The sequence below is a fragment of the Musa acuminata genome, chromosome BXJ2-4, assembly GCF_036884655.1.
Source record: "Musa acuminata AAA Group cultivar baxijiao chromosome BXJ2-4, Cavendish_Baxijiao_AAA, whole genome shotgun sequence".
Taxonomy (NCBI): Eukaryota; Viridiplantae; Streptophyta; class Magnoliopsida; order Zingiberales; family Musaceae; genus Musa; species Musa acuminata.
This window is the reverse complement of record NC_088341.1, coordinates 1,606,279-1,724,917: the sequence shown is the minus strand read 5'-3', so window position 1 is coordinate 1,724,917 and position 118,639 is coordinate 1,606,279. Positions and strand designations below refer to the sequence as shown.

At 36.4% G+C, this 118,639-nt stretch overlaps 17 protein-coding genes across 41 annotated transcripts; 15 read left to right on the top strand and 2 right to left on the bottom strand.

Moving 5' to 3' along the window:
• Positions 1-641: 641 nt before the first annotated feature.
• On the top strand, positions 642-5,041 carry LOC103980308 (transcription termination factor MTERF8, chloroplastic-like). 3 transcript variants are annotated; one of them, XR_001977620.2, is made up of 3 exons: positions 642-1,957; positions 3,638-3,688; positions 4,666-5,041. XR_001977620.2 is itself a non-coding variant. In XM_009396670.3 (2 exons), the coding sequence occupies exon 1, from the start codon at positions 752-754 to the stop codon at positions 1,898-1,900; it is 1,149 nt and encodes a 382-aa protein (XP_009394945.1). In that variant the 5' UTR covers positions 642-751; the 3' UTR covers positions 1,901-1,944; positions 4,666-5,041. The 3 variants fall into 3 exon arrangements, 1 of the variants encoding a protein (XP_009394945.1); XR_001977619.2 differs by lacking the exon at positions 3,638-3,688; XM_009396670.3 differs by lacking the exon at positions 3,638-3,688 and having other exon boundaries at positions 642-1,944.
• A 1,290-nt stretch (positions 5,042-6,331) lies between these two features.
• LOC103980516 (transcription termination factor MTERF15, mitochondrial-like) lies at positions 6,332-10,834 on the bottom strand. Of its 2 annotated transcripts, none has more exons than XM_065102646.1 (2): positions 9,552-10,834; positions 6,332-6,499 (listed from the first exon to the last, which is right to left on the bottom strand). In XM_065102646.1, exon 1 carries the CDS (start codon positions 10,763-10,765, stop codon positions 9,593-9,595), a length of 1,173 nt encoding a protein of 390 aa, XP_064958718.1. In that variant the 5' UTR covers positions 10,766-10,834; the 3' UTR covers positions 6,332-6,499; positions 9,552-9,592. The 2 variants fall into 2 exon arrangements, with proteins under 2 accessions (XP_064958718.1, XP_064958719.1); XM_065102647.1 differs by having other exon boundaries at positions 9,565-10,834.
• Positions 10,835-12,854: 2,020 nt separating this feature from the next.
• On the top strand, positions 12,855-17,566 carry LOC135586147 (transcription termination factor MTERF15, mitochondrial-like). Of its 2 annotated transcripts, none has more exons than XM_065102645.1 (2): positions 12,855-14,180; positions 17,193-17,566. In XM_065102645.1, exon 1 carries the CDS (start codon positions 12,980-12,982, stop codon positions 14,150-14,152), a length of 1,173 nt encoding a protein of 390 aa, XP_064958717.1. In that variant the 5' UTR covers positions 12,855-12,979; the 3' UTR covers positions 14,153-14,180; positions 17,193-17,566. The 2 variants fall into 2 exon arrangements, with proteins under 2 accessions (XP_064958717.1, XP_064958716.1); XM_065102644.1 differs by having other exon boundaries at positions 12,856-14,193.
• A 1,541-nt stretch (positions 17,567-19,107) lies between these two features.
• Positions 19,108-23,805, top strand: LOC135609407 (transcription termination factor MTERF4, chloroplastic-like). 3 transcript variants are annotated; one of them, XM_065102643.1, is made up of 3 exons: positions 19,108-22,030; positions 22,171-22,221; positions 23,575-23,805. In XM_065102643.1, the coding sequence occupies exon 1, from the start codon at positions 19,285-19,287 to the stop codon at positions 20,461-20,463; it is 1,179 nt and encodes a 392-aa protein (XP_064958715.1). In that variant the 5' UTR covers positions 19,108-19,284; the 3' UTR covers positions 20,464-22,030; positions 22,171-22,221; positions 23,575-23,805. The 3 variants fall into 3 exon arrangements, with proteins under 3 accessions (XP_064958715.1, XP_064958714.1, XP_064958713.1); XM_065102642.1 differs by having other exon boundaries at positions 23,467-23,805; XM_065102641.1 differs by having other exon boundaries at positions 19,108-22,221; positions 23,467-23,805.
• Positions 23,806-27,029: 3,224 nt separating this feature from the next.
• LOC135609406 (transcription termination factor MTERF4, chloroplastic-like) lies at positions 27,030-31,837 on the top strand. 4 transcript variants are annotated; one of them, XR_010485770.1, is made up of 3 exons: positions 27,030-28,388; positions 30,070-30,120; positions 31,447-31,837. XR_010485770.1 is itself a non-coding variant. In XM_065102640.1 (2 exons), the coding sequence occupies exon 1, from the start codon at positions 27,188-27,190 to the stop codon at positions 28,358-28,360; it is 1,173 nt and encodes a 390-aa protein (XP_064958712.1). In that variant the 5' UTR covers positions 27,031-27,187; the 3' UTR covers positions 28,361-28,388; positions 31,447-31,837. The 4 variants fall into 4 exon arrangements, 2 of the variants coding, with proteins under 2 accessions (XP_064958712.1, XP_064958710.1); XR_010485769.1 differs by having other exon boundaries at positions 27,031-28,401; XM_065102640.1 differs by lacking the exon at positions 30,070-30,120 and having other exon boundaries at positions 27,031-28,388.
• Positions 31,838-37,439: 5,602 nt separating this feature from the next.
• On the top strand, positions 37,440-38,969 carry LOC135586290 (transcription termination factor MTERF15, mitochondrial-like). Its single transcript, XM_065102637.1, has one exon. It carries the CDS (start codon positions 37,596-37,598, stop codon positions 38,751-38,753), a length of 1,158 nt encoding a protein of 385 aa, XP_064958709.1. The 5' UTR covers positions 37,440-37,595; the 3' UTR covers positions 38,754-38,969.
• A 7,806-nt stretch (positions 38,970-46,775) lies between these two features.
• Positions 46,776-47,933, top strand: LOC135609303 (transcription termination factor MTERF8, chloroplastic-like). Its single transcript, XM_065102410.1, has one exon. It carries the CDS (start codon positions 46,776-46,778, stop codon positions 47,931-47,933), a length of 1,158 nt encoding a protein of 385 aa, XP_064958482.1.
• Positions 47,934-49,085: 1,152 nt separating this feature from the next.
• LOC103980314 (transcription termination factor MTERF15, mitochondrial-like) lies at positions 49,086-53,294 on the top strand. 3 transcript variants are annotated; one of them, XR_010485767.1, is made up of 3 exons: positions 49,086-50,576; positions 51,554-51,605; positions 53,004-53,294. XR_010485767.1 is itself a non-coding variant. In XM_065102636.1 (2 exons), exon 1 carries the CDS (start codon positions 49,390-49,392, stop codon positions 50,545-50,547), a length of 1,158 nt encoding a protein of 385 aa, XP_064958708.1. In that variant the 5' UTR covers positions 49,087-49,389; the 3' UTR covers positions 50,548-50,576; positions 53,004-53,294. The 3 variants fall into 3 exon arrangements, 1 of the variants encoding a protein (XP_064958708.1); XR_010485768.1 differs by lacking the exon at positions 51,554-51,605 and having other exon boundaries at positions 49,086-50,604; XM_065102636.1 differs by lacking the exon at positions 51,554-51,605 and having other exon boundaries at positions 49,087-50,576.
• A 4,959-nt stretch (positions 53,295-58,253) lies between these two features.
• Positions 58,254-62,031, top strand: LOC135584555 (transcription termination factor MTERF15, mitochondrial-like). Of its 3 annotated transcripts, none has more exons than XR_010485766.1 (3): positions 58,254-59,597; positions 60,643-60,683; positions 61,753-62,031. XR_010485766.1 is itself a non-coding variant. In XM_065102635.1 (2 exons), the coding sequence occupies exon 1, from the start codon at positions 58,411-58,413 to the stop codon at positions 59,566-59,568; it is 1,158 nt and encodes a 385-aa protein (XP_064958707.1). In that variant the 5' UTR covers positions 58,254-58,410; the 3' UTR covers positions 59,569-59,597; positions 61,753-62,031. The 3 variants fall into 3 exon arrangements, 1 of the variants encoding a protein (XP_064958707.1); XR_010485765.1 differs by having other exon boundaries at positions 60,632-60,683; XM_065102635.1 differs by lacking the exon at positions 60,643-60,683.
• Positions 62,032-67,623: 5,592 nt separating this feature from the next.
• Positions 67,624-70,983, top strand: LOC135584522 (transcription termination factor MTERF15, mitochondrial-like). Of its 2 annotated transcripts, XR_010485764.1 has the most exons (3): positions 67,624-68,980; positions 69,827-69,878; positions 70,657-70,983. XR_010485764.1 is itself a non-coding variant. In XM_065102634.1 (2 exons), the coding sequence occupies exon 1, from the start codon at positions 67,795-67,797 to the stop codon at positions 68,965-68,967; it is 1,173 nt and encodes a 390-aa protein (XP_064958706.1). In that variant the 5' UTR covers positions 67,625-67,794; the 3' UTR covers positions 68,968-68,980; positions 70,657-70,983. The 2 variants fall into 2 exon arrangements, 1 of the variants encoding a protein (XP_064958706.1); XM_065102634.1 differs by lacking the exon at positions 69,827-69,878 and having other exon boundaries at positions 67,625-68,980.
• A 2,024-nt stretch (positions 70,984-73,007) lies between these two features.
• Positions 73,008-76,572, top strand: LOC135584515 (transcription termination factor MTERF15, mitochondrial-like). 3 transcript variants are annotated; one of them, XR_010485763.1, is made up of 3 exons: positions 73,009-74,384; positions 75,396-75,447; positions 76,159-76,570. XR_010485763.1 is itself a non-coding variant. In XM_065102632.1 (2 exons), exon 1 carries the CDS (start codon positions 73,187-73,189, stop codon positions 74,342-74,344), a length of 1,158 nt encoding a protein of 385 aa, XP_064958704.1. In that variant the 5' UTR covers positions 73,008-73,186; the 3' UTR covers positions 74,345-74,373; positions 76,159-76,572. The 3 variants fall into 3 exon arrangements, 1 of the variants encoding a protein (XP_064958704.1); XR_010485762.1 differs by having other exon boundaries at positions 73,009-74,373; positions 76,159-76,565; XM_065102632.1 differs by lacking the exon at positions 75,396-75,447 and having other exon boundaries at positions 73,008-74,373; positions 76,159-76,572.
• A 1,706-nt stretch (positions 76,573-78,278) lies between these two features.
• On the top strand, positions 78,279-81,782 carry LOC135609405 (transcription termination factor MTERF6, chloroplastic/mitochondrial-like). Of its 2 annotated transcripts, XR_010485761.1 has the most exons (3): positions 78,279-79,627; positions 80,626-80,677; positions 81,456-81,782. XR_010485761.1 is itself a non-coding variant. In XM_065102629.1 (2 exons), exon 1 carries the CDS (start codon positions 78,442-78,444, stop codon positions 79,612-79,614), a length of 1,173 nt encoding a protein of 390 aa, XP_064958701.1. In that variant the 5' UTR covers positions 78,279-78,441; the 3' UTR covers positions 79,615-79,627; positions 81,456-81,782. The 2 variants fall into 2 exon arrangements, 1 of the variants encoding a protein (XP_064958701.1); XM_065102629.1 differs by lacking the exon at positions 80,626-80,677.
• Positions 81,783-84,026: 2,244 nt separating this feature from the next.
• On the top strand, positions 84,027-85,630 carry LOC103980310 (transcription termination factor MTERF15, mitochondrial-like). Its single transcript, XM_009396672.3, has one exon. It carries the CDS (start codon positions 84,236-84,238, stop codon positions 85,406-85,408), a length of 1,173 nt encoding a protein of 390 aa, XP_009394947.2. The 5' UTR covers positions 84,027-84,235; the 3' UTR covers positions 85,409-85,630.
• A 1,736-nt stretch (positions 85,631-87,366) lies between these two features.
• LOC103974479 (transcription termination factor MTERF6, chloroplastic/mitochondrial-like) lies at positions 87,367-91,306 on the top strand. Of its 2 annotated transcripts, none has more exons than XM_065102631.1 (2): positions 87,367-88,773; positions 90,905-91,306. In XM_065102631.1, exon 1 carries the CDS (start codon positions 87,560-87,562, stop codon positions 88,730-88,732), a length of 1,173 nt encoding a protein of 390 aa, XP_064958703.1. In that variant the 5' UTR covers positions 87,367-87,559; the 3' UTR covers positions 88,733-88,773; positions 90,905-91,306. The 2 variants fall into 2 exon arrangements, with proteins under 2 accessions (XP_064958703.1, XP_064958702.1); XM_065102630.1 differs by having other exon boundaries at positions 87,368-88,745.
• A 3,383-nt stretch (positions 91,307-94,689) lies between these two features.
• Positions 94,690-98,989, top strand: LOC103980309 (transcription termination factor MTERF4, chloroplastic). Of its 3 annotated transcripts, XR_671316.3 has the most exons (4): positions 94,691-96,072; positions 97,098-97,149; positions 98,269-98,321; positions 98,713-98,989. XR_671316.3 is itself a non-coding variant. In XM_009396671.3 (2 exons), the coding sequence occupies exon 1, from the start codon at positions 94,887-94,889 to the stop codon at positions 96,057-96,059; it is 1,173 nt and encodes a 390-aa protein (XP_009394946.2). In that variant the 5' UTR covers positions 94,690-94,886; the 3' UTR covers positions 96,060-96,072; positions 98,269-98,989. The 3 variants fall into 3 exon arrangements, 1 of the variants encoding a protein (XP_009394946.2); XR_671315.3 differs by having other exon boundaries at positions 98,269-98,989; XM_009396671.3 differs by lacking the exon at positions 97,098-97,149 and having other exon boundaries at positions 94,690-96,072; positions 98,269-98,989.
• A 3,539-nt stretch (positions 98,990-102,528) lies between these two features.
• LOC103980319 (heavy metal-associated isoprenylated plant protein 23) lies at positions 102,529-103,598 on the top strand. 5 transcript variants are annotated; one of them, XM_009396683.3, is made up of 3 exons: positions 102,529-102,657; positions 102,836-103,067; positions 103,154-103,598. In XM_009396683.3, exons 2-3 carry the CDS (start codon positions 102,917-102,919, stop codon positions 103,450-103,452), a joined length of 450 nt encoding a protein of 149 aa, XP_009394958.2. In that variant the 5' UTR covers positions 102,529-102,657; positions 102,836-102,916; the 3' UTR covers positions 103,453-103,598. The 5 variants fall into 5 exon arrangements, with proteins under 5 accessions (XP_009394958.2, XP_009394960.2, XP_009394957.2 ...); XM_009396685.3 differs by having other exon boundaries at positions 102,532-102,657; positions 102,893-103,067; XM_009396682.3 differs by having other exon boundaries at positions 102,547-102,701.
• A 5,803-nt stretch (positions 103,599-109,401) lies between these two features.
• LOC135608883 (FCS-Like Zinc finger 5-like) lies at positions 109,402-110,735 on the bottom strand. Its single transcript, XM_065101934.1, has 2 exons — positions 110,303-110,735; positions 109,402-109,696 (listed from the first exon to the last, which is right to left on the bottom strand). The coding sequence occupies exons 1-2, from the start codon at positions 110,632-110,634 to the stop codon at positions 109,543-109,545; spliced, it is 486 nt and encodes a 161-aa protein (XP_064958006.1). The 5' UTR covers positions 110,635-110,735; the 3' UTR covers positions 109,402-109,542.
• Positions 110,736-118,639: the final 7,904 nt, after the last annotated feature.

Below are 118,639 nucleotides of genomic sequence, written 5' to 3'. Positions count from 1 at the left end.
GGAATTCCACAATATATGCAAACAAATATCGTAGAGAGTTGTAAAGTGTAGGAAAGAAGAGCACTAGAGAGTACGACTGTCGATAGTTGACTATAGAGGAAGTTACCTTGGGCTCTCTTTCATGGTCTCCACATATTTGTGGTAGTTGTTTTCAGTAAGGAGGCAGTTGACTGTGTTTGTTGGTCTTCATATGTTCCCTTTGCTGTGGAAGCACCAACTCAGAGAGGTAGGTCAATTGAAACCAAAGAACATTGCACCCCAATCCCATAAGATGAAACGCTCCGAGGAGCTTCTTACGTTTTTGTCATGATGTTAAAGATATGAAAGTTTGACGTGAAACGACTTCGGATACTTGGCGAGGAGATTCTTTAAATAATCTTTCAAATATTTAAACATCAAATCATATTATGATAACAAACAATTAATAATTATGATGATATTTAGGATTTAGTATTCTTATTATCGTTGATTGAATTTGATAATTTAGGTAGCATAATTATCAATTAATCCGAGGATTGGGATACAGTAATCTTGATGGTCATTCATCGATTTATTCTTTTTAGTTGACACACAGTAAAAATCGATTAAGAAAAAAAAAAAAGCCTACGGTCGTAGAAATCTCTGATCGAAAAAGGTTCCTCCAACACAGTAACATAGTTCTAGGGTTTAGGACGCAGGTATTTCCGGCCTAAACGCGCTCCTGACGCAGCAACACCTCCTACAAAGAAGAAGACGACGACGATAGACATTGATGAATAGGTCGCCCTACTTCTCTCTCTTGTCCAAAGCCCTCGCCTTCATCCCTCGCAGCCGTCCGGCCGATGCTGTCCATTTTCTCGCAAGCCACTCATACTCCGCCGCCTCCAGAGCTCCACAGAGCAGCCTTATGGCTGATTACCTGGTCAGCTCCTGTGGCTTCGATCCTGATAAGGCGGCCAAGGCCTCGAAGCTCCTCGGCCGCATCGAATCCCGCCACCAGCCTGACTCCGTCCTTGGCTTATTTCAAAGCTACGGTTTTGACAACACCCACTTGAAAAAGGTCATATCTGCAAACCCCCGGTTGCTTCTTCTCGACGTGGAGAAGACCCTGGCCCCAAAGTTCCGAGCTCTGCAGGATCTGGGCTTCTCCTGCTCCGACATCACCCACCTCGTCAGATCGAATAACCACTTCATCAGCCACAAATCCCAGACCATCTTGTCCAAGATCCAATTATGGCAAGGCCTCCTCGGGTCCAACGACTTTTTGGTGAACTTGTGCAAGAAGAACAGGAGGTTTCTCGGGTATAGCATCGAGAAGAGAATCCAGCCTAACATTGAAATTCTAAGGGATTGCGGGATCACGGATCAGAAGCTCTCAATGATCCTACGGCAATATCCCCTCCTCATAACCCGGAATGCTGAAACCCTGAAGGCGTTAATCAGTCGTGTCGAGGGTTTGGGAGTACCTCGCACCTCGGGGATGTTCCTCCTGATCCTGAGTGTGCTCCAGAGCGTCTCCGAGAAGAACTTCAAGGCTCACTTGGAGTTCTTCAAGGGCTTCGGGTGGTCCGAGGATGATTTCCTTGCTGCATTCAGAAAGGCTCCTACGTTTGTGCGATTTTCTTTAAAGAGTTTGCAGAGGAAGATGGAGTTCTTGGTAAATGAAGCCAGATGTGCTCCATCTTATCTTGCACTTCGGCCAGTTATTTTGTTGATGAGTTTGGAGAAAAGGTTGATGCCAAGGCATCGGATTTTGACAGGCCTGAAGTCTAGGGGAGTTTGCATCAGTAACCTTAGTATGTCTACATACATGAAATATCCAGAGAAGAAATTTGTGGAGAAGTTCGTCAACTGCTACAAGGAGTATCCAGAACTCATTGAGTTGTATAATGTAGCCCCCAAACACAGAACTGCACTTTGATCGTGGAAATGCATAATGCATAGCACAAGCTTTTGTACCAGCAAGTTATGTTTCCAGGTTCCAATTTTCCACTATCTGCATAACATGATCTACAGTTTGCAACCAAATAATTCCTGCCATTTACTTCGTTTTCTGTGAATGTAAGATGAGTTTGGATGCTTACATGTAGTAAGAAAATGAAGAATATTGAGAAGATTTGCGATGATATTGCCGATAGAGTTAATTGCTTGTTGATAATCTCTTGTGTAGATGCCGCATGGAATTGTTATTCTTGTCCCATTCGTTTTAAGTCTACTAGAAGATATCAGACTTATGTAGGTTATTGGACACCTGAAGTTTTGAATTGATTTGACTATGGATATTTGGTAATTTTGGTTTCGAGTTTTGGTTAATTTTTCAAATGATAAGAAGTAGGATTCTTTTGGATGGTACGGTAGGATGCTTTGGTGATTTTGAGCTGGATGATGAGGCTTTTGATTTAGGGCAAGGGTTGGTCATCTTTTATATAAATTTATTAAAGCCTCTCCTATCCAAATCCAAACCCAAAACCCAAAAAAGGGAAATGAGGTTGGGTTTCAATTTTTTGTATATTTTGTTTATCAAATTTTGTTCTCTTTCTTAAGTGATTAGTTTGAACCACTTCTTTCCTCTTGCTGATCGGTCAATTCAGTTGAAATTTCTCTCTTTATAAATGCAAAACCTTAATGAATACCTGGTTGCCACCATGATAGTTTGAAGCTGACTGTCTTCTTGAGAATGAAGTTGTAACTCTTAAATTTATGAAGGAAACCACACTTTCCGTATTGACAATGTTTTGTTCTCAATTTAAGCACTGGAATATACAAGTTGTCCTTTACCAATTTAAGCATTTGAATACGGGGGTGGTCTAAACTTCATGCACTTCAGCTCAGACTGGCCAACTCCATGTGGTCCGGCCTGAGCGACCAAGTTCCACGTGGCTGCATAAGGTCCTGCCCATTAAGACTGCTAGGGACTGGTTTGCAATGTAATGAAGAAATGATTGTAAATTTCAAGGACTGAATTGTAAATCGATAATAACTTTTTTGGACTCTGTATCCAATTTGGATGATCAATATAGTGTTAGGTGCCTCATAAAACCTAGATTCTCTTTATGCTGACATGATGAAATTTTAATATGCTGTTATTAGTTCATATTTCTTTTGGCAATCAATTTTATATTGATGCGTCTATTGTAGCCTATAATTGACGCATATTAATATTTGTTAGAAGTGCCATGATGCATAAGTTGGATGCTTGAGCATGTGAAAGGATGTTGTTGCATGGTTGTGCAGCATGTTGATATATACATATATGGATGATTGAACAACATTGTCATTATTAGTAGGCAATTTTGAAAGGGATTAGTATTCGTCAAACAAGCTTATAAGATATTCCTTGCATCTATAGAAAGACGTATTTCTACTGTTGCCGGGCACCACTTGATCCTAGTAATGGACTAATAGCAGGGAATGTGATATGAATTTAGTCTATAAGGAGGTTGCTTCATCCTGAGCAGTCGGACGAGTTCCAATGCAACAAAGTGCACTAATGGATGTGCTTTTCTCATGATGAATTTGTGAGATCTTTTATTCTAAGTTATGCTCTTTTTTTATTATTATTCTTATCTTTTGCTGATTGCATGAGACACAACTAGATTTCTTGATATCTTGTTTCTACTAAGATAATCCCTATCGATCTGAAAATTACATATTTCAGATGATCCGTAGCTGGGGAACTAAGGATTGAGAAGTGTTCGGTTCTAGCAAGGTGAAGATTGTTATATGATATTTAATAAAAGTATAGTTAGATGTTTACTCCAGTAATAATGATGACACTTGATGGGATGTATTTTCAGTTATTGTCAATGAATATTATTATTGTGCTCTGTGCGTTACAGATGTCTGGCTTATAAGTTTATGGAGGGTGTGATCCTCTCATTTTATGGATTGGGTCGTATTGAGTGTTCGGTGCATAAAATGTTCTTATCAATCAAAAGTACTTGATTGCTAGCTCCATTTGCAGGGTGTTTGGTGCAAAAGAAGTGGATTCGCAGTGATCTCGGAAATTGCTATTTTAGTAGGTGTTACTGTCCAGAGGTTGTGTTGTATCGATCATAAATTGTTCTTATCAATAAAAAATACTTGGGGTGTTAGCTCCTTTTGCGGAGTGTTTGGTGCAAAAGAAGTGGATTAACAAGGTTCTTGGAAATTGCTCTTTTAGTATGTGTTAACATCCAGAGGTTGCCATCTGCAGTGTGCTAGTTTGATTACATTAGTAAGGATATGTTGAACAAATTGGAAAAGGAAATATAATTCTAGGAGTTACTTTGCTAGGGTGAATTCAACCATTGCCAGCCTTCAGGTAATGAAAGAGAAATGAGACTTGTGCTTCAATGTGACAATAGAGCATCTCTAAATTTATTGCCTAATGGCAACATGTAATCTCGAATTTGATTCCAGCCCTTGGTTCTCCAGATTCTTATATATGCTATTCTGTTGTAGTATAGCATGCTAGTCTCAGCCATTCGTCCAATTTTTAATCTTTTGGTGTGTTCCTTTTCTTAAGACTTTATTGTATTGTTGTCTCTGGACAAATACGTTAAAATAATCTTCCCTGAGGTATTGTAGAATGCTAATCTCCAGTAAATGTTGTATGTGTCCTAGTTCCAATCTTTTGCATTGTGCTTTTTCTTAGGTATTCATACATTATTGGCCTTTGAGAATTAACAGCAGTGTATCTGGCAGGTAGGTACTTGGTTAAATTAAACTGAAGCACTGCTTACTCTTGTTGAGTTATCAGGATCGAGAGATGTTTTAGATGACTTGCACCCTATCGCATGTTGATCATCGTAGAGATGTTTTCCTGACAAAGGCTTGACCCGTTATCAGTGAAGAATTATACATGTACTGTACTGCCTCAGAACTAGCTGCTGGATAGGGTCAGGTTCTTTCAGTAGGAAAAGACTGATGCTCTTTGCAAGGGTTGATACTTTTTGTGGGGGATTTTGTCTCTAAAAGGACTGAGATCCTTTCAACTTGTAGAACTATATATGTTCTAGGTTTTTATGCCCTCTAAAATTGTTCGCTAAACAAGATCAATTTATTTTTCTCGTTATTATCAGGTTTTGTTGGTAATGCGGTATCATCCCTGCTTCCCGATTTAAGATTTCTGATAGGTGAGATGTTGAATCTGCTCATTATGGCTTGCAATTATTGTTATTGTTGTGTGTTCAAATATACTCTAGACTAAGAAATGATATAGATATGAGCATAACTTTTTGTAATTAGATCAAACCAATAATGAGATATCTTGTTTTACATCATATCAAACTGAACTTTCTTTTAAATTTGTTTCCACCATATTGATGTTGATCAAGTGAAGTATGATGTGGAATTTAAACTCTGAAGACTGATGTACACAGCACAGGTGTTCATTTGACGACTTATCAGTTGTTATTTCTGAAAACTTATTTATTGGTCCTGTCTGCTTTCATATCATTGTTCTTATTCTCATCATTGTTGATATTATATAACCAAAATGTGCATATTCTCATCATCCTTTTGTTTTTCCAAAAGAAAAGAAAGAAAGGAAGAAACAGGAAGAAAACTGCAATGCCCTGTACATTGAATCTACTGATCTTTAAGAAAAGATAAAAAGAGAGATTTCTTGAGATGAAAGCATCCAAATTCTAGCTAACTAGATTTTATGCCCAGATTATTTTCCCCTTCTTTTGCTCCTATGAGATGCAAGTGAAGGGCAAATGGCATTCATTTCTTCACCGGATTTAGTTTCTGCAGCAATATTTTGAAGGCACCAAATGGAATTTTTTGTCATAGGCGTATATTCATGCTCATTGTTAAGTAAACAGGAGTTGGGAAGAGAACTCTCTGATGCTGCAAAGTCTAAATGACCCTACTACTACAGCGCACAAATCAAGGAATTTGTTTGTCAGCAAAACTGATCTACAAGGAGAACTAAACACTCTTCATCTCTTTCTACCTTTTCACAAGACTATAGTTATTAATGGTTCAGAGACAAGAGAGAATTAGAAAGGAATCGTAACCTCTTAATGTCACCTATCGTATCTCGGAATCGTAACCTCTTAATGTTACCTATCGTATCTCGTGTATGTGTTCATGACCGTTACATCACATAAATATCATGTCATTAGTCTCTATGAGGTCCTATCCATTTATAGACGAGAGTAGAAAGTCTATGATAAATAATTAGGAGAGTTCCTCCCATCAAGGATACACCCTAAGAAATCCTATTATAATATAAACTTTTTTTTTATTAACTAATATCCGTTATCAGAATCTAATCAATTTTATTATATATTTTATTTAATTATAAAGGATCACATATTTGATATTCTCTCACTGACCCTATCCAGCAGCTAGTTCTGAGGCAGTACAGTACATGTATAATTCTTCGCTGATAACGAGTCAAGCCTTTGTCAGGAAAACATCTCTACGATGATCAACATGCCATAGGGTGCAAGTCATCTAAAACTTCTCTTGATCCTGATAACTCAACAAGAGTAAGCAGTGCTTCAGTTTAATTTAACCAAGTACCTACCTGCCAGATACACTGCTGTTAATTCTAAAAGGCCAATAATGTATGAATACCTAAGAAAAAGCACAATGCAAAAGATTGGAACTAGGACACATACAACATTTACTGGAGATTAGCATGCTACAATACCTCAGGGAAGTTATATTGACGTATTTGTCCAGAGACAACAAAACAACAGTCTTAAGAAAAGGAACACACCAAAATATTAAAAATCGGACGAATGGCTGAGACTATCATGCTATACTACAACAGAATAGCATATATGAATCTGGAGAACCAAGGGCTGGAATCAAATTTGAGATTACATGTTGCCATTAGGCAATAAATTTAGAGATGCTCTATTGTCACATTGAAGCACAAGTTTGTAACATAAAAACAACCTGCATAATTTGACATATTAACTAGACTTCCAGATCAACTTTTTGTTTGATAGCTATTACAGCTTTGACAAAAATAAGACACCAAACAAAGGATGCAAAAGAAACATATAGTAGCAAAAGCCAAAAAAGTTGAAATGTGGATTTTCATAGTACATAAACCAGTATAACTACATATCATAAATATAACCAAAGATTCTAACTGTTAGAAATATCTTGACTTCAGTCTGACTGTGGGTAAAACACATTTCAGGAAGGCTGAAATTGGTGTCATCTGACAGCGGACAGAATACATTTTGGGAAGGGAGAAATTGGCCTACAAGAAGTCAGCAAGTCTCATTTCTCTTTCATTACCTGAAGGCAGGCAATGGTTGAATTCTCCCTAGCAAAGTAACTCCTAGAATTATATTTCCTTTTCCAATTTGTTCAACATATCCTTACTAATGTAATCAAACTAGCACACTGCAGATGCCAACCTCTGGAAGGTAACACATACTAAAAGATCAATTTTCAAGAACCTTGTTAATCCACTTCTTTTGCACCAAACACTCCGCAAATGGAGCTAACACCCCAAGTATTTTTTATTGATAAGAACAATTTATGATCGATACAACACAACCTCTGGACAGTAACACCTACTAAAATAGCAATTTCCGAGATCACTGCTAATCCACTTCTTTTGCACCAAACACCCTGTAAATGGAGCTAACAATCAAGTACTTTTGATTGATAAGAACATTTTATGCACCGAACACTCAATATGACCCAACCCAAAAAATGAGAGGATCACACCCTCCGTAAACTCATGATCCAGACATCTGTAATGCACAGAGCACAATAATAATATTCATTGACAATAATGGAAAATGGATCCCATCAAGTCTCATCATTATTACTGGCGTACACATCTAACTGTACTTTTATTAAATATCAGATAACAATCTTCACATTGCTAGAACCGAACACTTCTCAATCCTTAGCTCCCCAGCTATGGATCATCTGAAATATGTAATTTTCAGATCGATAGGGATTATCTTAGTAGAAACAAGACGTCAAGAAATATAGTTGTGTCTCATGCAATCAACTAAAGATAAGAATAATAATGAAAAATAGAATAAATTAGAATAAAAGATCTCACAAATTCATCATGAGAAAAGCACATCCATCAATGCACTTTGCTGCATCGGAACTCGTCCGACTGCTCAGGATGAAGCAACCTCCTTATAGACTAAATTCATATCACATTCCCTGCTATTAGTCCATTACTAGGATCAAGTGGTGCCGGGAAACAGTAGAAATATGTCTTTCTATAGTTGCAAGGAATATCTTATAAGCTTTTTTGACAACTGATAATCCCTTTCAAAATTGCCTACAAATAATGACAATGTTGTTCAATCATCCATATATGTGTATATCAACATGCTGCACAACCATGCAACAACATCCTTTCACATGCTCAAGCGTCCAGCTTATGCATCATGGAACTTCTAACAAATATTAATATGCGTCAATTATAGGCTATAATAGACGCATCAATATAAAATTGATTGCCAAAAGAAATATGAACTAATAACAGCATATTAAAATTTCATCATGTCAGCATAAAGAGAGTCTAGGTTTTATGAGGCACCTAACACTATATTGCTCATCCAAATTGGATACAGAGTTCAAAAAAGTTATTATCGATTTACAATTCAGTCCTTGAAATTTACAATCATTTCTTCATTACATTGCAAACCAGTCCCTAGCAGTCTTAATGGGCAGGACCTTAGGCAGCCACGTGGAACTTGGTCTCAGAGGCAGGACCACATGGAGTTGGCCAGTCTGAGCTGAAGTGCATGAAGTTTAGACCACCCCCGTACTCAAATGCTTAAATTGGTAAAGGACAACTTGTATATTCCAGTGCTTAAATTGTGAACAAAACATTGTCAATACGGAAAGTGTGGTTTCCTTCATAAATTTAAGAGTTACAACTTCATTCTCAAGAAGACAGTCAGCTTCAAACTATCATGGTGGCAACCTGGTATTCATTAAGGTTTTGCATTTATAAAGAGAGAAATTTCAACTGAATTGACCGATCAGCAAGAGGAAAGAAGTGGTTCACACTAATCACTTAAGAAAGAGAACAAAGTTTGATAAACAAAATATACAAAAAATTGAAACGCAACCTCATCTCCCTTTTTTGGGTTTTGGGTTTGGTTTTGGATAGGAGGGACTTTAGTAAATTTATATAAAAGGTGACCAACCCTTGCCCTAAATCAAAAGCCTCATCATCCAGCTCAAAATCACCAAAGCATCCTACCATACCATCCAAAAGAATCCTACTTCTTATCATTTGAAAAAATAACCAAAACTCGAAACCTAAATTACCAAATATCCATAGTTAAATCAATTCAAAACTTCACGTGTCCAATAACCTACATAAGTCTGATATCTTCCAGTAGACTTAAAACGAATGGGACAAGAATAACAATTCCATGTGGCGTCTACACAAGTGATTATCAACAAGCAATTAACTCTATCAGCAATATCATCACAAATCTTCTCAACATTCTTCATTTTCTTACTACATGTAAGCATCCAAACTCATCTTACATTCACAGAAAACGAAGTAAATGGCAGGAATTATTTGGTTGCAAACTGTAGTTCATGTTATGCGGATAGTGGAAAATTGGAACCTGGAAACATAACTTGCTGGTACAAAAGCTTGTGCTATGCATTATGCATTTCCACGAGCAAATGCAGTTCTGTTTTTGGGGACTCCATTATACAACTCAATGAGTTCTGGATACTCCTTGTAGCAGTTGACGAACTTCTCCACAAATTTCTTCTTTGGATATTTCATGTATGTAGACATACTAAGGTTACTGATGCAAACTCCCCTAGACTTCAGGCCTGTCACAATCTGATGCCTTGGCATCAACCTTTTCTCCAAACTGCACAACAAAATATCTGGCCGAAGTGCAAGATGAGATGGAGCACATCCGGCTTCATTTACCAAGAACTCCATCTTCCTCTGCAAACTCTTTAAAGATAATTGCACAAACGTAGGAGCCTTTCTGAATGCAGCAAGGAAATCATCCTCGGACCACCCGAAGCCCTTGAAGAACTCCAAGTGAGCCTTGAAGTTCTTCTCGGAGACGCTCAGGAGCACACTCAGGATCAGGAGGAACATCCTCGAGGTGCGAGGTACTCCCAAACCCTCGACACGACTGATTAACGCCTTCAGGGTTTCAGCATTCCGGGTTATAAGGAGGGGATATTGCGGTATGATCATTGAGAGCTTCTGATCCGTGATCCCGCAATCCCTTAGAATTTCAATGCTAGGCTGGATCGTCTTCTCGAAGCTATACCCGAGAAACCACCTGTTTCTCTTCCATATCTTCATCAGTAAGTCGTTGGAGCCCAGGAGGCCTTGCCATAATTGGATCTTGGACAAGATGTTCTGGGATTTGTGGCTGATGACGTGGTTATTCGATCTGACGAGGTGGGTGATGTCGGAGCAGGAGAAGCCCAGATCCTGCAAAGCTCGGAACTTTGGGGCCAGGGTCTTCTCCACGTCGAGGAGAAGCCACCGGGGGTTTGCAGATATGACCTTTTTCACCTGGGTGTTGTCAAAACCGTAGCTTTTAAATAAGCCAAGGACGGAGTCAGGCTGGTGGCGGGATTCGACGTGGCCAAGGAGCTTCGAGGCTTTGGCCGCCTGATCAGGATCGAAGCCACAGGAGCTGACCAGGTATTCAGCCATAAGGCTGCTCTGTGGAGCACCGGAGGCGGCGGAGTAAGAATGGGTTGCGAGAAAATGGGCAGCATCGGCCGGACGACAGCAAGGGACGAAGGCATGGGCTTTGGACAAGAGAGAGACGTAGGGCGACCTATTCATCAATGTCATCGTCTTCTTCTTCTTCTTTGTAGGTTCCTTCTCTTTCCCAAAACCTAGCGAAGGTGGCGTAGCTGCGTATAGAAGAGCGCGTTTAGGCCGGAAGTACCTGCGTCTTAAACCCTATAAGTGCGTTACCGTGTTCGAGAATTTTTTTTCGGGCGGAGATTACTGCGACCGCAGGCGTCTTTTTTTTTGCTTCGTCAACTTTTAGTTTGTTGAGGGGAGAAAAAACTTTTATTGCGTGCCAACTAAAGATAATAAAAGGTGTTCTCTTAGAAAAAAATTGCACTATTATTTTTTTATCGGATAGCATCCCTATATTTATTTTTATCTAGGGTTTATTTTTTATAGTATGAACAAAAATATACCCTTAATCTTCTATTAAAAATGACTTGATCAGCTATTAAAAAATTGATAATTAATTATCATAAATTAAAAAAAAAAAAAAAAAAAAAAAAAGCTATGCTAATCATTTTAAAATCAATAGATATGCATCGAAGATGATTAATATCTATTTTTTATTTTAGTTTTTTTATAATTAATTATCAAATTATAATTTATTTAAATAATATCTATGATTAAGTCACATAAGCAAAAAATATAAGAGTGTTTTTTGTCTAAATAAAAAAAACCTAAGTAAAAATGAATATGGAAGGTTTCATCAATAAAAAAAATAATACTAGAATTTTTTCTTTTATAAAAGACCCAACATGCATGAATTACTGCTAGAAATCAACTTATTCATCATAAAATTTGATGGATTAATACCTATGCTACTCTAATTATCAAGTTTAAGTCAACAATAAAATGTTCATGTAATCTTAAATATCATCATAAGCATCAACTATTTATGATATGAATGGCAAAATTGCTCATTGTTCACTTGAGAATCTACTCAATAGATTTTTATCAAATAGGGAACTGATAGAGACTCGCAAACACGTCAACTATCTTGCTACTTAGAATTGCTACAAACATATGCTATCTATGAAACAAAGCCTCAAGCAACTTCTATCTAGAAATTAATAGTAATTAGATGATCATGTTCACCATAAAAATAGAAAGTCATTCATCTCACAATTATTAACTTATTATATCCATACTAAGATTAAGAAGGTGCATCCTGATTTAGAATTGATTATATTTGATTAACATATTGACAAGCATTATAATTAGTATAAATATCCTTTTACGGAATTAAATAGTTTGAGTAATATATCTCACCTTTATAAAGGTTTCTTCTCACTCTTTATTATTTTTCAGTATTGGAGAATTATTCTCTCAGGGATTTATACTTGATCTAGCTAGCTCTTTATGCAAAGTAACTCAAAATATCTTTTCAATTTGTCATATCAAAATTGTTAGAATACAAGACTCTTTATAATTGAATAAGATATATAATAAAATTAATTAGATTTTAATTACGAATATTAATCTATAAAAAGGAATATCAAACTATGGGCGAAGATAGAGAATATATGAGATAAGTGGGAGAATATCAAAATATGTGACCCTTTATAATTGAATAAGATATATAATAAAATTGATTGAATTCTGATAACGGATATTAGCCAATATAAAGGATGTTCAGATTATAGTATGATTCCTTAAGGGACGCTCTTGATAGGAGAAACTCTCATAATTACTTATCATTGATCCTCAACTCTCACCTATAAATAGATCGGACCTCCTAGGGGCTAATGACATGATGTTTATATGATGTGACGGTCATGGACACATACACGAGATACTATATGTGATATTGAGAGATTACGATTCTTTTTTCATCCTCTCTTGTCTCTAAAACATTAATAACTATAGTCTTGTGAAAAGGTAGAAAGAGATGAATGTTAGGTTCTCCTTGTATATCGACATTTGATAGAGACGATTTTGCCCTACGCCAACTCATCTGTCACAAGGCCGACACCTATGGAGAGTTCCAGATCACCAGCTCCGAAATGGCACCATAATGTATTCTGATAACCACCCTACCTTATTAAGATCAAAAAATGATCAAGTGATTTAACTAATCTTATCCAAGGTCAACCAGTAAAATGACTAGGGAATAACTAGCCAACCAGAAAAATGTCGAACACGGTAACGCACTTCTAGGGTTTAAGACGCAGGTACTTCCGGCCTAATCGCGCTCCTCTATACGCAACTACGCCACCTTCGCTAGGTTTTGGTAAAGAGAAGGAACCTACGAAGAAGAAGAAGAAGACGATGACATTGATGAATAGGTCGCCCTACGTCTCTCTCTTGTCCAAAGCCCTTGCCTTCGTCCCTTGCTGTCGTCCGGCCGATGCTGCCCTTTTTCTCGCAACCCATTCTTACTCCGCCACCTCCGGTGCTCCACAGAGCAGCCTTATGGCTGAATACCTGGTCAGCTCCTGTGGCTTCGATCCAGATCAGGCGGCCAAAGCCTCGAAGCTCCTTGGCGGCGTCGAATCCCGCCACCAGCCTGACTCCGTCCTTGGCTTATTTAAAAGCTACGGTTTTGACAACACCCAGGTGAAAAAGGTCATATCTGCAAACCCCCGGTGGCTTCTCCTCGACGTGGAGAAGACCCTGGCTCCAAAGTTCCGAGCTTTGCAGGATCTGGGCTTCTCCTGCTCCGACATCACCCACCTCGTCAGATCGAATAACGACGTCACCAGCGACAAATCCGAGAACATCTTGTCCAAGATCCAATTATGGCAAGACCTCCTCGAGTCCAACGACTTTTTGGTAAACTTGTGCAAGAAAAACAGGAGGTTTCTCGGGTATAGCATCGAGAAGACGATCCAGCCTAACATTGAAATTCTAAGGGATTGCGGGATCACGGATCAGAAGCTCTCAATGATCATACGGCACCGCCCCCTCCTTATAACCCGGAATGCTGAAACCCTGAAGGCGTTAATCAGTCGTGTCGAGGGTTTGGGAGTACCTCGCACCTCAGGGATCTTCCCCCTTACCCTGTGTGTGCTCCAGAGAATCACCGAGAAGAACTTCAAGGCTCACTTGGAGTTCTTCAAGGGCTTCGGGTGGTCCGAGGATGATTTCCTTGCTGCATTCAGAAAGGTTCCTACGCTTGTGGGATTATCTTTAAAGAGTTTGCAGAGGAAGATGGAGTTCTTGGTAAATGAAGCCGGATGTGCTCCATCTCATCTTGCACTTCGGCCAGATATTTTGTTGTGCAGTTTGGAGAAAAGGTTGATGCCAAGGCATCAGATTGTGACAGGCCTGAAGTCTAGGGGAGTTTGCATCAGTAACCTTAGTATGTCTACATACGTGAAATATCCAGAGAAGAAATTTGTGGAGAAGTTCGTCAACTGCTACAAGGAGTATCCAGAACTCATTGAGTTGTATAATGGAGTCCCCAAAAACAGAACTGCATTTGTTCGTGGAAATGCATAATGCATAGCATAAGCTTTTGTACCCGCAAGTTATGTTTCCAGGTTCCAATTTTCCACTATCTGCATAACATGATCTACAGTTTTCAACCAAATAATTCCTGCCATTTACTTCGTTTTCTGTGAATGTAAGATGAGTTTGGATGCTTACATGTAGTAAGAAAATGAAGAATGTTGAGAATATTTGTGATGATATTGCCGATACAGTTAATTGCTTGTTGATAATCACTTGTGTTGACGCCACATAGAATTGTTATTCTTGTCCCATTCGTTTTAAGTCTACTGGAAGATATCAGACTTATGCAGGTTATTGGACACCTGAAGTTTTGAATTGATTTGACTATGGATATTTGGTAATTTAGGTTTCGAGTTTTGGTTAATTTTTCAAATGATAAGAAGTAGGATTCTTTTGGATGGTATGGTTGGATGCTTTGGTGATTTTGAGCTGGATGATGAGGCTTTTGATTTAGGGCAAGGGTTGGTCACCTTTTATATAAATTTACTAAAGTACCTCCTATCCAAAACCAAACCCGAAACCCAAAAAAGGGAAATGAGGTTGGGTTTCAATTTTTTGTATATTTTGTTTATCAAATTTTGTTCTCTTTCTTAAGTGATTAGTTTGAATCACTTCTTTCCTCTTGCTGATCGGTCAATTCAGTTGAAATTTCTCTCTTTATAAATGCAAAACCTTAATGAATACCAGGTTGCCACCATGATAGTTTGAAGCTGACTGTCTTCTTGAGAATGAAGTTGTAACTCTTAGATTTATGAAGGAAACCACACTTTCCGTATTGACAATGTTTTGTTCTCAATTTAAGCACTGGAATATACAAGTTGTCCTTTACCAATTTAAGCATTTGAATACGGGGGTGGTCTAAACTTCATGCACTTCAGCTCAGACTGGCCAACTCCATGTGGTCCGGCCTGAGCGACCAAGTTCCACGTGGCTGCATAAGGTCCTGCCCATTAAGACTGCTAGGGACTGGTTTGCAATGTATTGAAGAAATGATTGTAAATTTCAAGGACTGAATTGTAAATCGATAATAACTTTTTTGGACTCTGTATCCAATTTGGATGATCAATATAGTGTTAGGTGCCTCATAAACCTAGATTCTCTTTATGCTGACATGATGAAATTTTAATATGCTGTTATTAGTTCATATTTCTTTTGGCAATCAATTTTATATTGATGCGTCTATTGTAGCCTATAATTGACGCATATTAATATTTGTTAGAAGTGCCATGATGCATATGTTGGACACTTGAGCCTGTGAAAGGTTGTTGTTGCATGGTCGTGCAGCATGTTGATATATACATATATGGATGATTGGACAACATTGTCATTATTAGTAGGCAATTTTGAAAGGGATTAGTAGTCGTGAAACAAGCTTATAAGATATTCCTTGCATCTATAGAAAGACTTATTTCTACTGTTGCCGGGCACCACTTGATCCTAGTAATGGACTAATAGCAGGGAATGTGATATGAATTTAGTCTATAAGGAGGTTGCTTCATCCTGAGCAGTCGGACGAGTTCCGATGCAGCAAAGTGCACTAATGGATGTGCTTTTCTCATGATGAATTTGTGAGATCTTTTATTCTATGTTATGCTCTTTTTTCATTATTATTCTTATCTTTTGCTGATTGCATGAGACACAACTAGATTTCTTGACATCTTGTTTCTACTGAGATAATCCCTATCGATCTGAAAATTACATATTTCAGATGATCCATAGCTGGGGAACTAAGGATTGAGAAGTGTTCGGTTCTAGCAATGTGAAGATTGTTATCTGATATTTAATAAAAGTACAGTTAGATGTGTACGCCAGTAATAATGATGAGACTTGATGGGATCCATTTTCCATTATTGTCAATGAATATTATTATTGTGCTCTGTGCATTCCAGATGTCTGGATCATAAGTTTACGGAGGGTGTGATCCTCTCATTTTTTGGGTTGGGTCATATTGAGTGTTTGGTGCATAAAATGTTCTTATCAATCAAAAGTACTTGATTGTTAGCTCCATTTACAGAGTGTTTGGTGCAAAAGAAGTGGATTAGCAGTGATCTCGGAAATTGCTATTTTAGTAGGTGTTAGTGTCCAGAGGTTGTGTTGTATCGAGCATAAATTGTTCTTATCAATAAAAAATACTTGGGGTGTTAGCTCCATTTGCAGAGTGTTTGGTGCAAAAGAAGTGGATTAACAAGGTTCTTGGAAATTTCTCTTTTAGTATGTGTTACCTTCCAGAGGTTGGCATCTGTAGTGTGCTAGTTTGATTACATTGGTAAGGATATGTTGAACAAATTGGAAAAGTAAATATAATTCTAGGAGTTACTTTGCTAGGTAGAATTCAACCATTGCCAGTCTTGAGGTAATGAAAGAGAAATGAGACTTGCTGACTTCTTGTAGGCCAATTTCTCCCTTCCCAAAATGTATTTTGTCCGCTGTCAGATGACACCAATTTCAGCCTTCCTGAAATGTATTTTACCCACAGTCAGACTCAAGTCAAGATATTTCTGACTGTTAGAATCTTTGGTTATATCCATGATATGTAGTTATACTGGTTTATGCACTATGAAAATCCACATTTCAACTTTTTTGGCTTTTGCTACTATATGTTTCTTTTGCATCCTTTGTTCGGTGCCTTATTATTGTCAAAGCTGTAATAGCTATAAAACAAAATTGTGATCTGGAAGTCTAGTTAATATGTCAAATTATGCAGGTTGTTTTTATGTTACAAACTTGTGCTTCAATGTGACAATAGAGCATCTTTAACTTTATTGCCTAATAGCAACATGTAATCTCGAATTTGATTCCAGCCCTTGGTTCTCCAGATTCTTATATATGCTATTCTGTTCCTTTTCTTAAGAATTTGTTGTATTGTTATCTCTGGACAAATACATCAAAATAATCTTCCCTGAGGTATTGTTGCATGCTAATCTCCAGTAAATGTTTTGTGTCCTAGTTCCAATCTTTTGCATTGTGCTTTTCCTTAGATATTCATACATTATTGGCCTTGGAGAATTAACAGCAGTGTCTCTCGCAGGTAGGTACTTGGTTAAATTAAACTGAAGCACTGCTTACTCTTGTTGAGTTATCGGGATCAAGAGAAGTTTTAGATGACTTGCACCCTATCGCATGTTGATCATCGTAGAGATGTTTTCCTAACAAATGCTTGACTCGTTATCAGCGAAGAATTATACATGTACTGTACTGCCTCAGAACTAGCTGCTGGATAGGTTCAGTTTTTTTCAGTAGGAAAAGACTGATGCTCTTTGCAAGGCTTGATACTTTTTGTGGGGGATTTTGTCTCTAAAAGGACTGAGATCCTTTCAGAACTATGTATGTTCTAGGTTTTTTATGCTCTCTAAAATTGCTTGCTAAACAAGAAGATCAATTTATTTTTTCTCGTTTTTATCAGGTTTTGTTGGTAATGCGGTATCATCCCTGCTTCCCGTATTTAAGATTTCTGATAGGTGAGATGTTGAATCGGCTCATTATGGCTTGCAATTATTGTTATTGTTTTGTGTTCAAATATGCTTTAGACTAAGAAATGATATAGATCTGAGCATAAATTTTTGTAATTAGATCAAACCAAGAATGAGATATCTTGTTTTACATCATATCAAACTGATCTTTGTTTTAAATTTGTTTCCACCATATTGATGGTGATCAAGTGAAGTATGATGTGGAATTTATACTTTATAAAGACTAATGCACACAGCACAGCTGTTCATTTGACGACTTATTAGTTGTTATTTCTGAAAACATTGTTATTGGTCTATGTTGGTCCTTTCTGCTTTCATTTCATTGTTCTTATTCTCATGATTATTGTGAATATATAACCAAAATGTGCATATTCTCACCATCCTTTGGTTTTTCCAAAAGAAAAGAAAGGAAGAAAACTGTAATGCCTTGTATATTGAATCTACTGATCTTTAAGAAAAAAATAAGAAGAGAGATTCTGGAGATGAAAGCAACCAAATTCTAGCTAACTAGATTTTATGCCCGGATTCTTTTCCCCTTCTTTTGTTCCTATGAGATGCAAGTGAAGGGCAAATGTCACTCATTTCTTCACCGGATTTAGTGTCTCCTGCCATATTTTGCAGATAACCAAATGGAATTTTCGGGCGATTTCGGGAAGAAGGCTCACTTTTATTATTATTAATTTGTAGATAGAAGTTGCCTTGGGCATTGTTTCATAAATAGTGTATGTTTCTAGTAAGATAGTTGACATGTTTACGAGTCGTTGTCTGTTCTCTATCTAGTGAAAATCTAATGAGTAGATTCTTAAGTGAACAATGAGCGGTTTTGCCATTCACATCATAAATAGTTGATGGTTATGATGGCATTAAAGATTACATGAATTTTTTATTGTTGACTTTAACTTGATAATTAGAATACATATGTATTAGTTCATCAAATTTTATGATGGATTAGTTGTTTTCTAGCATTCATTCATGTATGTCGGGTCTTTTATAAAAAAATAATTTATAGTATTAGTTTTCTTATCGATGAAACCCTCCATATTCATTTTTACTTAGGTATTTTTATTTAGACAAAAAACACTCTTATATTTTAACTTATGTGACTTAATCATAGATATTATTTAAATAAATTATAATTTGATAATTAATTATAAAAGTTTTTAAAATAAAAATAGATATTAATCATTTTCGGTGCATATCTATTGATTTTAAAATGATTAGCATAGCTTTTTATATTTTTCTAAATTTCTGATAATTAATTATCAATTTTTTAATAGCTGATCAAGTCATTTTTAATAGAAGATTAAGGGTATATTTTTGTTCTAACTATAAAAAATAAACCCTAGATAAAAAAAATAATAGTGCAAATTTTTTCTAAAAGAACACCTTTTATTATCTTTAGTTGGCACGCAATAAATGTTTTGTCTCCCATCAACAAACTAAAAGTTGACGAAGAAAAAGAGACGCCTGCGGTCGCAGTAATCTCCGCCAGAAAAAAAAATGTCGAACACGGTAACGCACTTCTAGGGTTTAAGACGCAGGTACTTCCGGCCGAATCGCGCTCCTCTATACGCTGCTACGCCACCTTCGCTAGGTTTTGGTAAAGAGAAGGAACCAACAAAGAAGAAGAAGAAGAAGAAGAAGAAGACGATGACATTGATGAATAGGTCGCCCTACGTCTCTCTCTTGTCCAAAGCCCTTGCATTCGTCCCTTGCTGTCGTCCGGCCGATGCTGCCCTTTTTCTCGCAACCCATTCTTATTCCGCCGCCTCCGGTGCTCCAGAGAGCAGCCTTATGGCTGAATACCTGGTCAGCTCCTGTGGCTTCGATCCTGATCAGGCGGCCAAAGCCTCGAAGCTCCTTGGTCGCGTCGAATCCCGCCACCAGCCTGACTCCGTCCTTGGCTTTTTTAAAAGCTACGGTTTTGACAACACCCAGGTGAAAAAGGTCATATCTGCAAACCCCCGGTGGCTTCTCCTCGACGTGGAGAAGACCCTGGCCCCAAAGTTCCGAGCTTTGCAGGATCTGGGCTTCTCCTGCTCCGACATCACCCACCTCGTCAGATCGAATAACCACGTCATCAGCCACAAATCCCAGACCATCTTGTCCAAGATCCAATTATGGCAAGGCCTCCTCGGGTCCAACGACTTACTGATGAAGATATGCAAGAGAAACAGGTGGTTTCTCGGGTATAGCATCGAGAAGACGATCCAGCCTAACATTGAAATTCTAAGGGATTGCGGGATCACGGATCAGAAGCTCTCAATGATCCTAAGGCAATATCCCGTCCTCATAACCCAGAATGCTGAAACCCTGAAGGCGTTAATCAGTCGTGTCGAGGGTTTGGGAGTACCTCGCACCTCGGGGATGTTCCTCCTGATCCTGAGTGTGCTCCAGAGCATCTCCGAGAAGAACTTCAAGGCTCACTTGGAGTTCTTCAAGGGCTTCGGGTGGTCCGAGGATGATTTCCTTGCTGCATTCAGAAAGGCTCCTACGTTTGTGCGAATTTCTTTAAAGAGTTTGCAGAGGAAGATGGAGTTCTTGGTAAATGAAGCCGGATGTGCTCCATCTCATCTTGCTCTTCGGCCAGATATTTTGTTGTGCAGTTTGGAGAAAAGGTTGATGCCAAGGCATCAGATTGTGACAGGCCTGAAGTCTAGGGGAGTTTGCATCAGTAACCTTAGTATGTCTACATACGCGAAATATCCAGAGAAGAAATTTGTGGAGAAGTTCGTCAACCGCTACAAGGAGTATCCAGAACTCATTGAGTTGTATAATGGAGTCCCCAAAAATAGAACTGCATTTGATCGTGGAAATGCATATGCATAGCACAAACTTTTGTACCAGCAAGTTATGTTTCCAGGTTCCAATTTTCCACTATCCGCATAACATGATCTACAGTTTGCGACCAAATAATTCCTGCCATTTACTTCGTTTTCTGTGAATGTAAGATGAGTTTGGATGCTTACACGTAGTAAGAAAATGAAGAATGTTGAGAAGATTTGTGATGATATTGCCGATAGAGTTAATTGCTTGTTGATAATCACTTGTGTAGACGCCACATGGAATTGTTATTCTTGTCCCATTCGTTTTAAGTCTACTGGAAGATATCAGACTTATGTAGGTTATTGGACATGTGAAGTTTTGATTGATTTAACTATGGATATTTGGTAATTTAGGTTTCGAGTTTTGGTTATTTTTTCAAATGATAAGAAGTAGGATTCTTTTGGATGGTATGGTAGGATGCTTTGGTGATTTTGAGCTGGATGATGAGGCTTTTGATTTAGGGCAAGGGTTGGTCACCTTTTATATAAATTTACTAAAGTCCCTCATATCCTAAACCAAACCGAAAACCCAAAAAAGGTAGATGAGGTTGCGTTTCAATTTTTTGTATATTTTGTTTATCAAACTTTGTTCTCTTTCTTAAGTGATTAGTTTGAACCACTTCTTTCCTCTTGCTGATCGGTCAATTCAGTTGAAATTTCTCTCTTTATAAGTGCAAAACCTTAATGAATACCAGGTTGCCACCATGATAGTTTGAAGCTGACTGTCTTCTTGAGAATGAAGTTGTAACTCTTAGATTTATGAAGGAAACCACACTTTCCGTATTGACAATGTTTTGTTCTCAATTTAAGCACTGGAATGTACAAGTTGTCCTTTACCAATTTAAGCATTTGAGTACGGGGGTGGTCTAAACTTCATGCACTTCAGCTCAGACAGGCCAACTCCATGTGGTCCTGCCTTTGAGACCAAGTTCCACGTGGCTGCCTAAGGGCCTGCCCATTAAGACTGCTAGGGACTGGTTTGCAATGTAATGAAGAAATGATTGTAAATTTCAAGGACTGAATTGTAAATCGATAATAACTTTTTTGAACTCTGTATCCAATTTGGATGAGCAATATAGTGTTAGGTGCCTCATAAAACCTAGATTCTCTGTATGCTGACGTGATGAAATTTTAATATGCTGTTATTAGTTCATATTTCTTTTGGCAATAAATTTTATATTGATGCGTCTATTTTAGCCTATAATTGACGCATATTAATATTTGTTAGAAGTGCCATGATGCATAAGTTGGATGCTTGAGCATGTGAAAGGTTGTTGTTGCATGGTTGTGCAGCATGTTGATATATACATATATGGATGATTGAACAACATTGTCATTATTAGTAGGCAATTTTGAATGGGATTAGTAGTCGTCAAACAAGCTTATAAGATATTCCTTGCATCTATAGAAAGGCGTATTTCTACTGTTGCCGGGCACCACTTGATCCTAGTAATGGACTAATAGCAGGTAATGTGATATGAATTTAGTCTATAAGGAGGTAGCTTCATCCCTCGGACGAGTTCCGATGCAGCAAAGTGCACTGATGGATGTGCTTTTCTCATGATGAATTTGTGAGATCTTTTATCCTAATTTATGCTCTTTTTTCATTATTATTCTTATCTTTAGCTGATTGCGTGGGACACAACTAGATTTCTTGATGTCTTGTTTCTACTAAGATAATCCCTATCGATGTGAAAATTACATATTTCAGATGATCCGTAGCTGGGGAGCTAAGGATTGAGAAGTGTTCGGTTCTAGCAAGGTGAAGATTGTTATCTGATATTTAATAAAAGTATAGTTAGATGTTTACTCCAGTATTAATGATGAGACTTGGTGAGATGTATTTTCAATTATTGTCAATGAATATCATTATTGTGCTCTGTGCGTTACAGATGTTCTGCTTATAAGTTTATGGAGGGTGTGATCCTCTCATTTTGTGGATCGGGTCATATTGAGTGTTTGGTGCATAAAATGTTCTTATCAATCAAAAGTACTTGATTGTTAGCTCCATTTACAGGGTGTTTGGTGCAAAAGAAGTGGATTAGCAGTGATCTCGGAAATTGCTATTTTAGTAGGTGTTACTGTCCAGAGGTTGTGTTGTATCGATCATAAATTGTTCTTATCAATAAAAAATACTTGGGGTGTTAGCTCCTTTTGCGGAGTGTTTGGTGCAAAAGAAGTGGATTAACAATGTTCTTGGAAATTGCTCTTTTAGTATGTGTTACCTTCCAGAGGTTGGCATCTGCAGTGTGCTAGTTTGATTACATTAGTAAGGATATGTTGAACAAATTGGAAAAGGAAATATAATTCTAGGAGTTACTTTGCTAGGGAGAATTCAACCATTGCCTGCCTTCAGGTAATGAAAGAGAAATGAGACTTGCTGACTTCTTGTAGGCCAATTTCTCCCTTCCCAAAATGTATTTTGTCCGCTGTCAGATGACACCAATTTCAGCCTTCCTGAAATGTGTTTTACCCACAGTCAGACTCAAGTCAAGATATTTCTAAGAGTTAGAATCTTTTGTTATATTTATGATATGTAGTTATACTATGAAAATCCACATTTCAACTTTTTTGGCTTTTGCTACTATATGTTTCTTTTGCATCCTTTGTTTGGTGTCTTATTTTTGTCAAAGCTGTAATAGCTATCAAACAAAAAGTTGATCTGGAAGTCTAGTTAATATGTCAAATTATGCAGGTTGTTTTTATGTTACAAACTTGTGCTTCAATGTGACAATAGAGCATCTCTAAATTTATTGCCTAATGGCAACATGTAATCTCGAATTTGATTCCACCCTTGGTTCTCCAGATTCTTATATAGTATAGCATGCTAGTCTCAGCCATTCGTCCTATTTTTAATCTTTTGGTGTGTTCCTTTTCTAAAGACTTTGTTGTATTGTTTTCTCTGTACAAATACATCAAAATAATCTTCCAATCTTTTGCGTTGAGCTTTTTCTCAGGTATTCATACATTATTGGCCTTGTAGAATTAACAGCAGTGTCTCTGGCAGGTACGTACTTGGTCAAATTAAACTGAAGCACTGCTTACTCTTGTTGAGTTATCGGGATCAAGAGAAGCTTTGGATGACTTGCACCCTAACGCATGTTGATCATCGTAGAGACGTTTGGGAAACAGGAGTTCGGAGGAGAGGAACTCTCTTGATGCTGCAAAGTCTAGAAGACCCTACTACTACTGCGCACAAAACAAGTGAGCAAAAGTTTTCGGGTGATTTCGAAGATGTCTCACTTTTTTTATTATTATTTTCCTAAAAGATGTCTCATATTTCTCTATTTCTCAAATGATACCTTCTATTTTGAATAATACTGAAAGTATTTCTTACCAGCCTCAATGATATTTTTCCCACTAGTTTCATAGATACCTTATAGACCGATCTATGGTGTTTGAATCTAAGTTGATGGATTGGTTTGTACAGTAGCATGATCTGATTCATATGATTTACACAGTAGTTTGGTCATCAAAATGAGAATCAAAAATTAATTTTTATAGTATTTTGATCATCATAATAAAAATATTATAAATAACCTGAATAGACTCAGTCAAACCAACTACACATCTACGATCAACGATAATCAAAGATTTTTCAATTGCTTTACACCTTATAAAAACACTATAATGTTATTTAAAAATACTATAACTGAGAAATCCAAACATACTACAAACCATTTGATATATCATATATTTAAAATAATTTAACAATAATATCATCCAAATAAGAGTAAAATTAGTTTATTATAGTGTTTTTATTAGCCATCATAGGAATTTCCCACTTAGCACGTATAGTGTTTTTATTAACCATAAGGCTGCTCTCTGGAGCACCGGAGGCGGCCCATTAATTTATAAGATATTCTCCCACTTAGCACGTATTTTGATATTCCTTTCTATTGACTAATAGTTTTCATCAAAATCTAATTAATTTTATTATATATCTTATTCAATTATAAAGAGTCATATATTCTAATAATTTTGAGATGATAAATTGAAAAGAGATTTTGAGTTACTTTGTATAAAGAGCTAGCTAGATCAAGTATATATCCCTTAAACTGACAGAATAATTTTTCGATATTGAAAAATAATAAAGAGTGAGAATTAGCCGTGAGATATATTACCCAAATTATTTGATTCCGTCGAAGGATATATATACCAATTACAATGTTTGTCAATATGTTAAATCAAATATAATCGATTCTAAATCAAAGTTAATCATCAGGATACTTTCTTAATCTTGGTATGGATATAATAAGTTAATGATAATAGGATGAATGACTTTCTATTTTTAGTGTGAACATGATCATCTAATTATTATTAATTTCTAGATAGAAGTTGCCTTGGGCATTGTTTCATAGATAGTGTATGTTTCTAGTAAGATAGTTGACATGTTTACGAGTCGTTGTCTGTTCTCTATCTAGTGAAAATCTATTGAGTAGATTCTTAAGTGAACAATGAGCAGTTTTGCCATTCACATCATAAATAGTTGATGGTTATGATGGCATTAAAGATTACGAGGTTCTATTGACAAGGATTGGGTCCGATCATCACTTGACCGTCAGCAATCTTGCATGATAGGCCAGCATTAGGGGTTGCCCAACGCATTCCTTCCGATGCTTAAGTCAGTGAAAGGGGAAAGATAGTAGTGTAAGCTGTATGACTAGGTTAGTGTATAGAGAGTCCCCCCTCTCAGCGTGAGTTAATGAGTTCCTTTTTATACTTGATCCCTAGGCCTTTTATTGGTTGGCCTTGGATAAGATTAGCAAAATCACCTGATTATTCTTTGATCTTAATAAAGTAGGATGGTTATCGACACTATGGTGCCATTTCGAAGCTAATGACCTGAAACTCTCCATAGGTGTTGGCCTTAGTGGTAGATGAGTTTGTGTGGGGCAAAATCGTTTATATCAAATGTCGATCTACAAGGAGAACTAAACACTCCTCATCTCTTTCTACCTTTTCACAAGATTATAGTTATTAATGGTTCAGAGACAAGAGAGGATGAGAAAGGAACCGTAATCTCTCATTGTCACATATTGTATCTCGTGTATGTGTTCATGACCATTACATCACATAAACATCATGTCATTAGTCCCTATGAGGTCCCATCTATTTATAGACGAGAGTAGAGAGTCTATGATAAATAATTAAGAGAGTTCCTCCCATCAAGGGCACCCCCTAAGGAATCATACTATAATATAAACTTTCTTTCTATTGGCTAATATCCATTATCATAATCTAATTAGTTTTATTATATATCTTATTCAATTATAAAGGGTCACATATTTGATATTCTCTCACTTAGCCCATTAATTTATAAGATATTCTCTCACTTGGCACATATTTTGATATTTCTTTCTATTGACTAATATTCGTCATTAAAATCTAATTAATTTTATTATATATCTTATTCAATTATAAAGAGTCATGTATTCTAATAATTTTGAGATGATAAATTGAAAAGAGATTTTGAGTTACTTTGTATAAAGAGCTAGCTAGATCAAGTATATATCCCTTAAACTGACAGAATAATTTTTCGATATTGAAAAATAATAAAGAGTGAGAATTAGCCGTGAGATATATTACCCAAATTATTTGATTCCGTCGAAGGATATATATACCAATTACAATATTTGTCAATATGTTAAATCAAATATAATCGAATCTAAATCAATGTTAATCATCGGGATACTTTCTTAATCTTGGTATGGATATAATAAGTTAATGATTATAGGATGAATGACTTTCTATTTTTAGTGTGAACATGATCATCTAATTATTATTAATTTCTAGATAGAAGTTGCCTTGGGCATTGTTTCATAGATAGTGTATGTTTCTAGTAAGATAGTTGACATATTTACGAGTCGTTGTCTGTTCTCTATCTAGTGAAAATATAATGAGTAGATTCTTAAGTGAACAATGAGCGGTTTTGCCATTCACATCATAAATAGTTGATGGTTATGATGGCATTAAAGATTACATGAATTTTTTATTATTGACTTTAACTTGATAATTAGAATACATATGTATTAGTTCATCAAATTTTATGATGGATTAGTTGTTTTCTAGCATTCATTCGTCGGGTCTTTTATAAAAAAATAATTTATCCATATTCATTTTTACTTAGGTATTTTTATTTAGACAAAAAACACTCTTATATTTTAACTTATGTGACTTAATCATAGATATTATTTAAATAAATTATAATTTGATAATTAATTATAAAAATTTTTAAAATAAAAATAGATATTAATCATCTTCGATGCATATCTATTGATTTTAAAATGATTAGCATAGCTTTTTATATTTTTTTTAAAATTTTTGATATCAATTTTTTAATAGCTGATCAAGTCATTTTTAATAGAAGATTAAGGGTATATTTTTGTTCTAACTATAAAAAATAAACCCTAGATAAAAAAATAATAGTGCAAATTTTTTCTAAAAGAACACCTTTTATTATCTTTAGTTAGCACGCAATAAAAGTTGTTTCTCCCCTCAACAAACTAAAAGTTGACAAAGAAAAAAAAGACTCCTGCGGTCGCAGTAATCTCCGCCAGAAAAAAAAAATGTCGAACACGGTAACGCACTTCTAGGGTTTAAGACGCAGGTACTTCCGGCCAAAACGCGCTCCTCTATACGCAGCTACGCCACCTTCGCTAGGTTTTGGTAAAGAGAAGGAACCTACAAAGAAGAAGAAGAAGAAGAAGAAGAAGAAGAAGAAGACGATGACATTGATGAATAGGTCGCCCTACGTCTCTCTCTTGTCCAAAGCCCTTGCATTCGTCCCTTGCTGTCGTCCGGCCGATGCTGCCCTTTTTCTCGCAACCCATTCTTATTCCGCCGCCTCCGGTGCTCCAGAGAGCAGCCTTATGGCTGAATACCTGGTCAGCTACTGTGGCTTCCATCCTGATCAGGCGGCCAAAGCCTCGAAGCTCCTTGGTCGCGTCGAATCCCGCCACCAGCCTGACTCCGTCCTTGGCTTTTTTAAAAGCTACGGTTTTGACAACACCCAGGTGAAAAAGGTCATATCTGCAAACCCCCGGTGGCTTCTCCTCGACGTGGAGAAGACCCTGGCCCCAAAGTTCCGAGCTTTGCAGGATCTGGGCTTCTCCTGCTCCGACATCACCCACCTCGTCAGATCGAATAACCACGTCATCAGCGACAAATCCCAGACCATCTTGTCCAAGATCCAATTATGGCAATGCCTCCTCGGGTCCAACGACTTACTGATGAACTTGTGCAAGAAAAACAGGAGGTTTCTCGGGTATAGCATCGAGAAGACGATCCAGCCTAACACTGAAATTCTAAGGGATTGCGGGATGACGGATCAGAAGCTCTCAATGATCCTAAGGCAATATCCTCTCCTCATAACCCGGAATGCTGAAACCCTGAAGGCGTTAATCAGTCGTGCCGAGGGTTTGGGAGTAGCTTGCACCTCAGGGATGTTCCCCTTGACCCTGACTGTGCTCCACAACGTCTCCGAGAATAACTTCAAGGCTCACTTGGAGTTCTTCGAGGGCTTCGGGTGGTCCGAGGATGATTTCCTTGCTGCATTCAGAAAGGCTCCTACGTTTGTGCAAATTTCTTTAAAGAGTTTGCAGAGGAAGTTGGAGTTCTTGGTAAATGAAGCCGGATGTGCTCCATCTCATATTGCACTTCGGCCAGATATTTTGTTGTGCAGTTTGGAGAAAAGGTTGATGCCAAGGCATCAGATTGTGACAGGCCTGAAGTCTAGGGGAGTTTGCATCAGTAACCTTAGTATGTCTACATACGTGAAATATTCAGAGAAGAAATTTGTGGAGAAGTTCGTCAACCGCTACAAGGAGTATCCAGAACTCATTGAGTTGTATAATGGAGTCCCCAAAAACATCACTGCATTTGATCGTGGAAATGCATAATGCATAGCACAAGCTTTTGTACCAGCAAGTTATGTTTCCAGGTTCCAATTTTCCACTATCCGCATAACATGATCTACAGTTTGCGACCAAATAATTCCTGCCATTTACTTCGTTTCTGTGAATGTAATATGAGTTTGGATGCTTACATGTAGTAAGAAAATGAAGAATGTTGAGAAGATTTGTGATGAAATTGCCGATAGAGTTAATTGCTTGTTTATAATCACTTGTGTAGACGCCACATAGAATTGTTATTCTTGTCCCATTTGTTTTAAGTCTACTGGAAGATATCAGACTTATGTAGGTTATTGGACACCTGAAGTTTTGAATTGATTTGACTTCGGATATTTGGTAATTTAGGTTTCGAGTTTTGGTTAATTTTTTCAAATGATAAGAAGTAGGATTCTTTTGGATGGTATGGTTGGATGCTTTGGTGATTTTGAGCTGGATGATGAGGCTTTTGATTTAGGGCAAGGGTTGGTCACCTTTTATATAAATTTACTAAAGTCCCTCCATTCCAAAACCAAACCCGAAACCCAAAAAAGGGAAATGAGGTTGGGTTTCAATTTTTTGTATATTTTGTTTATCAAATTTTGTTCTCTTTCTTAAGTGATTAGTTTGAACCACTTCTTTCTTCTTGCTGATCGGTCAATTCAGTTGAAATTTCTCTCTTTATAAATGCAAAACCTTAATGAATACCAGGTTTCCACCATGATAGTTTGAAGCTGACTGTCTTCTTGAGAATGAAGTTGAAACTCTTAGATTTATGAAGGAAACCACACTTTCCGTATTGCCAATGTTTTGTTCTCAATTTAAGCACTGGAATGTACAAGTTGTCCTTTACCAATTTAAGCATTTGAGTACGGGGGTGGTCTAAACTTCATGCACTTCAGCTCAGACAGGCCAACTCCATGTGGTCCTGCCTGTGAGACCAAGTTCCACGTGGCTGCCTAAGGTCCTGCCCATTAAGACTGCTAGGGACTGGTTTGCAATGTATTGAAGAAATGATTGTAAATTTTGAGGACTGAATTGTAAATCAATAATAACTTTTTTGGACTCTGTATCCAATTTGGATGATCAATATAGTGTTAGGTGCCTCATAAAACCTAGATTCTCTTTATGCTGACATGATGAAATTTTAATATGCTGTTATTAGATCATATTTCTTTTGGCAATCAATTTTATATTGATGCCTCTATTGTAGCCTATAATTAATATTTGTTAGAAGTGCCATGATGCATAAGTTGGACGCTTGAGCATGTGAAAGGATGTTGTTGCATGGTTGTGCAGCATGTTGATATATACATATATGGATGATTGAACAACATTGTCATGATTAGTAGGCAATTTTGAAAGGGATTAGTAGTCGTCATAGAAGCTTATAAGATATTCCTTGCATCCATAGAAAGACGTATTTCTACTGTTGCCGGGCACCACTTGATCCTAGTAATGGACTAATAGCAGGGAATGTGATATGAATTTAGTCTATAAGGAGGTTGCTTCATCCTGAGCAGTCGGACGAGTTCCGATGCAGCAAAGTGCACTAATGGATGTGCTTTTCTCATGATGAATTTGTGAGATCTTTTATTCTAAGTTATACTCTTTTTTCATTATTATTCTTATCTTTTGCTGATTGCATGAGACAACTAGATTTCTTGACATCTTGTTTCTACTAAGATAATCCCTATCGATCTGAAAATTACATATTTCAGATGATCCGTAGCTGGGGAACTATGGATTGAGAAGTGTTCGATTCTAGCAAGGTGAAGATTGTTATATGATATTTAATAAAAGTATAGTTAGATGTTTACTCCAGTAATAATGATGACACTTGATGGGATGTATTTTCAGTTATTGTCAATGAATATTATTATTGTGCTTTGTGCGTTACAGATGTCGGGATCATAAATTTCCGGAGGGTGCGATCCTCTCATTTTTTGGGTTGGGTCATATTGAGTGTTCAGTGCATAAAATGTTCTTATCAATCAAAAGTACTTGATTGTTAGCTCCATATGCAGGGTGTTTGGTGCAAAAGAAGCGGATTAGCAGTGATCTAGGAAATTGATATTTTAGTAGGTGTTACTGTCCAGAGGTTGTCTTGTATCGATCATAAATTGTTCTTATCAATAAAAAATACTTGGGGTGTTAGCTCCATTTGCAGAGTGTTTGGTGCAAAAGAAGTGGATTAACAAGGTTCTTGGAAATTGCTCTTTTAGTATGTGTTACCTTCCAGAGGTTGGCATCTGCAGTGTGCTAGTTTGATTACATTAGTAAGGATATGTTGAACAAATTGGAAAAGGAAATATAATTCTAGGAGTTACTTTGCTAGGGAGAATTCAACCATTGCCAGCCTTCAGGTAATGAAAGAGAAATGAGACTTGCTGACTTCTTGTAGGCCAATTTCCCCCTTCCCAAAATGTATTTTGTCCGCTGTCAGATGACACTAATTTCAGCCTTCCTGAAATGTATTTTACCCACAGTCAGACTGAAGTCAAGATATTTCTAACCGTTAGAATCTTTGGTTATATTTATGATATGTAGTTATACTGGTTTATGTACTATGAAAATCCACATTTCAACATTTTTGGCTTTTGCTACTATATGTTTCTTTTGCATCCTTTGTTCGGTGTCTTATTTTTGTCAAAGCTGTAATAGCTATCAAACAAAAATGTGATCTGGAAGTCTAGTTAATATGTCAAATTATGCAGGTTGTTTTTATGTTACAAACTTGTGCTTCAATGTGACAATAGGGCATCTCTAAATATATTGCCTAATGGCAACATGTAATCTCAAATTTGATTCCAGCCCTTTGTTCTCCAGATTCTTATATATGCTATTCTGTTGTAGTATAGCATGATATTCTCAGCCATTCGTCCGATTTTTAATATTTTGGTGTGTTCCTTTTCTTAAGACTTTGTTGTTTTGTTGTCTCTGGACAAATACGTCAATATAACTTCCCTGAGGTATTGTAGCATGCTAATCTCCAGTAAATGTTGTATGTGTCCTAGTTCCAATCTTTTGCATTGTGCTTTTTCTTAGGTATTCATACATTATTGGCCTTGGAGAATTAACAGCAGTGTCTCTGGCAGGTAGGTACTTGGTTAAATTAAACTGAAGCACTGCTTACTCCTGTTGAGTTATCGGGATCAAGAGAAGTTTTAGATGACTTGCACCCTATCGCATGTTGATCATCGTAGAGATGTTTTCCTAACAAAGGCTTGAGTCGTTATCAGCGAAGAATTATACATGTACTGTACTGCCTCATAACTAGCTGCTGGATAGGGTCAGGTTCTTTCAGTAGGAAAAGACTGATGCTGTTTGCAAGGCTTGATACTTTTTGTGGGGGATTTTGTCTCTAAAAGGACTGAGATCCTTTCAACTTGTAGAACTATATATGTTCTAGGATTTTATGCCCTCTAAAATTGCTTGCTAAACAAGATCAATTTATTTTTTATCGTTATTATCAGGTTTTGTTGGTAATGCGGTATCATCCCTGCTTCCCGAATTTAAGATTTCTGATTGGCAACATCTGCTCATTATGGCTTGCAATTAATGTTATTGTTGTGTGTTCAAATATACTCTAGACTAAGAAATGATATAGATCTGAGCATAACTTTTTGTAATTAGATCAAACAAAGAATGAGATATCTTGTTTTACATCATATCAAACTGAACTTTCTTTTAAATTTGTTTCCACCATATTGATGGAGATCAAGTGAAGTATGATGTGGAATTTATACTTTATAAAGACTAATGCACACAGCACTGCTGTTCATTTGACGACCTATCGGTTGTATTTTCTGAAAACATAGATATTGGTCCTGTCTGCAGTCATATCATTGTTCTTATTCTCATCATTGTTGAGAATATATAACCAAAATGTGCATATTCTGGCCATCCTTTTGTTTTTCCAAAAGAAAAGATAGAAAGGAAGAAACAGGTAGAAAATTGCAATGCCTTCTACATTGAATCTACTGAACTTTAAGAAAATATAAAAAGAGAGATTTCTTGAGATGAAAGCATCCAAACTCTAGCTAACTAGATTTTATGCCCAGATTCTTTTCCCCTTCTTTTGCTCCTATGAGATGCAAGTGAAGGGCAAATGGCATTCATTTCTTCACCGGATTTAGTTTCTGCAGCCATATTTTGCGGGCGCCAAATGGAATTTTTGGTCATAGGCGTATATTCATGCTCATTGTTAAGTAAACAGGAGTTGGGAAGAGGGGAACTCTCTGATGCTGCAAAGTCTAAATGACCCTACAACTACAGCGCACAAGTCAAGGAATTTGTTTGTCAGCAAAAGCTCTCTTTTATTATTATTATTATTATTATTATTATTATTATTATTATTATTATTATTATTATTATTATTATTATTATTATTATTATTATTATTATTATTATTATTATTATTATTATTATTATTATTATTATTATTCTAAATTATGTCTCATGTTTCTCCCTTCTATTTTGAATAATACCGAAAGTATCTCTTACCGGTCTCAATGATATTTTTCCCGCTAATTTCATGGATACCTTTTAGACCGATCTATAGGTGTGTGAATCCAAGTTGATTGATTGGTTTTGTACAGTAGCATGATCATTACTGAGGATCAAAAATTAATTTTTATAGTATTTTGATCATAATAATAAAAATATTATAAATTACCCAAATGGACTCGGTCAAACCAACTATAGGCTGTAATGATCTACGATCAATGATAATCAAAGATGAACAATTGAAAAATACTATTTTTCAATGGCTTTACACCTTACAAAAACACTATAACGTTATTTAAAAATACTATAACTGAGAAATCCAAACACACTAGAAATAATTTGATATATCATACTATGTATTTATAATAATTTAATAATAATATCATCCAAATAGGAGTAAAAAATTAGTTTATTATAATGTTTTTATTAGCCATGAAAAATATTGTAAAGCATACCATAAATAAACTAAACCTCAATCAAACTAATTACAAGCCTATAATGTTTAACCTTTTATAATGTTTCGATCATCACAACAAAAATACTATAAAATCTATTTATAAATATTATAAATCATCTAAATGGACTCCCAGCCTTAAATGATCAAATCTATCTATTTAGATTAGTGCACCATTTTGGATCAATATGCTCATGTTCGGAAAAAAAAAAGGGAAAAATATTTACAATTTTTTTAAAAAAATAAAATGTGAAGTTTTTTCATAAAATTGTTCAAGTTTTTTATGAGACCTTCCACATAGGATTAAAGAACGAGTACTTTTCTTTTATAAGATCATGGTGTTTATTGTTCTAACATGTTATGACATGTACAGATTCTTTTCCCAAGCTGGTATAACAATTTGTGGAACTAATTACCAACAAATCAGTAATGATATCTGACAACTGAAATTTGGTTTTGATGCATGCACACAACTCCATCAAATGCATATCAAAGCATACACATTTCACAAGTTATTAGCACCTCTTCCATCATTTTCATTATAGAAATTAAATCTTTACTTTTTAATTCTGGGTTAGTCAGTTTAATCTCATCACCACAATGCTCCATCTCAGTGCACGGTTTAGAATGCTTACTTTATGATCAGTCTTTACGTGAGTACAAATCAGTCAGGTTTCTTGGGTTAACGAAGTGTGCTTATGATCCTTCGTCTGTGCAGTACTTATCTTTTGTCTGCAAATAACCAAAGATCTTAATAAAGATGTCTGTCACAAGATATTGTGTACGTACGAAGAACTCCAAAAGGTACATGCTTTGTCTACGACTTGGAATTCCACAATAATCTAATGGAAAATCATGAGAAATTATTTTGAACTTTCTTAAGCATATGATATATCAACTCATACATCTCGTGTCTTTTATCTTCCTCGACTTAGATCTGACAACACACTAGAGATTACATACACAGAGCAAGGGCTTCAAATCCTTGTTATCTACTGGATGGATTTATCTTCTGATCCAAACGAAGTGGTAAATCTAACAAGTTAACCGTAATGAGGCATGTGAGTTTCTCATGGAATCTTATCTAACCTGAGCGTAATTATTGGGTATGTGGATGATGGTGTTGGCTTAACCCACCTCCAATCTCCTAGCACGCAAGGATTCGTTTGATCATCTCCTTTGCAAATGGCCATGGTTGGCGTTCATTCTTTTACCTCCTGTTCTTACTTTACGATTGAGGTTGAATTCATTATACTTCATTGGCAAGATGTGGGTTCAGCATCGATACTTTAAATCAAGGTAAAATATAAGCACTCATTTACCAATTCTTCACTTGGTTTTGCACAAGTTTTAGTTATGTTCCGCTCTTCTCTGCTGCCAAAATCTCAACTTAATTTGGCCATGTTTAGCTATTCTAGAGACAAAGAAAAAGCTTTTTAGGTACTTGGCTTTTTGGGACAACATAGAAACAGGGCAGGGTCCCAAAAGTGGTTTTTTGTTCCATTTACCTCTTTTGCTTAATTTACGGTTAGCTTTTGGATTGTAATAATGATTATTGTAGAGAGATGTAAAGGGTAGAAAGAAGAGGGAAAGAGGACACATAGCAAGTTCCAAGCATAAAATATATTATATGCTATATATTAATTTTAATATCGGGATTGAAATCAAATAAGATATATTAGATTTTATTACACACCTTTCAAAGTCATCTAAAAAATTCTCTATCTACGTAGGATCACCATCCTCATATTCAAATATTATAAGGATATTGATGGTGTCATGAGTACCATCGACTAATAACTCAGCACGGTTGATCCACTATCGAAGGTGCAAGTTTACCCAGGTGCCTTTTCTTGACTGATGTGGGTGACCCGATGAGTGAGACAACATAGGCGGTCCGATCAGACATCGTTCTATTGGTGAGGACCCGATTCGGGATGATCGGATAGGGGGTTTGGAGTCTTCTTGGTTGCGACGTTCTTCCCTGGGGTTGGGTCATCCTTGTGTCCTCGAATGAAGGATTGTCTCGTGGTTGCATGGCTGCGTCCTAAGAGTGATGTCGTCTCTTGGCCATTAGTAATCTTGCATGATAGGCCAGTATTGGGAGTTGCCCAATGCATCCCTTCCGATGCTTAAGTCAGCGAAAGGGAAAAGATAGTGGTGTAAGTTGTATAACTAGGTTAGTACGTAGAAAGTCCCCCCTCTTAGCTTGAGTTAATGAGTTTCTTTTTTATACTTAATCCCTAGGCCTTTTATTGGCTAGCCTTGGATAAGATTAGTTGAATCACCTGATCATTCTTTGATCTTAATAAAGTAGGATGGTTATCAGAATGTACTATGGTGCCATTTTGGAGCTGGTGACCTGGAACTCTCTTGTTGGCCTTAGTGGCAAATGAGTTTGTGTGGGGCAAAAACATCTATATCAAATATTGATCTACAAAGAGAACTAAACACTTCCCATCTCTGTCTACATTTTCACAAGACTATAGTTATTGATAGTTCAGTGATAAGAGATGATGAGAAAGGAACCGTAATCTCTCAATGTCACCTATCGTATCTTATGTATGTGTCCACGATCATCACGTCATATAAACATCATGTCATTAGACCTAGGAGGTTCTATCTATTTATATGCGAGATTAGAGGGTATATGATAAGTAATTATGAGAGTCCTCTCATCAAGTGCGTACCATAAGGAATCATATTATAATATGAACTTCCTTTCTATTAGCTAATATCCGTTATCAGAATTCAATCGGTTTTATTATATATCTTATTTAATTATAAAGGGTCATATATTTTGATATTCTCTCACTTAACTCATTAATTAATAAGATATTTTCCCACTTGGCCCTATTTTGATACTTCTTTCTATTAACTAATATCCGTTATCAAAATCTAATTAATTTTATTATATATCTTATTCAATTATAAAGAACCATTAAAAACAGTCAGGTATTATAACAATTTTGAGATACAAATTGAAAAGAGATTTTGAGTTACTTTGCATAAAGAGCCAGCTAGATCAAGTATAAATCCCTTAAGCTGACAGAATAATTCTTCGATATTGAAAAATAATAAATATGAGAAGAAGTCTTTATAAATGTGAGATATATTATGCAAACTATTTGATTCCGTAGAAGGATATTCATAACAATTACAATGCTTGTCAATATGTTAAATCAAATATAATCGATTCTAAATCAAAAGTAATTATCAAGGTGCACCTTCTTAATGAGATGAATGACTTTCTATTTTTAGTATGAATATGATCATCTAATGATTATTAATTTCTAGATAGAAGTTGCCTTGGGCTTTGTTTCATAGTTAGCATATGTTTGTATTAATTCTCAGTAGCAAGATAGTCGACGTGTTTGTGAGTCTCTATTGGTTCCCTATACGGTGAAAATCTATTGAATATATTTTTAAGTGAATAATGAGTAGGTTTTCCATTCACATCATAAATAGTTGATGGTTACGATGACATTAAAGATTACATGAATTTTTTATTATTAACTTTAACTTGATAATTAGAGTAGCATATGTATTAATCCATCAAATTTTATGACGAATAAGTTATTTTATAACATTCATTCATTTATGTTGGGTCTTTTATAAAAAAAATAATTTTTAGTATTAGTTTTTTTATCGATGAAATCCTCCATATTCATTTTTACGTAGGTATTTTTTATATAGACAAAAAACACTCTTATATTTTTAACTTATGTGACTTAATCATATATATTATTTAAATAAATTATAATTTGATAATTAATTATAAAGTTTTTAAAATAAAAAATAGATATTAATCATCTTCGATACATATCTATTGATTTTAAAATGATTAGTATAGCTTTTTATATTTTTTAAAATTTGTTTGATAATTAATTATCAATTTTTTAATAGCTGATCAAGTCATTTTTAATAGAAGATTAAGGGTATATTTTTGTTCTAACTATAAAAAATACACCCAAGATAAAAAAATAATAGTGCAACTTTTTTCTAAAAGAACACCTTTTATTATCTTTAGTTGGCACGCAATAAAAGTTTTTTCTCCCCTCAACAAACTAAAAGTTGACGAAGAAAAAAAAGATGCCTGCGGTCGCAGTAATCTCCGCCCGAAAAAAAATGTCGAACACGGTAACGCACTTCTAGGGTTTAAGACGCAGGTACTTCCGGCCTAATCGCGCTCCTCTATACGCAGCTACGCCACCTTCGCTTGGTTTTGGTAAAGAGAAGGAACCTACAAAGAAGAAGAAGAAGAAGAAGAAGAAGAAGAAGACGATGACATTGATGAATAGGTCGCCCTACGTCTCTCTCTTGTCCAAAGCCCTTGCCTTCGTCCCTTGCTGTCGTCCGGCCGATGCTGCCCTTTTTCTCGCAACCCATTCTTATTCCGCCGCCTCCGGTGCTCCAGAGAGCAGCCTTATGGCTGAATACCTGGTCAGCTCCTGTGGCTTCCATCCTGATCAGGCGGCCAAAGCCTCGAAGCTCCTTGGCCGCGTCGAATCCCGCCACCAGCCTGACTCCGTCCTTGGCTTATTTAAAAGCTACGGTTTTGACAACACCCAGGTGAAAGAGGTCATATCTGCAAACCCCCGGTGGCTTCTCCTCGACGCGGAGAAGACCCTGGCCCCAAAGTTCCGAGCTCTGCAGGATCTGGGCTTCTCCTGCTCCGACATCACCCACCTCGTCAGATCGAATAACGACGTCATCAGCGACAATTCCCAGACCATCTTGTCGAAGATCCAATTATGGCAAGGCCTCCTCGGGTCCAACGACTTACTGATGAAGATATGGAAGAGAAACAGGTGGTTACTCGGGTATAGCATCGAGAAGACGATCCAGCCTAACATTGAAATTCTAAGGGATTGCGGGATCACGGATCAGAAGCTCTCAATGATCCTACGGCAATATCCCCTCCTCATAACCCGGAATGCTGAAACCCTGAAGGCGTTAATCAGCCGTGTCGAGGTTTTGGGAGTACCTCGCACCTCGGGGATGTTCCTCGTGATCCTGAGTGTGCTCCAGAGCGTCTCCGAGAATAACTTCAAGGCTCACTTGGAGTTCTTCAAGGGCTTCGGGTGGTCCGAGGATGATTTCCTTGCTGCATTCAGAAAGGCTCCTACGTTTGTGCGATTTTCTTTAAAGAGTTTGCAGAGGAAGATGGAGTTCTTGGTAAATGAAGCCGGATGTACTCCATCTTATCTTGCATTTCGGCCAGATTTATTGTTGTTGAGTTTGGAGAAAAGGTTGATGCCAAGGCATCGGATTGTGACAGGTCTGAAGTCTAGGGGAGTTTGCATCAGTAACCTTAGTATATTTTCATACATGAAATATCCAGAGAAACAATTTCTGGAGAAGTTCGTCAACTGCTACAAGGAGTATCCAGAACTCATTGAGTTGTATAATGTAGCCCCCAAAGACAGAAATGCACTTTGATCGTGGAAATGCATAATGCATAGCACAAGCTTTTGTACCAGCAAGTTATGTTTCCAGGTTCCAATTTTCAACTATCTGCATAACATGATATACAGTTTGCAACCAAATAATTCTTGCCATTTACTTTGTTTTCTGTGAATGTAAGATGAGTTTGGATGCTTACATGTAGTAAGAAAATGAAGAATGTTGAGAAGATTTGTGATGATATTGCCGATAGAGTTAATTGCTTGTTGATAATCACTTGTGTAGACTCCACATGGAATTGTTATTCTTGTCCCATTCGTTTTAAGTCTACTGGAAGATATCAGACTTATGTAGGTTATTGGACACCTGAAGTTTTGAATTGATTTAACTATGGATAATTGGTAATTTAGGTTTCGAGTTTTGGTTATTTTATCAAATGATAAGAAGTAGGATTCTTTTGGATGGTATGGTAGGATGCTTTGGTGATTTTGAGCTGGATGATGAGGCTTTTGATTTAGCGCAAGGGTTGGTCACCTTTTATATAAATTTACTAAAGTCCCTCCTATTCAAAACCAAACCCAAAACCCGAAAAAGGGAGATGAGGTTGGGTTTCAATTTTTTGTATATTTTGTTTATCAAACTTTGTTCTCTTTCTTAAGTGATTAGTTTGAACCACTTTTTTCCTCATGCTGATCGGTCAATTCAGTTGAAATTTCTCTCTTTATAAATGCAAAACCTTAATGAATACCAGGTTGCCACCATGATAGGTTGCAGCTGACTGTCTTCTTGAGTATGAAGTTGTAACTCTTAGATTTATGAAGGAAACCACACTTTCCGTATTGACAATGTTTTGTTCTCAATTTAAGCACTGGAATATACAAGTTGTCCTTTACCAATTTAAGCATTTGAGTACGAGGGTGGTCTAAACTTCATGCACTTCAGCTCAGACAGGCCAACTCCATGTGGTCCGGCCTGTGAGACCAAGTTCCACATGGCAGCCTAAGGTCCTGCCCATTAAGACTGCTAGGGACTGGTTTGCAATGTAATGAAGAAATGATTGTAAATTTCAAGGACTGAATTGTAAATCGATAATAACTTTTTTGGACTCTGTATCCAATTTGGATGATCAATATAGTGTTAGGTGCCTCATAAAACCTAGATTCTCTGTATGCTGACATGAAGAAATTTTAATATGCTGTTATTAGTTCATATTTCTTTTGGCAATCTATTATTGCCTATAATTGACGCACATTAATATTTGTTAGAAGTGCCATGATGCATAAGCTGGACGCTTGAAAATGTGAAAGGATGTTGTTGCATGGTTGTGCAGCTTGTTGATATACACATATATGGATGATTGAACAACATTGTCATTATTAGGGGGCAATTTTGAAAGGGATTAGTAGTCGTCAAACAAGCTTATAAGATATTCCTTGCAACTATAGAAAGACATATATCCACTGTTTCCAGGCACCACTTGATCCTAGTAATGGACTAATACCAGGGAATGTGATATGAATTTGGTCTATAAGGAGGTTGCTTCATTCTGTGCAGTCGGACGAGTTCCAATGCAGCAAAGTGCACTGATGGATGTGCTTTTCTCATGATGAATTTGTGAGATCTTTTATTCTAATTTATTCTATTTTTCATTATTATTCTTATCTTTAGCTGATTGCATGAGACACAACTAGATTTCTTGACGTCTTGTTTCTACTAAGAAAATCCCTATCGATCTGAAAATTACATATTTCAGATGATCAGTAGTTGAGGAGCTAAGGATTGAGAAGTGTTCGGTTCTAGCAATGTGAAGATTGTTATCTGAAATTTAATAAATGTACAGTTAGATGTGTACGCCAGTAATAATGATGAGACTTGATGGGATGCATTTTCCATTATTGTCAATGAATATTATTATTGTGCTCTGTGCGTTACAGATGTCTGGATCATAAGTTTACAGAGGGTGTGATCCTCTCATTTTTTAGGTTGGGTCATATTGAGTGTTCGGTGCATAAAATGTTCCTATCAATCAAAAGTACTTGATTGTTTGCTCCATTTACTGGGTGTTTGGTGCAAAAGAAGTGGATTAGCAGTGTTCTCGGAAATCGCTATTTTAGTAGGTGTTGCTGTCCAGAGGTTGTGTTGTATCGATCATAAATTGTTCTTATCAATAAAAAATACTTGGGGTGTTAGCTCCATTTGCGGAGTGTCTGGTGCAAAAGAAGTGGATTAACAAGGTTCTTGGAAATTGCTGTTTTAGTATGTGTTACCTTCCAGAGTTTGGCATCTGCAGTGTGCTAGTTTGATTACATTAGTAAGGATATGTTGAACAAATTGGAAAAGGAAATATAATTCTAGGAGTTACTTTGCTAGGGAGAATTCAACCTTTGCCAGCCTTCATGTAATGAAAGAGAAATGAGACTTGCTGACTTCTTGTAGGCCAATTTCTCCCTTCCCAAAATGTATTTTGTCCGCTGTCAGATGACACCAATTTCAGCCTTCCTGAAACATATTTTACCCACAGTCAGACTGAAGTCAAGATATTTCTAACGGTTAGAATCTTTGGTTATATTTATGATATGTAGTTATACTGGTTTATGTACTATGAAAATCCACATTTCAACTTTTTTGGCTTTTGCTACTATATGTTTCTTTTGCATCCTTTGTTCGGTGTCTTATTTTTGTCAAAGCTGTAATAGCTATCAAACAAAAATGTGATCTGGAAGTCTAGTTAATATGTCAAATTATGCAGGTTGTTTTTATGTTACAAACTTGTGCTTCAATGTGACAATAGAGCATATCTAAATTTATTGCCTAATGGCAACATGTAATCTCGAATTTATTGCCTAATGGTTCTCCAGATTCTTATTTTTGCTATTCTGTTATAGTATAGCATGCTAGTCTCAGCCATTCGTCCGATTTTTAATATTTTGGTGTGTTCCTTTTCTTAAGACTTTGTTGTATTGTTGTCTCTGGACAAATACGTCAATATAACTTCCCTGAGGTATTGTAGCATGCTAATCTCCAGTAAATGTTGTATGTGTCCTAGTTCCAATCTTTTGCATTGTGCTTTTTCTTAGGTATTCATACATTATTGGCCTTGGAGAATTAACAGCAGTGTCTCTGGCTGGTATGTACTTGGTTAAATTAAACTGAAGCACTGCTTACTCTTGTTGAGTTATCGGGATCAAGAGAAGTTTTAGATGACTTGCACCCTATCGCATGTTGATCATCGTAGAGATGTTTACCTAACAAAGTCTTGACTCGTTATCAGCGAAGAATTATACATGTACTGTACTGCCTCAGAACTAGCAGCTGGATAGGGTCAGGTTCTTTCAGTAGTAAAGGACTGTTGCTCTTTGCAAGGCTTGATACTTTTTGTGGGAGATTTTGTCTCTAGAAGGACTGAGATCCTTTCAACTTGTAGAACTATATATGTTCTAGGTTTTTATGCCCTCTAAAATTGCTCGCTAAACAAGATCTATTTATTTTTTCTCGTTATTATCAGGTTTTGTTGGTAATGCGGTATCATCCCTGCTTCCCGAATTTAAGATTTCTGATATTGTTATTGTTGTGTGTTCAAATATACTTAAGAAATGATATAGATCTGAGCATAAATTTTTGGAATTAGATCAAACCAAGAATGAGATATCTTGTTTTACATCATATCAAACTGAACTTTCTTTTAAATTTGTTTCCACCATATTGATGGTGATCAAGTGAAGTATGATGTGGAATTTATACTTTATAAAGACTAATGCACACAGCACAGCTGTTCATTTGACGACTTATCAGTTGTTATTTCTGAAAACATAGATATTGGTCCTGTCTGCAGTCATTTCATTGTTCTTATTCTCAAATCATTGTTGAGAATATATAACCAAAATGTGCATATTCTCATCATCCTTTTGTTTTTCTAAAAGAAAAGAAAGGAAGAAACAGGAAGAAAACTGCAATGCCTTCTACATTGAATTCACTGATATTTAAGAAAAGATAAAAAAGATAGATTCTGGAGATGAAAGCATCCAAATTCTAGCTAACTAGATTTTATGCCCAGATTCTTTTCCCCTTCTTTTGCACCTATGAGATGCAAACGAAGGGCAAATGGCATTCATTTCTTCACCGGATTTAGTGTTTGCCGCCATATTTTGCAGACACCAAATGGAATTTTTTGGTCATAGGCATATATTCATGCTCGTTGTTAGGTAAACAGGTGTTGGGAAGAGGGGAACTCTCTGATGCTGCAATTGAAAATACTATTAACTGATATTTTTCAATGGCTTTACACCTTACAAAAACACTATAACGTTATTTAAAAATACTATAGAAACTAAAACTTATTAGCATACACATTTCATAAGTTATTAGCACCCCTTCCATCATTTTCACTATAGAAACTAAAACTTCGCTCTTTTTATTCTGTTCTAGTCAGTTTAATCTCATCATCACAATGCTCCACCTCAGTGCACGGTTTAGAATGCTAACTCCAAAAGGAACTTGTTTTGTCGAATTCCATAAAAATCAAATGGAAAATCATGGGAACTTATTTGGAACTTTCTTAAGCATATGATATATTAACTTGTATTTTATTTTTTATCTTCCTCCACTTAGATCAGACAACATACTAGAGATCACACACACAGCAAAGGCTTCAAATCCTTGTTATCTTTTGGATGGATTTATCTGCTGATCCAAACGAAATGGTAAATCTAACAAGTTAACCGTAATGAGGCACGTGAGTTTCTCATAGAATCTTATCTAACCTGAACACAATTATTGGCCATGTGGATGATGATGTTGGCTTACCCCACCTCCAATCTCCTAGCTCACAAGGATTCGTCTGATCGTCTCCTCTGCAAAAGGCCATGGCTGGCTTCCATTCTTTTAACTCCTGCTCTTACTTTACAACCGAGGTTGAATTCATCCTACTTCATTGGCAAGATATGGGTTCAGCATCGGTACTTTGAATCAAGGTAAAATATAAGCATTCATTTACCAATTCTTCACTTGGTTTTGCTCAAGTTTTAGTTATGTTCTGCTGTCTTCTCTACTGACAAAATCTTAATTTAATTTGGCCATGTTTAACTATTCCAGAGACAAAGAAAAATCTTTTAAGGTACCTGGCTTTCTGGGACAACATAGAAACAGGACAGGGTCCCAAGACTGGTCTTTTGTTCCATTTGCCTCTTTTGCTTCGTTTACCGTTAGCTTTTGGAGTGTAATAATGATTATTTGCAGAGCGATATAAAGGGTAGAAAGAAGAGGGAAAGAGGGCACATAGCAAGTTCCAAGCATAAAATATATTATATGTTATATATTAATTTTAATATCGGGATTGAAATCAAATAATATATATTAGATTTATATTACATATCTTTCAAAGTCACGTGAAAAATTCTCTATTGGATCAGCATCCTCCTCATATTCGAATATTATAAAGATATTGATGGTATCATGAGTACCGTCGACTGATAACTCAGCACGATTGATCCACTATCAAGTTCCAGGCATAAAATATATTATATGCTATATATTAATTTTAATATTGGGATTGAAATTAAATAACATATATTAGATTTATATTACATACCTTCAAAGTTATCTGAAAATTCTCTATGTATGTAGGATCACCATCCTCAGATTCAAATATTATAAGGATATTGATGGTGTCATGAATACCATCGATTGATAACTCAACACGGTTGATCCACTATCGAAGGTGCAAGTTTGCCCAGGTGCCTTTTCTTGACTGATGTGGGTGACCTGATGAGTGAGACAGCATAGGCGGTCTGATCGGACTTCATTCTATTGGCGAGGACCCGATTCAGGATGATCGGGTAGGAGGTTTGGAGTCTTCTTAGTTGTGAGGTTCTTCCCTAGGGTTGGGTCATCCATGTGTCCTCGAATGAAGGATTGTCTCGTGGTTGCATGGTTGTGTCCTAACAGTGATGTCATCTCTTGACCGTTAGCAATCTTGCATGATAGGCCAGCATTGGGGGTTGCCTAACGCATCCCTTCCGATGCTTAAGTCAGCGAAAGAAAAAAGATAGTAGCGTAAGCTGTATGACTAGGTTAGTATGTAGAAAGTCCCCCCTCTCAGCGTGAGTTAATGAGTTCCTTTTTATACTTGATCCCTGGGTCTTTTACTGGCTGGCCTTGGATAAAATTAGTTGAATCACCTTATCATTCTTTGATCTTAATAAGGTAGGGTGGTTATCAGAATGCACTATGGTGCCATTTCGGAGTTGGTTACCTGGAACTCTCATGTTGGCCTTAGTGGCAAATGAGTTTGTGTGGGGCAAAATCATCTATATCAAATGTCGATCTACAAGGAGAACTAAACACTCCTCATCTCTTTCTACCTTTTCACAAGACTATAGTTATTAATGGTTTAGAGACAAGAGAGGATGAGAAAGAAATCGTAATCTCTCAATGTCACCTATCGTATCTTGTATATGTGTCCACGGTCATCACATCACATAAACATCATGTCATTAGTCCCTAGGAGGTCCTATCTATTTATATGTAAGATTAGAGGGTCTATGTTAAGTAATTATGAGAGTCCTCTCATCAAGGGCGTCCCCTAAGGAATCATACTATAATATGAACTTCTTTTCTATTAGCTAATATCCATTATCAGAATTATTATACATCTTATTCAATTATAAAGGATAATATATTTTGATATTCTCCCACTTAACCCATTAATTAATAAGATATTTTCCCACTTGGCCCGTACTCCTTTTTATTGACTAATATCCGACATCAAAATCTAATTAATTTTATTATATATCTTATTCTATTATAAAGAGCCATATATTTTAACAATTTTGAGATAAGAGATTTTGAGTTACTTTGCATAAAAAGTAAGCTAGTGATATATAAATCCCTTAAGCTGACAGAATAATTCTCCGATATTGAAAAATAATAAAGATGAGAAGAAACCTTTATAAAAGTGAGATATATTACTCAAACTATTTGATTCTGTATAAGGATATTTATAACAATTACAATACTTATCAATATGTTAAATCAAATATTATCGATTATAAATCAAAGGTAATCAGGGTACACCTTCTTAATCTTGATATGGATATAACAAGTTAATGGTTATGTGATGAATGACTTTTTATTTTTAGTATGAACATGATCATCAAATTATTATTAATTTCTACATAAAAGCTGCCTTGGGCTTTGTTTGATAGATAGTATATGTTTGTAGCAATTCTCAGTAGCAAGATAGTTGACGTGTTTGCGAGTCTCTATCTTTCCCTATTTGGTGAAAATCTATTGAGTAGATTCTTAAGTCAACAATGAGCAGAATTTTTTATTGTTGACTTTAACTTGATAATTAGAGTAGCATATGTATTAATCCATCAAATTTTATGACGAATAAGTTGTTTTCTAGCATTCATTCATTTATGTTGGGTCTTTTATAAAAAAGATGATTTCTCGTATTAGTTTTTTTTATCGATAAAACCCTCCATATTCATTTTTACTTAGGTATTTTTTATATAGACAAAAAACACTCTTATATTTTGAACTTATGTGACTTAATCATAGATATTATTTAAATAAATTATAATTTGATATTTTTTTAAAAAATAGATATTAATCATCTTCAATCCATATATATTGATTTTAAAATGATTAGCATAGCTTTTTATATTTTTTAAATTTTTTGATAATTAATTATCAATTTTTTAATAGCTGATCAAGTCATTTTTAATAGAAGATTAATGGTATATTTTTGTTCTAACTATAAAAAATAAACCCTAGATAAAAAAAATAATAGTGCAAATTTTTTCTAAAAGAACACCTTTTATTATCTTTAGTTCGCACGCAATAAAAGTTTTTTCTCCCCTCAACAAACTTAAGAAAAAAAAAAGACGCCTGCGGTCGCAGTAATCTCCGCCCGAAAGAAAAATGTCGAATACGGTAACGCACTTCTAGGGTTTAAGACGCAGGTACTTCCGGCCTAAACGCGCTCCTCTATACGCAGCTACGCCACCTTCGCTAGGTTTTGGTAAAGAGAAGGAACCTACAAAGAAGAAGAAGACGATGACAATGATGAATAGGTCGCCCTACGTCTCTCTCTTGTCCAAAGCCCTTGCCTTCGTCCCTTGCTGTCGTCCGGCCAATGCTGCCCTTTTTCTCGCAACCCATTCTTATTCCGCCGCCTCCGGTGCTCCAGAGAGCAGCCTTATGGCTGAATACCTGGTCAGCTCCTGTGGCTTCCATCCTGATCAGGCGGCCAAAGCCTCGAAGCTCCTTGGCCGCGTCGAATCCCGCCACCAGCCTGACTCCGTCCTTGGCTTATTTAAAAGCTACGGTTTTGACAACACCCAGGTGAAAAAGGTCATATCTGCAAACCCCCGGTGGCTTCTCCTCGACGTGGAGAAGACCCTGGCCCCAAAGTTCCGAGCTTTGCAGGATCTGGGCTTCTCCTGCTCCGACATCACCCACCTCGTCAGATCGAATAACGACGTCATCAGCGACAAATCTCAGACCATCTTGTCCAATATCCAATTATGGCAAGGCCTCCTCGGGTCCAACGACTTACTGATGAAGATATGCAAGAGAAACAGGTGGTTTCTCAGGTATAGCATCGAGAAGAGGATCCAGCCTAACATTGAAATTCTAAGGGATTGCGGGATGACGGATCAGAAGCTCCCAATGATCCTAAGGCAATATCCCCTCCTCATAACCCGGAATTCTGAAACCCTGAAGGCGTTAATCAGTCGTGTCGAGGGTTTGGGAGTAGCTCGCACCTCGGGGATGTTCCTCGTGATCCTGAGTGTGCTCCAGAGCGTCTCCGAGAAGAACTTCAAGGCTCACTTGGAGTTCTTCAAGGGCTTCGGGTGGTCCGAGGATGATTTCCTTGCTGCATTCAGAAAGGCTCCTACGTTTGTGCGATTTTCTTTAAAGTGTTTGCAGAGGAAGATGGAGTTCTTGGTAAATGAAGCTGGATGTGCTCCATCTTATCTTGCACTTCGGCCAGATTTTTTGTTGATGAGTTTGGAGAAAAAGTTGATGCCAAGGCATCGGATTGTGACAGGCCTGAAGTCTAGGGGAGTTTGCATCAGTAACCTTAGTATATTGACATACATGAAATATACAGAGAAACAATTTCTGGAGAAGTTCGTCAACTGCTACAAGGAGTATCCAGAACTCATTGAGTTGTATAATGGAGTCCCCCAAAAACAGAACTGCATTTGATCGTGGAAATGCATAATGCATAGCACAAGCTTTTGTGCCAGCAAGTTATGTTTTCAGGTTCCAATTTTCCACTATCCGCATAACATGATCTACAGTTTGCAACCAAATAATTCCTGCCATTTACTTCGTTTTCTGTGAATGTAAGATGAGTTTGGATGCTTACATGTAGTAAGAAAATGAAGAATGTTGAGAAGATTCGTGATGATATTGCCGATAGAGTTAATTGCTTGTTGATAATCATTTGTGTAGAGGCCACATGGAATTGTTATTCTTGTCCCATTCGTTTTAAGTCTACTGGAAGATATCAGACTTATGTAGGTTATTGGACACCTGAAGTTTTGAATTGATTTGACTATGGATATTTGGTAATTTAGGTTTCGAGTTTTGGTTATTTTTTCAAATGATAAGAAGTAGGATTCTTTTGGATGGTATGGTAACCATATTTCTTTTGGCAATCAATTTTATATTGATGCGTCTATTGTAGCCTATAATTGACGCATATTAATATTTGTTAGAAGTGCCATGATGCATAAGTTGGACGCTTGAGCATGTGAAAGGATGTTGTTGCATGGTTGTGCAGCATGTTGATGTATACATATATGGATGATTGAACAACATTGTCATTATTAGTAGGCAATTTTGAAAGGGATTAGTAGTCATCAAACAAGCTTATAAGATATTCCTTGCGTCTATAGAAAGACGTATTTCTACTGTTGCCGGGCACCACTTGATCCTAGTAATGGACTAATAGCAGGGAATGTGATATGAATTTAGTCTGTAAGGAGGTTTCTTCATCCTGAGCAGTCAGACAGAGTTTTGATACCGCAAAGTGCACCGATGGATGTGCTTTTCACATGATGAATTTGTGAGATCTTTTATTCTAATTTATGCTCTTTTTTCATTATTATTCTTATCTTTAGCTGATTGCATGAGACAATTAGATTTCTTGACATCTTATTTCTACTAAGATAATCCTATCGATCTGAAAATTACATATTTCAGGTGATCAGTATTTCAGCTTTATGATGTTTATATAGTGGAACAATATGCAAAAGCAATTTGGAATGCTTTGAATTTAGCTAATGCAATAATAAAAACTTCTGCTTTATCAATGAAGCATATCTCGTTTTATTATGAGGTAACTTAGCGAAGAATAAGAGGTAAATTAGGGTTATATTAAACTAAATATGGTTAAGTAGGATTATGTAGATCGGATTCGTTCATTTATTTATTTTTTTTTTACGTTGGCACACGATAAAAGTAGCCGAAGAAAAAAAAAATAGCATGCGGTCGCAGAAATCTCCGACCGAACAAAAGAGTTCCTCGGACACAGTGACGCACTTCTAGGGTTTTGGAAGCAGGTACTTCCGGCCAGTTTCCTTCAGACGCAGCAACACCACCATCGCTAGGTCTTGGTGAAGAGAAGGAACATACAAAGAAGGAGAAGTAGACGACGATGACGTTGATGAATAGGTCGCTGTACGTCTCTCTCTTGTTCAAAGCCCTCACCTTCATCCCTCGCCGTCGCCCGGCCGATGCTGCCGTTTTTCTCTCAACCCATTCTTATTCCGCCGCCTCCAGGGCTCCACAAAGCAACCTCATGGCCGAATACCTTGTCAGCTCCTGTGGCTTCGATCCGGATGAGGCGGCCAAGGCCTTGAAGCTCCTTGGCCGCATCGAATCCCGCCACCAGCCTGACTCCGTCCTTGGCTTATTTAAAAGCTACGGTTTTGACGACACCCAGGTGAAAAAGGTCATATCTGCAAACCCCCGGTGGCTTCTCCTCGACGTGGAGAAGACCCTGGCCCCAAAGTTCCGAGCTTTGCAGGATCTGGGCTTCTCCTGCTCCGACATCACCCACCTCGTCATATCGAATAACCACGCCATCAGCTACAAATCCCAGACCATCTTGTCCAAGATCCAATTATGGCAAGGCCTCCTCGGGTCCAACGACTTACTGGTGAAGGTATGCAAGAAACACAGGTGGTTTCTCGGGTATAGCATCGAGAAGACGATCCAGCCTAACATTGAAATTCTAAGGGATTGCGGGATAACGGATCAGAAGCTCTCAATGATCCTTCGGTACCGCCCACTCCTCGGAACCCTTAAGGCTGAAACCCTGAAGGCGTTAATCAGTCGTGTCGAGGGTTTGGGAGTAGCTCGCACCTCAGGGATGTTCCTCCACACCCTGAATGCGCTCAAAAGCGTCTCCGAGAAGAACTTCAAGGCTCACTTGGAGTTCTTCGAGGGTTTCGGGTGGTCCAAGGATGATTTCCTTGCTGCATTCAGAAAGGCTCCTTCTCTTGTGGGATTTTCTTTAAAGAGTTTGCAGAGAAAGATGGAGTTCTTGGTAAATGAAACCAGATGCGCTCCGTCTTATCTTGCACCCCGGCCACGGATTTTGTTGATGAGTTTGGAGAAAAGGTTGATTCCAAGATATCGGATATTGACGGTACTGAAGTCAAGGGGAGTTCACATCGGTAACCACCAAATGATCACATACATGTTATATCCAGAGAAGAAATTTCTGGAGAAGTTTGTCATCCGCCACACTGAGTTTCCAGAACTCATTGAATTGTATAATGAAGCCCCAAAAAACAGAACTGCTCTTTGATCCTGCGAGTGCATAATGCATGGTGCAAGGTATTGTGCCAGCAAGTTGTGTTTCCAGGTTCTAATTTTCCACTCTGCATAACTGTTTGCATCCATGTAGTGTGATTCCTGCCATTCAACTTTAATCTGCAGTTTGCAACCAAATAATTCCTGCCATTTACTTTCGTTCTTTGTGAATGTTAGATGAACTTGGATGCACACATGCAGCAAGAAAATGAAGAATGATGAGAATCACTTTCTATAGATGTGGTTGTTATTCTTGTCTTGTTCGTTTGAAGTCTACTGGAAGATATCAAACTTATGTAGGTTGTTCGACACCTAAATGTTTTAATTGATTTGGCTATGGATATTAGGTAATTAGGTTTGAGTTTTGGTTAATTTTCGAAATGATAAGAAGTAGGATTCTTTTGGATGACTGGGTAGGACGCTTAGGTGATTTTGAGGTGGAGGATGAACCTTTTGATTTAGGGTAAGGGTCGGTCACCTTTTATATAACTTTGCTACTCTCCTATCCAAATCCAAAACCCAAAAAAGAGAAACGATGTTGAGTATCATCCTCTTTTTGTGTATTTTGTTTGTCAAATTTTGTTCTCTTTCTTAATTGATTAGTTTGATGAACAAGATTGACAGCATTAGTAGGCAGTTTCGAATGGGATTAGTAGTCTTCCAACATGATGATAAGAGATTGTAGACGTGTTTCTACCATTGTGAGTGGTGCACCATTCCATTCGTGTAATGAAGTAATAGCTTGGAATGTGATATGAATTGAGTTCTTAATCTATAAGGAGCTTGTTTCATCCCGAGTTGTCGGACAAGTTCTGTTACAGCTAAGCGCATTGCTGGATGTGCTGTTCTCATGATGAACTTATGAGATCTTCTATTCTAGTTTATGCTTGCCTTTTCATATTATGATTCTTATAAGCTGATTGCATGACACATGATTGGATTTTTTGACGCCCTGTTTCTACTAAGATAATCCCTATCGAGCTGAAAATTACATATTTCAGATGGTCCATAGCTTGGGAGCTAAGGATTGAAGAAGTGTTCTGTTCCGTCAAGGTGAAATCCTTAGCTGATTTTCTAATAAAATTATAGTTAGACGTTTACTATATTAATAATGATGAGACTTGATGGGATGTTGTTTCAATTGTTGGCAATGAGAATTATTCAGTAATGGAATTTTGGCCATAGGCAGAGATTCGTGCTCATTGTTCAGTAAAGAAAAGAAGAGCTCTCAGTGTTGCTGCAAAACCGTAAAAGACCCACTACTTCAAGGCACAAAACAAGGAATCGGATAGGCAGCGAAAGTTTTCGTGAGGACCTTCCAAAGTGATGCCAACCATGTTTCCTTTTTACCTTAAGAATGAAAGATTTGACTTACTGGGGAAAAGGAATAAAAGTGATGACCACTTTAGATTAGCTGATTTAGATCATTTGTCGGCAAATTAAGCAGATTTTATCAGGAGAGATTCTAACTAAACTGGCACGAATAATCTTCGGTCTCTTCGATATTTGTCTGCATAAATTTGCTGATTTGGTATCTAATTTACAGTGTTGAAGATATTTTTTATCAAAGTCCGCAATACCGTACCGTACCGGAGTTTCGACCTGGACTCGGTACCGGTACGATACGGTATACTGAGCGGTACACCCAGATGTACCGAGCGGTATATTCAGGCATGCCGAGCACTGTAGTACTGCTACAGTGCTACATACCGGTAACAGGCGGTCCGCGTACCGGAAACCTGTCGGACCGGTACGTACCGCCCGTACCGGGCGATACAGTCCGGTACTGCAGACCATGTTTTTTACATAAATTTCATGGACAGTTAATACAGAAAGTTAGAAAAGAAAAAATCTAGAAAATTTTTTAAGCATTTGAATTTGTAGTTATACTGGTTTTTGTACTATGAAAATCCACAATTTCAACTTGCACTTGCCACTGTATGCTTCTTTTGCATCCTTAATGTCAAATTATGCAGGTTGGTTTTATGTTACAAACTTGTGGTTCAATGCTACTATAGAGCTACAATAGAGTATCTATAGATTTATTATTGTCAAAGCTGTAAGAGCTATAAAACACAAAGGTGATCTGAAGGTCTAGTTAACATGTCAAATTATGCAGGTTGTTTTTATGTTACAAACTTGTGTTTCAATGCTGCTATAGAGCATCTATATATTTATTGCCTAATAGCAGCATGTAATCTGGAATTTTATTCCAGCCCTTAGCTCTCCAGATTCTTATTTATGCTATTCTGTTGTAGTATAGCATGCTAGTCTCAGCCATATGTCCGAGTCCTAATCTTTTGGCATGTTCCTCATCTTGAGGTTTTGATGTATTATTGTCTCTGGACAAATTCATCAAAATAATATTCCCTGAGGTATTGTAGCATGCTAATATCTGGTAAATGTCGTATATCTCTGAGTTCTAATCTTTTGCTTTGTGCTTTCGTTTAGGTTTTGATGCATCATTGGCCTAGGAGAAATGATGATAGTCGCAGTGTCTTTTGTAGGTAGGTACTCTGTCAAACAAAACAGAAGCACCACTTGTATCTTGTGACAGAAATTAGAATTTTCTGGATAATTTTTCATCTTTGTTGAGTCATGGGATCAACAGATGATATAGAGGATTTGTACCCTAATGTTTGTTGATCATCATAGATATTGTGTTTTTGACAAAGGCTTGACTTGTTGTCAGCCAAGAATTATATTATGTACTTTCTTGCCTGAGAACTAGTTGATGGATAAGGCATCTAGTTGCTTGATGGAGATATTTTTCCAACAAAAGTTGTTGCAGTAGCAAAAAAACTAATTCTGTTTATATATATATATATATAATTTATGTTATTTTATTAATAATTTATTATGAGTTAATATATCACGTAAGTATATTTTAATGTTTGTTAACTCAGACTTAACGGGAGGAGTTTATATGTTACATTTTTAAAAATATATAGATTATTATATACATGACTAAATCGTAAAAGTTTAAGTGATCAATGATCAAAATCATAGGGAATAAAATGGATCTTAATTCAAAGATGAGATTTTTACGATAAAATATCTTTAAATAAGAATATTATCATTTATTTTATTTTATAATTTAGGTAGTATAATTATTAATCCATCAACTTTTATAAGCATTAGGACTCACATGTCGTTTATTTATTTATTTATTATTTTTAATTATAAAAAGATGACTGTAGTCGTAGAAATCTTTGATCGATAAAAAAATAATTTCCTTGAACACTGTAACGAACTTCCAAGAGTTAGGTTACAAGTACTTTTGACCCAAACGTGCTCTTCTAGGATATGGCAATACCACCTTTGCTAGGTTTTGGCTAAGGAACATACAAAAAAGAAGAAAAAGACGATGACATTGATCAATAGGTTGTATTACTTTTCTCTCTTGCCTTTACCTTCATCCCTCGTTGTTGTCTGACCGTTGCTTTTTTTCTTTCAATCGATTCTTACTTCGCCACTTTCGGGGCTCCACAGAGCAACCTCATGGCTGAATACCTAGTTGGCTCCTGTGACTTCGTTCTGGATGAGACGGCCAAGGCCTCGAAGCTCCTTTGCCGCATCGAATCCCGCCATTAGCCTTACTCTATCCTTGGCTTCTTCAAAAGCTATGGTTTTGATAATGCTCAAATGAAAAGGGTCATATCTTTAAACCACTAGTGGCTTCTCCTTGACGTGGAGAGGACTCTAGCCTCAAAATTTGGAGCTTTGTAAGATTTGGGCTTCTCCTACTCCAACATCACCCATCTCGTCAAATCAAATCCTATCGTCATCAACCAAAAATTCCAAGCTATCGTGTCCAAGATCCAGTTACGGTAAGGCCTCTTCGGGTCCAATGAATTTTTGGTGAAGTTATATAAGAAAGATCGCTAGTTTCTCGGGTATAGCATCGAGAAGAGGATCCAGCCTAACATTTAGATCTAAGGGATTGTGAGATCCTATGGCACTACCCTCGCCTGATATTCTAGAAGGCTGAAACTCTGAAGGTGTTAATTAGTCATGTCGAGAGTTTGGGAATAGCCTATACCCTAGGGATGTTCCATCGAGCTCTAAGGGTGCTCCAAACAATCAGCAAGAAAATTTTCAACGCTCACTTGGAGTTCTTTAAGAGCTTCGGGTGGTTAGATGATTTGCTGCTTGTATTCAAAAAGGCTCTTACACTTATGGCAGGTTCTTTAAAGAGAAGAACATGGAGTTCTTGGTAAATGAAGCCAAATATGCTCCATCTTATCTTGTACCTCGGTCAGTGATTTTTGTTGATGAGTTTGGAGAAAAGGTTGGTTCCAATGTATTGGATGTTGTTGGGCATCAAGTCCAGGAGAATTTGCATCGGTGACCTCCAAATATACACATACATGAAATATCCAGAGAAGAAATTTCTGGAGGAAGATCATCATCTGCTACGAGTGCCAGAACTCATTGAATTGTATGAAAAACAGACCTACTCTTTGATCCTGTAAGTGCATAATGCATGGTGTAAGGTTTTGTACCAGCAAGTTGTGTTTCCAGGTTCCAATTTTTCACTGTCTGCTTAACTTGATCTGCAGTTTGCAACCATGCAGTGTGATTCCTGTCATTTACTTTTTTTTGGTGAATTTAAGATGAACTTGTATGCATACAAGTAGTAAAAAAAATGAAGAATGATGAGAAGATTTGCCATGATATTGTCAATAGGGTTAATTGCTTAATTCTTTTGTAGACACTGCATGGAATTACTATTCTTGTCCTGTTCTTCATAAGTCTACCAGAAGATATCAGACTTATGCAGGTTGTTGTACACCTGAATTTTTTTAATTGATTTGATTATGGATATTTGGTAATTTAGGTTTTAAGTTCGGTTGATTTTTCAAATGATAAGAAATTTTACTCATTAATTGATTGTGATAATGTGATATTTTTACTCATTAGATATGAGATATGTTGTTTTGACATCTACTACCATAATTGGTAGTATGTCAAACATGTAATAGAATACTAATGTGAATGTCATTTTACTTGTATTCGGTGTGTGTAGCCGATGCATGCTCATATCATTTATAATTGTATGTCATTGTTCATATGGTATATAATTATATGTCATTGTTGTGAAAGTTGGATTATATAGCTTTGGTGTGCGAGTACTATGATGTTTACTAAAATATGCACATATGTTTCACTATGTATGTATGTATGTATGTATGTATATCATTGTTGTGAAAATTGAATGATATGTCTTTGATGTGTCACTACTGTACGTTGTTCCTATTATATATAATTGTATGTCATTGTTCTGAAAGTTGAATGATATGTTTTGGTGTGTTGCTACTATGATGTGTACTACATACGAAATTTGCTAAATATTTCTTTTATGTAAAAGTGATATTTGAAAAGTATTTATATCATATATAAATGTTGGGTCAACTTCAACCAATAGGTAATTTAATTATTTAAATTTTTTATATTTTAAATAATTAAATATAAAAATTTTAGTATCATTTTTTATATTTAAAATTTTTATGATATTTAATTATTTAAATTAGAGGTTTTTTTAATACCTGCTCTAATCAGATATAACTTAGTTCAATCTTGAATGTAACTTAACAAACCAACCTAAACTTTCACAAAACCTAGGCCATGATTCTAAGATGATTAATACTATATTTTTTCTATTGTTAGAGATAATTAATTATCAAAATTATTTTTTTTGAAAATATATAGTGATCAAGTGTAACTTCATTAAATTTCGACTATGACTTGGTCAGCTTCCACTAAACGAGTTCAAACTTTTATTAAACTATTTGGCTATAAGCATAAGATGATTAACATCATTTTTTTAGGATCTTAAGATATTAAAAAAATTTGGCACATTATTGGGGTAGGATTGTGATGTCTTACTTGAATGATAACTTAACTAAAACATGATTCTAATTCAACTAAAGTCCACTTTCATAATTGAACTAAAACATGATTATAATAAGGATTGTAAGATCAATTGTGCAATGTTAACTTCATATTTAATATTAATAATAGTTCAAAATGCTTTATAATATTATGTCATATTTGCTAAAAACTTGTATAGATAACTACTTTAATATTAATAATAGTTCAAAATGCTTCAAATATCTTATAACTACTTTCGTTCTCATCTATTACAAATGTCTCATTCAGATCAAAGTTACACATTTAGATTTATGCGAAAATAGATCCTCTAATCTAATCATGTATCTCATGATTGCTTCCTAAAATATAGATTAAAGTTTAAAGTTATGAGAAAGTAGATCCTAACTTGATTTACTTCCCAATTCAATATTTAAAGTTTGAAATTGTGTGGAAGTATATCACTACTTGAAAAGACAAAAGTTTTCAAGTTATGGTACTTGAAAAGACAAAAGTACCATAAGTGCTCTATAAAACCACTCAATTCTCATCTTAAAAAAAGCTTTATAAGACTAATATTTTAACCTTTAAATAATTTGAGAATAATATTTTAAGTCAATAAAAAAACCCAAACAACACTACAAACCATAGCTTTGGCAAATTTTAAACTAACGATGCTTCTCACCACTTTTCCTCGACTAACGAGCAACTCATTATAGAGAAGACAAGTTTCACGATAACCACATTAGGAATCTAGACTATGGGAATTAGAATCGTACCATAAATGTTTTGGCAAAGCAACAAAGAGGTATTTAGTGATGCATTGAAGGCTTCCACAATGCGTTCCATGAATTCTTAGGCAACACAATAGCGAAGCCTTGCATGAATATTTCGTGAATATAGTGGAAAAGTTTTTTACGAATGCTTTATCAATACAGTAGAGGATTTGACCAATGCAACACAAAGTCTACCCATACCACATTGCTCGTTTACATACAGGAACGAAGATTCCAACAAATTAATTTTGGTGACCAGTGAATAATCAATGATGAAAAATCTCTCATTTTATTGGAGATCACGTTACATGAGATTACTTAATGGAGAATAAGAGATAAATTAAGGTTCTATTAAACTAAACTAGGTTAAGTAGGATTATGTAGATTGGATTAGTTCATTTTTAAAAGAATTGATTCACGCATTATGATTGACTTAGAAAATAAAATAAGTGCCATAAACAAAAGCGAATATAAGGATATCATTCCATAAAAATTTAATAATTAGTATTTTATGATTAAAAAATTAATAATGAGTGATTGTTTTTGAGAAGATACCCTTAAATGAAAATACTATAGTTGATTTAATTTTATAATTTAGGTAGCATAATTATTAACCCATCGATTTTTATGAGGATTATGGCTTTATTAGTGCTCATTCATTTACTATTATTTTTAGTTGGCACTAAATAAAAATTGACAAAGAAAAAGTGGCTTGCAGAAATCCTCGATTGAAGAAAAGAGTGAACTTTACTAGTGTTCATTCATTTATCATTTTTAGTTATCAATCGATAAAAGTTGACGAAGGAAAAGATGTTTGTGTTCGTAGAAATCTCGAATGGAAGAAAAGAGTTGACTTCGCTAGTGTTCATTCATTTATTTTTGAAGATGCACACGATTAAAGTTGCCGAAGAAAAACAAAAAAAAAATGGAGGTCTGCGGTCGCAGAAATCTCCGACCGAAGAGAAAGTGAAGACGAGTGTTCATTCATCTACTATTTGTAGTTGGCACACAGTAAAAGCTAACGAAGGAAAAAAGAGGCCTGCGGTCGCAGAAATCTCCGACCGAACAAAAGAGTTCCTCGGATACAGTGGCGCACTACTAGGGTTTCGGATGCAGGTATTTCCGGCCAGTTTCCTCCCGACGCAGCAACACCACCATCGCTAGGTCTTGGAGAAGAGAAGGAACATACAAAGAAGGAGAAGTAGACGACGATGACGTTGATGAATAGGTCGCCGTTCGTCTCTCTCTTGTTCAAAGCCCTCACCTTCATCCCTCGCCGTCGTCCGGCCGATGCTGCCGTTTTTCTCTCAACCCATTCTTATTCCGCCGCCTCCGGTGCTCCACAGAGCAGCTTCATGGCTGAATACCTGGTCAGCTCCTGTGGCTTCGATCCGGATGAGGCGGCCAAGGCCTCGAAGCTCCTTGGCCGCATCGAATCCCGCCACCAGCCTGACTCCGTCCTTGGCTTATTTAAAAGCTACGGTTTTGACAACACCCAGGTGAAAATGGTCATATCTGAAAACCCCCGGTGGCTTCTCCTCGACGTGGAGAAGAACCTGGCCCCAAAGTTCCGAGCTTTGCAGGATCTGGGCTTCTCCTGCTCCGACATCACCCACCTCGTCAGATCGAATAACCACGCCATCAGCCACAAATCCCAGACCATCATGTCCAAGATCCAATTTTGGCAAGGCACCCTCGGGTCCAAAGACTTACTGATGAAGATATGCAAGAGAAACAGGAGGTTTCTCGGGTATAGCATCGAGAAGACGATCCAGCCTAACATTGAAATTCTAAGGGATTGCGGGATCACGGATCAGAAGCTCTCAATGATCCTACGGCACCGCCCCCTCCTCATAACTCGGAATGCTGAATACCTGAAGGCGTTAATCAGTCGTGTCGAGGGTTTGGGAGTAGCTCGCACCTCAGGGATGTTCCTCCACGCCCTGAGTGTGCTCCAGTGCATCTCCGAGAAGAACTTCAAGGCTCACTTGGAGTTCTTCAAGGGTTTCGGGTGGTCCGAGGATGATTTCCTTGCTGCATTCAGAAAGACTCCTACTCTTGTGGCATGTTCTTTAAAGAGTTTGCAGAGAAAGATGGAGTTCTTGGTCAATGAAACCAGATGCACTCCGTCTTATCTTGCACCCCGGCCAGGGATTTTGTTGGTGAGTTTGGAGAAAACGTTGATTCCAAGATATCGGATATTGACGGGCCTGAAGTCAAGGGGAGTTCACATCGGTAACCTCCAAATGAGCACATACATGTTATATCCAGAGAAGAAATTTCTGGAGAAGTTCGTCATCCGCCACAAGGAGTTTCCAGAACTCATTGAATTGTATAATGTAGCCCCAAAAACCCAAACTGCTCTTTGATCCTGCAAGTGCATAATGCATGGTGCAAGGTATTGTACCCGCAAGTTGTGTTTCTAGGTTCTAATTTTCCACTGTCTGCATAATTGTTTGCATCCATGTAGTGTGATTCCTGCCATTCAACTTTAATTTGCAGTTTGCAATGAAATAATTCCTGCCATTTACTTTTTGTCTTTGTGAATGTAAGATGGAACTTGGATGCACACATATAGCAAGAAAATGAAGAATGATGAGAAGATTTGCAATGATATTGTTGATACAGTTAATTGCTTGTTGATAATCACTTTCTGTAGATGTGGTTGTTAACTTGTTATTCTTGTCCTGTTTGTTTTAAGTCTACTGGAAGATATCAGACTTATGTAGGGTGTTCGACACCTAAATGTTTTAATTGATTTGGCTATGGATATTTGGTAATTTAGGGTATGAGTTTTCGTTAATTTTCGAAATGACAAGAAGTTGGATTCTTTTGGATGACTGGGTAGGATGCTTAGGTGATTTTGAGGTGGAGGAAGAGGCTTTTGATTTAGGGTAAGGTTCGGTCACCTTTTATATAACTTTGCTACTCTCCTGTCCAAATCCAAAACCCAAAAAAGAGAAACGATGTTAAGTATCATCCTCTTTTTGTGTATTTTGTTTGTCAAATTTTGTTCTCTTTCTTAATCGATTAGTTTGATGAACAAGATTGACAGCATTAGTAGACATTTTCGAATGGGATTAGTAGTCTTCCAACATGATGATAAGAGATTGTAGACGTGTTTCTACCATTGTGAGTGGTGCACCATTCCATTCGTGTAATGAAGTAATAGCTTGGAATGTGATATGAATTGAGTTCTTAATCTATAAGGAGCTTGTTTAGTCCCGAGTCGTCGGACAAGTTCTGCTACAGCTAAGCGCATTGCTGGATGTGCTTTTCTCATGATGAACTTATGAGATCTTCTATTCTAGTTTATGCTTGCCTTTTCATATTATGATTCTTATAAGCTGATTGCATGACACATGATTGGATTTTTTGACGTCCTGTTTCTACTAAGATAATCCCTATCGAGCTGAAAATTACATATTTCAGATGGTCCATAGCTTGGGAGCTAAGGATTGAAGAAGTGTTCTGTTCCGGCAAGGTGAAATCCTTAGCTGATTATCTAATAAAATTGAAGTTAAATAATGATGAGACTTGATGGGATGTTGTTTCAATTGTTGGCAATGAGTATTATTATTTTGCTCTGTGTATTACAGACGTTTGGATGATATTTTCCTCTCATCTTATGACTTGGTCATATTGAGCATAACATGTTCTGATCAATCCAAAATACATGGGTGTTAGCTCTGTTTGCAGAGTGTTTGGTGCAAATGAAATGGATTAACACTGTTCTCGGAAATTGCCCTTTTAGCAGGTGTTACTGTCCAGAGGTTGGCATATGCAGTGTGCTAGTTCGATTACAATAGTAAGGCTATGTTGAACAAATTGGAAAAGTAAATAGAATTCTAGGAGCTACTTTTATAGGCAAAATTCAGCCATTGCCCAGTCTTCAGGTTATGAAAGAGAAATGAGACTGGTTGGCTTCTTGTTAACCAATTTCACCCTTCCCAAAATGTATTTTGTCCACTGTCATATGATACCAACTTCAACCTTCCCAAAATGAAGTAAAAAAACCCTTCCCAAAATGTATTTTGCCCACTGTCAAACTCGAGTCAAGATATTTCTGACAGTTTGAATCTTTAATTATATTTATGATATGTAGTTATAGTGGTTTATGCACTATGAAAATCCAAATATTCAACTTTTTTGGCTTTTGCTACTGTATGTTTCTTTTGCATCCTTTATTGAGTATCTTCTTATTGTCATATCTGTAAGAGCTATATGACAAAAAGGTGATCTGCAAGTCAAGTGCTGGTTGTTTTTATGTGACATACTTGTTCTTCAATGTGACTATAAAGCATCTCTAAATTTATTGCCAAATAGCAACATGTAATCTGGAATTTAATTGCAGCCCTTAGTTGGCCAGATTCTTTTATATGCTACTCTGTTGTTTTATAGCTGCTAGTCTCAGCTCTATATCTGAATTTGTCTTTCGGTGTGTTCGTTTTATTAACACGTTGATGTATTGTTGTCTCTGGACAAATAAATTAAAATAATCTTCCTTGAGGCATTGTAGCATGCTAATTCTTTTGCTTTGTGCTTTCTTTTAGGTTTTGATGCATCATTGGCCCTGGAGAAATGATAGTCACAGCATCTTTTGCAGGTAGGTACTCTGTCAAATTAAACAGAAGCACTGGTTATTCTTGTGACAGAAATTGGAATTTTCTGGATAATTTTTCGTCTTTGTTGAGTCCTTAGGATCAACAGACGCCATAGTGGATTTGCACCCTAATACTTGTTGGTCATCATAGAAATGTTTTTCTGTCAAAGGCTTGACTTGTTATCAGCGAAGAATTATATATTTACTTTCCTACCTGGTTATTAGTTGATGGATAAGGCATCTAGTTGCTGGATGGAGATATTTTTCCAACAAAAGTTGTTGCAGTAGCAAAAAATACTAATGCTCTTTATATATATATATATATATATATATATATATATATATATAATATTATTTTATTAATAATTTATTATGAGTCAATATATCATATTTTAATGTTTGTTAACTCAGACTTAACGGAAGGAGCTTATATGTTACATTTTTAAAAATATATAGATTATTATATACCTGACTAAATCGTAAAAGTTTAAGTGTTCAATGATCAAAATCATAGGGAATAAAATGGATCTTAATTCAAAGATGAGACTTTTACGATAAAATATCTTTAAATAAGCATATTATCATTTATTTTATTTTATAATTTAGGTTGTATAATTATTAATCCATCAACTTTTACCAGCATTATGACTCACATGTCGTTTATTTATTCATTTATTATTTTTAATTAGAAAAAGATGATTGCTGTTGTAGAAATCTTTGATCGATAAAAAAATAATTTCCTTGAACACTGTAACGAACTTCCAAGGGTTAGGTTACAGGTACTTTCGACCCAAACGGGCTCCTCTAGGATATGGCAATACCACCTTTGCTAGGTTTTGGCGAAGGAACATACAAAAAAGAAGAAAAAGACGATGACATTGATGAATTGGTTGCATTTCTTTTCTCTCTTGCCCTTACCTTCATCTCTCGTTGTCGTCTGACCAGTGCTGTTTTTTTTCTTTCAATCGATTCTTACTTCATCACCTTCGGGGCTCCACATAGCAACCTCATGGGTGAATACCTGGTTGGCTCCTGTGGCTTCGATCTGGATGAGACGGCCAAGTTCTCGAAGCTCCTTTGCCGCATCGAATCTCGTCGTTAGCCTTACCCTATCCTTGGCTTTTTCAAAAGCCATGGTTTTGACAATGCTCAAATGAAAAAGGTCTTATCTTTAAACCCCTAGTGGCTTCTCCTCGACGTGCAGAGGACTCTAGCCTTAAATTTTTGAGCTTTACAGGATTTGGGCTTTTCCTGCTCCAACATCACCCATCTCGTCAGATCAAATCCTATCGTCATCAACCAAAAAATTCCAGGCTATCGTGTCCAAGATCCAGTTACGGTAAGGCCTCCTCGGGTCCAATGAATTTTTGGTGAAGTTTTGCAAGAAAGACCACTAGTTTCTCGGGTATAGCATCAAGAAGAGGATTCAGCCTAACATTGAGATCTAAAGGATTGTGAGATGCTATGGCACTACCCTCGCTTGATATTCTAGAGGTTGAAACTCTGAAAGTGTTAATTAGTCGTGTCGAGGGTTTGGGAGTAGCCTACACCCCAGGGATGTTCCACCGAACTCTGAGGGTGCTCCAGACAATCAGCAAGAAGAATTTCAACGCTCACTTGGAGTTCTTTAAGAGCTTCGGGTGGTTAGATGATTTGCTTGTTGCATTTAAAAAGGCTCTTGCACTTACGATATATTCTTTAAAGAGAAAACATGGAGTTCTTGGTAAATGAAGCTAAATGTGCTCCATCTTATCTTGTACTCTGGTCAGTGATTTTTGTTGATGAGTTTGGAGAAAAAGTTACTCCAATGTATTGAATGTTGATGGGCATCAAGTCTAGGGGAATTCGCATCGGTGACCTCCAAATGTACACATACATGAAATATCGAAGAGAAGAAATTTCTTGAGGAAGTTCATCATCTGCTACAAGGAGTGCCAGAACTCATTGAATTGTATAATGTAGGCCCCAAAAACAGAACTACTCTTTGTTCCTGTAAGTGCATAATGCATGGTGCAAGGTTTTGTACCAGCAAGTTGTTTCCAGGTCCCAATTTTCACTGTCTGCTTAACTTGATCTGCAGTTTGCAACCATGCAGTGTGATTCCTGTCATTTACTTTTTTTTGGTGAATTTAAGATGAACTTGTATGCATACAAGTAGTAAAAAAATTGAAGAATGATGAGAAGATTTGCCATGATATTGTCAATAGGGTTAATTGCTTAATTCTTTTGTAGACACTGCATGGAATTACTATTCTTGTCCTGTTCTTCATAAGTCTACTAGAAGATATCAGACTTATGCAGGTTGTTGTACACCTGAATTTTTTTAATTGATTTGATTATGGATATTTGGTAATTTAGGTTTTAAGTTCGGTTGATTTTCCAAATGATAAGAAATTTTACTCATTAATTGATTGTGATAATGTGATATTTTTACTCATTATATATGAGATATGTTGTTTTGACATCTACTACCATAATTGGTAGTATGTCAAACATGTAATAGAATACTAATGTGAATGTCATTTTACTTGTATTTGGTGTGTGTAGCCGACGCATGCTCATATCATTTATAATTGTATGTCATTGTTCATATTATATAATTATATGTCATTGTTGTGAAAGTTGGATTATATAGCTTTGGTGTGCGAGTACTATGATGTTTACTAAAATATGCACATATGTTTCACTATATATATATATATATATATATATATATATATATATATATATATATATATATATATATATATATATATGTATGTATGTATATCATTGTTGTGAAAATTGAATGATATGTCTTTGATGTGTCACTACTGTACGTTGTTCCTATTATATATAATTGTATGTCATTGTTCTGAAAGTTGAATGATATGTTTTGGTGTGTTGCTACTATGATGTGTACTACATACGAAATTTGCTAAATATATCTTTTATGTAAAAGTGATATTTGAAAAGTATTTATATCATATATAAATGTTGGGTCAACTTTAACAAAAGCAACTCAAACTTTCATGAAACATGATGTTAAGATAATTAACAATATATTTTCCAGTTTTTCAAGGATTTTATGAAATTCAATTATCAAAATTATGGATTTTTTGTGTATGTTCTATGAATAAATGTAACCTAATTCAATTTTGATTGTACTCGGGTCAGATTCAGCCAAATCAATCTAAATTTTCATGAAATTATCTGTTCATAATGCTAATATGATCAGCACTATTTTTATTTTTGTAGGATTTTTTGAAATTCAATTATTAAAATTATAGATTTTTTTTAATATGTTTTGTGATATGTGTAACTTAGTTCAATTTTGACTTCTACTAAGCTAACATAGATGACATGATTATAACTGATTAGTATCATTTTTTATATTTAAAATTTTTATGATATAAATTAGAGGTTTTTTTAATACCTGCTCTAATCAGATATAACTTAGTTCAATCTTGAATGTAACTTAATAAACCAACCTAAACTTTCACAAAACCTAGGACATGATTCTAAGATGATTAATACTTTTTTTTTCCTATTGTTAGAGATAATTAATTATCAAAATTAAATTTTTTTGAAAATATATAGTGATCAAGTGTAACTTCATTAAATTTTGACTATGACTTGGTCAGCTTCCACTAAACTAGTTCAAACTTTTATTAAACTATTTGGCTATAAGTATAAGATGATTAATATCATTTTTTTAGGATCTTAAGATATTGAAAAATTTTGGCACATTATTGGGGTAGGATTGTGATGTCTTACTTGAATGATAACTTAACTAAAACATGATTCTAATTCAACTAATGTCCACTTTCATAATTCAACTAAAATATGATTATAATAAGGATTGTAAGATCAATTGTGCAATGTTAACTTCATATTTAATATTAATAATAGTTCAAAATGCTTTATAATATTGTGTCATATTTGCTAAAAACTTGTATAGATATATTATAAAAAAAGTCCATTTCTAGTTAGTTTAGACAATATGACCAAAATTAGGCCATTCAAATATCTTATAACTATTTTCAGTCTCATCTATTACAAATGTCTCATTCAGATCAAAGTTACACGTTCAGATTTATGCGAAAATAGATCCTCTAATCTAATCATGTATCTCATGATTGCTTCCTAAAATATAGATTAAAGTTTAAAGTTACGAGAAAGTAGATCCTAACTTGGTTTACTTCCCAATTCAATATTTAAAGTTTGAAATTGTGTGTATCACTACTTAGAAAAGACAAAAGTTTTGTTTGGTTAAAACTGTCCATTCATCTGGAATGTTTAATATTTTATTTGAAAAAGAATCATTCCTATCAAAAGTAGTTTGACATATTCAAATGACACTGAAAATCTATAATAGCAAATAAATATAAATGAAATAAAGATGTAGACATCTAATACTAAACATTGTTTCAAAACAGTATTGTCCAAGTTATACTAACTAATGCAACATTAAAAAGCTTTATATAACAAGTTTCCTATGATAGCAATTGATTTCAAGAGTTTTTAAGTTAGAGTGCTCTATAAAACCACTCAATTCTCACCTTAAAAAAAACTTTATAAAGCTAATATTTTAACCTTTAAATAATTTGAGAATAATATTTTAAGTCGATAAAAAAAATCCAAACAACACCACAAACCATAGCTTTGTCAAATTTTAAACTGACGATACTTCTCGCCACTTTTCCTCGACGAACGAGCTACTCATTATAGAGAAAACATATTTCAAGATAACCACATTAGGAATCTAGACTATGAGAATTAGAATCATACCATAAATGTTTTGGCAAAGCAACAAAGAGGTCTTTAGTGATGCATTAAAGGCTTTCACGATGCGTTCCATGAATTTTTAGGTAACACAATAGCGAAGCCTTGCATGAATATTTCGTGAATATAGTGGAAAAGTTTTGTACCAATGCTTTATCAATACAGTAGAGGATTTGACCAATGCAACAACAAAACCTTCTCCAAATGCTTTGTCAATGAAGCCTACCCATACCACATTGCTCGTTTATAGGAATGAAGATTCCAACAAATTAATTTTGGTGACCAGTGAATAATCAATGGTGAAAAATCTCTCATTTTATTGGAGATCAGGTAACATGAGATAACTTAATGGAGAAGAAGAGATAAATTAAGGTTCTATTAAACTAAACTAGGTTAAGTAGGATTATGTAGATTGGATTAATTCATTTTAAAAGAATTGGTTCACGCATTATGATTGACTTGGAAAATAAAATAAGTGTCATACACAAAAGCGAATATAAGGATATCATTCGATAAAAACTCAATAATTAATTTTTTGATAAAAAATTAATAATGAGTGATTTTTTTGAGAAAATACCCTTAAATGAAAATACTATAGTTGATTTAATTTTATAATTTAGGTAGCATAATTATTAACCCATCAATTTTTATGATGATTATGGTTTTATTAGTGCTCCTTCATTTACTATTATTTTTAGTTGGCACACAATAAAAATTGACAAAGAAAAAGTGGCTTGCAGAAATCCTCGATTGAAGAAAAGAGTGAACTTTACTAGTGTTCATTCATTTATCATTTTTAGTTATCAATCGATAAAAGTTGACGAAGGAAAAGATGTTTGTGTTCGTATAAATCTCGAATGGAAGAAAAGAGTTGACTTCGCTAGTGTTCATTCATTTATTTTCGAAGTTGCACACAATTAAAGTTGCCGAATGAGAAAAAAAAAGAGGCCTGCGGTCGCAGAAATCTCCGACCAAAGAAAAAGTGTTGACTAGTGTTCGTTCATCTACTATTTCTAGTTGGCAGACAGTAAAAAGCCAACGAAGGAAAAAAGAGGCCTGCGGTCGCAGAAATCTCCGATCAAAAAAAGAGTTAACTCGGATACAGTGGCGCACTACTAGGGTTTCGAATGCAGGTACTTCCGGCCAGTTTCCTCCAGACGCAGCAACACCACCGTCGCTAGGTTTTGGTGAAGAGAAGGAACATACAAAGAAGGAGAAGTAGACGACGATGACGTTGATGAATAGATCGCCGTACGTCTCTCTCTTGTTCAAAGCCCTCGCCTTTATCCCTCACCGTCGTCCAGCCGATGCTGCCGTTTTTCTCTCAACCCATTCTTATTCCGCCGCCTCCGCGGCTCCACAGAGCAGCTTCATGGCTGAATACCTGGTCAGCTCCTGTGGCTTCGATCCGGATGAGGCGGCCAAGGCCTCGAAGCTCCTTGGCCGCATCGAATCCCGCCACCAGCCTGACTCCGTCCTTGGCTTATTTAAAAGCTACGGTTTTGACAACACCCTGGTGAAAATGGTCATATCTGCAAACCCCCGGTGGCTTCTCCTCGACGTGGAGAAGAACCTGGCCCCAAAGTTCCGAGCTTTGCAGGATCTGGGCTTCTCCTGCTCCGACATCACCCACCTTGTCAGATCGAATAACCACGTCATCAGCCACAAATCCCAGACCATCTTGTCCAAGATCCAATTTTGGCAAGGCACCCTCGGGTCCAAAGACTCACTGATGAAGATATGCAAGAGAAACAGGTGGTTTCTCGGGTATAGCATCGAGAAGACGATCCAGCCTAACATTGAAATTCTAAGGGATTGCGGGATCACGGATCAGAAGCTCTCAATGATCCTACGGCACCGCCCCCTCCTCATAATTCGGAATGCTGAATACCTGAAGGCGTTAATCAGTCGTGTCGAGGGTTTGGGAGTAGCTCGCACCTCAGGGATGTTCCTTCAGACCCTGAGTGTGCTCCACTGCATCTCCGAGAAGAACTTCAAGGCTCACTTGGAGTTCTTCAAGGATTTCGGGTGGTCCGAGGATGATTTCCTTGCTGCATTCAGAAAGACTCCTACTCTTGTGGCATGTTCTTTAAAGAATTTGCAGAGAAAGATGGAGTTCTTGGTAAATGAAACCCGATGCACTCCGTCTTATATTGCACCCCGGTCAGGGATTTTGTTGGTGAGTTTGGAGAAAAGGTTGATTCCAAGATATCGGATATTGACGGGCCTGAAGTCAAGGGGAGTTCACATCGGTAACCTCCAAATGAGCACATACATGTCATATACAGAGAAGAAATTTCTGGAGAAGTTCGTCTTCCGCTACAAGGAGTTTCCAGAACTCATTGAATTGTATAATGTAGCCCCAAAAACAGAAATGCTCTTTGATACTGCAAGTGCATAATGCATGGTGCAAGGTATTGTACCTGCAAGTTGTGTTTCTAGGTTCTAATTGTCCACTGTCTGCATAACTGTTTGCATCCATGTAGTGTGATTCCTGCCATTCAACTTTAATTTGCAGTTTGCTTTAATTCTACTGGAAGATATCAGACTTATGTAGGGTGTTCGACACCTAAATGTTTTAATTGATTTGGCTATGGATATTTGGTAATTTAGGGTTTGAGTTTTGGTTAATTTTCGAAATGACAAGAAGTTGGATTCTTTTGGATGACTGGGTAGGATGCTTAGGTGATTTTGAGGTGGAGGAAGAGGCTTTTGATTTAGGGTAAGGTTCGGTCACCTTTTATATAACTTTGCTACTCTCCTGTCCAAATCCAAAACCCAAAAAAGAGAAACGATGTTGAGTATCATCCTCTTTTTGTGTATTTTGTTTGTCAAATTTTGTTCTCTTTCTTAATTAATTAGTTTGATGAACAATATTGACAGCATTAGCAGGCAGTTTCGAATGGAATTAGTAGTCTTCCAACATGATGATAAGAGATTGTAGATGTGTTTCTACCATTGTGAGTAGTGCACCATTCCATTCGTGTAATGAAGTAATAGCTTGTAATGTGATATGAATTGAGTTCTTAATCTATAAGGAGCTTGTTTCGTCCCGAGTCGTCGGACAATTTCTGTTACAGCTAAGCGCATTGCTGGCTGTGCTTTTCTCATGATGAACTTATGAGATCTTCTATTCCAGTTTATGCTTGCCTTTTCATATTATGATTCTTATAAGCTGATTGCATGACACATTATTAGATTTCTTGATGTCCTGTTTCTGCTAAGATAATCCCTATCGAGCTGAAAATTACATATTTCAGATGGTCCATAGCTTGGGATCTAAGGATTGAAGAAGTGTTCTGTTCCGGCAAGGTGAAATCCTTAGCTGATTATCTAATAAAATTATAGATAGACGTTTACTATATTAATAATGATGAGACTTGATGGGGTGTTTTTTCAATTGTTGGCAATGGGTCTTTTTATTTTCCATTGAATGTGATATGTTATGATGTTGTAGTATTCTGCATTTGGTGCATTTATCAAATTATTTTATTTGCAGGATACTTCTATTATAGTTACAAAACAAATATGCACCAATTGTTAAAAGTATCGAGATAAAAATAAGAAATTACTAAAGATTCTTCGTGATCATAGACTCGAACATCTTATCACCTTAATCCTCAATGAAATTATTGGATGTAAAGATCATCAAGAGTCATCCATAGTTCATTCCATCACACCTAGAATGTGGAAGGATGAATCAGGAGCGACATAGTCGAATGTCCAAAGGCTTTATCGGTTAAAAATCTATCAAGTATTAAAATATAGCTCATGTTTCTTATAAAAAATAATTTATCTAAAGGAAAATATAACATCTGATATAAGTGATGAAAAGTTGATATTCCCAAGTTGTCTCAAAACAAGATGGATGAACATTTATCACAAGGAAGGTGATTTTACTGACAGAGAGATGATCGATGCTTATTAGTCCATATTTGTCGTAATGTAATGCTAATGGGACATCAATTTTGGCCATCAATGATTATGTAGAGTTGGTTTCAAGTTTGTGACGTATATTTATGTTCATGTATTAATAATGACTACTTTGTAATGAATTGAGAACTAATATGTTTTTTGTTTTAAACTGTAGGAAGTATATCATGCATTTGGGATGAAGAATTCAAATATAAGCTTCAAAACTGCCCTCAATGACTTCCTAAGAAATAGTTTTGTCACAAGGAACATTGGCATATGGTGATTCATAGATCTTCAGAAGAATTTCTATTGCCATTGTATCTCTCTCTCCCTCTCTCTCTCTCTCTCCCTCTCTCCCCAAAAAACTGCATTCAGACAGTTTAAAATCAGTGGTAAGTGTAACTTGGAATTAGTTGGTGAATTATATTTATTTCTGGCATTGACTATTTATTTATTTATAAACAGATATAAATGTTTAAGAAAATATCTGCTGTTGATTTTAGCAGTCTCCACCTTGATATTTATGAGAAGATTCATAGTAAGGGTGGAAGTTGAAAGTTGTGAAATGCCCACGGCAAGACGAATCATAAGTGTTTGCTTAATTTATTTTGATGATTCATCGTGGTGATTTTACTAATTGATTAACACATTTTCTAGCAATGACTGAATTGTATTCATGATAAGATATATGGATCACTTATTGATGTACAAAGAAATAAATTTCACACATGTTATTTCGGATGGAAATTGCAAATGCTATATTGAATGAAGTTCATTTTGTCACAATTTAGGAGAATTGATTGTGATAATGTGATAGTTTTGCTCATTAGATATGAGATATGTTGTTTTGACATCCGGATACCATAATTGGTACCATGTCAAACATGTAATAGAATACCATATCATTTATAATTGTATGTTGTTGTAAATGTAGAATGTCGGCTACTATGATTGTATTATGATGTGTATACGTATTCGTATGGTATATAATTATATGTCATTGTTGTGAAAATTGAATTATATATCTCTGGTTTGCGAGTACTAGGATGTTGTATGTATGTAAATTGAATGATATGTCTTTGGTGTGTCACTACTGTAATATGTATTGTGATATGTACGCTAGTTCCTATTGTATACAATTGTATGTCATTGTTCTGAAAGTTAAATGGTATGTCTTTGATGTGTACTATATACGAAATTTTCTAAATATTTTTTTTATGTAAAAGTGATATTTGAAAAGTGTTTATATCATATATAAATATTGGGTCAACTTCAACCAAACCAATAGGTACTTTTGGATCACCTTTAACAAAAGCAACTCAAACTTTAATGAAACAAGACATTAAGATAATTAACAATATATTTTCCAATTTTTCAAGGATTTTATGAAATTTAATTTTGAAAATTAAGGATTTTTTGTGTATATTCTATGAATAAATGTAACCTAATTCGATTTTGATTGTACTTGGGTCAAATTCAGCCAAATCAATCCAAAATTTCATGAAATTATCTATTCATAATGCTAATATGATCAGTTCTATTTTTTTTATTTTTGGAGGATTTTATGAAATTCAATTATTAAAATTATAGATTTTTTTAATATGTTTTGTGATATGTGTAACTTAGTTCAATTTTGACTTCTACTAAACTAACATAGATTTTCACAGATTTAGTAGGACATGATTATAACATGATTAATATCATTTTTAATATTTAAAAATTTTATGATATTTAATTATTTAAATTAGAGGTTTTTTTTTAATAGGTGCTCTAATTGAATATAACTTAGTTGCGCAATGTTAACTTCATATCAAAGTCCACTTTCATAATTCAACTAAAACATGATTATAATAAGGTTTGTAAGATCAATTGTGCAATGCTAACTTCATATTTAATATTAATAATAGTTCAAAATGCTTTATAATATTATGTCATATTTGCTAAAAACTTGTATTGATATATTATAAATAAAGTCCATCTCTAGCTAGTGTAGACAACAAAACATTATGATCAAAATTAGGTTATTCAAATATCTTGAAACTATTTTCATTCTCATCTATTAAAAATGTCTCATTCAAATTAAAGTTAGCATTTATGCGAAAATGGATTCTTTAATCTAATCATGTATCTCATGATTACTTCCTAAAATATAGATTAAAGTTGTACGAAAGTGGATCCTTTTAACTTGGTTTACTTCCAATTCAATGTTTAAAGTTTGAAATTGTATGGAAGTATATCCTTCGTGACTACTTCTGATTTTGTAAGTGACAAAAGTTATGTTTGGTTAAAACTCTTGATTCATCTAGAATGCTAAATATTTTATTTGGAAAAGAATTATTCCTATCAAAAGTAGTTTGACATATTCAAATGACACTGAAAATCTATAATAGCAAATAAATACAAATGAAATGAAGAAAAAAAATCAGAAGGCATGTTTCATTACGAATACCACTACGAAAAAAATCTATAATAGCACTACGAAAAAACTTTGTAAGACTAATATTTTAACTCTTAAAGAAAAAAAAAAAAAGGCATGCGGTCGCAGAAATCTCCGACCGAACAAAAGAATTCCTCGGACACAGTGACGCACTCCTAGGGTTTTGGATGCAGGTACTTCCGGCCAGTTTCCTTCAGACGCACCAACACCACCGTCGCTAGGTTTCGGAGAAGAGAAGGAACATACAAAGAAGGAGAAGTAGACGACGATGACGTTGATTAATAGGTCGCCGTTCGTCTCTCTCTTGTTCAAAGCCTTCACCTTCATCCCTCGCCGTCGTCCGGCCGATGCTGCCGTTTTTCTCTCAACCCATTCTTATTCCGCCGCCTCCGGTGCTCCACAGAGCAGCTTCATGGCTGAATACCTGGTCAGCTCCTGTGGCTTCGATCCGGATGAGGCGGCCAAGGCCTCGAAGCTCCTTGGCCGCATCGAATCCCGCCATCAGCCTGACTCCGTCCTTGGCTTCTTCAAAAGCCACGGTTTTGATAATGCTCAGATGAAAAGGGTCCTATCTGTAAACCCCCGGTGGCTTCTCCTCGACGTGGAGAAGACTCTGGCCCCAAAGTTCCGAGCTTTGCAGGATCTGGGCTTCTCCTGCTCCGACATTACCCGCCTAGTCAGCTCGAATAACGCCGTCATCAACCACAAATTCCAGAATGTCTTGTCCAAGATCCAATTTTGGCAAGGCACCCTCGGGTCCAACGACTTACTGATGAAGTTCTGCAAGAGAAACAGGTGGTTTCTCTCGTATAGCATCGAGAAGAATATCCAGCCTAACATTGAGATTCTAAGGGATTTCGGGATCACGGATCAGAAGCTCTCAATGATCCTACGGTGCCGCCCCGTCCTCCTAGCCCAGAAGGCTGAAACCCTGAAGGCGTTAATCGGTCGTGTCGAGGGTTTGGGAGTAGCTCGCACCTCAGGGATGTTCCTCCAGACCCTGAGTGTGCTCCAAAGCGTCTCCGAGAAGAACTTCAAGGCTCACTTGGAGTTCTTCAAGGGTTTCGGGTGGTCCGAGGATGATTTCCTTGCTGCATTCAGAAAGGCTCCTTATCTTGTGAGATTTTCTTTAAAGAGTTTGCAGAGAAAGATGGAGTTCTTGGTCAATGAAACCAGATGCGCTCCGTCTTATCTTGCACCCCGGCCAGGGATTTTGTTGATGAGTTTGGAGAAAAGGTTGATTCCAAGGTATCGGATATTGACGGGCCTGAAGTCAAGGGGAGTTCTCATCGGTAACCTCCAAACAAACACATTAATGTCTTATCCAGAGAAGAAATTTCTGGAGAAGTTCATCATCTGCTACAAAGAGTTTCCAGAACTCATTGAATTGTATAATGTAGCCTCAGAAAACAGAACTGCTCTTTGATCCTGCAACTGCATAATGCATGGTGCAAGGTATTGTACCAGTAAGTTGTGTTTCCAGGTTCCAATTTTCCATTGTCTGCATAACTGTTTGCATCCATGTAGTGTGATATCTGCCATTAAACTTTAATCTGCAGTTTGCAACCAAATAATTCCTGCCATTTACTTTTTTTCTTTTTGAATGTAAGATGTACTTGGATGCACACATGTAGATAGAAAATGAAGAATGATAAGAAGATTTGCAATGATATTGTCGATATAGTTAATTGGTTGTTGATAATCACTTTCTGTAGATGTGGTTGTATTCTTGTCCTGTTCGTTTTAAGTCTACTGGAAGATATCAAACTTATGTAGGTTGTTCGACACCTAAATGTTTTAATTGATTTGGCTATGGATATTTGGTAATTAGGGTTTGAGTTTTGGTTAATTTTCAAATTAAAAGAAGTAGGATTCTTTTGTATGACTGGGTAGGACGCTTAGGTGATTTTGAGGTGGAAGATGAGGCTTTTGATTTAGGGTAAGGGTCGGTCACCTTTTATATAACTTTGCTACTCTCCTATCCAAATCCAAAACCCAAAAAAGAGAAACGATGTTCAGTATCATCCTCTTTTTGTATATTTTGTTTGTCAAATTTTGTTCTCTTTCTTAATTGATTAGTTTGATGAACAAGATTGACAGCATTAGTAGGCAGTTTCGAATGGGATTAGTAGTCTTCCAACATGATGATAAGAGATTGTAGACGTGTTTCTACCATTGTGAGTGGTGCACCATTCCATTCTTGTAATGAAGTAATAGCTTGGAATGTGATATGAATTGAGTTCTTAATCTATAAGGAGCTTGTTTCGTCCCGAGTCGTCGGACAAGTTCTGTTACAGCTAAGCGCATTGCTGGATGTGCTTTTCTCATGATGAACTTATGAGATCTTCTATTCTAGTTTATGCTTGCCTTTTCATATTATGATTCTTATAAGCTGATTGCATGACACATGATTAGATTTCTTGATGTCCTGTTTCTGCTAAGATAATCCCTATCGAGCTGAAAATTACATATTTCAGATGGTCCATAGCTTGGGAGCTAAGGATTGAAGAAGTGTTCTGTTCCGGCAAGGTGAAATCCTTAGCTGATTATCTAATAAAATTGTAGATAGACGTTTACTATATTAATAATGATGAGACTTGATGGGGTGTTTTTTCAATTGTTGGCAATGAGTATTATTATTTTCAATTGAATGTGATATGTTATATTGTTGTAGTATTCTGCATTTGGTGCATTTATCAAATTATTTTACTTGCAGGATACTTCTATTATAGTTACAAAACAAAATGCCCCAATTGTTAAAAGTATCGACATAAAAATAAGAAATTACTAAAGATCCTTCATTATCATAGGCTTAAACATCTTATCACCTTAATCCTCAATGAAATTAATGTCCAAAGGCTTAAATTAATGTCCAAAGGCTTTATTGGTTAAAAATCTATCAAGTTTTAAAATATAGCCCATATGTTTTTATAAACACAATTTACTTAAAAGGAAAATATAACATCTGATATAAGTGATGAAAAATTGATATTCCCAAGTTGTCCCAACACAAAATGGATGAACATTTATCACAATGAAGGTGATTTTACTGACAGAGAGATGATCGATGCTTATTAGTCTATATTTGTCATAATGTAATGCTAATGGGACATAAATTTTGGCCATCAATGTTTATGTAAAGTTGGTTTCAAGTTTGTGACGTATATTTATGTTATGTTATTAATAATGATTACTTTGTAATGAATTGAGAACTAATATATTTTTTGTTTTGAACTGTAGGAAGTATATTATGCATTTGGGTTGAAGAATTCAAATATAAGCTTCAAAGCCGCAGTCAATGACTTCCTAAGAAATACTTTTGTCACAAAGAACATTGGCATATGGTGATTCATAGATCTTCAAAAGAATGTCTATTTCCATTGTATCTCTCTCTCCCCTCCCTCTCTCTCTCTCTCTCTCTCTCTCTCTCTCTCTCTCCCCCCAAAAAACTGCATTCAGACAGTTTAAAATCAGTGGTAAGTGTAACTTGGAATTAGTTGGTGAATTATATTTATTTCTGGCATTGAATATTTATTTATTTGAAAACAGATATAAATGTTTAAGAAAATGTCTGCTGTTGATTTTAGCAGTCTCCACCTTGATATTTATGAGAAGATTCTTAGTAAGGGTGGAAGTTGAAAGTTGTGAATTGCCCACAGCAAGACGAATCGTAAGTGTTTGCTTAATTTATTTTGATGATTCATCGTGGTGATTTTACTAATTGATTAACACATTTTCTAGCACTGAACTGTATTCATGATAAGATATATGGATCACTTATTGATGTACAAAGAAATAAATTTCACATAAAGCAACATGTTGTTTTGGATGGAAATTGCAAATGCTATATTGAATGAAGTTCATTTTGTCACAATTTAAGAGAATTGATTGTGATAATATGATAGTTCTGCTCATTAGATATGAGAATTTATAATTGTATGTTGTTGTAAATGTAGAATGTGGGCTACTACGATTGTATTATGATGTGTATGCATATTCGTATGGTATATAATTATATGTCATTGTTGTGAAAGTTGAATTATATATCTCTGGTATGCGAGTACTAGGATGTTTACTAAAATATGCACATATGTTTTATGTATGTATGTGTATGTGTATGTGTATGTGTATCATTGTTATGAAAATTGAATGATATGTCTTTGGTGTGTCACTACTGTAATATGTATTGTGATATGTACGCTTGTTCCTATCGTATGCAATTGTATTTTATTGTTCTGAAAGTTGAATGGTATTTCTTTGTTGTGTTGCTACTATGATGTGTACTGTATATGAAATTTGCTAAATATTTCTTTTATGTAAAAGTGATATTTGAAAAGTGTTTATATCATATATAAATGTTGGGTCAACTTCAACCAAACCAATAGGTACTTTCGGATCACCTTTAACAAAAGCAACTCAAACATTAATGAAACATGATATCAAGATAATTAACAATATATTTTCCATTTGTTCAAGGATTTTATGAAACTTAATTATCAAAATTAAGGATTTTTTTGTGTATATTCTATGAATCAATGTAACCTAATTCAATTTTGATTGTACTTGGGTCAAATTCAGCCAAATCAATCCAAAATTTCATGAAATTATCTATTCATAATGCTAATATGTTCAGTTCTATTTTTTATTTATGGAGGATTTTATGAAATTCAATTATTAAAATTATAGGTTTTTTTAATATGTTTTGTGATATGTGTAACTTAGTCCAAGATATACTAACTAATGCAACATTAAAAAACTTTATAGAACTAGTTTCCCTAGTAATTGATATCACCATCACAACCTTACACGGTGGATTTCAAGAGTTTTTAGTTATTGTGCTCTATAAAATCATTCAATTCTTACCTAGAAAAAGTTTTGTAAGATTAATATTTTAAATTTTAAATAATTTAGGAATAATATTTCGAGTTGAAATAAAAAACTCAAACAATACTAAAAACCATAGCTTTGACAAATTTTACAGCGACGATGCTTTAACGAACAGGCTATTTCGATCATAGGTAAGACAAGTTCCATGATGACCACATTAGGAATCTAGACTATGGTAATTAACATTGTATGACCATACAACAAAGGTTTAGGTAATATCTTTCATAAATTCTTAGATAATAAAATAAAAATAGAATGAAGATTCTAATAATCTAACAATAGTGATAGGTGGATAATCAATGATAAAAAATCCCTCGTTTTATTGGAGATCATGTGACATAAATAACTTAGTGAAAAATAAGAGGTAAATTAGTGTTCTATTAAACTAAATCGGATTATCTAGATCGGATTTTTTTTTTTTTTTATGTTGGCACACAAAATAAAGTAGCTGGAAAAAAAAAGGCATGCGGTCGCAGAAATCTCCGACCGAACAAAAGAGTTCCTCGGACACAGTGACCCACTTCTAGGGTTTTGGAAGCAGGTACTTCCGGCCAGTTTCCTTCAGACGCAGCAACACCACCATCGCTAGGTCTTGGAGAAGAGAAGGAACATACAAAGAAGGAGAAGTAGACGACGATGACGTTGATGAATAGGTCGCCGTTCGTCTCTCTCTTGTTCAAAGCCTTCACCTTCATCCCTCGCCGTCGTCCGGCCGATGCTGCCGGTTTTCTCTCAACCCATTCTTATTCCGCCGTCTCCGGTGCTCCACAGAGCAGCTTCATCGCTGAATACCTGGTCAGCTCCTGTGGCTTCGATCCGGATGAGGCGGCCAAGGCCTCGAAGCTCCTTAGCGGCATCGAATCCCGCCATCAGCCTGACTCCGTCCTTGGCTTCTTCAAAAGCCACGGTTTTGATAATACTCAGATGAAAAGGGTCCTATCTGTAAACCCCCAGTGGCTTCTCCTCGACGTGGAGAAGACTCTGGCCCCAAAGTTCCGAGCTTTGCAGGATCTGGGCTTCTCCTGCTCCGACATTACCCACCTCGTCAGCTCGAATAACGCCGTCATCAGCCACAAACTCCAGAACGTCTTGTCCAAGATACAATTTTGGCAAGGCACCCTCGGGTCCAACGACTTACTGATGAAGTTATGCAAGAGAAACAGGTGGTTTCTCTCGTATAGCATCGAGAAGAAGATCCAGCCTAACATTGAGATTCTAAGGGATTTCGGGATCACGGATCAGAAGCTCTCAATGATCCTACGGCACCGCCCCCTCCTCTTAGCCCAGAAGGCTGAAACCCTGAAGGCGTTAATCAGTCGTGTCGAGGATTTGGGAGTAGCTCGCACCTCAGGTATGTTCCCCTTGACCCTGACTGTGCTCCACAACGTCTCCGAGAAGAAATTCAAGGCTCACTTGGAGTTCTTCAAGGGTTTCGGGTGGTCCGAGGATGATTTCCTTGCTGCATTCAGAAAGACTCCTACTCTTGTGTCATGTTCTTTAAAGAATTTGCAGAGAAAGATGGAGTTCTTGGTAAATGAAACCAGATGCACTCCGTCTTATCTTGCAACCCGGTCAGGGATTTTGTTGGTGAGTTTGGAGAAAAGGTTGATTCCAAGATATCGGATATTGACGGGCTTGAAGTCAAGGGGAGTTCACATCGGTAACCTCCGATTGAGCACATACATGTCATATGCAGAGAAGAAATTTCTGGAGAAGTTCGTCTTCCGCTACAAGGAGTTTCCAGAACTCATTGAATTGTATAATGTAGCCCCAAAAACAGAAATGCTCTTTGATACTGCAAGTGCATAATGCATGGTGCAAGGTATTGTACCTGCAAGTTGTGTTTCTAGGTTCTAATTTTCCACTGTCTGCATAACTGTTTGCATCCATGTAGTGTGATTCCTGCCATTCAACTTTAATTTGCAGTTTGCAACCAAATAATTCCTGCCATTTACTTTTTTTCTTTGTGAATGTAAGATGAACTTGGATGCACACATATAGCAAGAAAATGAAGAATGATGAGAAGATTTGCAATGATATTGTTGATATAGTTAATTGCTTGTTGATAATCACTTTCTGTAGATGTAGTTGTTAACTTGTTATTCTTGTCCTGTTTGTTTTAAGTCTACTGGAAGATATCAGACTTATGTAGGTTGTTCGACACCTAAATGTTTTAATTGATTTGGCTATGGATATTTGGTGATTAGGTTTGAGTTTTGGTTAATTTTCGAAATGATAAGAAGTAGGATTCTTTTGGATGACTGGGTAGGACGCTTAGGTGATTTTGAGGTGGAGGATGAACCTTTTGATTTAGGGTAAGGGTCGGTCACCTTTTATATAACTTTGCTACTCTCCTATCCAAATCCAAAACCCAAAAAAGAGAAACGATGTTGAGTATCATCCTCTTTTTGTGTATTTTGTTTGTCAAATTTTGTTCTCTTTCTTAATTGGTTAGTTTGATGAACAAGATTGACAGCATTGGTACGCAGTTTCGAATGGGAATAGTAGTCTTCCAACATGATGATAAGAGATTGTAGACGTGTTTCTACCATTGTGAGTGGTGCACCATTCCATTCGAGTAATGAAGTAATAGCTTGGAATGTGATATGAATTGAGTTCTTAATCTATAAGGAGCTTGTTTCGTCCTAAGTGCTGGATGTGCTTTTCTCATGATGAAATTATGAGATCTTCTATTCTAGTTTATGCTTGCCTTTTCATATAATGATTCTTATAAGCTGATTGCATGACACATGATTAGTTTTCTTGACGTCCTGTTTCTACTAAGATAATCCTTATCGAGCTGAAAATTACATATTTCAGATGGTCCATAGTTAGGGAGCTAAGGATTGAAGAAGTGTTCTGTTCCGGCAAGGTGAAATCCTTGACTGATTATCTAATAAAATTATAGTTAGACGTTTACTATATTAATAATTATGAGACTTGATGGGATGTTTTTTCAATTGTTGGCAATGGGTCTTTTTATTTTCCATTGAATGTGATATGTTATGATGTTGTAGTATTCTGCATTTGGTGCATTTATCAAATTATTTTATTTGCAGGATACTTCTATTATAGTTACAAAACAAATATGCACCAATTGTTAAAAGTATCGAGATAAAAATAAGAAATTTCTAAAGATTCTTCATGATCATAGACTCGAACATCTTATCACCTTAATCCTCAATGAAATTATTGGATGTAAAGATCATCAAGAGTCATCCATAGTTCATTCCATCACACCTAGAATGTGGAAGGATGAATCAGGAGCGACATAGTCGAATGTCCAAAGGCTTTATCGGTTAAAAATCTATCAAGTATTAAAATATAGCTCATGTTTCTTATAAAAAATAATTTATCTAAAGGAAAATATAACATCTGATATAAGTGATGAAAAGTTGATATTCCCAAGTTGTCTCAACACAAGATGGATGAACATTTATCACAAGGAAGGTGATTTTACTGACAGAGAGATGATCGATGCTTATTAGTCCATATTTGTCGTAATGTAATGCTAATGGGACATAAATTTTGGCCATCAATGATTATGTAGAGTTGGTTTCAAGTTTGTGACGTATATTTATGTTCATGTATTAATAATGACTACTTTGTAATGAATTGAGAACTAATATGTTTTTTGTTTTAAACTGTAGGAAGTATATCATGCATTTGGGATGAAGAATTCAAATATAAGCTTCAAAACTGCCCTCAATGACTTCCTAAGAAATAGTTTTGTCACAAGGAACATTGGCATATGGTGATTCATAGATCTTCAGAAGAATTTCTATTTCCATTGTATCTCTCTCTCCCTCTCTCTCTCTCTCTCCCTCTCTCCCCAAAAAACTGCATTCAGACAGTTTAAAATCAGTGGTAAGTGTAACTTGGAATTAGTTGGTGAATTATATTTATTTCTGGCATTGACTATTTATTTATTTATAAACAGATATAAATGTTTAAGAAAATATCTGCTGTTGATTTTAGCAGTCTCCACCTTGATATTTATGAGAAGATTCTTAGTAAGGGTGGAAGTTGAAAGTTGTGAAATGCCCACGGCAAGACGAATCATAAGTGTTTGCTTAATTTATTTTGATGATTCATCATGGTGATTTTACTAATTGATTAACACATTTTCTAGCAATGACTGAATTGTATTCATGATAAGATATATGGATCACTTATTGATGTACAAAGAAATAAATTTCACACATGTTATTTCGGATGGAAATTGCAAATGCTATATTGAATGAAGTTCATTTTGTCACAATTTAGGAGAATTGGTTGTGATAATGTGATAGTTTTGCTCATTAGATATGAGATATGTTGTTTTGACATCCGGATACCATAATTGGTACCATGTCAAACATGTAATAGAATACCATATCATTTATAATTGTATGTTGTTGTAAATGTAGAATGTCGGCTACTATGATTGTATTATGATGTGTATGCGTATTCGTATGGTATATAATTATATGTCATTGTTGTGAAAATTGAATTATATATCTCTGGTTTGCGAGTACTAGGATGTTGTATGTATGTAAATTGAATGATATGTCTTTGGTGTGTCACTACTGTAATATGTATTGTGATATGTACGCTAGTTCCTATTGTATACAATTGTATGTCATTGTTCTGAAAGTTCAATGGTATGTCTTTGATGTGTACTATATACGAAATTTGCTAAATATTTCTTTTATGTAAAAGTGATATGTGTATCTTAGTTCAATTTTGACTTCTACTAAACTAACTTAGATTTTCATAGATTTAGTAGGACATGATTATAACATGATTAATATCATTTTAATATTTAAAAATTATTATGATATTTAATTATTTAAATTAGAGGTTTTTTTGAATAGGTGCTCTAATTGAATATAACTTAGTTGTGCAATGTCAACTTCATATTAAAGTCCTCTTTCATAATTCAACTAAAACATTATTATAATAAGGATTGTAAGATCAATTGTGCAATGCTAACTTCATATTTAATATTAATAATAGTTCAAAATGCTTTATAATATTATGTCACATTTGCTAAAAACTTGTATTGATGTATTATAAAAAAAGCCCATCTCTAGCTAGCATAGACAACAAAACATTATGATCAAAATTAGGTTATTCAAATATCTTGAAACTATTTTCATTCTCATCTATTAAAAATGTCTCATTCAAATTAAAGTTAGGATTTATGCGAAAATGGATTCTTTAATCTAATCATGTATCTCATGATTACTTCCTAAAATATAGATTAAAGTTGTCCGAAATTAGATCCTTTTAACTTGGCTTACTTCCCATTCAATGTTTAAAGTTTGAAATTGTATGGAAGTATATCCTTCGTGAATACTTCTGATTTTGGAAGTGACAAAAGTTATGTTTGGTTAAAACTCTTGATTCATCTAGAATGCTAAATATTTTCCTATCAAAAATAGTTTAGCATATTCAAATGATACTGAAAATCTATAATAGCAAATAAATATAAATGAAATGAAGATGTAGGCACCTAATACTAAACATTGTTTCAAAACAGTAATATCCAAGATATACTAACTAATGCAACGTTAAAAAACTTTATAGAACTAGTTTCCCTATCATAGCAATTGATATCACCGTTACAAACTCACATGGTGGATTTCAAGAGTTTTAGTTATTGTGCTCTAAAAAATCACTCAATTCTCACCTAGAAAAAGTTTTGTAAGATTAATATTTTAAATTTTAAAGAATTTAGGAATAATATTTTGTGTTGAAAAAAAAACTAAAACAACACAAAAAATCATAGCTTTGGCAAATTTTAAACCGACGATGCTTTAACGAACGGAGTATTGTAAGACAAGTTCCATGATGACCACATTAGGAATTTAAGCTATGGTAATTAACATTGTACGATAAATATTTTGGCAAAGCTAATACATTGAAGGCTTTTAGTGATGCATTGAAGGCTTTGACAATACAACAAAGGCTTAGGCAATGTCATTCATAAATTCTTAGATAATAAAATAAAGGATTTGACTAATACATCAACAAAAACTTCTTTATATGCTTTATCGACGAGACGAATAAAGATTCCAATAATCTAACAATAGTGATAGGTGGATAATGAATGATAAAAAATCTCTCGTTTTATTGAAGATATGTGACATAAATAACTTAGTAAAAAATAAGAGGTAAATTAGGGTTCTATAAAACTAAATCGGATTATGTAGATCGGATTAGTTTTTTTATTTTTATGTTGGCACACAAAAAAAGTAGCTGAAAAAAAAAGGCATGCGGTCGCAGAAATCTCCGACCGAACAAAAGAGTTCCTCGGACACAGTGAAGCACTTCTAGGGTTTTGGATGCAGGTACTTCCGGCCAGTTTCCTTCAGACGCACCAACACCACCATCGCTAGGTTTCGGAGAAGAGAAGGAACATACAAAGAAGGAGAAGTAGACGACGATGACGTTGATTAATAGGTCGCCGTTCGTCTCTCTCTTGTTCAAAGCCTTCACCTTCATCCCTCGCCGTCGTCCGGCCGATGCTGCCGTTTTTCTCTCAACCCATTCTTTTTCCGCCGCCTCCGGGGCTCCACAGAGCAGCTTCATGGCTGAATACCTGGTCAGCTCCTGTGGCTTCGATCCGGATGAGGCGGCCAAGGCCTCGAAGCTCCTTGGCCGCATCGAATCGCGCCATCAGCCTGACTCCGTCCTTGGCTTCTTCAAAAGCCACAGTTTTGATAATGCTCAGATGAAAAGGGTCCTATCTGTCAACCCCCGGTGGCTTCTCCTCGACGTGGAGAAGACTCTGGCCCCAAAGTTCCGAGCTTTGCAGGATCTGGGCTTCTCCTGCTCCGACATTACCCACCTCGTCAGCTCGAATAACGGCGTCATCAGCCACAAATCCGAGACCATCTTGTCCAAGATCCAATTATGGCAAGGCCTCCTCGGGTCCAAAGACTTACTGATGAAGATATGCAAGAAAAACAGGTGGTTTCTCGGGTGTAGCATCGAGAAGACGATCCAGCCTAACATTGAAATTCTAAGGGATTGCGGGATCACGGATCAGAAGCTCTCAATGATCCTACGGCACCGCCCCCTCCTCATAACCCGGAATGCTGAAACCCTGAAGGCGTTAATCAGTCGTGTCGAGGGTTTGGGAGTAGCTCGCACCTCAGGGATGTTCCTCCAGACCCTGAGTGTGCTCCACTGTGTCTCCGAGAAGAACTTCAAGGCTCACTTGGAGTTCTTCAAGGGTTTCGGGTGGTCCGAGGATGATTTCCTTGCTGCATTCAGAAAGGCTCCTTCTATTGTGGCATATTCTTTAAAGAGTTTGCAGAGAAAGATGGAGTTCTTGGTCAATGAAACCGGATGCGCTCCGTATTATCTTGCACACCGGCCAGTGATTTTGACGATGAGTTTGGAGAAAAGATTGATTCCCAGGTATCGGATATTGATGGGCCTGAAGTCAAGGGGAGTTCACATCGGTAACCTCCAAATGGACACATACATGTCATATACAGAGAAGAAATTTCTGGAGAAGTTCGTCTTCCGCTACAAGGAGTTTCCAGAACTCATTGAATTGTATAATGTAGCCCCAAAAACAGAAATGCTCTTTGATACTGCAGGTGCATAATGCATGGTGCATGGTATTGTACCAGCAAGTTGTGTTACCAGATTCCAATTTTCCACTGTCTGCATAACTGTTTGCATCCATGTAGTGTGATATCTGCCATTAAACTTTTATCTGCAGTTTGCAACCAAATAATTCCTGCCATTTACTTTTTTTCTTTATGAATGTAAGATGAACTTGGATGCACACATGAAGCAAGAAAATGAAGATTGATGAGAAGATTTGCAATGATATTGTCGATATAGTTAATTGCTTGTTGATAATCACTTTCTGTAGATGTGGTTGTTATTCTTGTTTTGTTCGTTTTAAGTCTACTGGAAGATATCAAACTTATGTAGGTTGTTCGACACCTAAATGTTTTAATTGATTTGGCTATGGATATTTGGTAATTAGGTTTGAGTTTTGGTTAATTTTCGAAATGATAAGAAGTAGGATTCTTTTGGATGACTGGGTTGGACGCTTAGGTGATTTTGAGGTGGAGGATGAAGCTTTTGATTTACGGTTAGGGTCGATCACCTTTTATATCACTTTGCTACTCTCCTATCCAAATCCAAAACCCAAAAAAGAGAAACGATGTTGAGTATCATCATCTTTTTGTGTATTTTGTTTGTCAAATTTTGTTCTCTTTCTTAATTGATTAGTTTGATGAACAAGATTGACAGCATTAGTAGGCAGTTTCGAATGGGATTAGTAGTCTTCCAACATGATGATAAGAGATTGTAGATGTGTTTCTACCATTGTGAGTAGTGCACACCATTCCATTCGTGTAATGAAGTAACAGCTTGGAATGTGATATGAATTGAGTTCTTAATCTATAAGGAGCTTGTTCCGTCCTAAGTGCTGGATGTGCTTGTCTCATGATGAAATTATGAGATCTTCTATTCTAGTTTATGCTTGCCTTTTCATATAATGATTCTTATAAGCTGATTGCATGACACATGATTAGATTTCTTGACGTCCTGTTTCTACTAAGATAATCCTTATCGAGCTGAAAATTACATATTTCAGATGGTCTATAGTTAGGGAGCTAAGGATTGAAGAAGTGTTCTGTTCCGGCAAGGTGAAATCCTTGACTGATTATCTAATAAAATTATAGTTAGACGTTTACTATATTAATAATTATGAGACTTGATGGGATGTTTTTTCAATTGTTGGCAATGGGTCTTTTTTTTTCCCATTGAATTTGATATGTTATGATGTTGTAGTATTCTGCATTTGGTGCATTTATCAAATTATTTTATTTACAGGATACTTCTATTATAGTTACAAAACAAATATGCACCAATTGTTAAAAGTATCGAGATAAAAATAAGAAATTACTAAAGATTCTTCGTGATCATAGACTCGAACATCTTATCACCTTAATCCTCAATGAAATTATTGGATGTAAAGATCATCAAGTGTCATCCGTGCTCTATAAAATCACTCAATTCTTACTTACAAAAAGTTTTGTAAGATTAATATTTTAAATTTTAAAGAATTTAGGAATAATATTTCGAAATAATTTATTTTGAGTTGAAAAAAAAACTCAAACAATACTAAAAACCATAGCTTTGACAAATTTTACACCGACGATGCTTTAATGAACGAGTTATTTCGATCATAGGTAAGACAAGTTTCATGATGACCGCATTAGGAATCTAGACTATGGTAATTAATATTGTATGACCATACAACAAAGGCTTAGTTAATATCTTTCATAAATTCTTAGATAATAAAATAAAAGATTTGGCTAATACATCAACAAAAATTTCTTTATATGCTTTGTCGACGAATAAAGATTCTAATAATCTAACAATAGTGATAGGTGGATAATCAATGAAAAAAAATCCCTCGTTTTATTGGAGATCATGTGACATAAATAACTTAGTGAAAAATAAGAGGTAAATTAGTGTTCTATAAAACTAAATCGGATTTTGTAGATCGGATTATTTTTTTTTTAATGTTGGCACACAAAATAAAGTAGCTGGAAAAAAAAAGGCATGCGGTCGCAGAAATCTCCGACCGAACAAAAGAGTTCCTCGGACACAGTGACGCACTTCTAGGGTTTTGGAAGCAGGTACTTCCGGCCAGTTTCCTTCAGACGCAGCAACACCACCATCGCTAGGTCTTGGTGAAGAGAAGGAACATACAAAGAAGGAGAAGTAGACGACGATGACGTTGATGAATAGGCCGCCGTTCGTCTCTCTCTTGTTCAAAGCCTTCACCTTCATCCCTCGCCGTCGTCCGGCCGATGCTGCCGGTTTTCTCTCAACCCATTCTTATTCCGCCGTCTCCGGTGCTCCACAGAGCAGCTTCATGGCTGAATACCTGGTCAGCTCCTGTGGCTTCGATCCGGATGAGGCGGCCAAGGCCTCGAAGCTCCTTAGCGGCATCGAATCCCGTCATCAGCCTGACTCCGTCCTTGGCTTCTTCAAAAGCCACGGTTTTGATAATACTCAGATGAAAAGGGTCCTATCTGTAAACCCCCAGTGGCTTCTCCTCGACGTGGAGAAGACTCTGGCCCCAAAGTTCCGAGCTTTGCAGGATCTGGGCTTCTCCTGCTCCGACATTACCCACCTCGTCAGCTCGAATAACGCCGTCATCAGCCACAAACTCCAGAACGTCTTGTCCAAGATACAATTTTGGCAAGGCACCCTCGGGTCCAACGACTTACTGATGAAGTTATGCAAGAGAAACAGGTGGTTTCTCTCGTATAGCATCGAGAAGAAGATCCAGCCTAACATTGAGATTCTAAGGGATTTCGGGATCACGGATCAGAAGCTCTCAATGATCCTACGGCACCGCCCCCTCCTCATAGCCCAGAAGGCTGAAACCCTGAAGGCGTTAATCAGTCGTGTCGAGGATTTGGGAGTAGCTCGCACCTCAGGGATGTTCCCCTTGACCCTGACTGTGCTCCACAATGTCTCCGAGAAGAACTTCAAGGCTCACTTGGAGTTCTTCAAGGGTTTCGGGTGGTCCGAGGATGATTTCCTTGCTGCATTCAGAAAGGTTCCTACTCTTGTGGCATGTTCTTTAAAGAATTTGCAGAGAAAGATGGAGTTCTTGGTCAATGAAACCAGATGCGCTACGTATTATCTTGCACACCGGCCAATGATTTTGACGATGAGTTTGGAGAAAAGATTGATTCCCAGGTATCGGATAATGATGGGCCTGAAGTCAAGGGGAGTTCACATCCGTAACCTCCGAATGGACACATACATGTCATATACGGAGAAGAAATTTCTGGAGAAGTTCATCTTCCGCTACAAGGAGTTTCCAGAACTCATTGAATTGTATAATGTAGCCCCAAAAACAGAAATGCTCTTTGATACTGCAGGTGCATAATGCATGGTGCAAGGTATTGTACCAGCAAGTTGTGTTACCAGGTTCCAATTTTCCACTCTCTGCATAACTGTTTGCATCCATGTAGTGTGATATCTGCCATTAAACTTTTATCTGCAGTTTGCGACCAAATAATTCCTGCCATTTACTTTTTTTCTTTATGAATGTAAGATGAACTTGGATGCACACATATAGCAAGAAAATGAAGACTGATGAGAAGATTTGCAATGATATTGTCGATATAGTTAATTGCTTGTTGATAATCACTTTCTGTAGATGTGGTTGTTATTCTTGTTTTGTTCGTTTTAAGTCTACTGGAAGATATCAAACTTATGTAGGTTGTTCGACACCTAAATGTTTTAATTGATTTGGCTACGGATATTTGGTAATTAGGTTTGAGTTTTGGTTAATTTTCGAAATGATAAGAAGTAGGATTCTTTTGGATGACTGGGTTGGACGCTTAGGTGATTTTGAGGTGGAGGATGAAGCTTTTGATTTACGGTTAGGGTCGATCACCTTTTATATCACTTTGCTACTCTCCTATCCAAATCCAAAACCCAAAAAAGAGAAACGATGTTGAGTATCATCCTCTTTTTGTGTATTTTGTTTGTCAAATTTAATTCTCTTTCTTAATTGATTAGTTTGATGAACAATATTGACAGCATTAGCAGGCAGTTTCGAATGGGATTAGTAGTCTTCCAACATGATGATAAGAGATTGTAGACGTGTTTCTACCATTGTGAGTGGTGCACCATTCCATTCGAGTAATGAAGTAATAGCTTGGAATGTGATATGAATTGAGTTCTTAATCTATAAGGAGCTTGTTTCATCCCAAGTGGTCGGACAAGTTGAGTTCAGCTAAGCGCATTGCTGGATGTGCTTTTCTCATGAAGAAATTATGAGATCTTCTATTCTAGTTTATGCTTGCCTTTTCATATTATGATTCTTATAAGCTGATTCCGTGACACATGATTAGATTTCTTGACGTCCTGTTTCTACTAGGATAATCCCTTGCGAGCTGAAAATTACATATTTCAGATGGTCCATAGCTAGGGAGCTAAGGATTGAAGAAGTGTTCTGTTCCGGCTAGGTGAAATCCTTAGCTGATTATCTAATAAAATTATAGTTAGACGTTTACTATATTAATAATGATGAGACTTGATGAGATGGTTTTTCAATTGTTGGCAATGAGTATTATTATTTTGCTCTGTGTATTACTGATGTTTGGATGATATTTTCCTCTCCTCTTATGATTTGGTCATATTGAGCATAACATGTTCTTATCAATCCAAAATACGTGGGTGTTAGCTCGGTTTGCAGAGTGTTTGGTGCAAATGAAGTGAATTAACAGTGTTCTCAGAAATTGCTCTTTTAGCAGGTGTTACTGTCCAGTGGTTGGCATATGCAGTGTGCTAGTTCGATTACAATAGTTAGGCTATGTTGAACAAATTGGAAAAGTAAATATAATTCTAGGAGCTACTTTTATAAGCAAAATTCAGCCATTGCCCAGTCTTCCGGTAATGAAAGAGAAATGAGACTCGCTGGCTTCTTGTAAATCAATTTCACCCTTCCCAAAATGTATTTTGTCCACTGTCATATGATACCAACTTCAACCTTCCCAAAATGAAGTAAAAAAACCCTTCCCAAAATGTATTTTGCCCACTGTCAAACTCGAGTCAAGATATTTCTGACAGTTTGAATCTTTAATTATATTTATGATATATAGTTAAAGTGGTTTATGCACTATGAAAATCCAAATTTTCAACTTTTTTGGCTTTTGCTACTGTATGTTTCTTTTGCAACCTTTATTGGGTATCTTCTTATTGTCATATCTGTAAGAGCTATATGACAAAAAGGTGATCTGCAAGTCAAGTGCAGGTTGTTTCTATGTTACATACTTGAGCTTCAATGTGACTATAAAGCATCTCTAAATTTATTGCCTAATGGCAGCATGTAATCTGGAATTTGATTCCAGCCCTTAACTCTCCAGATTCTTATTTATGCTATTCTGTTGTAGTATAGCATGCTAGTCTCAGCTCTATATCTGAATTTGTCTTTAGGTGTGTTCGTTTTATTAACACGTTGATGTATTGTTGTCTCTGGACAAATAAATCAAAATAATCTTCCCTGAGGCATTGTAGCATGCTAATTCTTTTGCTTTGTGCTTTCTTTTAGGTTTTGATGCATCATTGGCCCTGGAGAAATGATAGTCACAGCATCTTTTGCAGGTAGGTACTCTGTCAAATTAAACAGAAGCACTGGTTATTCTTGTGACAGAAATTGGAATTTTCTGGATAATTTTTCGTCTTAGTTGAGTCCTTAGGATCAACAGACGCCATAGTGGATTTGCACCCTAATACTTGTTGGTCATCATAGAAATGTTTTTCTGTCAAAGGCTTGACTTGTTATCAGCCAAGAATTATATTATGTACTTTCTTGCCTGAGAACTAGTTGATGGATAAGGCATCTAGTTGCTGGATGGAGATATTTTTCCAACAAAAGTTGTTGCAGTAGCAAAAAAAACTAATGCTCTTTGTAAGTTTTGTTAATTCTAATGCTCTTTGTAAGTTTTGTTAATTTTTGTGGAGAATTTTATCTTTAAAAGATTGAGATCCTTTCAATTTGTAGAACTCTATATATATATATATATATATATATATATATATATATATATATATATATAATTTATGTATTATTTTATTAATAATTTATTATGAGTCAACATGTCACGTAAGTAGATTTTAATGTTTGTTAACTCAGACTTAACGGAAGGAACTTATATGCTACGTTTTTTAAAATATATAGATTATTATATGCATGAGTAAATCGTAAAAGTTTAAGTGATCAAAATCATAAGGATTAAAATGAATCTGAATTCAAAGATGAGACTTTTACGATAAAATATCTTTAAATAAGCATATTATCATTGATTTTATTTTATAATTTAGGTAGTATAATTATTAATCCATCTACTTTTACAAGCATTAAGACTCACATGTCGTTTATTGTTTATTAATTCATTTATTATTTTTAATTAGAAAAAGATGATTGCGATCGTAGAAATCTTTGACCAACAAAAATATAAATAATTTCCTTGAACACTGTAACGAACTTCCAAGGGTTAAGTTGCAAGTACTTTCGACCCTAATGTGTTCCTTTAGGATATGGCAATACCATCTTTGTTAAGTTTTAGCGAAGCAACATACTTTTCTCTCTAGCCCTTACCTTCATCCTTCGTTGTTGTTTGACCAGTGCTGTTTTTTTTTTTTCAATCGATTCTTACTTCGTCACCTTCGAGGTTCCACAGAGCATTCTCATGGCTGAATACTTGGTCGGCTCCTGTGGCTTCGATCTAGATGAGGCGGCCAAGGTCTCGAAGCTCCTTTGCCGCATCGAATCTCGTCGTTAGCCTTACTCTATCCTTGGCTTCTTCAAAAGCTATGGTTTTGACAATGCTCAAATGAAAAGGGTCCTATCTTTAAACCTCGAGTGGCTTCTCCTCGAGGTGGAGAGGACTCTAGCCTCAAATTTGTGAGCTTTACAGGATTTGGTCTTCTCCTGCTCCAACATCACCCATCTTATCATATCAAATCCTATCGTCATCAACCAAAAACTCCAAGCTATCGTGTCCAAGATCCAGTTACGGTAATATCTCCTCGGGTCCAATGAATTTTTGATGAATTTATGCAAGAAAGATCACTAGTTTCTCGGGTATAGCATTGAGAAGAGGATTCAGCCTAACATTGAGATGTAAAGGATTGTGAGATGCTATTGGCACTACCCTCGCCTGATATTCCAGAAGGCTAAAACTCTGAAGGTGTTAATTAGTCGTATTGAGAGTTTGGGTGTAGCCTACGCCCCAAGGATGTTCCACCAAACTCTAAGAGTGTTCCAGACAATCAACGAGAAGAATTTCAATGCTCACTTGGAGTTCTTTAAGAGCTTCGGGGGGTTAGATGATTTGTTGCTTGAATTCAAAAAAAGGCTCCAATGGCAGGTTCTTTAAAGAGAAGAACATGAGTTCTTGGTAAATGAAGCCAAATATGCTCCATCTTATCTTGTACCCCAGTCAGTGATTTTTGTTGATGAGTTTGGAGAAAAGGTTGGTTCCAATGTATTGGATATTGATGGGCATCAAGTCCAGGGGAATTTGCATCGGTGACCTCCAAATGTACACACATACATGAAATATCCAGAGAAGAAATTTCTGGAGGAAGTTCATCATCCGCTACAAGGAGAGCCAGAACTCATTGAATTGTATAATGTAGCCCCCAAAAACAGAACTACTCTTTGATCCTGTTAGTGCATAATGCATGGTGTAAGGTTTTGTTCCAGCAAGTTGTGTTTCCAGGTTCCAATTTCCCACTGTCTGCTTAACTTGATCTGCAGTTTGCAACCATGCAGTGTGATTCCTGTCATTTACTTTTTTTTGGTGAATTCAAGATGAACTTGTATGCATACAAGTAGTAAAAAAATGAAGAATGATGAGAAGATTTGCCTTGATATTATCAATAGGATTGCTTAATTCTTTTGTATACACTGCATGGAATTACTATTCTTGTCCTGTTCTTCATAAGTCTACCAGAAGATATCAGACTTATGCAGGTTGTTGTACACCTGAATTTATTTAATTGATTTGATTATGGATATTTGGTAATTTAGGTTTTAAGTTCGGTTGATTTTCCAAATGATAAGAAATTTTACTCATTAATTGATTGTGATAATGTGATATTTTTACTCATTAGATATGAGATATGTTGTTTTGACATCCGATATCATAATTGGTACTTTGTTCAAACATATAATGGAATATTAATGTGAATATCATTTTACTTGTATTAGATGTGTTTAGTCATAATAAACAATACCACAAAAAGATATATGATCTAAACCAATGATACTTCTCACCATATGGCCTGCCTAGTGTTGAACCTTTTCCTCGATGAACGGACTACTCGGTCATAGGGAAGACAAGTTTTAGGACAACCACATTCGGAATCTAAGCTATGATTATTATCACCGTACAATAAATGCTTTGGCAAAGCAACAATGAGACCTTTAGTGATGCAATGAAGGCTTTGGCAACACAACAAAAGTTTTGGCAATGCCTTCTATGAATTCTTAGGAATGAAGATTAGCATCATACAATAAATTCCTTCTCCAAATATTTTCTCGATGAAGCCTATTCACACCACGTTGTTCGTTTATAGGAATGAAGATTCCAATAAACTAACATTGGTAATCGATGGATAATCAACGATGAAAAATCTCTAGTTTTATTGGAGATCACGTAACATGAGGTAACTTAGTGGAGAATAAAAGGTAAATTAGGATTCTATTAAACTAAACCAGGTTTAGTAGATTGGATTAGTTCATTTTAAGATTTGAAAGTATTTTCGTTAAAGAAAAAAAATAAGTGTCATAATACAAGGATATCAGTCGATAAAAACCCAATAATTAATGATTTTTTGATAAAAAAAATAAGAATGAGTGATTGTATTTTGATAAAATACCCTTAAATAAAAATACTACAGTTGATTTAATTTTATAATTTAGGTAGCATAAATATTAACCCTTCAATTTTAATGAGGATTATGACTTTATTAATATTCATTCATTTACTATTTTTAGTTGACACACACTAAAAGTTGACAAGGAAAAGTGGCTCGCAGAAATCCTCGACTGAAGAAAAGAGTTGACTTTACTTGTGTTAATTCATTTATTATTTTTAGTTATCAATCAATAAAAGTTGACGAAGGAAAAGATGTTTGTGTTCGTAGAAATCTCGGATAGAAGAAAAGAGTGGACTTTGCTACTGTTCATTCATTTATTTTTTAAGTTGGCACACAATAAAAAGTTGCCGAAGAAAAAAAAGAGGCCTGCGGTCGCAGAAATCTCCGACCAAAGAAAAAGTGTTGACTAGTGTTCGTTCTTCTACTATTTGTAGTTGGCACAAAATAAAAGCTGACGAAGGAGAAAAGAGGCCTGCGGTCGGAGAAATCTCCGACCGAAGAAAAGAGTTCTTCCGACACAGTGACGCACTTCTAGGGTTTCGGATGCAGGTACTTCCGGCCAGTTTCCTCCAGACGCAGCAACACCACCATCGCTAGGTTTTGGTGAAGAGAAGGAACATACAAATAAGGAGGAGTAGACGACGATGACGTTGATGAATAGATCGCCGTACGTCTCTCTCTTGTTCAAAGCCCTCGCCTTCATCCCTCGCCGTCGTCCGGCCGATGCTGCCGTTTTTCTCTCAACCCATTCTTATTCCGCCGCCTCCGGGGCTCCACAGAGCAGCCCCGTGGCTGAATACCTTGTCAGCTCCTGTGGCTTCGAACCGGATGAGGCGGCCAAGGCCTCGAAGCTCCTTGGCCGCATCGAATCCCGCCACCAGCCTGACTCCGTCCTTGGCTTATTTAAAAGCTACGGTTTTGACAACACCCAGGTGAAAAAGGTCATATCTGCAAACCCCCGGTGGCTTCTCCTCGACGTGGGGAAGACCCTGGCCCCAAAGTTCCGAGCTTTGCAGGATCTGGGCTTCTCCTGCTCCGACATCACCCACCTCGTCATATCGAATAACCACGCCTTCAGCTACAAATCCCAGACCATCTTGTCCAAGATCCAATTATGGCAAGGCCTCCTCGGGTCCAACGACTTACTGGTGAAGGTATGCAAGAAAAACAGGTGGTTTCTCGGGTATAGCATTGAGAAGAAGATCCAGCCTAACATTGAGATTCTAAGGGATTTCGGGATCACGGATCAGAAGCTCTCAATGATCCTACGGCACCGCCCCCTCCTCATAACCCAGAAGGCTGAAACCCTGAAGGCGTTAATCAGTCGTGTCGAGGATTTGGGAGTAGATCGCACCTCAGGGATGTTCCCCTTGACCCTGACTGCGCTCCACAACGTCTCCGAGAAGAAATTCAAGGCTCACTTGGAGTTCTTCAAGGGTTTTGGGTGGTCCGAGGATGATTTCCTTGCTGCATTCAGAAAGGCTCCGGCTCTTTCGACATGTTCTTTAAAGAGTTTGCAGAGAAAGATGGAGTTCTTGGTCAATGAAACCAGATGCGCTCCGTATTATCTTGCACACCGGCCAGTGATTTTGACGATGAGTTTGGAGAAAAGATTGATTCCCAGGTATCGGATATTGATGGGCTTGAAGTCAAGGGGAGTTCACATCGGTAACCTCCGAATGGACACATACATGTCATATACAGAGAAGAAATTTCTGGAGAAGTTCGTCTTCCGCTACAAGGAGTTTCCAGAACTCATTGAATTGTATAATGTAGCCCCAAAAACAGAAATGCTCTTTGATACTGCAGGTGCATAATGCATGGTGCAAGGTATTGTACAAGCAAGTTGTGTTACCAGGTTCCAATTTTCCACTGTCTGCATAACTGTTTGCATCCATGTAGTGTGATATCTGCCATTAAACTTTTATCTGCAGTTTGCAACCAAATAATTCCTGCCATTTACTTTTTTTCTTTATGAATGTAAGATGAACTTGGATGCACACATGAAGCAAGAAAATGAAGATTGATGAGAAGATTTGCGATGATATTGTCGATATAGTTAATTGCTTGTTGATAATCACTTTCTGTAGATGTGGTTGTTATTCTTGTCCTGTTCGTTTTAAGTCTACTGGAAGATATCAAACTTATGTAGGTTGTTCGACACCTAAATGTTTTAATTGATTTGGCTATGGATATTTGGTAATTAGCTTTGAGTTTTGGTTAATTTTCGAAATGATAAGAAGTAGGATTCTTTTGGATGACTGGGTAGGACGCTTAGGTGATTTTGAGGTGGAGGATGAAGCGCTTTTGATTTAGGGTAAGGGTCGGTCACCTTTTATATAACTTTGTTACTCTCCTATCCAAATCCAAAACCCAAAAAAGAGAAACGATGTTGAGTATCATCCTCTTTTTGTGTATTTTGTTTGTCAAATTTTGTTCTCTTTCTTAATCGATTAGTTTGATGAACAAGATTGACAGCATTAGTAGACAGTTTCGAATGGGATTAGTAGTCTTCCAACATGATGATAAGAGATTGTAGACGTGTTTCTACCATTGTGAGTGGTGCACCATTCCATTCGAGTAATGAAGTAATAGCTTGGAATGTGATATGAATTGAGTTCTTAATCTATAAGGAGCTTGTTTCGTCCCGAGTCGTCGGACAAGTTCTGTTACAGCTAAGCGCATTGCTGGATGTGCTTTTCTCACGATGAACTTATGAGATCTTCTATTCTAGTTTATGCTTGCCTTTTCATATTATGATTCTTATAAGCTGATTGTATGACACATGATTGGATTTCTTGACGTCCCGTTTCTACTAAGATAATCCCTATTGAACTGAAAATTACATATTTCAGATGGTCCATAGCTTGGGAGCTAAGGATTGAAGAAGTGTTCTTTTCCGGCAAGGTGAAATCCTTAGCTGATTATCTAATAAAATTATATTTAGACGTTTACTATATTAATAATGATGAGACTTGATGGGATGTTTTTTCAATTGTTGGCAATGAGTATTATTATTTTGCTCTGTGTATTACTTATGTTTGGATGATATTTTCCTCTCCTCTTATGACTTGGTCATATTGAGCATAACATGTTCTTATCAATCCAAAATACATGGGTGTTAGCTCGGTTTGCAGAGTGTTTGGTGCAAATCAAGTGGATTAACACTGTTCTCGGAAATTGCCCTTTTAGCAGGTGTTACTGTCCAGAGGTTGGCATATGCAGTGTGCTAGTTCGATTACAATAGTAAGGCTATGTTGAACAAATTGGGAAAGTAAATATAATTCTTGGAGCTACTTTTATAGGCAAAATTCAGCCATTGCCCAGTCTTCAGGAATGAAAGAGAAATGAGACTCGCTGGCTTCTTGTAAATCAATTTCACCCTTCCCAAAATGTATTTTGTCCACTGTCATATGATACCAACTTCAACCTTCCCAAAACGAAGTAAAAAAACCCTTCCCAAAATGTATTTTGCCCACAGTCAAACTCGAGTCAAGATATTTCTGACAGTTTGAATCTTTAATTATATTTATGATATGTAGTTATAGTGGTTTATGCACTATGAAAATCCAAATTTTCAACTTTTTTTGGCCTTTGCTACTGTATGTTTCTTTTGCATCCTTTATTGGGTATCTTCTTATTGTCAAATCTGTAAGAGCTATATGACAAAAAGGTGATCTGCAAGTCAAGTGCAGGTTGTTTTTATGTTACATACTTGATCTTCAATGTGACTATAAAGCATCTCTAAATTTATTGCCTAATAGCAGCATGTAATCTGGAATTTGATTCCAGCCCTTAGCTCTCCAGATTCTTATTTATGCTATTCTGTTGTAGTATAGCATGCTAGTCTCAGCCATATGTCCGAGTCCTAATCTTTTGGTATGTTCCCATCTTGTGGTTTTGATGTATTATTGTCTCTGGACAAATTCATCAAAATAATCTTCCCTGAGGTATTGTAGCATGCTAATCTCTGGTAAATGTCATATATCTCTGAGTTCTAATCTTTTGCTTTGTGCTTTCTTTTAGGTTTTGATGCATCATTGGCCCAGGAGAAATGATGCTCGCAGTGTCTTTTGTAGGTAGGTACTCTGTCAAACAAAACAGAAGCACCACTTATATCTTGTGACAGAAATTGGAATTTTCTGGATAATTTTTCATCTTTGTTGAGTCATGGGATCAACAGATGATGTAGAGGATTTGCACCCTAATGCTTGTTGACCATCGTAGATATGTTTTTTTGACAAAGGCTTGACTCAGTGAAGAATTATATACTGTACTTTTCTGCTTTAGAACTAGTTGCTGGATAGGATCAGGTTCTTGCTGTAGGAAAAGACTTGCACTTTGCACACACACGCACACTATCTCTGAAATTGCTTGCTAAACAGGATGATCATTTTTTTTGTCATAATTCTCAGGTTGTGTTAGTAATGTGGTATCATCCCTGCTTCTCATGTTTAAGATTTCTGATAGGTGTCATATACTTTTGGATATTTAGAAGACAAATGGATTACAGAGTAAGAGTCAAACTCAAACTGCAATGAGCACTATAAAATGGCAATAAATCCTCTGCAAGAATGGATTCTACTTGGAAACTATTGCAGCATTTAGAAGAGAAGGATGCTTTAATATGCCTTTCTGACCTTTAAATAGTTGAGACATTATGGATTGGTACAATTGTTGTTGTTGTATGTTGTAATATGCATTAGATTAAAAGATGATATAAATCTGAGCATAATTTTTGTCATCAGATCACTTGTCACACTTGGTTTTTTTCTAGTTTCATCCAGTAAAAAGCTAGATTGCACTGTAACAAACTGAACTTTCTTTGTCATTTTATTTCCACCAGATTGATGGAGATAAAGTGAAATTTAAACTTAACACTTTGATTCACACAGCGCAGGTGTGTTCATTTCATGTCTTAACATATAACATCAGTTTATATTTCAGAAAACATAGATATGATTCTTTCTGCTTTCATTTCATTGTTCTTGTTCTTATCACTTTTGAGAATACTTTAATAAGTAAACAAACAAAAGAGTAAAAAGTGCAAATTCTCATAATCATTCTGTTTTTCCAAAAGAAAAGAAGGAAGAAACGGATAAAAAAAACCGCACTGCTTTTTTACATTGAATCGACTAGTCTTCAAGAAAAGATGAAAAGAGAGAGAGAGAGATCTTCCGGAGGTGAAAGCAACCAAATAGTAGCTAACTAGATTTTATGCTTGGTTTCTTTTCTCTTTCTTTTGTTCCCGTGAGATGCAAAATGAAGGGCAAATGGCACTCGTCTCTCCACCAGAGTAATGTCCGCAGCCAATTTTTGCAGACACCGAATGGAATTTTGGGTCATAGGCATAGATTCATGCCATCTCTCCACCAGATTCGTGCACAATGTTCGGTGAAGAAGAGAATAGCACTGAGTGTTGCTGCAAAGCCTAAAAGACCTACTGCTACAAGGCACAAAACAAGGAATTAGGCAGCCAAAGTTTTCTTGAGGACCTTCCAAAGTGGCGCCCACAATGTTTCCCTTTTTACCTCGAGAATGAAATATTTGACTTGTTGGGGAAAAGGAACAAAAGTGTTCGCCACTTTACTTTGTTAGTCACTAAGCAGATTTTATTAGAAGATATTCTAACTAATAATCTTCGGTCTCTTCAATATATTGCAGTGTTGAAGGTATTTTTTTGCACAATCTTCATGAACAGTCAATACAGAAAAATATGAAAGACAAAAAGATCTAGCAAAAATTTTCAAGCATTGAAATTGCAGGGGAATTGTTCTTTTTTATAAATAAGATCATGTTATAACAAGTACATAATATTTTCCCAAGCTGGTATAATAATTTGTGGAACTGATTACTAGCAAATCAGTAATGTTGTCTGACAACTGAAATCTTATTTTAATTCTTGCACACAACACCATCATATAAATATAAAGCATACACAGATCATCATTTATTAGCGCCCCTTCAGCGTTTTTATCATAGAAACTAAAACTTTGCTCCTTTTATTCTCTGCTAGTCCATCTAAATCTCATCACTACAATGCTCTTCTTTTACATGAATATAACTTTCTTGGCTTAACGAAATGCACTGATGATTCTTTGTTTGTGCAATACTTATCTTTTCAAACTTACTCTATTGAATGCAGATAGCCAAAGATCTTAAGAGAATTGTCGGTCACAAGATATTGTTTAGATATGAGGAACTCGCATAGCAACTTGTTTTGTCTGCGACCTGGAATTCTGCAATATCTAATAGCAAATGATTGGAACTTAGTTGGAACTTTCGAAGCCTACTATATAGCATACTCGTACTTGTTCTGTCTTGTATCTTCCTCCGCTTGGATCAGATCTCCACACACTACGAGGGCTTCAAATCCTTGTTACTCTACGGGATGGATTTATCGGCTAAACTTGACAGATTCACTGTAAGAAGGCCATGTGAGTGCTTCACAGAATCTAATCTAACCTGAGTGCAATTATTGCGCATGGGCATGATGGCGGTGGCTACCCCACCACCAATCTCCTACGTCACAAGGATTCATCTCCTTTGCAAAAGGCCATGGCTGGCTTCCGTTCTTTTACTACCTGCTTCAACTTTCCAACTGCAATTGAAATCATCCTACCTCAATTGCAAGATATGAGATCAGGTTTCTGTAGCGGGGAGATTGCATTTTGCTGCTCAATGATAAATGTCACTGTTTGGTATGAGGCCCTCTTTGTAGCTTTTCGCCTTCTGTCTTCCTTCAATTGTTTTCCTTTCTTTCCTGTCATTTACTTCAGAGATGGAGAAGCTTGATATCTGCAACTTAGATGTGAAGTTCCAAGATCATGTTCTTGTGAGCTTAGCAGTACAAAGCTTTCATTGCCTGGAGTCAGAGAAATATTCTCTGAATCATTTTTAATTTGAAGAATAATATTTTTGTTTTATTGTGATTGTTGCTGACGTAAAAGATTCATCGTATCCGATTTGATCTTTGTCCACCAAGTCGATGTTCGCATGTCAAATTTTCAAAGAAGAATTTGACTCTTATCAAAGACCAAGGCTTCATGCATCAGAGGATAGATCGAATTGGATGCAATCCATGGAATCAAGCTGAGATCTTTTGGAAGGAGATCTTGAAAGAACGAGTCGAAACTAAAGTTGGCAACATTATATTCTTAGACCATTAACAGCAGGATGCCTCCTTTCTTGCTATCTCAGCTTTCCAGCTCCTCTAACAATCTTCCATTTCGCTACCCAGACGATCAAAACGCTGCACACATTGCAAGCACACAGAAACAGGCACATGCATGCATACCACAAGTAAATATGAGATCACATGCAGCGAATTGGATGAGATGCAGAAGAATTACGACAGGAGAACTCCAATGATAAGATAGTTGAACACTCGGATATGTTGGTAGTTTCTCTCTCTGCACCATCAAAACATTACAAAGCACTGGATGAGCATTGCAGTAGGTAATGATGATGTCGATATGTACCTAAAAAGTCACCACATCAGTTTTAGCTTGAAGTGACATTGATATTTTTGCCTACTTGAGTAGAGCCTCTGCTTCCCTTCATTTAATAAGCTTCATTGCATTATATATAGTAAAGAGGGGAGAATTATGATGACCAACATATGTAACACCATACAAGCTGTTCCTCTGATAGAGAAATGGTTCACAAGAAGACATGATAACACAAACAAGTCAAAGAAATTAATCCAGCAGGCTATTCTGCTCATCAAGATAACTTTTGGGTCTCAAAGTCAGCAAAACCTAATGGAGAACTCAAAAACCTACCTTGCTGCTTCTGACACCTGCATCTGAGACAACGAGGACCAGCTTGTGGTGTGACAACTGGAAAGTACCACCTCCAATCACAGGCTAATCTCTCATTTCTTTACTCAGTCTCCCAAATCCTGAGAAAACTCTAATGAAACGACAAGAACAACCAGGTGAGAGAGAGCTATCCTCTGTGGCCCAAGCAGAGAGTATTGCAGTGGCAAGAAGGTGATGATGGCATGGAAGCTAGACACGTGGTCCTTTGCAAGGACCACAGGAGCTATTACTAGTGTCCTTTTCATTGAATCCTTACGAGAGGTTTAGGAGTTCCACGTTTCAATGAAGCTTTCTTACAGCTCAAGGACTGGGTTCTCCACTCTTACACACAACGCAGTTGTGTTATTCCGAGGGCCACACAACCCATTAATATACACAGGTAGAGTGTTGTTTTTCCTTTTCGAGTTTTCCTGCATCAGTGCAAACCTTTTCCACTGGCATTTCCACGTTTGTTTGGTGAAGGTTCTTTTCGTGGCTCGTGCCTTTGCAAGGCCTATTTAAGAAGGGGGTTGAGGTGGAGCGAAGTTGCAGCAAAGGAAGGGCAGTGTGAAGAAAACTATATAAGAAAGCTTCACTGTGCAATCCTGCTGAGGTTCTCTTCTTTCCTCTTCTTGCTTCTCCCAATTTCTCTTTCAGGTAGCCCTTTTTCTGGTCTCGTTTCCCATCAAGCTCAGTCTCTTCTTTCTTCAACAGCTTGGGTGCATGTGGTTGCCATTTTTGTGATCGTCTATAGGCTAAATACCAATATCTTGTGTCTTTCCATTTTCCAGATCACTATACAGGAGCTTCTATATCTCATCTTTGTAGTTTCTCCTAATCTTCTATAGTTTCTTCCTCCTTCTACCACCACCATGGGAGGCACCATGGACTACCTCTCCAGCTTGCTTGGCAGTGGCCACAAGTACAGGAAGAGGAAGCAGTTTCAGACTGTTGAACTGAAGGTGAGGATGGACTGTGACGGCTGTGAGCTGAAAGTTAGAAATGCACTGTCTTCCATGAAAGGTTTCTTCTTCTTCTCCTCTATTGGATCTGTGCCCATTGTAGTACATCATATGATGTTCTGATGCAGTTCTGATGGATCCTCACAGGAGTTCAATCAGTGGAAATCAACAGAAAGCAGTACAAGGTGACTGTAACGGGGTATGTTGAGCCACACAAGGTACTCAAGAAAGTTCAATCCACAGGGAAGAAGGCTGAGATCTGGCCTTACGTTCCTTACAACCTGGTTGCCCACCCGTACGCTGCCCAAACCTATGACAAGAAGGCACCCCCTGGGTATGTCAGGAACGTGGAGGTCATCAAAGTCTCCAGCCAAGCTGTGAGGCCAGAGGACCAGTTCACAACCTTGTTCAGTGATGACAACCCAAATGCCTGCTCTATCATGTGAACATATCAAAGAGACCACTGTTCTTTCTTTTCTACCATTGTTCTATGTCTGCAAAGTTGCTTCTGTGCTTTGTTGCGGAACAGCTGCATGTTGTAATTTCTTGTCCTTTGTCTTTGAGTGCAGAGTTTGCAGTTTCCTTTCTTCCATTTGCTTGTCTTATTGCTGTCCTCTAAACAAACAACAAAGAAGATTACTTATGGGACACAAGTACACCCAGGTTCATTAAAGAAGTTTCACTTTTACCAATACATGGAAGCTCTTTTTCTACAACTCAATGACACAATTGAACCAAAACAACCATCTTTGTTTCCAATTATTTGTTAAGTACATGGCCAGGAATTTAAGCAAAAGCAAGGAACTCAGAAAGGATTATCTAACAACCATTCTAAATCTTTTAGCAAGCACCTAATGTTTTGAAAGGGAGATCATACCTACCACATCAATACATCCTTTTCACTGGGGAAGGTTCTGCCTTAAATCTGCTTGTTGAAGGACACAGAAATTAACCAGCAGCATGCAGTGAAACATAGCTAAGCATTTGATGTAACAGTTGCACCAAGTGCAAGTCTGCGGCATTGTTGTGTTGACTTTGAAGAATCAAAAAAAGAAATCTGATCTTTCTGTACCTCTTCACTTGGAAAGATTATGGAGAGCCTGTGACTGTGCTGCAAGAAACCAGAGACCTATGCAAGAAGTCAGGCACAGAAAGATCTTCTCATGAATTCTTTTGGTTAATTGCACTCTAAATGAATTGTGATTTTGGATTTATAAGGCACGACTGATTTCTGTAGAATCCGACCTATCAGCAAAATTCAGAATCTCAAAATGTGATGATGTATACATAAAATAAATGCATCAGTGTTTGAGGTTTGTCTCCTACTCTGCTCATGGGGTGATCAGCACAATCTATCAAATCCAGTCAGCTTATTTGAACTATAGCAATACAGCATGAAATGTTCCCCTTCTTATGCAAATATACAGATTGTTTAGAAAACAGTAGTGACGTCCAAAATACAGAGTAGTACTCGTGTTATTTGAAGGGAAATATACTTATCCATGTCACTCATTCATGTGAGGAAGAGAAGAATTTCAAAAATAAAAAATATAAATAGAGAGATTAATAATCAAAGAACATATAAGAAAGCTGATGTAAGATTTAAAGTTATTCGATAAATCCCTAGATATATTCAAATATTAAATTATTTAATATGTGAGATGATCCTTGAATTATGCTCACTATGCACAAATTAATATCAACACCATCTCACACAAACGCCTGAAAATTTTATATACTTTTCCTAATCCTTTATAAAAATTCTATAGAATATCCTCTCTAGACATTCATATAATTTAAGTGTTAGATGAGCTGCAAACAACTTATAGAGATTTAGGATGGGATCATCTTCCTTCCTCAAACAACATAAAATTAGTCACACTGCATTCTCAGACATTAGATTTTGATAGATGGACTCATGACTTCTTGCAGTGCATTCAACTCATTTTGAAATACCCATTATCCTCTATTCTGAGTAGTGGTAAGGATTAACCTTTTCCTCTATGAGTTTTTTACTATACTTAATAGTAGGTTTATTTTGATATAATTTATCAGTCCAGATTCAAATATGAAAATTATCTGATTAACTTATTGAATTTAAATCATCCATCTAAAATACTTAAATCTAAATTAGTAATAATATATTCATAAAATTCTTATAAAATAATTTAATTCTTTATTTATTTATAATATATGATTAAATTTGGAGTATTACAGTATAAATCTTTTCTTTTTTAAAGAGGACATTGCCACCAGAGCTTGATTATTGTGATGGAGTGATGGTAAAGTTAATATTCTGGAATCCAACTGGTGATCCATAAGACCATTTTCCACATCTATGAATGTGATTTGGGAAGAGAAAAAGACTCCAGCATTTATGAGCAAAAAATGCAATAAAATTAACAAACACTTCTAGGAATTGGAGGACCTGGAAGTATCAACATTTGATTAACAGAAAAATGTTTTCTAAAGAGCATGATTTCTGGCAATGAATAGATATGAATAAATAGCACATCTACTGATTGAAACTTGAGCTTGTACTTACCTCAGGTTGATTGGGCTCTTTTCTGGGCTCAATCAAAGAAATTATGAGGCTTATACTGTTGATAGGCTTGGCCTTCCTCACTGATGATGCAGATGATATTGTGGAACAAAATTGAACTGTATTCAATGATAATTCGTTCAGATTTGGCGACATGATTCAATAGAATATGTGTCGTAGGACAAACCATTAATTCTCTTTTGCTCAAGCCTAAATCAAGCATTCAAGGAGAATGCTGTGTGGAGTCTCTGTGCCAAATCATTTGATCTTTGCTTACCTGCAGACCCCATGTCACCATGTGCTAATATTCTCAATTAAGATAGATAGCCACTTGACCTAAAATACACAGGAACTAAGCTGGATTATGCTTGTATTCTTTGAATCAAGAACCCTTGAACCAAGACCGCTTTTGGTTATCACCAGACAAATATCAGTAAGTATCCTAAAAATTAATACTAGCTGCATATGGATCTCTACTATGTTTTCAGCATTAGCACACGCGCGGCATCAACCATAAATAAAATCTTTTGTATTAGAAGAACATGGAGTAAAAGATGAAGAATAATCTTATGCAAGTTCTTCCGAAAGAATAATTGACTGGTCGACAAAAGAGACAGCAAGAGGATCACAACATCAAGCTTCTTCTAAGGATCCAACTCAAGGAACTCGATCTTTTACTCAAATATGAAGAAGCATGGATGCTTGATCTTCCAGATAAATTATCAATGAAGGCACGACAGAATAGAAGTAACAATGTAACACCTTCAGTTTTTCCACTTGAAATCCACCGATATAGCCATCTTCAGATATCAATAAGTGTTTTAGTCTCAGATTCTTCAGTTCCTCTAAGCATGTGCAGATCATCATTATCAATTAGCACAATCTGTATTAGTCATTAACAAAGCCACAAATTGCTCTTCAGACAGGCCATCATGTCAGTTCATTTTTTGAGAACCTTGTGCATGTACAGTTCATGACACTCCTAAAGCTTGTCAGTAGGAATTTAGCAGTACAAGATAAGAAAAAGAAGTAATTTGCAGTACAAGATAAGAAAAATAAACAATGGATTAGAGATGCATTATCAATCTAGAATAAGTAGATCAGTTATCAAGACTTAGTATCCTCCACCACAAGCTGACTTTATTTCATGCAACAATATGACCATGAAAGAGTTGTTTTCATGCAATAATGTTTAGGCAGAGCAGGATCCATGCATTTAATGTTAGCAGGAGACTTGTCTTGAGGTTATTGTTTGCCTCTTCACCAAAGAGAAGAGGCATTGGCATTCATTGTGGTGCCTCTTCTCCACCTAGTTTTTGTCTGTCATCAGTATATCCTAATCGAAAAATGGGCCAGCCCTATGGATCAACTGGAATAAACTAATAAAAGGCAACATTGCTTTTAATTCTGTCATAGTTTTCTAACAGATTTCATGCTGAATGCTCCAAACAAACAATTACTTCTCACCATTCTTGGACCAATATATTTTTAGAGCAAGCAAGCCTGGAGAGGCTTCCTGCATCCTATACACAGCTCATATTATTTGAGACAGTTAGCTGATGGACCACACAAGTGCAGTTTGTTGTCTTCAAACATTAATTTCTTCCGTTGTTGAGCAAAATTTAGTGATGTCTTTTACAAGTTTCATTTAAGACAAACTGCTGGAACTCAAGCTACATAACATTATTGAGAAAGATTTCCACTGCCACGTCAAAAGGCTTGGCTAAGGAGCTAGTAAGACTAAACTGCAACTTCAAAGATGAGAGAAATCACCAGTGAATGCCTCTTCACTGATCAGCACAATATATGAACAGGGAAGTTCTCAGCTTTCAGTACTAGTATGACGTGATTGTCCTGCTCTTCAGTCAAAGGGTGAAGTATCAATTCTCAGTGCTGATGGCGAAAAGGATCTGTGGAACAGTGACCATTATTGCCAGGGTAGATACCTGCATGGGTGATGGTATTGGCATCATAATTGATCTTTTCTCAAAACATTAGTGCATATTGTTGGTGGTTCTGTGGCCTCTCTCCATGCATTTATCTGCTAATGACTTCAATTTGTTAACCAATAGGCTTCTTGCACTGGTGATTTGGAGTTTAGGCTTTGATGGAACTGGACATCATTGTAGGACTGGATAGTGGCACAATCTGAAAGAAACAAATAATAAAATCATAAAGAAGTCCTAATTAGTCCCTAAACTCCAGATGTAAGCAAATCTCAAGGGTATAGTTTATAACAAGCAGACAAGATCAGGAAGTATGATAAGGATTAAGTTAATAAGAGGAATGAGATGGCTTCCAGATCCACAGCAAGCTATGATGTGCTGAGGGAGACAACTTTTACTGTGAAAGGTATCGGACATCTAACACTCATTTTTTAGTTTAGTCACCCTCACTCGAGTGCAGATTCCACAATATCTGATCTTACAGAGCAATATATATATTAGAAAATACAAATGTCATTCAAAATATCTTATGCAACTTTACCTCCCCAACTCTTGCTAGAGTTCCAATGAACTCCCGTCTCCAAATTCTGTCAATCAGATACCAAGACTGAATCCATCTTTGCTTAGATAGATCTTAGATAAAGTAATAGGACTAGGAGCTGTACTATGCCAAACACTTTAAACCAGCAAATTGTTCATCAAGTAAGTTCCAATTTAAGACAGTCCACTAAGTGAAAGCATATTATATCAAGGATAACTCGCAACATGAACTCAAGTACATAACATGATATTATTGACCTCTGTTGATAGCCAATGGCACCATCAAGTTGAAGGTAAGGAGGTGACACAGTAAGGTGATGGTAGAAGTCCAACGTTAAGTGCATATTTAACCTCTGTAGAGTTAGATGAACACTCTTGTGTTGTTCTTCAGTGTGCAGTTCTGTTTCATATTCCATCATGGTGAAGCGATGGTGAATGTTTTAATGAGGTAATTCAGTTTAACCACGGTGCTTTGCATGAAGTAAACAGATCGAGGATGCTTATAGTCGAAATTTCCAATAAAGTTGGAGTTTCAGAAAGATGATGGCGATGAATCTATTGACTCGTACTAAGAGGGTAAAAGTCGTCCGCCCAAGAAAGGGAGTTCAAGATTGCAGCAGCACGCAAACCCTTCGGCCTTCGGTGCTCAGCGACGTCACAGCTGAGAAGACGAGAACAACATCGAGGCCAGGTCGTCGTTGTTTGTGATCTCTACGTCACACGGCAAATACGAGAGCGAGAGATGGGGACATGAACGACGCTGAGCTAGTGGGTTAAATGAACGGTGATAAAGATGGGGCCGTGCAGATCATTGCATCTTCCTACCGGGCCCACCCTAGAAGGGTCCCACTTGACGCAAGCCGACATGGGGAATAGAATGAACATTCAACCTTGCATGCCTTCATACAATGTATGTGCAGAGGTTTTCTGCATCTAAATGTTCCCAGTAAAGCTACAATTATGCCAGGAAAAAGCATATCAAGCTACACGCCTAACATTACCAGTATCTCTGGTGGCAGTGAAGCTTCGTAGGGATGATTCATTAATATATTGCAACTATTAAGGAACAACATGGCTGCACGAATTCTTTCTCCGCAACTCAGCTACCTCTGAATTAAGGCACATGGCGCTGACGTTAAGCATATTTCTCAGTTTCACATGAAGCATGAATATTGGTTCAATGCAAAAAACTGCCGCTCATGCTTGTGGAAGACTATTCTTCTTAGATGTCCAAAAGACTTGTAGGAATCACTCGAAGAGGATGGGGATCATCTGGCTCATATGATTTAGACTTTTTGGAATACAGGCCAAACAAAAGGACATTTTGATTCACGAGTTGCTGGCATTCAAGGCCACAAGAACAAATCGAAGCACAAGATGGTGTAGACTTCATTGCTTTCCATGAGAACCGAAAAGACATCAGCTTCATGTTTCTACATTATATTCCCTTCTGCTAACTGCAGCATCTACAGTGCATGACATGGACTGTTCTTAAGGAACTCTGAAGCTTATGCGGCGGCGACCATTTCGCTGTCACCGGCTTGCTCGGATCCAGTGGTTGCAGTGGAGGTGTCCTTCATGGAAGTCAACGAGCACTTCTCCTGCAGCTCGTCCTGAGTTATGTGCTGCTGACGGCATTCGAAGCTGCAAAACGCATCACCTCTGTGCAAGACAGGAATAATAGAGTTAAACATCCAGTGATGATTTGTAAGCTTCTACTTGCATGAGATAAAAAGATCGCTGAGCAACGATGAACTGGTTCCGAGACAAACCATCAAGAATATCTTTGTTATATCCAAGATCTATGTCTTCCAATATTATAGGAGACAATCCCATAAGATCTCATGAGATCACTCAAAATCCGAGTCTGAAAGATTTCAGGGCTTATGTAGATCTCAGAAACTAGGAGAAGACCTATTTATCTCGTTGAAGATAATACTGGGGGATAAAAAGCTTCACAGAACATCCAACAAATACTTTTGGCTACATTTAAATTTCCACAAGAAATGGAGAGAAATGAACCTTAAGCTTTAGCGAGAGCAGTAAGCACAAATGAACTTGGAGGCAAGCGAAAAAAAAGAAGATAAAGTTCTAAGCACCATCGAACAGATATACCTCTGCATGCACTTGGCATCTCCTCGAGTTTTTACCCATTATAAAGCAATAAAGAACAAGTTTTTAGAGCAGAAATCCAAGGATCAGCGTGGAACATGAAGAAAACTATGGGAAAAAGAGATGGGATTTTTATCCATGAACCAGAAGCAGTACCTGTACATGAAGGTGTCCTGGCCGGGTCCAAGACGGCGCTTACAGAGGCCGCAGGCCCTGAGGAAGGGCGCCGTATCCACCACCACTAGCTCGGCCGAGTTCCTCTGGCACCTGCCGCCCCGCGGCGACGGCGCCGCCGGGTTTCCCAGGTTCTTCGTCTCCAACCAATCCGACGCGGTCTGCCGCTCTCTCGACTGGTCCCGCTGGTGGTGAAGGGCGTTGCTGACCTTCTCCTGATCGAAGGGCTGCTGCATCACCTCGACGTCGGCGGCGAACTCGGTCATGCTCGTGGTCCGCCTCATGGGAGGCCGCTGCCGCTTCCCCAGCAACATATCGCCTCCTCCTTCCCTAATTCCTCTTGCTTCAGTAAAGAAGAGAAGGAGGCGTAGAAAGGAGCGGGCGTTGGGAGGCGAGCGAAGTAGAGAACAGGAGGTGAGGAGACCGCAGTCAACTAGAAGAAGGGAAGCCAGAAAAGAAGCAGATGTATCTGAACCGTCGATTGCTTTCCCCATCCGTTGGTCCACGTCCGTCCTTTATTTTTCGGGGCTTTTTCATCTTTTTATACGCGTTATTTTTTCCATGATAGATTGGCGACCAGTTACGATCATCCGTCCGATCAGCATCGGACGGTCGTAATTCGACGTAACACCACACCGTTGCTCGGGACCTCGTCAGAATCGACGTCTCTATCGTCGGCCCGCCTTATGAATCATTGCCGCGGGGCCCACGGTTCCTGGGTTCGGCTCGAGTCTCGGTCGGGACACGCCCCAGCATCTCGCTTTCCCGGTCGATGAGGTCAAATGGTGGGCCCCATGCCTACTCAGCTCCTCCGGTTTCCTCGTTCCTCGTTCACGCTTTCTGCCTTTCTTTTGTTCCCAGAAATACTATGCAATTATTTTTTTCTGGGGTATAAGAGTATATTATTTTTAGCACAGTGATCTTTTGCCAGGTCAAATCGGTTTGAACTAAATGTTTAATATATATTTTTTATTTTATTCCTATGTTTCATCCAAATATGGACAAACATGTAAATGATGCATGGCTCAAAATCAACCTCATAACACAAGCATGGTAACAACAAAAATAATGTGGTGATAATCTTGAATTGGTAAAATATTCAAAGAGAGGTAGGTCATCAAGCCTGTTCTTCATCGGGTTTATTTGTGATAATTATTAATTTTTCATGAATTAATTCAATAAAAATAAAAAATATATATATATATTTATAAAGTCTAAAACTTTGATAAACTAGAGAAAAAAAGTTTCCAAATCCTCCTCTTATATCATAAAAAAAAAGGGGTACGCAGATGTCACTGTAGTAGTCAAATCCATGTCCATTAGATTAGGAAATAAACAGTGAGAGGTTGAAATGGTCTATCGTCACTACTTAATGAACTATTATTAAGAGGACAACGACATCTAGCTAACAACGGACACTGAATGGTAGCATAATGAAAAAGACAATGGAAAACATGAGTTAACCATTTTGGATGATGGCATCCTAAGATTGATGCTAAACTATAGGTTAATCTGCAAAATAATTGGAGAGTTGAATCCATGTTTACCAGCTTGGAAGACGAATTCATAATATAGAAAAGTAGTTTCAGCCTGGAGGCTACTCTTTTCCACATGCATTAATATACGTCACTGCAGCAGAAAAGTTGCATCGATGCCCCCCAAAAAGTTCTATGTGAAGACTACTCTTCTGAAAGAACTTACCGTTGTCCACACCTAAAGAACTCAATATTCTACTGTGACATGAAGTGGTCTAAAGGTTGATCCATAGCTTATACGGCTTACTCAGAGAGCATCTTCCTTTCCGAGGCTTAGATCACTGCAAGGAATATACCTAGCGTTATTAGACTTGAAAGATCTGTAACCATTGACTGTGGAGGTGCACACCCATGTCTCTGTCAGGTTTCATCAGACACCAAGCATAGATATTGAGAGTAAGAGTGTAATCACTTCATGATCCCCACTATGACATCTACCAACTACAATAATTTATTTCTGCAATCAGTTTTCCAGTTCTAATCGCAATTCAAGAGAAATTATAACAAAAGAATGAGTGGAGGAAGATCACCAAAATGCATCCAAGTTTGGAACTGTTGCTTTCTGCTGATTGGTAAATGATGAGCCAAAACCCCACCTTTACATAATCAGAAGGAAGAAGATCAAACTGCTGCCTTCCAAATGCATTCATGCAATAAATTCTTCTCCTGTTTTGCATGATAAGATTACAAGCTCTTATGGTAACTTGCTATCTCATTTAATTCATCGGTATGGACCTCATAACCCAAAAAGAGAATCACTGGCCTACCATATAGGTTTGCGAACTGTCTGTGTGTTTGTCAGAAATTAAAGCTCAACCCTCAACAAGTATTGGCCTAGAATAAGTTCCATCTATTTCCAGCCATTACATATGCTGTTTAAAGAATATTTAGTAAAGAGTTCTGTGACTGACTGTATCATCCTCCTGCAGTAATTTGTTGTATTGAGTTTCTCTAAGCTAATCTGTTTTGAGAGACCAATCACAATAATGGAGTCACTTTCAAACCAGCTATGGTCCCTGCACTAAAAGGAGTGGCATCAGAGTTCCTGATAATATATCTCTTGATTCTTAGGCAACCAGGATATATAAAGGTTATGCATCTTGATGCAAACCTCAGCCTGTAACCAAAAGCTTTTTAGCATTGGATGCAATGAGTGGGGCATGTCCACTCCCACCACCACCCTCTACTGACCTCTTGCTTTGTTCCCCATTAGTGGCAGAGAAGAGGCAAAAAAGATGCAACAACAAGTGGAGGAGAATTCCTCCACTGTGAGATGTTGCACTAACCTTCACCTTCCTCATCCTTGATCCTTGGAGGAAGAAAACCTTATCAACTTTCTATCATCAGGAGACCTACATGAAACTTTCTCTTGAGGCTGTCATCCACGTCCTTTCAATTTCGTGGCAACAGAAACCAATCTGGGCCGTGCATTTGCAGGACCCCGTGAGTTTACCGCCTGTCAAGTAGATGACAAATTGTGCCAACGTAAATTATTTTGGGCGTAAAATTCTTCGTCTTCTCTAGTATTATCCTCACTGGCGGTGAGTGGATTCCATTTATCGGTCCATTTGGTGGTCCGAGAATATATACAAAGACCAATTTGGGCCCATGTTATTTGAAGAGGAGAAAAGATAGGTTATGATGACCTCTTCGTAAGCTTAAAATTTTGCACCTTTAATGTCAAAAGAAAAATGTAATTCAACAATTAATTCCAAGTTACACTTTGTGTTGATGTAAAACAATGTTTGAATGTGGTTCTTTGACAAGAAAGTTATATTAGAAATAGAACTTTTTTAAAAATTGAAATAAAAATATTTCTTATAGAGCCATGGAGGATGGTTTTGTAACCTATATTTGAATTTTTCAATCCAAATGCATGATATGTTTCCTATATTTCAATTGGATTCATCACAAAGTAATCATCATTATGAATAAAATATAAATATATATCACAAACTTGAAAATCACTCTGCATAAACAATGCTCGTCAAAATTTTTATCTCGTTATTTAGTAGTACTACGCGAGTACAAATTATAGACTTATCAATTATTTCTCGATTAGTAAATTCCAAATACAAGAGTATTCACAAATAAATTTATCATATCTGTAAAATGTTGAATAACATAAACTAGAAATAACAAGTTGATAATCGTATGACAAAGTTAACGAGGGAATGAAGACCTATCGTTGAGCTTACCTTATATCACTCAAATGGTTGATTGTTTATATAATACCCAGTTTAATCTCTTATCGGGATTAGAATTGAAAGAATGCTTAAATTAATCGACAAGGCTTGATGGCTATATTATCATTAACTTTGGTTTTTTTTAAAAAAAAATCAATTCAAACATTTTGATCCTATGGTTTAATATTTATCAAGTTAATGTGTCTTAATGATATTATAACTAAACTAACATTGGGATGACATGAGATCATGACTAGGTTTGATTATGGTGGGTTGTGTTTGTGGTTTGATGTATCACTAAGGGTGATTTTGAAAAAAATATTTATATTTTTAATGTGTATTTGTAGAAAGGATTTGAATGAATGTGCAATCATGAAATAGTTTGGGGTATTTAGTAAATAATAGATAAAATTTATATTTTAAATGTGCATTGTGGTAAGTGTTACTTGGTAAAATTATATTTCAAAAGTTTATTGAATATTAGATATTAAATTTATTTTTTAATATTTATAAAATAGTAAAATAAGTTCATAAATAAAATAATAAATAAATGTATGTATGTAAACTTATAAAAAAATTTGTATGGCCTAGATATATAATCGATAAACATGGGTAAATCAACATTGTTCTATATTAATCGATGGAATTGTTCTATAGGAAAGAAATTAAAAGAAAATAAATGAATGTTCTATACATATCGATGGAATTATTCTATAGGAAAGAAATTTAAGAATAGAGTTAGTGCCGTTCTTGAGATCTGTGATGCAACAAAGCAGGTAACTCAGTGGAGCAAATGACATTGTGGACTTGTGAGAGGAGTCAATGATAAATAAATAAATAAATAAATAAATATATATATATATATATATATATATATATATATATATATATATATATATATATATATATATATAATAGAGTTAGGGTATCTATTATGTGGTGGTAATTTTATAATTTTAGAGAATATCATAGGGTGCTTTAAAAATATTTATTAACATCTCATAAATGTCAAAATATTTATTGCTATCTGGCATCAACATTTGAGTATTTACAATACAACATCCACGCCAAATATGATTTGAAAAAGATTTATCAAATACCAATTCATATTTTACATATACATTAGGTTCTCAATTCATGTTATCAAATGTATCCTAAGCTAAGCCTCATATACATCATGCTAAAGCTTAATTATAAGCTACCTTTGAATCATAGCTAGTCAAGACCCAAAAAAATAAATAATTACATCTCTAGTTTGATTTGATATACAAATCATGCTAGTACTTTGGGTCACTAACGAGAATGTCAACTCCCTACATCCATTTAGTCCTACATGAAAATTAAGAGAATAGTAAATTAATCTATAATAGGTTCATGGATTTATTATTATTAATTACAACTTATACATTTTGATCAATATAATTCTAGACCTATCAAATCAATAGGTTAATTATTTCATGGGATCCTGATAAGAATAATGATTCCTTATTTTGCTGAACTAAGTGCAAAACCAGTATCTTTGATACATTCTGTTATTAGAGCAATTAAGTGAGACTTGATTCCCACCTCCCTTCATATGATAATAACTTTTTTCTCACTTTCCTACCAAGTCTATCCACTCATCACCTGCATTGATTAATGCTACATTGACCTTCACATCAAAACTACATCTCCTAGGATAGCAAATATGGCTCACTGTACATTGTTTGGCTACCAATTGATTGATTTGCGGAGAGAGAGAGAGTGTGTGTGTGTGTGTTCATGAGTCAAATCATTCTCCACTCAGGTGCCAGTAAGTACATTGGCTTTTCCTTGTTGAATTTGTCTCTTATTGGTGGTCTAATAATTGTCACGGAGGAACTCCACCTTGCCAACTAAATATTCCTTTATTACCAACTTCTACTGCAGCTGAGAGAAAAAAAAAAAAGGCTTTCAGTATTCTGAACTCCACCTGATGATAAAAAGGAAGCTAAAAAATAACAAAATTTAATGGAAATGGAGAACCAAGATACAAAGAGCACATTCTATTGTCATGTTGTTTGATGCATCCAAACCACTCCATGGCCAGAAAGATAATTTCAGCTTTGTCTGCTGAAATCTGACTTGATTCAAGGGATTTGAACTAGCAAGGGAGGAGCTCTGGATCATGTGAAAGGCTTGGGAGTTAGGTCCAGGTAGATTTGTGGCTTGACTGCATGCTTAATATAAATCAGTCACTTCCTAACATTTTTAATTCTAAATGCTTCCAACTTGAATCCTCTTTCATGGAATAATTCTCTCCCATTTATGCATGTGAAACTAGTCCTTAAAGGTATATAAAATATATTTGAGTTTAGCTGACAACTTATTAAGAAGATTGCGGTGGTGTCTAATGGCTGCATTGATGTCTTGAATAGCCATGCAAATATGTCATATAGATTTACAAAGAAAAATTTATATAAGGTTTCTTCAGCTTGTACTTGTTATAGGCTTTCACTGAGATGAGCAAAAGTGCAATATATGACACATATTTAAGTGTTGGACAATGCTATATGTCAGATTTTTTTGACCTTTTAAATCAAAAAAGAAGAAGAAACATTAAAGATGGTGGCTTGCTACCAGTTAGAACGCAACTCCTTGGTAATTGTTTATCTTTCTAGCTCTTTAGTTGGTGCACTGTCTTTTTCATGACATTTCTGAAACAGTGATATACACTTCAAAGTATGGCAACACAGTCTCTTGTATAACTTCTGTTTTAGCAAGACATTAGTGCCTCATGCATGCTTCTTTTCCTTTGTTGCTGATGGAACACAAACATTATTGACCTTTTCTCACGTGTTTGCATAGACAACATCTCTCATGCAGCAATGGTTAAGATTGCTAATATAAGTTTTATTTGTTTAGAAGATATCAAGATAAAAATTTAATTGATTTAGGATACCTACTTTAGATAAAATTATGATGAGTCCTTGACGTCCTCATTTTTAGAGGATATAATTATTTGACATATAGTGTAATGATAAAAACTTGATTTAGGTGACAAGATTGATGGGATATTATTAAAGAAGATTATGATGTAGCTAGAGCCACTAAAGAAGATTAAAGAAAGGATTTGTATGCTCTTTATCTTCTTAGTAAGATTATATTTTCTCGAATTTCAACTGTAATAAATTCTAAGGATGCTTGGAATATCTTAGAGTAACAATATCATAGTAATTCTAAGGTATTGACCATTAAATTTTAATTTTTTTTGAAAGAATTTTGAGAATTTATTTATAGATAAACAATATAAACCTATTTTTCAAGAGTTATGGAGATAGTAAATTAGATGAAAAGATATAGTGAATTAATTTTTGATTAAAAAATTATTGAAAAAATTTTAAAAAGTTTTATGGATAGATATGATCATATAGTTGATGCTATTGAAGAATCAAAAGATTTATCTAAGTTACAGGTTAGTGAATTGCTTAGTTCTTTACAATCACATGAGGATAAGTTGAATAGATCTTAAAATACATATATTGAGCATATCTTACAAAGTAAATTAAATATTTTATCCTGGTACTCAAAGGGCAACGCCTCCACAAGACCGTCATTGCTTACGGTTTGCAGAGATGTAGGTGCAGACATGGATAAGCTATTTGAACGGCATGCAAAGCAACAAACAAAAAGCAAAGAAATATCTGGGAGGCCGAAGTGGTAATCTTCATGCTTCGAGACTCCACCAAAGCGAGAAAGATGGATAGAGACCACCATGGCAGGCTTTGGGCAGGCAGCCGCTGATAAGTGATCACTTGATAAAGATAAAGATAGGTGGCAACAATGCCTCGAGTGGTGCGAGGGGAGAAGAGCTCAGGGAACGTGTCACTGGGAAGCTCGCAGGTTTCTGACACGGAAACCCGAGTCCGGATCCCACTTCGACAAACGTCAGGGAGACGGAGCTTAATCGTCCTCCTCAAGTCTCACGAAGAAGGCAAGAAAATGATCCTTGCGGAGCCCTGATGGACTTGCACTGGATCAATGTGTGTTTGTGTGTGTCTTCATCGGAAGAAATGTAAGCATACAAGAAACGCTTGGATGGATTCTGCAAGAGCGTGTAGTGTAATCCATATGTCTTCCATGAGTCTCGACATCAAACAAATCACCCATTCTTTTTCATTAAAAACACTTTTAAAATCAAAAGAAAATGTTTAATTATTTAAAAACAAATTAAAAATTAATATAAAATGTATTTATCTTATAAATTAATTATTTATAAGATAAATAAATTTTGAATCACAAAGGATTCTTTTCTTACTTCAAGTAATTAAATCATATAACTACTCTTTAAATATTTACTAACCTAAACAATAATTGAGTATTTTTTATCTATTTGTGTGCGTCGTAGAAAATATATTTTAGCTCCTTTTGAATTTTTATCGATCATATGGAGTTCAAGTTTGTCTGTTCGTCGCCCTAACATATTTACTATGTTTTGTTGAATAACAACTTTCACCCTCATTAAGTAAAACTCTTTCTTCCATCAAAATATAAACATCTTTATTGAATTTTTAACCATTGGATCTTTTGTTCGAAAGAAAAACTTCAAAATTTAAAGAACAAACCAGAAAATTAACATA

What these genes read in the sequence shown, in the direction of transcription:
- LOC135609407 (XM_065102643.1), top strand. Translation starts at nt 19,285, where the DNA reads ATGACATTGATGAATAGGTCGCCCTACGTCTCTCTCTTGTCCAAAGCC.
- LOC135609303 (XM_065102410.1), top strand. Translation starts at nt 46,776, where the DNA reads ATGACAATGATGAATAGGTCGCCCTACGTCTCTCTCTTGTCCAAAGCC.
- LOC135584515 (XM_065102632.1), top strand. Translation starts at nt 73,187, where the DNA reads ATGACGTTGATTAATAGGTCGCCGTTCGTCTCTCTCTTGTTCAAAGCC.
- LOC135584555 (XM_065102635.1), top strand. Translation starts at nt 58,411, where the DNA reads ATGACGTTGATGAATAGGTCGCCGTTCGTCTCTCTCTTGTTCAAAGCC.
- LOC103980314 (XM_065102636.1), top strand. Translation starts at nt 49,390, where the DNA reads ATGACGTTGATGAATAGGTCGCTGTACGTCTCTCTCTTGTTCAAAGCC.
- LOC103980319 (XM_009396683.3), top strand. Translation starts at nt 102,917, where the DNA reads ATGGGAGGCACCATGGACTACCTCTCCAGCTTGCTTGGCAGTGGCCAC. An exon ending in TGCACTGTCTTCCATGAAAG is followed by an intron (nt 103,068 to 103,153) that starts GTTTCTTCTTCT and finishes GGATCCTCACAG; the next exon opens with GAGTTCAATCAGTGGAAATC.
- LOC103980310 (XM_009396672.3), top strand. Translation starts at nt 84,236, where the DNA reads ATGACGTTGATTAATAGGTCGCCGTTCGTCTCTCTCTTGTTCAAAGCC.
- LOC135584522 (XM_065102634.1), top strand. Translation starts at nt 67,795, where the DNA reads ATGACGTTGATGAATAGATCGCCGTACGTCTCTCTCTTGTTCAAAGCC.
- LOC103980308 (XM_009396670.3), top strand. Translation starts at nt 752, where the DNA reads ATGAATAGGTCGCCCTACTTCTCTCTCTTGTCCAAAGCCCTCGCCTTC.
- LOC135609405 (XM_065102629.1), top strand. Translation starts at nt 78,442, where the DNA reads ATGACGTTGATGAATAGGTCGCCGTTCGTCTCTCTCTTGTTCAAAGCC.
- LOC103980516 (XM_065102646.1), bottom strand. Translation starts at nt 10,765, where the DNA reads ATGACATTGATGAATAGGTCGCCCTACGTCTCTCTCTTGTCCAAAGCC.
- LOC103974479 (XM_065102631.1), top strand. Translation starts at nt 87,560, where the DNA reads ATGACGTTGATGAATAGGCCGCCGTTCGTCTCTCTCTTGTTCAAAGCC.
- LOC135609406 (XM_065102640.1), top strand. Translation starts at nt 27,188, where the DNA reads ATGACATTGATGAATAGGTCGCCCTACGTCTCTCTCTTGTCCAAAGCC.
- LOC135586147 (XM_065102645.1), top strand. Translation starts at nt 12,980, where the DNA reads ATGACATTGATGAATAGGTCGCCCTACGTCTCTCTCTTGTCCAAAGCC.
- LOC135608883 (XM_065101934.1), bottom strand. Translation starts at nt 110,634, where the DNA reads ATGTTGCTGGGGAAGCGGCAGCGGCCTCCCATGAGGCGGACCACGAGC. An exon ending in CAGGACACCTTCATGTACAG is followed by an intron (nt 109,697 to 110,302) that starts GTACTGCTTCTG and finishes TGTCTTGCACAG; the next exon opens with AGGTGATGCGTTTTGCAGCT.
- LOC103980309 (XM_009396671.3), top strand. Translation starts at nt 94,887, where the DNA reads ATGACGTTGATGAATAGATCGCCGTACGTCTCTCTCTTGTTCAAAGCC.
- LOC135586290 (XM_065102637.1), top strand. Translation starts at nt 37,596, where the DNA reads ATGACATTGATGAATAGGTCGCCCTACGTCTCTCTCTTGTCCAAAGCC.